The sequence below is a fragment of the Camellia sinensis genome, chromosome 12 (assembly GCF_055761805.1).
Source record: "Camellia sinensis isolate YWXY chromosome 12, ASM5576180v1, whole genome shotgun sequence".
Lineage (NCBI taxonomy): Eukaryota > Viridiplantae > Streptophyta > Magnoliopsida > Ericales > Theaceae > Camellia > Camellia sinensis.
In genome coordinates, this window is record NC_138972.1 from 113,555,384 (window position 1) to 113,699,562 (window position 144,179).

Here is a 144,179-nt window from a genome sequence, read left to right on the forward strand (position 1 = left end):
CGTTTTGGAAGACTACTCTGTTTGTTTAGTACCCTCTCTTGTATTTGTCCTTAGAACTGTTTTGCTAACTTACAATAATAACACAAAAATTTAAAAGTTAAATAACTATACAAAAAAAATTAAAAATTCTCTTTTCTTTATTTTTTTTTCTACGTTTTTTTCCGTAAAAAATCTAAAAATCATTCTAAAATTTTTTCACAAACAACGTAATTCTATTTGCACATTAAAAAAAGAATTAGTATACACTATTTGTGTTGTTTTAATATATAAATAAAAATAAATTTCTCATATATACATTATGTTCAAAAGTTTATATTTGAACAACTGCTTTTGTTTAGAAATTTATATCTGAACATTTGACTTTTGTTATGAAATTTATATTTGAGCCGTATAAATAATATATATTGAGATTTTTTGTAATAAATACTAATAGAAGTTTCTTATGTCTTTTTGATTTGTTCTACTTCGTCTACATTTACTTCATTCACAAGATAGATTGACTTTTATTTGTGTGGTTATTCTAACTAAAAAATCAAACTCATTTTTGAAAATCAATAATATAGCAGTCTATTAAAGACAACTCTTTCTTTTATGTATTATCTGATTATCAGTCAATTAATTTTTTTACATATCACAAAATTTGAAAAATTGGTCTAAAAAATAAAATTTTTGTAAAACACCCAATTAGCGTCGATCCTCTCATTGATGTTACAATAGATGACTCAGTCATTTGGAGGAACAGTATTATTGATGTGTAGTCATTTTTGGAGGAACAGCACGGAGTTAAATTCTAATTGAATTTGAAATTCGGTGGTGGTGCATGCATGAATGTTTACTAGTCCAACTTGAAGAGTCTTGGTGGTGGTCCGGTGTCTTTATTGCCAATTCTTAGCAAGACTTCTAACTCATGAATTGTCTGAATTTTGTATGTCAATGCTCCAAATTTCATTTATTCTAATTGCGTAATTATTCAGTAAATCTTATTTACATATTGCTCCAAACTAATGAGCTAGAAAAAAACCACTACATCCACACAAATTTTTTCCCTTAAATCTTCTCGAATGAGACTACCGATAAGAGTCAGGAAAAAAATGTGAGTGAATCATTAATCTAAAACATATTGATTCATATTTATCATGTAATTCAAAAATAAAAACGACACAATTAGTAGAGAATTTTATTACATACACCCCTATACTATATACACCCTTAGTTACGCTATTTTCTTCTTTAGTTATGATCAAATTTTTTTCTTTAGTTATGACATTATTTTGAGATTTTAGTTATGATTTTTTTTTTGTTTGATATAACTTTTATTTTTTATTTTTTTAATTATGACTTAGAAAGTTTAAAATTATACATTTTTCTTCTATAGTATAACGTATATATAATACATACTCTTGTACCATAATCTTTCCCTACAATTACTATGCATTGCAATTTCTTTAAATTTTATTTATTTATTTTTTTTTATCAAACAATAGGAAAATAATTACAAATATGAGAATATTTACATTATCAAATAAACTATTAGTCCACAATAATTAGAAAGTTAATAATGACTAACACAACCAATATACTAGCCCACCAAGCTCAAGCCCAACAACCAAATAAATTATCACCACAACCCCATAATGGGGAGATAATGAGAGAAACAAATAACCACCACAAAAGATATTAAATCCCTTTCTATAGGAGTTGAACTATAAACCTCATACTACAAAAAAATATTACAGAACTAATAGGCCTGTGGGGACATATTTTTTGGATAGTAACACGTGGCCGAGGTGGCACCGAAGTGCCAGTCGAGGTGCCACATGTCCTTAACTTGACGCCGAGGTAATCTTGGCTAGGCCGAGGTTATCTGCGGAGATACCGAAATCCGAGATAAACGGATAGGTTACATGAGTCCTAAAATGAGGGAGGACCTCAGCCTGGATAAAGATAAAGCTCTTAGGGAGTTTATCTCTATCTGTTTGAGAGTCTAGGATAGGCATTAAGCTAGAGTCCAAGAGAAGCTAGGCTTCTACAGGGACCAGGTTAGTGTTGACTGCAAAAGAGAGGCACCCTTGTGGGTCTAAGGTATGTTTTTTGTATTATGGCTTGTGAGTTAAGCAAAATTGGTTATCTTTGAGAGATATTGTTTACTGATTTGATTGTCGGAGTGCCTCCGGGTGGAAGAACCACCGTTGGAGTCTCATCTTTCTGTTACAGGTTGTTTGGGTGCAATCTATTCTGCCGGTGTTCTCCAGCTGAGTACCTGGTAGGCAGTGTGGTCAGAAAACAACATACACAATTTGACGCCATCTGTGGAAAAGAAAGGAGAATAGATGGCCAACGACGGACAAAAAGAAAAGGTTGGGAACGACATCCCTACTGGGAGTGGTAAGCACATTGACCCTAACGTAGAGGAGGATAACTACAACGAAGAAACTCAGAATCCCAGAGAGAAAGACGTCGGCGAGGAGGGCGAAGTATCAAAGAAGTCAAACAGGGGTGGATATTATAACGAGGACGACCTCCAGGTATGGAAGGATAGATGCCTACGGAGGGACGGCGAGATAAAGGGATTGGCGAATAAATTGGCAGACCTGCAGACGGTCGTCAATTTCATGATACAAAACAATGTCATACAGGCACCGTTCCCGTTACAAGACATGCCGATTCCAGCGGCCAAGAATAATGCCCAGAAAGGGGGGCAGAAAGCAGTCCCTACGGTCCCCCAGCACACCAGGACTGAGAAACACTCTCATCGGCGCTTAAGGGAGGTCAAGCGAGGAGAGTCAAGAATGAGAGATTCTTGGAGGACACATCGCACCAAGGAAGCCGACCCCAAAGAACATCGGCATGTTCAAGAGAAGGAACTGTGTTTCGACGTAACTAATGGAGAAAAGTCTAAGAGGACTCATAATGACACTGGGAATAGCGCACCTAAAAGGATGAAATCCGTTGATAGCCGAGCTCCTGGACGGACCAAGGAGGATTTAAGGGATTACCTACAGAGGAAGCATCAAGATGCTGAGGTAACCTCACTGGTCAAGCAGAGAACACCGTTCTCGGTAGAATTAGAGAAGTTCGAAGCCCCGAAGAGGTTTGATACGCCGAGATTCCAGATATACGACGGTAAGTCGGATGCCAACTTTCACGTCGGCTTGTACCTGAACTCAATGGCATTATACACCGGGAATGAGCCGTTGCTCTGTAAGGTGTTCCCCTCATCTTTCGGGGAAATCGCATCAGACTAATTTCATAAGTTGTTGAAAGGAACTGTGAAAAGCTGGGAAGGTCTAGCCGAGATGTTTGTGGCTAGATTTGTGACAAACAAACTACAGCCATTGAGGGTGGACACCCTGATGGCTCTGAGAATTGGCGAAGATGAAAGCCTTAGGGCTTATGCCAAAAGGTATTATGAGGTGTTCAACCGAATACCAGGATGCAACCAAGAGGTGGTGGTTGTGTCTTTTAAGAATGGCCTGAAAGATGATTGCCTGCTTCGGAAATCATTGGCGAAGACATTGCGAAAAAGTATGGAGGAACTTATGGCCAAGATAGAAAAGTATGCCATGGTCGAGGAGGACACGCCGGGGACAAATGCGTCAAAAGAAGAGAAGAAAAATGGCTCGTCGAAGCGAGGTCGACGTAATGGTGGATACAGTAAGCAAGAAACAAGACTAAGGGCTGCACTGGCAGTCACAACCGTATTTTGAATTCCGGTCTACAAAGTCTTGGAAAGAATTCAAAATCAGCCCTATTACAGAGCACCAGAAAAGCTTCTTGGTGAATTTATGGGAAGAAGTCTGGGGAAACATTGTGCCTACCACAATGAGGATGGGCATCTAACTCAAGGGTGCAGAGCCCTAAATGCACATATGGAAGACTTGGTAAGACAGGGTCATCTAAGAGACCTCATAGATGAGACCAGGACAAGGGACGAACAAGCGAGACTGCCTCAGGCACCAGCAACACCACCCCCACCAGCACCACAACCATAGGCAGGCGGACCTCGAGTGATCAATGTGATTCACTCAAAGGTCAATGAGAACGAGATACGTGGGAAAACTCAGAAGGTAAAACACCTGCAACATGTGTATCAGGTTCGGCAGAAGAGACCTAGGGCAGACGAGTGCCCGGGACCAGTGGTGTCCTTTATTGAAGATGACCTGGAGATGGTGCAGCATCCATACAATGATGCCTTAGTAATATCCCTCCAGATTGGAGAGTGCCAGGTAAAGAGAATTCTGATCGACCAGGGTAGCTCTTGTGACATCATGTATGTTAGGTGTTACAAGGAGCTTGGCCTTTACCAAGATGATTTGGAATAGTCCAATGGTCCAATGGTCGGGTTCAATGGAATGCCGACGTGGCCCCTGGGGGCAGTAAGTCTGGAGGTGCAGGCTGGTACCAAAAAGGTAAGAACTGAGTTCACTATAATTGACACTCCTTCCCCTTACAATGTTATCTTGGGAAGGCCATGGCTGCATACAATGAGAGCTGTTCCCTCAACATTACACCAGCTATTGCGATTCCCAACAGAGCATGGAATTGAGGAGGTTAGAGGGGATCAAGTGCAGGCAAAGAATTGCTCCATGGCAGCAATGAAATCTACCTGCAACATACGAGAAGCAGAAGCAGCAGAGATTGAAGATGAGGACATGGAGGTCTTTGAGGAGGTCGGCAAAGAACCAGTTGATAAAAGTGAGGAAGCTCTAAAGAAGATCTTGGTCCAATAAGGGGATGAAGAGTGCTTCTTCCTTCTTGGCTCAGGTTTGGCCGAGGTGGAAGAAAAGGAACTAGAGGCATTCTTGAGAGCAAACCTGGAGGTGTTTGCTTGGACACCGTAAGAGATGCTTGGCATTGACCTTGAGGTCACTTGCCATAGACTGAATGTGGACAGGTTGGCTAAACCTGTCATCCAGCGAGCAAGAAGGCTGACGTTAATGCATGTTGAGGTAGTAGAAGAGGAAGTGGATAAACTTCTGGAGGCCAGAGCCATTCGAGAGGTAAATTATCCAACATGGTTATCAAACACGGTGGTTGTGAAGAAAAGGAATGGGAAGTGGAGGGCCTGCGTGGACTTCACTAACCTGAACAAGGCTTGCCCCAAAGATAGTTTCCCACTACCCAAGATTGACCAATTGGTGGATGCCACTTCAGGGCATGGAAGGATGAGCTTCCTAGACATTTACATGGGGTACCATTAGATAGCCATATACCCTCCAGATGAGGAGAAGACTGTATTTATCACCCCAAAAGGGTTGTATTGCTACAGAGTGATGCCTTTTGGGTTGAAAAATGCAGGAGCAACTTACCAGAGACTGGTGACTAAGATGTTCAGACATCTAATAGGTAAAACAGTGGAGGTTTACATTGATGACATGGTCATGAAGACCAAGGAACCTGAGGATCATCTGGTCGACCTAAAGATAGTCCTTGACATCCTAAGGACATTTCGGCTCTGACTCAATGCATCGAAGTGTGCATTTGGAGTTGGGTCAGGGAAATTTCTAGGATACTTAGTCATCAGAAAAGTCATTGAGGCAAGATTGGATCAGATCAAGGCCATTCTGGAGTTAGAGAGCCCAACGTCAGCAAAACAAGTGCACATGTTGACCGGAAGGGCTGCAGCCCTAAACAGATTCATAAGCAGAAGCTCTGATAAATGCAAACCTTTCTTCAGTCTAGTAAAGAAAGCCACAGATTTCTTATGGACAGAGGAGTGCAAAGTCGCCTTGGCCGACTTGAAGAAGCACTTGACCACAGCTCCAGTTCTCTCAAACCCAGTACCTGGAGAGGAGTTGTTCTTATACTTGGCGGTCTCAGAACATGCAGTAAGTGTAGTAATAATCAGGAAAGATAAGGGAGAGTAGAGGGCAGTTTACTACGTGAGTAAAACCCTAGCAGATGTAGAGACCAGATATCTACCCTTAGAAAAGCTAACACTAGCTTTGGTAATGGCCTCCAAGAAGCTAAATCACTATTTTCAAGCCCACAAGATTGTGGTGTTAACTGAGCACCCTCTGAAGTCCCTGTTGTAGCAAGGAGATTTGACAGGCAGGATAGCCAGATAGGCAGTGGTGCTAGGCCAATATGACCTGGAATTCAGACCTAGAACAACAATCAAAGGCCAAGTGTTGGCCGACTTCGTGGCCGAGTTCACACTGGGCATAATCATACATTGGGCTCCGTTGAGCCGAGGTATACGATTCCCAGGTGAACAACAAGAAACCCAATTGGGGGTAGCCAAACAGAGGAAAAAAGAGAAACTCAGGCCCTGCACTATTTATGTTGGCGACTCCTTTCGACTGTTTGTTGATGGAAGTTCAAACTGACAAGGAGTGGGGGCAGGGGTAGTGCTAATATCACCGGATGGGCAGATGTTGGAACAATCTATTCATTTGGGGTTTAAGGCCTCAAACAACGAAGCAGAGTATGAAGCACTGATCGCAGGATTAAAGTTGGCAGTAGCAATGGAAGCCGATGAGGTAATGGTCTTTTGTGACTCCCAATTTATCGTCAATCAGGCAACAGGCGAATACGCAGCTCGAGATGAAATGATGGTGGCCTATGTAAAGGAGGTGGGCAGACTGATGGCATTATTCCAAAATTGTCGACTACAGCAAGTCGGCCGAGATAACAACAGCCATGCTGATGCCTTGGCCAACCTGGCTAGTGCAATGAAACTAGGAGAGGCAAGGACAATAATGGTTGACTACTTATCAGGTCCAAGTGCAGAACCACTGAACACAAAGCATAAAGTAATGTGTGTAGAAAGGGGGCCAAGCTGGATGGATGCAATAATAGTATTCCTTAAAGACGAAAAACTGTCAGATGATCATAAAGAGGCACACAAGATCAGACTAAAGTCGGCAAGATTCAGTCTGACAGTAGAGGGGCATCTCTACAGAAGATCTTTCACTGGTCCCCTTTTGATGTGTGTGTATCCTTCACAAGTTGAAGACTTCTTGTATGAGATACATGAAGGAGTATGTGGAAGCCACACTGAGCGCATGTCACTTGCTCATAGGGCCATTACTCAGGGGTACTGGTGGCCCTATATGCAGAAAGATGCTGAAGCCTATGTCAAAAAGTGTGAGAAGTGTTAGAGGTTTGCACCTTTGATACACTAACCAGTAGCAGACTTGAACCCAGTATCCAGCCCTTGGCCATTTGCCCAATGGGGCATGGATCTTGTGGGACAACTGCCTTAAGCAACTGGACAAAGGAAGTTCCTGCTAGTGGTAACAGATTACTTCACCAAGTGGGTTGAAGCTGAACCCCTTGCAAAGATTCGAGATATTGTTGTAAAGAACTTTATATGGAAGAATATCATCACCAGATTTGGGATCTCAAGAGCAATGATAGCAGACAATGGAACGCAGTTTGACAGTAAGCTAATCAAGAGCTTCTGTGCAAAGTACAAGATCAAGAATTACTATTCCACTCTGAGTTTTCCTCAAAGCAATGGACAAGCAGAAGCATCCAACAAAGTCATCTTGGATGAGATCAAGAAGAGGCTGGAAGCAGCAACGGAAAAGTGGGTGGATGAGTTGCCCAGTGTACTCTGGGCATATCGGACTACACCGAGAAGATCAACTGGGAAATCCCTATTTGCCATGGCTTATGGCACAAGGGCAGTAATCCCATTGGAGGTCGGCAACCTAGGGATCAGAACCCAGGGAGTAGAGAATGGGACTAATGATACATTTTTAGCTCGAGATCTGGACTTATTAGAAGAAAGAAGGGAGAAAGCAACAATCCAGCTAGGGATATACCAGCAACAGCAGCTTGCTAAGGCTTACAACAAAAAGGTCAACCCATGAGAGTTTCAAGTTGGGGACCTTGTCTTGAGAAAAGTCATCGGCAACAAGAAGAATCCCAGAGAGGGCAAACTTGACCCAAATTGGGAAGGACCTTATAGAATCATCTCGGTCCTGGGCAATGGGGCATATCGGCTTGAAGACAGTGAAGGCCAAGAATTGCCAAGACCTTGGAATACTTGCAACCTGAAGTTTTTCTATCATTAAGATTTCCTTTTGTTTTTAAGTTTTTTTGTTATTAGCCGAAGTAATTAATAAAATCTTAGTTCGATTTTTGATCTCAAACTTGTGTAAAACAATTGATCAGTCACTTAGCGATGTTTCTGATTGAAACATGACCTAGACTTATTATATGGCAGAGTTGAATTATATTTGCATATAATAGAGTTGAACTAAATCGGTGATGTTTCTGATTGAAACATGATGAATGACTTATACTTATTATATGGCAGAGTTGAATTATACTTGCATATAATAGAGTTGCACTAAGTTGAATTAACCTAGATTTGCTATGTTCACAGAATGAAAACTTTGGAGGACACTAAATACATATCAGCTAGATTAACAGAGACCGAGGTTGATAACCTCGGCCAGTCTCTGTTTGAATCTGATGTCGACGACAAGATCATAGGTTTATACTTAATATGAACACAAGTGAAACTTTAAGTTCACATTAAGGGGCAGAGAGTTGGAGAATAATGCTTGGAAGTTGGAATTTACATGCTAAAGGTTGTTTAACACTTGTTGAAATTTTAAAGAAAATTTACAAGTTGAAGTCAAGCTGAAGTTATGTTGAAAGAAGTATCTATGTGTTTGCCGAGTTTACCATGTTGTTAAATAATGGAAGACAAGAGTCTTGATAAACTGAAAGTGAAGTGGCATATTTTAGATAAACACTTGTGAAAACTTTCTTACAATGTTTTTCAAATGTCAAGACAAAGTCGAGATAAATGGTCAGTGGGTATATCCAGGGTATTTTACCCCGAAGTGATTACACAGTTAAGGTGTACTTTGAAAGTTAAAGTGTACTTTGAAGACATGCAAAATATTCTAGGTATGGAGTCATACAAGACAGTAAAGGAAGGATAAGCATTCAAACACTTAGTCAAAAAGGAAGACTTGCATTAAAAGGAAATAAGGAACTTCGGCTTATAAAAGATTACTTGTTCAGAATACAGAAAAGGGCACATCTGCCAATTACAAGAAAAACATTGTTCAAAAAGGTACAAGAAAAATAAAAAAATTCTAAGTACTTGACTCAGCTTGATCAGAAGGGAGCGTTGCAGTCCTCTCTGCTTCAAGCTTAGTATCAATCTCTTGCAAGGTTTCGTCAAGACTCTTTTTGGCACAATGAATTTCGGCTTCAGAAGTTGTTGGAGTAGGGAAGACGCCCTTGGATGCCAAGTTATCCCCCTCATCCTGAGTTAAGTCAATTTGCTCGTTGAGGGTAGGAGACTTGTTATTAGTGGCAGTTTCCCCATCCTCTTCGTCGACCTCGACGTCTTTATCATCATCTTCATCATCAACATCGGCCTCTTTATTCTCTGGGGGGAATGGCACTTGGAGCTTGTTGATGTCGCGAAGGTCGGAATCCATAGCAACATCCAACTTGTTAAGGGCCATTGTCCAGCTGAGATAGTAACCTCAGTTGCAACCCAGGTTGACTTACTCCCTATATTGCTCACGAATAGCTGCCTGCCCCTCTTCGAAGGCCTTTTCATTGGCCACCTTAACCTCGGCCTCTTTGTTTGCAATGGCCTCCTGCAGCTTGGCCTCCAGATCGGCTACTTTGGCCTTAGCAGCTTCGAGGTCAGCCTTTGCTACCTCGGCTTTATTGTTTGCAGCCTTGGCCCTTTCCTCAGCCAAACTTTGAGCAGTCTTGGCGTCCTTAGCATGGTCCATGAGGGCGCAGTTGTTGGCCTCGACTTTATTGAGGGAGGACAGGAGCTTGGCTGCTTCTGTTATTTTTTTTGCCAAGTACTTCCTGATCATCTCGGTCTTGGTGGCATAGGAGTGAGCGTGCTGAATGGCCTACAAAGAAGTAAAAATCAAATTAGCAAAATTTCACTAAGTGTTGAAAGACTGTCAAAATGGAAGGAAAAATACTTACCAAAACTAAATGTTGCATCATGAAGGCAAAGCCTTCATATTCATGAAGCTCGACCATTCTGTTCATATCCTCAGGCAGAAGAACTGCCGTGGACAGGGTGGCGCCGACCTCAAGATCAGCAGCACTATCACCCGCGGTAAGAGGTCTATCGTCGAGCATAATCTCGGGCGCCACCCTCGGGGATAGCTACTGCCCTCTTGAGGGTCTGACCTTGGCTTCTTAGCAGGTGGGACCTCGGATTTTGGGTCCTTGGTGGGGTGATTTTTGGCGGAGGGGGCAGTCTTTTCAGCCTCGACTAATTTGGAGATAGAAACAGTGTCCTCAGAATCAATCTGAGTCACTGTAGCCTTCGCATTGGCCTTCTTCATGCGTTTTGGCTTAGGGGTTGGTTGAGGGGAGGAAGAAGATTGGACATTGACAACGCCGGGTAGGTTGGCGAGCAAGTCTTCCACAACGGCAGGTTTTCAGCCCATCTCATCGGCAGTGGCGGTGATTGTGACCCTTGTACCAAAATGAATTACTGGAAGAGCTGTTGGTGGATTTGCTGGATCGAAAGATGACGCCTCAACACTTCTGCATGTTCGACTTCGAGTCCTGCCTGCTGGTGCTTGCAGTGGAGCTCGACGTCGGCGCTGGCGTTGAGAAGGTGGAATTAGCTGTGGAGCTGAGGTTGATGGCTGTTTTGCTGGATTAGAGGTGGAACCCTGATCTGGCTGAGGTGAAGAGGTTGTTGCAGGAGTTGTAGCAGAAGGAGGGGACTTGCTTTTTTTGGAGACGTCGGACAAAGTCGATCTGTAGGTTGGGATGAAATTCAGAAGCAGAGGAGCCTTGCGCTGATTAACAGGCAGGTCCAACAGCTTCTTGAAATCTTTATTGGGGTAGAAGTTTTTTTTGGAAGTTCTTAGCGGGTTGAGGAAGAGCTGCAAAACAAAAACAAACAGAGGTTAGAGCATACAAAGATATCAAAGTAAGAAAAAACTAGTAAGCAAGTAAAGGTAGCACTTGGCTCTTACCATCTCTCTCTCTGAAAACTGTTCGGCTTAGGGGATAGAGGTGAAGGTCGTCATTTGGTTGAAACTCCCAGTTGCCTGAGACGATGAAGTAATCATCCCCAGCACTCTTGTTGGAGTTAGGGAGGTCGGCAACGAGTTTGTATTCCGTAGACCTCGGCTTAAGGTAATAGACATAACCCTTTTCCGACTTCAGGCTGCACATTGTGTAATAATATTGGATGTCGGCAAGGGTAACCCTAACATTCTCTCTTTTGGCTAAGGCAGTTATACCATTGATAACTCGGTAAGAGTTAATGGCTAGCTGCATTGGGTTCAGTTTATAATAATGAAGGACCTCGCGAAAAAGGATGTCAAGGGGGAGCCTGAGACCACACTCAGCGAAGGCTATTACTGGTAAGGGCATAGAGTCGTCCTTGGGCATAATGGAGTCTTCCTCCCTAGCCAACTTGAGATGTATGTCGGCAGGGATGGAAAACTTCTGCCTGAAGTACTCTAGCTTAATTGGGGTGTCTACCCTCCACCTCCACATATCCATGATGTCGGCTTAGGGGGGAAGGTGTTGGATTTTAGAGGGAAGTGGTTTGTTAGGGTTTAAAGGACCTTGGCAAAACCTAAACGAGTGCAGGGGTAAAGGTTTTCAAGGATCCAAAGGGAATTTGTTTCAATTTTTTCTAAAGTTTGGAGTTCTAAAGCAAATCCCAATCCTAGAATTACTAAAATAGGAGGATTAAAGGCAATAATCTCGAAAAAACAGCAGGAAAAAGAGAAACAAAAACGTGATTCAGACTTAAGAAGATGGGCAAGAAATCAAAGAACACTGAATGAATTTGTGCAGGTGTGCAAAGCCAAGAACAGTGGCAAAGTGGAGTGAGTGTGTGTGCAATTTGCACAAAAAAGGCCAAGAATCAAGAACTAATTGGATAAACACAAAATTTCGAAGTTAGAACATACTCAAACATGCGAATGATGAAGTTTAAATCACAGATAGAGACTGAAGAACATGAATGTGCTCGTCATGGTAAGTAAACAGAGGCAACAGAGTATAAAAAACTAAAGAGGGAGAAATAGTAACTCACCAAAGAGAACGAAGTATGAGGTACGCCAGAGTTGAACGCACGTGGTACGAGTGGCAGAACGTCGAAAGCCTCGCCGGAGGGAAAGAATGAAGCAGTTATAGAAAGCTTCAAGAACGAAAATGGAGGATTTGTGAGAGAAAAGTTAGAAAGAGAAAGTTTTAGCAAAAACGAAGATGTAAAGTGAAAAGACGGAAAGAGAGAAAGGGTTTTTTGTCAAAACACGGAGAAGGTGGCAAAATGGTATTGAATGTGCCTTAGACGACGTGCCTGTCAGGCAGCGCACGCAAAAGTTAAACGACTTGATGGCACGTGGCATGTACGATTCGATGGGGAAGAGATGCGTGGCAAAAATGGTTGAAGTACCGTGTGTGACAGCTCATACGCATGTTGAAACTCTTGGAGTTCTTGATTTAATGAAGCGAGGACCTCGGCTGTAGGGATGGCCTCGGCTAAATAACTTGAGCAGACTTGGTTATTGGTTCTAAAGCATTGATGCAAACACATTGAAGTGTTCATCATATGGAAGCTGATGTGTGATAACCTCGGTAATGAATGATAGAGCATGTTTAGCCGACGTGCTATGGGTTCAAATGATATAGGTTCCATTACCTCAGGATGCCAAGGTAATAGAACCTAGGGGCAGTTGTGGGGACATATTTTTTGGATAGCAACACGTGGCCAAGGTGGCACCGAAGTGCCAGCCGAGGTGCCATGTGTCCTTAACTTGATGCCGAGGTAATCTCGGTTAGGCTAAGGTTATCTACGGAGATACCGGAATCCAAGATGAGCGGATATGTTACAAGAGTCCTAAAATGGGAGAGGACCTCAGCCTGGATAAAGATAAAGCTCTTGGGGAGTTTATCTCTATCTGTTTGAGAGTCCAGGATAGGCATTAAGCCAGAGTCCAAGAGAAGCTAGGCTTCTACAAGGACCAAGTCAGTGTTGACTACAAAAGAGAGGCACCCTCGTGGATCTAAGGTATGCTTTTTGTATTCTGGCTTGTGAGTTAAGCACAATTGGTTATCTTTGAGAGAGATTGTTTACTGATTTGATCGTCGGAGCGCCCCCGGGTGGAAGAACCACCACCGGAGTCTAATCTTTCTGTTACAGGTCATTTGGGCGCAATCTATTCTTTCGGTGTTCTCCAGCTGAGTACTTGATAGGCAGTGTGGTCAGAAAACAACACACACAAGGCCAAATACGTTGGTTTCTTTGTACTTTGTCATCTACTAAAAATATTACATAAATAAAATTACATGATTCTAATGGATTCATATTCTCTATGGAGAAATTCTGTCTCCAAATGTGTAGCACTTTCCACGAAAATGGCCACTTTCATTGGAAACGAATTGCATGAATGAGATCAAGCCACGATAGCCAAAGGACTTGAAATAACAGGTCGAGCGTTGTCTTTTCAGAAGTCAATCTATTTTTATCTTAACGACGTGGTTTTTGTTTCTTGTCTCTCCATTTCCCGTTCTTACTGCAAATAAGGAAAAGTAGTCTCCAATCGATTGTGAGCTCAGCTCACATTCAATAAATAAAATAAAAATGGGAACAATGATTTTTTAAAAAAATATGAAATTACGATTTAAGGAAAAAATGAAGAGCATTTTGTAAAATATAAGTTATAGTGTGTACCTTAAAAAAATTTTCACACCATAGATACCCTAATGTAACCATAACATTCTATAACAAACATCATAACAAACCGTAATTTATTTCAATAATATTATCAACGTATTTTTTCTATTTAAATTTATTTTTCTCACTTTTATGACTAAAAATTATTAGTTAAACTTTATAATATTAATATTAGCCGGTGACTTGTATAATACACAAAATAATATATATATATTTGAAATAATGCTTCATATATTTTAATTGAATTACTTGTGTGTATGTTCATAAATATATACTCTTAAGTAATTGGTACACGCGATGCGTGTAGGGTCATCAATGGAATGGGCTGGCCTTATCATCTCTCAATTGTTGTGTTCAAATCTCATATTTTAACAGATTTTTTGAGTTTTGACTAATCAATGGATTGATAAAGGTTGAACCTATTTAAAAAATTAAAATCACATCTCAGCCATAAGCCCAAGTCTTGCAAGCTAAATCACACTTATATTATTAAGTTCTACACATTTTTCATTCACATATTTTTATTATTTTCATTATTGTTTGCTTTCCAACATAATTCAAGTACTTTGATTTTTTTAAAGTCTTTTTACAGTAACATATAATACCTACAAATGGAAAGAAAAAAAAAAACATTTATCATGAGAACAAAAAAAAATCACACTAAACATTAGACTTACCCATGTGGGCTCTTATGAGCCGAGTTTATGGCAGGCTCAAGTTACAAATCATTGTCCAAATCTTTTATGGGTTGGGAAGGGATGGATATTCAAGCAAGCTAAGACAGACCATCGGTCGGGTGGGCCAGGTTGGATAATATCAGATTTTTTTGTCTGCAAACCATCTGGGGACGCCTGTATGATCGTTTTTTCTTTAAAAAAAATAAGATTGTGAAGTAAATGATTCAATTCAAAATTCAAAATCTAAAATCAAAATATTTTATAAATATGAAAAGACGAAAAATTAAGATATTTGAAAAAAAAAACACACTATTTGAATATACTGCTCATGTAACTACTATTGAGATATTTTCCAAAAATACAAAAAAATTAGACATTAATATCAACTCCAACCTTCACTTTATATACTAGTGTATATATATAGTTATTTAAAAATATATTGTAAAATATGTAATGTACAAAAATATTTATCATCTTATTTCAAAAAAATCCAGGAGAAATTATAATGTACAATTTTAAAAGAGTACATGGTACAAAAGTTAAAACAATTTTTTACAATAAAAGTTATGAATGGTTTTAGAGGTGCAAGTACGTAAATTTTAACCAATTACAAATTGTCACGTATTATAAAAACTTACAAAATGTTAAAAAAATATTTTAATAATACTTTTTTAAATCGTTATACCATTTTTTTTTTAAAATCATCGTTCTATTTTTTTTTAATTACATGTGAGCTGGGCCCCACGGTAGATTTGGAAAAGTGAGTTATACTGTCTTGTTTTGAGAAGTTGATTAAAAGTTAATTTTTAATTTAAAAAAAAAAATTTGTAAAAAGGTAAAGAGATAATGTGACTTAAAATAAGTTAAAAGTTAAAAATTGACATTTAATTATTCCCAAATTAAGCCATTATTAAGATTTAAGAGCAATAATAAGAAATAAATTTGCTTTATGAAAAAAGGGTATCGTTAGGATAAAATTAGACAGCTCTTGAAACCACAACGTTCAATTTATTGTTTCAAATCCTTTGATTGTCCTTTTCAATGACGTGGCGGGTTTTGGTGAAAAGTTTCACGCGATTTGGAGATAAATTTAAAAAGAGAATTACATACATAATTTTTTATTTTATTTTATATAAATATGAAGAGGTATAAATTACACTTCCATTTCTATAGTCTTTTAGTTGTACCTTATCGCACAATCACTTGCACCTTATATGTTTTTGTAATTTTTTTTATTTGCCCACTGTGTTGAAATTCTCCCAAATTTAAATCCAACAAGTTTTTTTGGTTCACCACATGATACGATATGATGGGTTTGCCAGAATACTACATATGCACTACAAGAAATAAAACTTTTAGCGACCAAAATTTTAGCGACCAACTTTTTGGTCGCAAAAAGCTCATATCTGATCGCTAATAGTTTTTAGCGACCAAAAAAAGTTGGTCGCAATTTAGTCGCCAAAAGCCTGTCAGAGAAGGTTTTTGGCGACCAGAAGTGAAGTTGGTTGCGGAAAGTTCTAATCTGCGACCACATATTTTGGTCGCGGAAAGGATTTTAATTTGTCAAAAGTTGATCATTTTGCAACCAAAAATTTGGTCGCTGAAAGTTAACATTTGCGACCACCTATTTTGGTCGCTGAAAGTTAACATTTGCGACCACCTATTTTGGTCACTGAAAGTTGTCATTTGTGATCACTATCTTGGTTGCTGAAAGTTAACATTTGCGACCACCTATTTTGGTCGCCGAAAGTTAACATTTGCAACCTCTTATTTTGGTCGCTGAAAGGGTTTAAATTTGTTGGAAGTCTAAATTCTTGACTATTTATTTAGTCGCTAAAAGTCTATGCTTTAGTGACCACGTCCATGGTCACCAATAGTTATTCCTAGAACCTTCTCAAACACCTGTCGCGACTAAAATTTTATTGATCACAAAAGAGCTTTCAATTTCAAAAATTAACTTTTTAAATCTAATGCTATTTTTTTTAATACCTATAATACATTTGAAATTAACGCATAATTCATGTCCATCCAATCAATTTCAATATACCAATCCATCAACAATCCGATCTAGAAACAAAAAACCATCAACTATAAAATCAAAATACTAGTTAATCTATCTAATTACGACCACTTGTCAATATGAACACATTACAAGTCCAAAATAACCATCCATTCGTTTAGTTTAAAACGAATTTACATCAAAAACATATTTACCAAAGCCATCAAAGATTTCAAAAACCATTAATATCCAAGTGCTTGTCATATTTGTCTGATACGAAATATATCAAAAATTTCACATATAAGCACAACTTAGAATCGATGCACCGGCAAACTTAGGTCCATAAACATGCATGGCTACACCTCTAGCTACCTGCAATAAATAAAAAATGTAGAAAGTGTTGTTAATAATAATATTTTTGCAAACATTTCTATTTAATTTTGTAAAAATCTGTGGATCTAATTCCACTCCCAAAACTAGCAATCCACAGCCTTACTGCCCAATTCAAAAAAATAAAATAAAATAAACAAAATAGGGAATTAATCTAACTAGAGAATACTTCATTGATGGTGGCAACTATCATCAAAGTTTTTCAGAAAAAATTATTAACTGAAAAATGCTTGAGAGCTCTAGGATAAGAGCTCTAAAACATGCACTAATGACATGGATGTGTGTGGGGTCCAGTTTGGTGTGATGTTTTAGCTTGAATTTTTTTTTTTTTTTGGGACATGCCAACTCAGTAGAGCTCTTGTGGCTCTTTTTAGAGCTTTACTTTTAGAGCTCTATAGCATTGTTGTTATTAATTTTCATGATAGGAAACATGTAGATATATTCAAATGAGCCAAAAGCAACTTAAAAAGTTAGAAGGCGTTTTCCCCAGTGCCAATTCTAACTAGAGTTCTTACACTTAGGATTGGATTCTTATAGTTATTTTCTAATAGAACTAGGATTTCCCTACCATTATGAATTTGGTTATGATCCTCTTGACTAAATAGAAATAAACTCAACCTACCAATTATATTCCCACTAAAATTAATCAACATTTGAAAAATATAGAACGAGTTAAGCTTGCAAAAATGCATTAAGTGTGGGTATATATGTATGTATTCAGATCTTTATTAGTCTTATGATAATTGGATCAAACTATCACGGAGAATAAACATGTTGATCTACAGTACTTGGATAGAACATCATGCTAGTCCAAGAAAAGATTATTGAAGTGGAAAAGGATACCAATCATTAGATGACCTATCACGGCAACAAAAATGAATAACTCACATACCCAACTAGTGCAAGTTGATATCTGGAGCAAGAAAAGAATTTTCTTTCATCTTATTTGTATGAATTTGAAGAATTTGAAAACGTCCATTCTCATCAGGAAGGTTTATCTCCACTTGAACTTCCAAACATCCAGGCCTAAGAAGCGCAGATTCAAAATTTAATACAGGAGGGCAGTGGGGGGGAGGAGGTATTCTTCAAATGGAGCACTTTAGAAATTGTTACTTAAAAACTTGTTGCCAAAAAAAAAGTATACAGACAAACTCTTACAAACTGAACATCAACTAAAAGTAACATGATACTATAACACGAAAAAATAAATAGACTAAGTTAATGTTAAATACTTGACATAAATCCAAAATGATACGGCAAAAATACAATTTTTTTTCCCATTTCACTGTCTTAGAAATTTTTCATTTTGATCTATTTTTTTTTTGATCGGCGAAAAGAAGACTTTATTGATGCATATATTTAAAAATTACATCAATAAAAAGGAGCTTGGAGCTGAAACAAGCTCCAACCTCCTAGTTGGTGAGAAACCAATGAGCACAACAAGCAGTGGAAACAAAAACCAAAAAACCAGAAAATAAGGCACAACAACACCAAAACCAGAGCAGACAGTGCAGCACTCCTTTGGCATCCAGGCAGTACAGCACTCCTTTGGCATCCAGACTTCATTGTCTACCAAGCACCAAAACAGAACAGCAGTACTTCAAGGCCTAATAATATACAACAGCCCAACAACAAACCATACACATTGCCTTGAACTACAGCCATCCTTCATCCAATCCAAGCACCAAGACTAATTAAGCCAACACAGAAGCAAAACTGATCAAACAGATCAGAGCACAACAGCACTCAGCCATGAGCCAAACAGATCAGGCACAGCAGAGCAACACAGCAGAACAGAACAACACCCAGAAACAGATCAGTGCATGATCAGTGCATCATTTTGATCTATTCAAAAGAACTATTAGATAATGGATATTGAGGATTTTTTGTTTTTATATTATGATTCTTCAAATCCTATGTTTCCGCCATATTTTTAATCAGCAGCATTATACCAGCTATTCGTAAAGAGAGAATATTATTTAGACAAGATAGAAGAGGTATGGTATAGAAAAGTCACCTCAAAAGTGCTTCATCAAATAAATCCTTCCTGTTGGTCATCCCAATCAGCAAAACATTGTTCAGAGACTCAACACCGTCTATCTAAATAGCAACGAATTTCCAATCAATTCCTGTCAATTATTATGGTGATATAGCTTCACCACAGTGTGGAATCTTCCTAACAATTCTACAGACAAGTTAACTGTCAAACCAACCTTTGTTAGGAGCTGGTTAACAATGCTATCATGAACTCCAGTACCATGATACCATCTCTAGTTGAACCTCTAGACTGCACAGGCAAACCAAAGAATAAATTGCCAAACTGAATAAATAAATGGTTGAAGACAGGAGCCATAACAGCAATAACAAACTTTCATAATCTATTGGGTAACACCAAAAAGTTTGCAGAATGCCTACCAAATACATGGCTCATTATACAGTGGAAACATAAATAAATTCACGAGTAAAAGAATATGTTATCCAAAATCCTAATCGGTTATTAACATCAAGATAGAAGTATCTTGAATAAGCTTGACTTCCAATGAAAACACCTTTAGACAATATAGAGTGTTGATGTAACCATGAAATATATTTACTCACATTAACAAAATAAAGAGTAAATATTGGGATTTAATTTTCTGATTGAGCATTGAAAAGTTAAAAAATAGTTGTCAGCAAAAATAAGTTCTCAGAAGTGTGAATGATAATAACAGATGTCAGATAAGCTCTCAAAAGTGTGAAGTTACCTGGCCTACATGGTTATGACTTGAAATATATAATTATTTTCGAGGATGTGGCTTGTTTGTAAAGTACTCAACTTAAACCCTCAAATCACTAATCAACAGTTACTTTTGTGATGAAACAACAGTTGAACGTGCACTCAAACAAATTACTTTGCTTCAATGGAAAGGCAAAATGCAAGATAACCTATAAATAGTATATTCATCATAGAACCACCAAAACTCATACTCAGCAACTCCATGAAAAATTATAGTAGCAAATGTTTTGCCATCCCACAATTTCAAGAAGCTGTGAGAAACTTCAGGCTGAAGTTTTGAGAGCACCTACCTTACAAATTGCATCAATTTCATCGAATATGATAACGTGTAAGTCACTTTGATCCCCTGTAAAGAAGAAACGGAAGCATTATACATCAGAGAGAATGACCATAAGTAACTTCTTCCCCAGTTTAACCCCCTTACCTTGAGTTCTCTGGTCCTGTTCAGCATCAGCAAATAAATCTCTCACATTCTTCTCAGTTTCACCAACAAATTTGCTTAACAGTTCAGGTCCATTGATAATCTAGAGTTCACAGAATCATTAATCATAGACAGCGAACATTAGTGCGGCTTTGGACCTACCCCGAAATTGTTAGCCACAAATATCTTGAAAACTTTGAAGAGTAGACATTCCTTAGTATTAAATTAATTTCAATGGGGCCAGGAGACAATCTCCTAATGGCTAATAATTAGGAATCAAACAGAAAGGGCCAGGACAAACTTTCAAATGATCCAGAAAATTCATACTTGCGCTCCAAAAGCTTAGGTATTTACCACCAGCTAAGTCATGCTGATTTTGGGTGATGTGCCAGGAGGCAGTTCATTCGGATCACTGTAAAAGGCTTCCAAATGAAATGTGTTACTTCTATGCAATGTAAATATCTTAACACTTGGAAATGGATATCCTTTTGCAAACAGCTCTCCATTTGACGGAGTAAAGATCGGACCTTCATCCATTGAAAATCCAATAGAGAAAGGAAAAGAATCCTAAACCTGCAAATGAGAAGATATGCAAACATAAATATGACAAAGCAACAAATATGAAGATTCAAGCCTACAATTGCATTCAAGAATGTATGTAAATAAAATATGGTGTTTACCAGCCTATGCCAAAGAAAAGAAAAAATAACTCAAAACATGTCCACCAAAATCCTGTTCAAATTTCAGTTGTTTATTGCTCAAATCAAATCCTATTCAATGGTTTATTGCTCAAATCAAATCCTCAATTCACTATGGTTTCCATGTAATCAAGTCTAGGAAAAGAAAAGAAAAGAAAAGAAAACAGAGTACAACAAAATGTAACCAAACATTCAAAAAAATTGTTTGGTTGTTTGATTGATTACGTGGCTGTTTTACAGGTTTGCCTCCCGAACGAGCCATTTAAGCCATTCAATGCATGAGCTTATTAATTAAAGGTTATGATATATACAGAAACATTTTAAGATGTACCAAGCCTTTGTGAAATATCGAGAAACTATAAATGAGATATGTATTATTTATTTTTTAAAAAATTGCAAGATTCTATAAGAGAAAAAAGAGCTAATACTATTTTCTAATAGATTTAAAACAGAAAAATTCCCTTGATACTCATTTTCTAGCAACCTGTAAAATTATTTCCGCAAATTTGAGTAGCACAAAAAAAAAAAAAAAAAAGAAAAAAGAAAAAAAAGAATACTGTTCTGCAACCCCAAAAACATAAATAATTGCTCATAGAATAAAACATAAATCAAGCACAAGAACATCTGATTCTTATTTTTTGAAGCAACAGAGTTTATTATATATTTTTCTAATGCATGCTAAGTGGTGATTGTCAACACAATGCACACAGAGAAAATTATATGTTTGAAGAAATTTCTTTGGTTTGAAGTTTCCAGAATTTCATAGAGAAATTTATCTCGTATCATGCAAAGAGGGTGCCTATATGATCATGTAATTTGTAATGCACTGTGTTGGTACAAAACAATGCACAAAGTAATTCATCAACATCAAATTCAAAAAACACAATGCAAATAGTAATTTTCTTTGCTATCGGCAAATTTCTTTGGATGAATTTGACTTCAAAAAACACAATGCACAAAGTAATTTTCTCTGCTAATGGCAAATTTCTTTAGATGAATTTGACTGGTATTATAAACATAATGCCCAAAGTATGTTTCAAAAAACACAATACACAGTAATTTTCTCTGCTATTGGCAAATTTTTTTGGATGAATTTGATTGGTATTATAAACACACTGCCCAAAGTATGTTTCAAACAACACACAACACACAAAGTAATTTTCTCTGCTATTGGAAAATTTCTCTGCATAAATTTGATTGGTATTATATACACACTGTCCAAAAGTTCATTTCAAAAAACACAATACATAAAGTAATTTTCTCTGCTATTGGCAAATTTCTTTGGATTAATTTGACTGGTATTATAAACACACTGTCCAAAGTATGTTTCAAAAACACAAGTGCATTGATCCAGAAATTACAAAATTTTTTTTAGAGAAAATACTAAACACAACACACAACAGACACATTATTTTTATAATAAGATCCATACACATACAGATTTCTCTCTGTTAACCAACATCGAAAAATGCAACATAAATTCCTCTAACATCCTCAAATGTATTATCCAATCAATAAAATATATTATCCTCAACTATTTAATAAAGGTTCCTTGCATGTCCTCTTATTATGGCGACCAATACTCCCACATTGGCTACACTTCATCACCCTTTTAAACTCTCCAATAGCAGCAATTTTGTTCTTTTTTGGCCTTCTAGCTGGTCACTTACTCAATGGAGGTAAAATCATAGCATCATCAATGCTACACAGGTTTTTCAACAGTTGGAACTGGGCCAATCGAAAACGAGTATGCTTGACGATATATATCAGCATGAAAAAATGGTTCAACAAATGAATTCAAATTTTTTTCACTCCTAAAAATTTCAGCAACAGCATGTTGACATGGATACCCATGTATTTTCCATTTTCGACATGAACAAGTTCTCAACCCAAGATCAACCATAGCCGAAGGAAAACAATGCACTTCAAACGCATTATCAGATAAAAAAGTCACATTACACGTCCTCTCATCCATGAAAGCTTTCTCTAACACACCATCCATACTAGGACAGAGAACTTTATTCTATTTACTAGAAAGTAGCCTCCTATCAGACCTCATATTAATGATTTGCAACCGTATCATGTCCACCAAATTTATTATTGGCAAGTGCCGAGTTTCTCATATCCATGAATTGAATGACTCAGTAACATTTGAATATATTTCGCCATAATGTTTCCTCTCGAAATATGCATCACTCCAATTTTCATATGGTAAACTTCTCAAGAAAACACTCACAATGTCTTCTCCCTTACTTTTTAATTCATTTAACTTGAAATGGAATGATGCCTTTGTTGGCGCATATGCACATTTTGAAAACTTGGACACGATCGTCTCCCTAACCAAATTTGTGTTTCCACATGATAACCTATCCCTCAAATTTCTTTTTAGATGGCCGTTATGATCCTAATCCTTAGAGGCGGGTTCGGGTAATGACAAAGTGGTATGAGAGCACGAGTAATAACTCACACACTTGTCCAAATGAGCAATAGAGTGTCTAGGAAGGATCTAAGTTGCATTTATATGATAAATATATGCTTGAATGCATTGAGAATTTGCTAAGTGATTTGAAGTATGCAACTATATGATATATAACTGTTGCCTAATTGTATGTACATGCTCTTTCTGTACATGAATATTGTGTATACTCCTATATGAATTATAATGGAAGTCTCATTAGATAATAGTGAGAACAAGAGCTGATGAGCTAGAAGAATCCTCTACTGCTCAGCTAGACTGCATGGAGAAAATGATGCAAGACGTGGCAGAAGCATTGAGACAACAACAACAGTGGCAAAAACAATGGCAACAACCACCACCCCACCTCCGGTACAACCTGTACAAGACTTGCCCAATGATGACCGAACAATAGCTCTCACTAAAGAATTCAAGAAAATGAAGCACCCGCTGTTCCGTGGGGGTGTAAATCCATTGAAGGCCGAAGCTTGGGTCCTCGACATTGAAAAGTTATTTCAAGTATTCCCATGCCTTGAAACACAGAAAGTACAAATGGCCACCTTTACACTGGAGGATGAAGCAAGAAGATGGTGGATGCTAATCCAAGATGATAACAAGGGTATAGACTGGAAACGTTTTCTTGCACTCTTTTATGATAAATATTTCCCACAGTGTGTTTGTGATAGAAAGGTGTCTGAATTTAAGGGGCTGAAGCAAGGCAATATGACTGTAGCTGAGTATGAGGCCAAGTTCACTGAGTTGGCTAGGTTTGCTCCGCACATGGTCAACAACGAATATAAAAAGGCAATAAAGTTTGAAAGTGGTCTTCGCAATGACATTTTGGAAAGGGTGAACGTGTTGAAACTACCCACTTATGTTGACGTGCTAGATCGAGCTTTGATGTCAGAAACTAACATGGCCAATCAGAGTAAACCATCAGCTGACTAGAAGGCTAAGAGGTAGGGCCTTTTCTCAAAGAAGAAATTGTCAAAGAAACAAAATACAGGGTCCTCAAGCACTTCGGGCTCCACTAGAGATATGACACCAACATGTACTTAATGTGGTAAGAAGCATCGCGGGGTTTGTTACCATATTTCCGGGGCGTGCTATAGATGTGGTAAAATGGGACATATGGCAAGGGATTGCTCCCAAACTGAACAACAAAAATGTGGGAAACCGGCTATTAGTTTGATCGGATCCATCCCAAAATCGGGCAATACTACGACGCCTACTGCTACTAGAGATACAATGAGACAAGGGAAATTCTTTGCATTTGTCCTAGGCGACACACGGAATACTAAAACTATTGTCTCAAGTACTATCTCTATATGCAATCAAGATGCGTTTGTGTTAATTGATTCTGGCTCAATGCATTCTTTTGTGTCCACTACATTTGCATCTAGATTGACTAGATCCCTAGAATCATTGCCATATTTGCTATGCATATCTACTCCGTCTGAGGAATCTGTATTATATACATCTATGCATCGTGTTTGTGATATGCGAATCGGCAATGCTATCTTATATGTGGATTTGTTACCCTTGGACATTTAGCACTTTGATGTAATTCTGGGTATGGATTGGTTGTCAAAATATTATGCCACTATCAACTATGTAACAAAACGGGTTGTGTTTAAACCGCTAGGGCATATTGAATTTGAATTTGTGGGTAATAGGGTAATGCCTCCACCTTATTTGATCTCAGCAATGAAAGTATGTAAACTGCTTAGGAAAGGGTGTTAGAGTTATTTATGTAGCATCTTGACTGAACAATCTGTTAATGTTGAAATGGATAGTGTCTTTGTTGTTAGAGAATTTCCAGATGTATTTCCTGATGAACTACCAGAGGGATTGGTTGACTGAGAAATAGAGTTTACCATTGATGTGTTCTAGGCACCTAACATTTCTCAAAAACCCCCTACAGAATGTCTACTACTGAAATGAAGGAACTGAAAGAACAATTGCAAGATTTACTTGACAAAGGGTTTATTCGACCAAGTACTTCACCATGGGGCGCACCGGTGTTATTTGTAAAGAAGAAAGACGGAACCTTACATTTGTACATTAACTACTGGGAACTAAACAAGGTAACGATCAAAAACAAATATCCATTACCCCGAATTAATGATTTATTTGATCAGTTACAGGGTTCACAAGTCTTTTCAAAAATCGATTTGAGATCCAGATACTTCCAGTTGAAGATGAAGGCAGAAGATGTTAAGAAAAACGTATTCAGAACAAGGTATGGTCACTACGAATTTCTTGTTATGCCATTTGGAGTGACTAATGCACCTATAGCATTTATGGACCTTATGAACCGAATTTTCAAGACTTATCTTGATGAATTAGTTGTGGTTTTTATTGACAATATCCTGATATATTCAAAGAGTAGACTTGAACATGAACAACATCTAAGAACCGTCTTGCAAACACTTAGAGAAAAGAAATTATTTGCTAAACTAAAGAAATATGAATTTTGGTTGGATGAGGTTGTTTTCTTAGGGCATGTCATCAACAAAGAGGGGATTTCAGTAGACCCACAAAAGATAGAGGCGATTGTGAACTGGCCTACTCCAACGAATGTAACGGAAGTTCGCAGTTTCATAGGTTTAGCCGGGTACCACAGAAGGTTTGTGAAAGATTTTTCAAAAATAGTTGTACTTCTTACCCAACTTACACGCAAATGACAACTATTTGAATGGAATGATGAAAGAGAATCTTCCTTTCAAGAATTGAAAACGAGATTGACTATTGCACCAGTGTTGACATTGCCCACAGGTACAGAAAACATTGTGATTTATAGTGACGCATCTTATAAGGGTCTGGGTTGTGTGTTAATGGAGGAAGAATGGGTAATTTCTTATGCCTCTTGACAATTGAGACCATATGAAAAGAACTACCCAACACATAACCTGGAATTGGCCGCAGTTGTGTTTGCTTTGAAAATTTGGCGGCATTACTTGTATGGAGTGAAATGTGAAGTTTACACGGATCACAAAAGTTTGAAGTACTTCTTTACTCAGAAAGAATTGAATATGTGGTAGAGAAGATGGTTTGAACTAATAAAAGATTCTGACCTTCAGAGTCAGTATCACCCCAGGAAAGCCAATACAGTTGCTGATGCCTTGAGTAGAAAGTTAACAAGGAGCTTAACTTGCCTACTTACTGAATAGAAGGAAATCTTGCAAGATTTTGAGAAGTCCGAGATTAAAGTGGTATTACATGAGCAAAGTGGATTGATAACCGCCATTGTGGCCCAACCGATAATCATTGATGAGATTAAGCAGAGGCAAAAAGAGGATGAATTCCTTAAGAAGATAATCAATGAATTTGAGGCTAATCTGTAACTGGGATATAGTGTTGTAAGTGAAGTGTTGAAATTCTAAGACAGGCTGTGTGTTCCGAATATCCCTGAGTTAAAGAGGAGAATTCTCGATGAAGCTCATAAATCAATGTTTACTATGCGTCCAAGTAACAACAAGATGTATCAGGACTTAAAACAGAGTTACTGGTGGCCAAATATGAAACATGAGATTGCAGAATGTGTCTAAATGTCTTCAGTGTCAGCAAGTTAAAGTTGAACACTAGAAATCGGCAGGTCTACTTCAACCTCTCCGTATTCCGGAATGGAAGTGGGAGCACATAACCATGGACTTTTGTTGTTGGCCTACCTTGGACACCTAAAGGTATGGATTCTATCTGGGTTATAGTTGATAGACTGACTAAACCTACACACTTTCTACCTGTGAAAACTACGTATGATGCATATAGATTAGCCGCTATTTATGTTGATGAAATTATTTGTTTACATGGAGTTCCGGTGTCTATCGTGTCGGATAGAGACCCCAAAATTTGTATCTAGATTCTGGAAAAGTCTTCAAGCAATAGTAAGAACAAAATTGAGATTTATTACAGCATTCCATCCATAAACTGATGGACAATCGGAACAGACTATACAGACTCTAGAAGATATGCTTAGAATGCGTGCTTTGGATTTTCAAGGGAGTTTGGAGACTTACCTACCATTGGCCAAATTTGAATATAACAATAGTTTCCACTCCAGTATTGGTATGGCACTACATGAAGCTTTGTACGGCCGAAAATGTAGAACTCTGATATGCTGGACTGAAGTTGGGGATAGGGTCTTGCTTGGACTTGAGCTTGTGCAAACAACTACCGATTAAATCAAAGTCATTTAACAAAGGCTTAAGACAGCATAGAGACGACAAAAGAGTTATGAGGATGTTAGAAGAAGGCCCCTTGAGTATGAGGCTGGTGATCGTGTGTTCATCCGTGTAAATCCAATGAAAGGCCAATTAAGATTCGGTAAAAAGGGTAAATCATCACCCTGTTACATTGGACCGTTTCAAATTCTAGAAAGGCTTAGCCCAGTTGCTTATAGAGTTGCTCTACCACCGGGAATGGAACAAATGCACAACGTATTCCACATATTAATGTTGAGGGGCTATCTGCGGGATCTGTTCCACGTAATTGATTATCACCGAATAGCCCTTGACGAAAATATAGAGTACAAGGAGTGGCTGGAACGGATCATTGATTGACAAGTAAAGCAGCTAAGAAACAAATCCATTCCCATGGTAAAAGTGGAATGGAAAGAACATTATGGAAGGGATACTACGTGGGAGAAAGAAGAAGAGATACGACAACACTATCCACATTTGTTTCCAACGGAAGGCAACATAAGTTTGGAGGACAAAACTTTCTGAAAGGGGGGAGATTGTGATAACCCTGTTCTATGTTATGCTATTAATCCTAATTATGTCTGTGAATGTGTGCTTATTTTAATTTTGGGTACTAATTGCATGTTTAAATATATCTTTGAATTTATATCTGTTCGCCGTAGAGAAATCTGTTTGCTTTTCTGCTATAATTTGAAATTGAAGACCGTAGAGGCTATAGAAACTGAAATTGACTGTATTATAGTGATTAGCATGATTTTTTGAGCCTACGGTGAATTTGATTAAAATTTGATTCATATCAAAATAATTAGATTAATTGATTTAATTAGGTCCATTTGATTAAGCCTAAGCTTTGATTAGTCAATAAGATTAAGGAAGCATATATATATATATACATGCTAATTAAGGGGCTAATTCATATATTTGAACTCAAAAACTTGTCAAGAGAGCTTTAGAGAGAGAAAACACTCGATTTAGAGAGAGAGAGAGAGGGAGAGAGGGAGAGAGGGAGAGAGAGAGAGAGAGAGGGACCAAATTCTTGTAGAATTGATCTAGAGATTGAAGATTTGAGAAGCTTGGCTTAAGAATTTGCTAGAATTGGAAGGATTGAAGGCTCCAAATGAGTATTTGATCTCTAATCATGAGTTTAAGTCCACAATTATGTGTATTCAAGAAGAATTGGTGAATTAATGTAGAATACAAACTTAATATGAAGAATTGGGGCCAAATCACACATGCATTCATAATTTTGTTGAGCCTCATGATTCAAAACATCATTTGTACCATTTGAAAATGGAGTTAGAGTCTATATTTTACATGCATGCATAATCTAAGGAGTTATGGGATTGGATTGCATGAGTTTTGAATTTATCAAGAAGAACATGAAATGATTTGGGAATTAGACCATGATTTTGGGCAATTGGTCTTAAATTACTTATGTTTTCATGTTATATAATGTTTTTCCATGTTTTTGGTATTAACTTGCAAACTTTGAGCCTTTGGAAATGTGTTTCAAGCTTCAAACACAGTTATGGAAATTCTAGAATTCGACCTGTCCGGTCGAGCGAGGAAAGCGTTGCTCAAGCATAAAAATCAAACTCCTAGAAGTTTGCAGAGAATTGCATGATAGCTCGAGCAGCAAACCTTGCCGCTGAAGCGCACCCTGTTTTGCACGGCTCATTCCTCGAGCGATAGAAGTTTCGCTCGAGCATAAAAATCATGCAACCAGTACTTTTACAAAGTTTTATAGACTGCTTGAGCGACCAAAGCTACACTCGAGCGGAGTGTCTTATTTCAAAAATTTTTGAAAAGTTGTTTTATGTTCCAATTTCCGTTCTCTTTCATTTCTGAGCATTCTTAGGCACACATTGAACATCCTAAATGAATTAAAGGATACAAAAGAAGCCTAAGAGAATTAAGCAAATGAAAGAATGGATTGAATTGTATTATGATCCAATGTGTTGTGAATTATGTAGGGTCAAGTACAAGCACGGATCAAGCACCGGAACACTGTGAGTAATATCTTAGTAAAGATATTTTTGTATATCCATTATTTTCTAAATGTTGTGGTAAGTTTTTAAACTTTTGAATTAGTACTATGAATGAGTATTCTATTCGCTTGATTCGAAATGGAATATGTGAAGTGATTGACATATGAATATGACGTGGGCCTAAGGCCGTTCGGTTTATTCGATGAGGATATAGACTGGGCCTAAGGCCATTTTGCATGACTATTAAATGGGCCTAAGGCCGTTTTGTAAGTCTGTTAAATGGGCCTGAGGCCGTTTTGTATGGCTATTAAATGGGTCGAAGGCCATTTTGAATAAGGATCGATTGGACCTAAGGTCGTTTTGAATACGAAGGTGAATGAAAACATGATCATGGATCTAAAAGTGTGCACAAATGTGTATATGAATTGAACCTAAGGTCGTTTTACATATGATGGACCCAAGGTTGTTTTGTATACTAATTGGACCCGAGGTCGTTTTGTGTTTGGATATGATATATTGGACATAAGGTCGTTTTGCTTTGATATTGATCAACAAGCGTAGTTTATTGATTATGATTTAATGAATCTCATTCATGATATAGCGATTCTAGGTTTTGACCCATTATTGTGGTATTCCGAACTCGGGTTGGGATGGTTTTGAATAGTTATTCATATCTCTTTTCCGAACTCGGGTTGGGATAGTTTTGAATAGTTATTCATATCTCTTTCCCTTGTCTTTCCCTTCTCTTTGATTATCGGGTTGTAGTTGTGCATTTGGGACAGGTTAGTTGTTTTTATTTTAAAAACCTGTATTGCTCAGATTTTGGCCTTTCAGCTCGAGCGGGCATTCTCATGCTTGAGCGGGCTTCACATTTTTGCTCCTCCGCTCGAGCGGCCTTTCTCGTGCTTGAGTGAGATTTGTCAGCTCTCAGTATTTCTTTGCAGATCTGAAATACTGGAAGTGTGCATCAGACGCTCGAGTGTCCAGTCCCACGCTCGAGCGGGGACCTTCATCTACAAAAATTATGAATGTGTGCATTCTACGCTCGAGCGGAACATTGTGTCTAACGGTCGAGTAGGGCTTTCCACGCTCGAGTGGACTGCGTGTATTTCAGTCCGAGAAGAAGCCATTTTAAATCACTTTTTAATATCTCCCTCTCTCTCTAAAACTTCTCAAAACTTGCTTTTGAGCCTCTCTCTTTAGAATTCTCCTTCTTTCTAGAATTTTATCTAGATCCATTGATCTTTCCACCGTAGTGCCTTTGAGAAAAAGGTAGTGCTTGTCAAGATCTACATTTTGATCTGAATAGAAATGGGTTTCGACACTTTTGAAGTTTCTCTCTTGTGTGGTTCATCTTCTTCCTTTGAGATAGGGATCTTTCTACACTTTTATATGATATTTAGCTTAGTTATTGTCTTTTGTGTAACAATGGTGCATTTGGGGATGATTTAAACAAACCTAGGGTTTGGAGCATAAAATACAAAGAGGGGTTTTGGATGTAGGTGAAATTAATGCTTGTGCGGTATGAAAATAATGTTGTGGTACGTTTAACTTGATGATTTTGGCACTTGGTTAAGATTTGGGTCGATATTTGAAAAGGGAGAATTGTGCTAAAAAATGATTATCATGATTATTTGACATAAATATCTGAAATTGGCATTGGAAATGTGGAGTTGAGGGGGTATTGGCATGTATGGCCGAATTGATTATGTATTAACTTACTATTTTGGAAGTTTTGAATAAACTATCTGTTGAGATTTAATATTTGTATAGAGATAATTGTATTGGATTGTCGGTGGAGGATAACTTTGACTATTGTAGAGATTGCATGTGGATTAGGTGGATTAAAACTAATCTTGTGATGGTTGTCATTGCATATAACCGTGTTTATATACATTGTATATGTATGTTTGTTTGGAAGTGAAAAAGGGATGTGCTTTACGTTTGATTATCTATTTAAATACATTGCATATGTATGGATAATTATTTGGGAGGAGAAAGGGGATGAACTCCATTATAATTAAGTTGGCGGAGTGTCCTCGGTGAAAGTCCCGAAAGTATACATGGGTGCCTAGCACGCGGACGAAATATCTGTAAAATGACAATTGTAGTGCTTGTATAGCCTTCGTTTACATGGGTCCCGTTTGCTGGCAGCCCGTGGACGAAATATCCATGAAATGGAAGTTTGATGTGTGTATGCATATATGTTGCGCAAATTGAAAATAATTGAGTTATAGTTTCGGTTCGGTTATTGTGAAATGATTATAATTGATTCATGAATTGAGAAAGACAAGTAATTGAAATGTGGGTTGGAAGAAAATGGTATTAAGGCTTGAAATTGATATCTTATGAATAGATATAAAGTTGTGGAAGGTTTTATCACACGCATTGTCCATGCACTTGTACTTAAACCTTTGCTAAGTTTCATATATTGTGTTAGATGATTTTTACTGGGCTATGGTTCGCCCTATTTGGGGAATAACTTTTCAGGTAATGATGGCATGCCTCTACCTAGGTAATAGCGTTGGAGAAATTTCGGAAGCAAGAGCTTAACCTTTTGATTGTATATTTTTGTAAAGCCAAGGACTTAAGATGTAACGAGCGAAGCTCACTTTTGTTGTAACCAAGTTAAAACTTGGAAAGGTGCAAGCCAATAGGGCATCTACTTCTGTTAAACTCTTGTATCTATTAGCTTCATGTAATGAAAGACCTTTATACTCTGATGTATGTTGTTATTTAAATATGCTCATGGGTTACATCTAAGGTGTTATTTTGGGGGTGTTACACATGAACTCCTTTACTCTGGTATTATTCACTGGGCGCTAGCTCACTCTTTATTTATATGTATGTCGGTGAGCAAAGGGATGTCTCGCCCCAGCCTTAGTGAACGTATGCAGAAGTACCCATTTTTTGGAAGTCAACTAAGGTCGCCTTACACAAGAGGCCTTACCTTTGTTTTGCTTTTCTTTTTGTACTTTTGTGGTCATGTGTGACCAAAATTGTGTATAACCTTAGTTTTTGTTAATACTGACTTTTAAATGATCCTAGACTTATGTAATACCTACTATGGATGTTTGTATAGTGTGAGTTATTACATATATAAGAAAAGTTTTTGGTAAAGTCATGTATGCACGACTCATTGGATAATCTTTGCAAGTTTTGCTTCTGCAATTTTGGCCCCCTATTATTAAATATGATTTGATTCCTGACTAAGGCCTTAAGTAATTTCATGATTACTGGCCGGTTATGATCCTAATCCTTAGGGGTGGATTCTGGTCATGATAATTATTTCACCAACTAGCTGACAATTATTTTGCCAACCAACTAACAATAACACCTTTTCTTGGTGAGAACAAAACTTAGAGAGTGAATTCCTTTCAATATCCATGAGCCTATCACATTCACTATGTACAACATCTACCTAATTAGACCGCACTTCATCATCTTGGTCAAAAGTACTACACCTGACAACTGAAACATCAACTATATCAACACCATATGTACAAACCATCCTCAACATATTCAGAAAATCAATATTATTTTGAACCATACAATTCGGATGGCCCACAATAGAATATGAAATAGAGATCATCTCAGGTTTCAAATTCTCCTATGTTTTACATAAAATGCCAACCAATTTCTCAAAATTCAATTTGCATGAAACATTAATGCCATTAGTGTCATTCCCATATTTGTACAGCAACAACACTACACTATCCATCTAAACTAGGGGGAAAAAACATGAATAATAACTTGTTCAATATAAAATCACATAAAAAACACAACATAAAAGTCCAGAGAAATTTGTAAAAATTATCATTTTCTCTGGATTATAATAACAAGCTTATAATTTTTCTTTGGACTCAAATAAAAATTCAGAGAAATTCACTTTCAAGATCACAAAACAAATACACATTAATATCAAGAGACAAAAATGCTAACTACTGAACACAAGCATTGACAAAAATCACAAAGAAGATCTCTTATGTTCACAAAACATTCAATTGAGATAATTGATTTTCACTGAACTACAAACTTATAATTTTCTTTGTGATTTTCGTTGAATTATAATAACAAACTTACAATTTTCTCTCAACTACAAATAATAGTGCAGCAAAAATGAAAAGTGCAAAAAAAAAAAATGGAAAGTGTAGAAAAACAGAGAACAAAACTTAGAAAATTACAGAAAAACACATAAAAAGCACAACAAAAAAGTCTAGAGAATTTCGTTTGATTTTCTCTATGATTTTTACCGGATTATAATAACAAACCTACAATTTTTTCTGGACTACTAAGAAAAGTGTAGAAAAAAAATTGAAAAATGCAAAAAACAACAGAGAACAAAACTTAGAAAAATGCAGAAAAACAGAGTTGATATCCAAAACTAGAGAACAAAACTTATCATTGGTAAACATGTTGACGAAAAACAGAGAACGAAAAATAAACTCCAAAAATCAAAATCAACTCCATTTAGCTGGTTTCTCTCTAAAATTGATCAGTAACAGAGAATGAACATCAACTCCAAAAATCAAAAACAACTTCACTGAGTTGGCCTCTCTCTCAAATTGATCAAAACTGAAGACAAAAACTTAATTCAAAATACAATCGAAAAACTAATATGAAATCGAAATCCTTACATAATCAAAATCCATTATTTTCATCAAAACATACCTAATTCAACTCCACGAAATCCCTAGAAAATAAACACCACCGCAACTCCAATACATTCAACACCTACAAAATCCCTAGAAAATCTCCACGAAAATCTCCATAGCCAAGTTCATCCCCACAAAATCTCCTACAAAATAGCAATATAATCTTCAGTTGCCAAACTCCAAAACAACGTATATTATAAAGAAGGGTAAAATAAGTATTTTACAGCCTAAAATAACATTGAGGGACCTTACGCATCAAAAAATATTATTGTGGACCTCTCATCATACCAAAAGTTGGGCAGGGATCTTAGACAAATTCCCCCCCCCCCCAAAAAAAAAATGACATTTGCTAAATTTGAGGGACAAAATAAAATTCTTTTAAGATTTATTAATTTTATATTATGAGCAACAGTTGCTAACATGCATCGAAAGTCTCCATTTGGTTTAGTTTTAGAATCATGATTTGAGTTTGGAGTTATAATTTGAGTTTCGAAAAGTGAAAATTTGTTTTGTTATGAGTTTTGAAAAGAGTTTTGAGTTATATTTTAAAATTTTTAGGATTTAATTTTTTTTTAAATATTTAAATTTTTTCTTAATTTTAATTTTTTAGGGTAAATATTGTTTATTGTAAATATTTATTTATTTTAATGTGCATTTATTTATTACATTTGTGCGCTGTATTTTTTTAAAAATATTTTAATATTTTTTTAGATATTTAAAAAAATTATTTTTATTTTAAATATTTTTTATTTTTTATTTTAAGTATTTTATTTTATTTTTTAATATTTTAAATATATTTTTATTTTTTTAAATATTTACTTTATTTTTTTTTAATTTTAAAAAATTTTGGATTGCCATATATATCTAAATCATAACAAATTATTTGGCCAATACTTAAAAAAAAAAACAAAATAATTTTATCGAAAAAATAAAAATAATAAAAAAAATTTCTTCAAAAATAAAAATAAACAAAATATTCTTTGAAAAAAATATATTTTTCAAAAAAAATATTAAATAAAAAATAATTTTAAAGAACAAAATAAAAAAAATTGAATTTTTTTTTTTAAAAATAGAATTTTGGATAAAGTTTGGTTATGAGTTTTGAAAATAATTTTTGAATTAAGTTTTGAATTGTGTGTTTGATTAAGAGTTTTCAAAAGTGTTTTAAATTTTTTGGATTGGAATCACAATTCCAAAAATAAACCAAACACTACTTTAGTTTTCTGTGCAAAATGTCGTTTATTAGAATATGAATGAAAATATAATATTTAAATTTCTGAAATTGAAGCTACGGAAATTAAACTGAAATTTTGTTAAAATTATAGAGATTAGTGATATAATTTACCATTCTCTCTAGTCCTTTCTTTAGTTTGAGCCGTAGGTCAACCACGGACCACACTTTAACGATTTGGTCTGTTAATTTTATTGGTGTGCAGACCATTCATAAAAAAATGAGATTGATAATCAAAAAATCTGTTTCAAAATTATACTTGTCACCTATTTTGGTGAATAGAGGTGTAATAAAATCATATTGCTGCAATTATCTTATCAATTTTTTTTATTATTTTTATTTTTAGAGATGGTCCACACAGTAAAATTTGAAAGATCAACGAATTGAATCATCAAAATAAGATCCGACCAAGCTGGCCCAATCCAAATAGTGTACTTAGATACAAATCCAACCACATAGTGTAAATCAAATCTTAGTTGCACTTCATCAATTTATAACTACTATCAACACTTAGTCATTTATTTAAGAAATTATCCATAAATCTTGAAGTATTTGAATAATATCGATTTACTAATGAAAAATACATATGAAAACGTAAATTAAATTGAAACAATCTAATGCAGGCACATAATTTTGTAAAACACAAAAGACAGTAATAATAAACCATCACCCAATTTGTTGTCATTGTGGTCAACAATACAAAAAAAATCACCTCCCATCATTCATTGGCAACATCATATGTTCCCTCACACTATCATATCCAGTTGCTATTGTGTTATTGCTACTAGTAGTACAACCTCCAAACTCATACCCACTTAATTTCCTATGAAACAAGTGCTCACTTTCTTCACCATTCAAATCAATTTTAACCCATGGATGTTTCTTCATCTTTTTTATGATCAACCCCTCCAGCTCCATTGCTACTTGCTTCATAGTAGGCCTATCCTCTCCTTTTACTATTAAGCACCTCTTTGCAATATTAGCTACTTCTGTGAGCTCCTTAACAATTCTTTCAATTTCTATTTGTTCATCAATAACTTGGAACAACTAATCATTTTGCATACACACAAGAAAATACCTAGCTAGACTCATCTCCTTCTCTGTCTTGTCAAATGACAACACCTTCTTTCCGGTGATTAACTCCACAAGGACTACTCCGAAGTTGTAAACATCATTTTTTTCTATCAATTGGTTTGTGAGCATGTACTCAGGGTCTAATTACCCAAGAGTTCCTTGCACCACCGTTGCTAATTGATCTTGGTCTAGTGGAACCAACCCCGATGCTCCAAAGTCTGACACTTTTGTAGTGTAGTTATCGTCTAAGAGTATATTCATAGACATAACATCTCTGTGAATGATTGGAATCGATGTTGTAGAATGCAAATACGCCAATACTCCAGTAATTTCAGCAGCTATTCGCAAGCAATTTTCCCATGAGAAATTAGATGCCTTGATTTGGTTATGTATATGCTCAAAGCGAGTGCCATTGGTGATGAATTCATAGATGAGTAGAGGGACTTGAGTTTCCAAACAACAACCTAAGAGTTTGACCACATTCCTGTGATTGATCTGTGAAAGCACGACTACTTCATTGATGAATTGCTCTATTTGAGTTTAATTCATAATTTGTGATTTTTTAATGGCCACTGTCGTGTTATCTGCTAGAATTCCCTTATAAACTGTTCCAAAACCTCCTATACCAACAATTCTATTGTCATCATAGTTGTTGGTAGCCTACTTGAGCTCTTCTAAAGTAAAGATTTTGACCACTTCCCGAGTCGATCTCTCTAGTCTAGAGAGTTGTTGTTTCAATCTTAATCCACCATTCTTATAGCGATCCCGGTTGTCCCTTTACTATTCTGTTGTATTCCGGACTCGGTTCCGTGAAGTTGGTAGCGGTATCTATCTTGTTGCCGTCCTTTAATTCCACTTGATTGAGTTTTAGGATGTTTTGGGTAGGTTTGTTACAGGTTGGTTAGGCCTTGGTTTCAATTCCTTGTTGTTCAGTTTTTAGGCGATCTGCTCGAGCGGGTCTTCTTGCGCTCGAGCGGGGATTGCACACCTCCAGTATTTCGTGTTCCTGCAAAACTTCTGCAGATGTGATTTTTACGCTCGAGCGGGTTTGTTTACACTCGAGCGGTAGCGCTCGAGCGGGTTTGGTGGCGCTCGAGCGGGTAGTACTTTCTGGGTATAAGTTCTGGGAGGTGGAGATCTACGCTCGAGCGGACTGGTTTTCGCGCTCGAGCGGAAGTGCTTTATTCTTGTGTCTTGGAGCTCGAGCGGGCCTTATTGCGCTCGAGTGTGTTCAGATTTTGTTCTTGGTGCTCGAGCGTTGTGTTCTCCGCTCGAGCGGGTCATACGTATATGAGTTATCCGCTGGGTGATTTTAAATCACTTTTTGCTTTTCTTTCTCTCTCCTACTTTTTCTAAAAACCTTTTTTGGGAGCCTCTCTCTCTAGAAACTCCCTTCTCTCTAGGGTTTGATCTAGTTAGAGTGTCCTCATTCTCTTCGGTCTTTGTAAAAGTTGTGTTGATCGTCGAGGGCGTCATTTTGATCCGAGAATCTTGATTTTTGGAGCACTTTGGTTTTGGTCTCTTCTCCATCCGAGCTCTAACTTCGAGGTAGGGATATCCTACTCCTCTTTATGAGCTTTGTCTTTAAATTTTAGTATTTTGAGATGTTGGGGTTGGTTTGGTGATTTTGTGAAAGTTTGGGGGCCTTGGTGTAATTTTTACAAAAGTTGGGGTTTTGGCTATATAAACCTAGATGCATGTTTGGCATAGAAAAGTGAAATTAATGTTAAGACATTAATGAAAATGGAACCTAAGGGTTGAAATGTTAATTATGGAAAATGTCCTAATTACATTGATTGATTAATTTGCATAATTAATTGTTGGAGACGAGGGATTGATTTGAGAATGTGGAAATTGAAAAGGAAAGGGGTTAAAGGGTGTAGTTGGATCATTTATCACTCACCTAGTTGAAATGTTGATTATATATCCATTGTTGCATTTATTTTCTGTATAGAAATAACTGCTTTGGGCTATCAGTGGAGGATAGTCTTGATTGTTGTAGACAATGCATGATGATTAGGCAAACTGGAACTAATCACTGGAATGTGTCATTGAGTATGATGGTTGAAAGAATACATTAAATTTATGTATTGTGTGATGATGTGTATGATTATTGTTTTTATGCATTGTGTTGTGTTGGAGGAGATAGGGGATGTACTCCACGGTTTAGGGGAAGATAGGGGATGGCCCTCTAAACCGGATGTTGTTGAGAGGAGATAGGGGATGGACTCCATAGATAGAGCTCATATGCTTATCTATTAATGTGTTGACAGAGCTCATATGCTTGTCATTGGAAGTGTGATAGTGCTCTTATGCATATCTATGGAAGTGATGGTATAGCTTGTATGCTTATTTGTTGATGTGTTGATATAGCTAGTACGCTTATCTAATATGAGTTGGGAAAGTGTTTAATATGAGATATTGCCTCATATGAGTTGTTTGGCCAGGTTCTGAGCCATGGTTATAAATTGAGCATTTAACAGAATTGGAAAACGGATTGTAACATGGACTTGTATGTCATGAAACTGTAAAGTGTGTTAAGGGAAAATATCAGTGTTGGCCATCTATCAACTGCTAATCTTTTAGTCATTGTTCATATTTGGTTTAGTGTATGTCTGCTGGGCTGTGGCTCACCCTTTATGGGAACATCATTTTCAAGTACAGGTAGCATGCCACCTCCAAGGACGTAGCTTGGGAGGCTAGAGGCAGGCGAACTTTTTGTTGTTTTATTTATTTGAAGTATTACATGTATATTCAAGCCAAGGGCTTAATGTGTAAACGAGTTAGCATTCTTATGTTGTAACCAAGTGTTAACTTGGAAAGCTGTAAACCTTTAGGGCATTTGCTTTTGTTGTTAACATGTAATACTTTTGGTAATGAAACTCTGATGAATAGAAGAAAGTGGAGCTTTTATATATCAATGCATGTCTCTATTGATGGGTTTAATGTTATTATTTTGAGGGCGTCACAATTCTGCCTAAAGAACTTTTCTTTAAGCTTCACGTGCCTTCTTTTCTTGAAAATCCAATAGAACCAGGAGCTACTCACCAAAATAGCCAAAGCACTAATGGTAACACCTGTATTTCAAATAAGTCATTTTTAACTGACAAAGGCTGTAAACATTTTGCCAATATATTGATTCAAAACTAAGTAGAGAGAAAATTATTTGACTCGCGATATTAATAATAAAAAAAATGACATATAAACTAACAAATTTTACAAATTTTTTTATTTATTACTAATAATGTAACATGCAATAATAAAACTTCAAAATCTGAAACATAATCCTCTGAAATATGGGTAAGGCTTGTCTCCAGTCCAGTTTTGAACTAGATTGTATTGTTGGGCCTCAATGAGCCTACCACGGAGCCCACATCGATAATCCAAATCATTCAATGTGTAGGGCTCATCGAGTATTTCATCCCTGCAAAAAATCACATTGATTGGATATCGATTGTTACTTGATCATATCACATTTCCGTTAACAATTTTTTGGAAAATCATACTGAACGTTGACATAAATGTGATCTGATCAAGTGGTTATCAATATCCAAATAACGTCTTTTTTTGCAGGGATGAAATACTCGACAAATCCTACAAATTGAACGGTTTTGAATTATCGATACAAACTCCGTGATGGGCCCATGGAGCCCAACAGTACGGTCCAATCCGATTATGGATTGGACACAAGCCACGCCCTTGAAATAATATGATATGTATCATATGAGTCAATTACATAAATTTGTAAAATTTATTAATTTATATAGCATTACTCTATTAACAATTATAAATATTCTTTTAAGTCACATGAGTATAAAAGGATGCGGATCCGATTGGGGAGGTAGGTCACAAGTAAATTTTTCCAAATTCATTAATTATGTGAATTAGGTGTTGTAATTTATTTATTTTACTTTTAATATATATGGCATTACCACTGACATATATGTATATCTATACTATTATATATGTGAGTATATGACTTGATGTCTAATAGTATAATAGTTTCTCCTGGCACATGACAAATTTTCATATCCTAAAATAAAAAAAATATTATTCAAAGGCATGAGAAAGATTTGAACCAAAGACTGTAAGTTTCATTAAAAACACTCTTATCATTTACACAACATACATATTATAATATTAATTTCTTTATTATTTATTTTTATTCTTACTTATCTGAATTGCACATGCATGGCGTGTGCCACCCACTAGTGTATATATACATACATACCAATCACAATATGAAGCACAAAATCTGGATCAACAGTGCAACATGTTCCATCTGTTTTTCCATCACCGTGGTATCTCTTAGGGCAAGAACAAGTATAATTCCTAGGTGGCGTGTTTAAACATTGGCTTCCATCTACACATTGGTTGGAATTTGCACACTCATCTATGTCTGCAAAACAATCAAAACAAAGGGAAGCTCAATCATAAAATTAAAGCATCACAAAAGCAATATATATACGTATATAGAATCAAAAGTAATTGAATTTGAACATGATGAATGAAGCTGGCTAAATGGATATTCCTAACCTTTACAACCATCTAAGAGATATGCGTTTCCTTCGCAACCCTCGGAACACTTGCAGATATACCCATTACCATCTTCTGCGTCATAACAAGTAGTATTTTGTCCACATGCATAACTTGTCTAATTTTTTTTAGCTTCTTCGCAAGTCTCATTATCCTCTATTCCCCAATCAAGCACCATCGGCACCATTGGTTTAAAATCTTGAAGGTAAGTTGTGGAGAAATTAAACGCACCATCTTCAACAACAAAGGCATAGTTGCAGGGATTGAAGTCCATTATATCCGCATGTTTGGAGAAGCTATTAACAAAAAATTCAATCTGGCCGACGCCTTTTGGGATTGAGGTCTGGTAGCAACCAATTCTAGAGTAAGATCCATCATTAGGAACACTGTTGATGCTATTACATTGTGACTGACACCCAATTGCAACTACCAGAGAACCAGTTTTATTAGTGTTGGAAATTGGACCGGGCATTGGACCCGGATTTGGACGCCCATGTGGTATGACCCATGACCAATATCAGATCATCTAAATAATTTGATTTTTGAATTTAAATTATTATCTATCCTTAGTTTTGGATAGCCCACTATCTTATATCGTACATCTATCATATCTTATCAACAGATATGGATAGATGGTTAGATAGCCTTTATATCAGATACGTTATATATGGGATATGGGATGATTAGAATAACGATTGATATTTTTTCCATACTCTTTCTCTCACTCTCTTCCATTTGTAAAACAATCAAGCCTTTGCACTGTGACTGGTGTGAGTGATACTCATACTGTGGTATCACTCCATTGCTGGGTGTTCGTAGTTTGTGATTTGTGAAGCACGTGATTTACCCACAAGGTTCATCGTTTCGGATTCCATCACCTAAGGTATGGTTTGAATCTTTTTACCTGCTGCGTTATCTGTATCTTACATTAGTATTAGAGCTATAAATGGGTATTTTTGTGCTTGTTTTTTGTGCATTAAAATATGTATATAATTATATATATATACACATGACATATGCATGAAAAATTAATTTTTTTTCTAAACTTTCTCTACTAAACTTGAAATCTACATATGTTGTAGTATATTACATATATAATATATCTACCAAGTTTCATAAAAATCTAACGGTCAAATTTTGAGAAAAATGGAGATTCATATTTAATTTTTCGTAACTTTGACTGCATGCTGGTTTTACATGCTTTGTTTTTATGTTATTAAAATTATATATTTGGAATCCTTGTTTCGATACCTTCGAAACGGTATATTTTAGGCCTGATTCCGACTTATGATTGATGAGAAAAAGCAAACCCTAATTTTGGTTCATTTTGTGTTTTTGGTGGCTTAAGGAAGAAGATGAAATGCAGAGTTTCTACACTTCCACTCTCATTAGAGAGAGAGTATGCTACACTCCATTTATTTGTGTTTGCTAAATGCCATTTTTGAGTCCACCAATATTTTTATTTTCAAAAATGGAGTCCGGCAGTACCAAAATTGGACCAGAAAACATCCCGGAAGGTGGTGCATGTGCCTCACGTGCCAGCTGACGCTGTTAGCGGTGGCCACGCGCTGCCATGCGTCATTACGCGTCAGGCGCGCTTCTTACACGCTTCCACACTCCATCACCCGCGCGTCAGCCGCACTGTCCACCCGCACTCTGTCCGTGCTGTCACACGTGCTGTGCGCCGAGCCGAGCCACGTCGTTTTCCGTACCGACTTGGCTGGTTTGGCAATTGGGCGTAAGGCGTTTTTTTTTTTTTAATAAAAAAATCTGGAATTGCTTTAAATGGTCATAAGTAATTCGTTATAGCTTTGTTTTAAGCGGGTTGGTATTGTTAGACTCATAATTAAATTTTTTTATCTACTGTAAAATTTTCAAAATTTTATGAAAATAAAAATTATTTTTTCTGAAATAATAATTCATTATTTCTGCTTTAAAATGCTTCTGATGTTGCATGATTAAGTTTCTAGGGTTGAAATTTTTACTATAGACTACTGTAATGGTTTACTATTTACTGGTATGATTGTTGTATTTTTCCAGATTCTGGAATATTTATTTTTGATTTTATGTGTATTTATTAATTATTTAAAATTCTAAAAAATTCCAAAAAAATTTCAGAAGTGATATACTTTCTGTTATGGCATAAGTTGAATACTAAACACAACATATTGTTGTTTTTTCCCTAGAGTTTCTAATATGTTGTGATTAGAATAGCATGATTAATTTTTTTTATTTAAATTCCATTATTAATTGTAACATAGCATGAGTTGATTGTGAATCTACATTATGATGCTGTTGTATGGAATTAGAATATTTTATCATGTTTTAGACCTGCCATAGTGTAGATACCCCATTTTGACCAGCCCTAAGACTTAGGCGCTTTCTTTTGAACACCTGATGATGAAAATTATAATGTGCTAGTTTATGAATTTCTCAGCCAAAAAATCAAATTTAAGCTTCAATCCCAATTTTACACTTGTTTTGGCCAAATTAGTTGAGACCTATTCAAAAATCTTTATTTTTATTTTTATTTATTATTATTATTATCATCATTATTTTTATTTTTATTTATTTATTTATTTTATTATTTATTTTTCTTTTCTTCTCTTTTGTCCAGGAAATTTAGCAGTTTGAAACAATAGGCCTTTCAAAAAACTAAATGGATTTTGACTATTCACAATTGGCTTTTCAAAAAAACTAAATGGATTTTGACTGTTCACAATTGGCCTTTCAAACAAATGGATGGGTTTTGACTATTCACAATTGGCCTTTCAAAACATAAATAGGTTTTGGCTCTTCAAAATTGGCTCTTCAGAACATGAAAGGGTCTTGGTTTTTGGCCTATATATAGAAGACCATTATAACTATGAGAGGTGGTGAAAATTTTTGATGAGAGAGAGGTCTAAACTTTGATCAAAGAAAGAGTTTATTTTATTCCAATTGTGGTGAAAATTTTTGATGAGAGAGAGGGGTAAACTTTGATCAAAGAAAGAGTTTATTTTATTCCAATTGAGTGAGAATATTTTAGAGAGAGGTCTAAACTTTGATCAAATAAAGAGTTTATTTTATTACCACCCAAAACTTCATCAAAGCTAAAACTTGAACTTTCTTGCTGAGATTTCAACAACATACTCCATAACTTGAGGGTGATCAAGAGGAAGTTTGGAAATCAAGAAGTTCAATCTTTCTTTGGAAGACAGGTTTTGCTAGGCCTAGTTGGCCGGCTGGCCTATTTGGCCGGTCGATTAGCTTCTTTTGGACAAGACGGCATTGTCTTCCGATGTTAACCAACTTCCGGTGGTTTCTAAGGAACATGAAACCTTTATTATTATTATTATTTTATTTTGAGTGTATTGTGAGATTTTTATTTTGTTGTAATATTCTCCTCCTCCCCTCTAATTTGGTTTGTAATAATTTATTCAAAGTGTTGTAATAATTTCCCACCTCACTTTTTTTTATCCCGTTCTTTTACTTGCTTTCCTTATTTGTAAATATGCATCATGTTTATTTTATTTATTTTTTTTGTCATTATATCCATGATTTGCATCTATGTTTCATACATCTTGATTCGACTAAGTTTGTATTTGTGGATTTAATCAATTCCTATGTGATTATGTGTGCTACCTCATGTTCTTGAGATGATTCACATGTCATATCTTAGAAGCCGAATCTTTAGTTGCATCTCATGCGTGAATTGCATTAGGATTTTGTATATAAGATCATGCATGTTTTACTAACTTTGTTTTGTAGCTGTTTGAGGGACGTCGGTAAATGTGTAAGTTTTTATGCTTTGGCATCCCGTTTGTGTGCGTTTTTCTTGTTATGTTTAAGCATCCTACCATGTGGCTACTTGCTTACTTGATATAACTGTATGAATGCCAGTGGATGGATGTTGTGTTGCTTAATTTGGAATAGTGTTGATTTTCATATTTATAAACTCAATTTATTTGGGTTGTACATCTCCAAAACTCTTTTAAAACTACATGAAATCAAATTATTCCAAAATAAATAACATAGTCTATACTTGTATGCTTCACATAGTAATTTTTAGGATTTATTAAATAATCAAAACATGAACATATAAAGAAAATAAAATTCATATCATGGTTTAGTAGAGGCCGATCTTCGATCGGGTGAGCGGGAGTGCTCATTATTGACCTTCCCCTCTCATACCTAAGGTTCCGAGCCAAGCATCCTTGGTTACAACGAACAGTGGCCTTGGCACGAGTCACGGGTTTCTTAATTTTTTCAAAATAAATATTAGGTGGCGACAATAAGATTTGATGACGCAGTCCATTTTTGGCAGAAGGTTTTTGCAATAAAATAGATTTTCTAAAATTTTTCAAATCTGGACTCTCATCTATGTTTCACATTATACTCGTGAGACTACATCAAAGAGATCGAGGGTCCAAACTGTTTAACGCGCGCGGGTACCCCTCGGGCATGTTACAATTTCTGTGACTCTGCTGGGGATTTTATGAAACCTTGACTCGAACTCTATGATATGACTTGTATTTTCAATTATATGTTTATTGCATTGCATGCATTGGTGCACTTAAAGTTCTTGTGCTTCTCAGATACTGGTGGGAGCACAGACAAGCTTTTTGTGACACTACACCTATCTTTACGATACTTTAGAGGCCTTGTGTTGTAATCTTTTCAGATCTGTCAAAAAGGTAGCTTTGCTATGTAGCTTTGCTATCGAGCTCTGCTATCTAAGGTTCTCAGACTCCGAAGAGAGACTATTTGACTCTTCTGATTTCCTTGGACCTTTATTGGTTATGACCCAAAGGACTCTTTGGTAACATCACCTTGACTTCAACCCCTAGAGTAGAGCTAACTTTGTGCATATAATGAGCTATAGTACCTTCCAAAATTACGATAGGATGCTCTCCCATTTCTAAGATGTATGATGCCGCTTGTTTGAATAATGAAACCCTAGATCATTTCAAAGTTAGGACAAGGTAACCCTAGCCCCTATAGGGGTGTTTGTTCTCTTTCCTGCTATGTGTTATGTGCAATGTATGGGAATTCTCAGATTCAGATGAGTGGTTCAGTCATTTCAATTTGTGGGTTTGAGTTCAATTTTTCAACATGAGTTAGCAGTAATCAGTTGAGCTGGGATGCTAATGAAATTTTGATTGGGGGTCCCATTTTGTTTCAGTAAGGTAGTCGAGCACTATAGCTTCCGAAAGGTCTGATATCCCCCAAGTTTTGTGGACTCGCGTTGGTAGACTTTGCAAAAGTGTAGATTTGGTTCAGGGTTAGCCAGTGTTAGTTTTTTTGCCACCGGTTACACGAAGAAAAGAAAAAGCTTCATCAACTGTCCAGAATACCCCTTCTTAACCTGCTAGATCATCACCACTCAACTCACTAGAATCAGTGATGGCTCAGATTCCAGAAAATATAGCAGACATACTATTGGCCCTTCAACAGAGCATGGATACCGTTGCCACTACGGTTGCTGCCCAAGGTACTGCTCTTGCCGCTCAAGGCAATACTCTTGCTGAACTACAACGCTCATCTGGGGTGTCCATTACTCAACCACCTCTGGTGACTCATCCAGCTCCACCTCCACCTCCACCTCCATCAGCTGACCAGTTTCCCGAACTTAACTCACCAGAAGATCTGAGGGTTCCTGCACAAACTTTAGAAGGATCATTTCCTCTTCCACAACCAGTCGGAGGACTCCATCCCTTTGAAGCACCTGAGTCTGACTCAACTATGTTGAAGCTGGCCAAGTTGGAAAAACTTTTCAAAAAGGCACAAGGAGTCAATTCAATCCCGTACATTGAAAACGGGTACACTAAGACAGTTGTAAAGTTGCCAGAACGGTTTAAAATGCCACACATTGATAGGTTTGATGGCTCCGGTGACCCAATGGTACACATTCACCTGTTCTCTGATGTCTTAAAGCCTATGGGTTTGACTCGTCCACAAATGCTCTCTTTATTCGAACGAACTTTGTCAGGAGTGGCTGTCATCTGGTATGCCAAATTAGAGGACTCGGTAAGACAAAGTTGGGAAGAGTTGGCCGGGGCCTTTATCACCCAGTATGCTTATAACACCCAGATTAAAGTGACTACTTAGGAATTAGAGGCCACCCGTCAAGAGCCCAATGAAAGTTTCATGGCCTTTATCACCAAATGGAGGGCAAAAGCAGCAATGATGACCAACAGACCACTTAAAAAAGACCAAATCCATATGATAGTCAAAAATCTGCATGGAAAGATGTTACAAAAAATGATAGTCCTCCCGCTCTTCACTTTTAATGACTTAAATGAGATGAGGGTCCAAATAGAGGATGCCATCAAACAGGGAATCATTGTGGAGGACAAGGAACCTGTTCGAAAGCCTTTTGGTCGCAGTTCCAATGCTATCACCAGTGGTAGCACAGCTGTGAAGCCCTCTGAAATCAACTTGGTTGCCACCACCACTAAAATAGCCGACCTTTTTGCTCATGCTGGCCAGCAAAACACAACCCGAGTCCCAAGCAGAACATTCACTCCTCTCTATATGTCACTCTCTAAAGCAATGAACATCTTGACAAAAAGACGCTATTTGAAGCCTTTGGACCCTCGATCTCTTCCCGAACCTCTCCCAGCCAAACATGACCCTACCAAACACTGTGCTTTCCACCAACAACCAGGACATGACACAGACCGTTGCTTTCGTCTCCGTCATGAGATCCAAGATCTCATAGACAATAAAGTCATAGCTCCCCCACAACCACCAAAACCCAACGTCACTACTAACTCGTTGCCACCCCATGGCAGAGTTCCACCACCTCCTTATTTTAACCTCATCCATACACTTTCATCCACTTTTAACCCCAGTATCTATATCACACCTACCCATTTACCAAAACCTGAGGTATATATTCCTGAAGGCACTGAGTTATGCATGATGGATGTGCCTCTAACCCAGCCAAAACCCAAAAACCCTATGGTGGTAGTACCTATGCTTGAGGTTGGCAAACTATCAGAGAAAAAGTATGATCCTGGATGGTATATTGTTCCTAGTGGTCAACTAAAGGTTGAGGTTGATCTGTTTGACTCATTTTCTATCAATGTTGTCAGAGAGGATGTACTTGAATAGGGGTTGGATGATTTGGCCGACCTAGAGGAGGACTTGGCTAATCTCCATTTCTTTGAAGAATTTGATCTTGGAAATGTGCAGATGGAATGGTGGTAACTGTAACGCCCTCAAAATAATAACATTAAACCCATCAATATAAACATGCATATATATATATATAAGATCCACATTCTTCAATTCATCAGAGTATTTCTTTACAAAAGTATTACATGTTAACAACAAAAGCAAATGCCCTACGGGCTTACAGCTTTCCAAGTTAACACTTGGTTACAAAAAAAGAGTACTAAATCAATTACACATTAAGCCCTTGGCTTTGATTTACATGTAATACATCAAAAGGAAATAAGACAACAAAAGTCTGTCCGCCTCTAGCCTCCCAAGCTATGTCCTTGGAGGTGGCATGCTACCTGTACCTGAAAATGATGTTCCCATATAAGGTGAGCCACAGCCCTGCAGAAATATACTAAACCAACTATGAACAATGACTAAAAGATTAGCAATTGATAGATGGCCAACACTGATACATCCACATATATCACATCACAATTTCATAACATACAAGTCTATGTCACTTTTCATTTCCCACCTTTATTCAATAGATAAGCATATTAGCTATATCAACACATCAACAGATAAGCATATTAGCCGTATCCACACTTCACTAGACAAGCATATGAGCTGTATCTACACTTCTCAAAGATAAGCCTATGAGCTGTATCTTCACTTCTCTAGACAAGCATATGAGCTGTATCTACGGAGTTCATCCCCCATCTCCTCCCAACACTATCCGGTTTAGAGGTTCATCCTCCATCTTCCCCTAAACTGCGGAGTACATCCCCCATCTCCTCCTCTACACACAATGCATATAAATACAAAGGTTCTATATACAATAAATCAACACATAAAATTTATGTATTCTATCCACCGTCATACTCTATGACGAATTCAATCGATTAGTTTTAGTTTGCCTAATCATCATGCATTGTCTACAACAATCAAGACTATCCTCCACCGATAGCCCAAAGCAGTTATTTCTAAACAGAAAATAAATGCACAAAATGGATATTTAATCAACATTTCAATTAGGTGAGCGATAAATGATCCAACTACACCCTCTAATCCCTTCCCTTTCCAATTTCCATATTCTCAATTCAATCCTTCATTTCCAACAATTAATTATACAAATTAATCAATCAAGGTAATTAGGGTATTTTCCATAATTAACATTCCAACCCCTACGGTTTCATTTTCATCAATGTTTCAACATTAATTTCATTCCTTCATGCCAAACATGCATTTAGGTTTTATATAATTAAAAACCCTAACTTTTGTAAAATTACACAAAGGCCCAAACTCTCTCAAAATTACCCAACAACCCCCAACGTATTGAAATGCCAAGATTTAAAGACAAAGCTCATAAAGAAGAGTAGGATATCCCTACCTCGAAGTTAAAGCTCGGATGGAGAAGAGACCAAAACCAAAGTGCTCCAAAGACCAAGATTTTCGGATCAAAACGACGCCCTCGACGATCAACACAACTTTTACAAAGGCCGAAGAGAAAAAGGACACTCTAACTAGATCAAACCCTAGAGAGAAGGGAGTTTCTAGAGAGAGGGGCTCTCAAAAATGGGTTTTAGAAAAAGTAGGAGAGAGAAAGAAAAGTAAAAAGTGATTTAAAATCACCCAGCGGATAACTCATATACGCATGACCCGCTCGAGCGTAGAATAGAGCGCTCGAGCGTAAAGCACAAACATCTGGTCCCGCTCGAGCGTATGGATGACCGCTTGAGTGCTAAGAAACAAAAGCAAAACACATTCGCTCGAGCGCAGATTTTCATCTCCCAGAACTTTTCAGGAAAAGAACTACCCGCTCGAGCGCCAACAATCCCGCTCGAGCGCGACACACTCGAGCGCAAGAAACCCGCTCGAGCGTAGAAAACACACCTGCAGAAGTTTTACAGGGCCACGAAATACTGGAAGTGTGTAAACCCCGCTCGAGTGCAAAAAGACCCGCTCGAGCGGACAACCAAAAACCAAACTCCGCTCGAGCGCAGAATGACCCGCTCGAGCGTAACACCAAAAACTTGGACAACTAGATTTGAGACTAAGGTTCAACCAACCTGCAATCCACCTGCTCAAAACATCCTAAAACTCACACTGGTGGAATCAAAGGATAACAACAAGGTACACAACCACCAACTTCACGGAACTGGGTCCGGAATACAACAGAACAGTAGAGGGACAACCGGGATCGCTATAGTAACCGAAGAATTATAGTCACGGTTGGTCAAGCGGTGACGAAGCTTCTGATGAGAAAACTAAAAAAAAAAAAAAAAGGAGATGAACTAAGACTTGATTTCGGAAAACCTGTTGAATGTGGTAAAGGAAAGAGTTCCAGAGGAAAAGAAGAAGAACCAAAAACCCATTCAGAGCATACTGTTGGAATGATTCAAACAACGCTAGATAATTGCCTTTCAGTCAACGAAGGCGAATGGAGGGATGATAATGACCTATAGCTTGCCCACCCTGATGATGAATGGGTAAACCATGTGCCAGATGAGACTTGGTATGCAGACAAAATTGATCATTTGACCAAGAGTGGGAGCTACTTAAAGCCTCCACATCTAGACCAAGGAGAGCCCTCTGGCAAAAATAAAGAGGTAGAGAAAGAGAAAGAGAAAGAAAAAGAGAAGGAGGTAGAAGAAAACCTAGTTCTAAAACATCTGAAAAAGATCCAAGTAAACATTTCCATTTGGGGTCTTCTCATGGCTTCCCGAGAACATCGACAGGCAGTGTTGTCAATGTTAAGCAAGGCTAAGCTGTCAATTGACATCACTCCCGAGCAATTAGTGTCATTAATCACCCCGAGAGAAACCATCCCAGCAATAAATTTTGCTGACAAAGAGCTGCCACAAGAAGGGTCTAGACATAATAAGCCTCTGTACGTATCACTAGAATGCAGAAAGAAATGGATCCCGATTATTCTGATTGACATCGAATCAGCCATCAATGTTTGCCCTACACACACTGCTTATGAAATCGGGCTAAAGCCGACAGATTTCACGCCCACTACTCAATTGATCCGGGCCTATGATAATACTAGTCGGGAAGTGATTGGAACAATCAAAGTACAAATAACAGTGGGTCCATCTGAGCACAAAGTTGAATTTCATGTCATGGATGTTCCCATAATATTCAACTTGCTATTGGGAAGGCCTTGGCTTCATCAGATAAAAGTTGTATCATCCGCATTACATCAATTGGTAAAGTATCCATATGGCGGAGGAATTGCCACTGTCTTCGAAAATTTATCCATTCATCCTCCTTCAAAAGTCACAACACCACTGCTAGAAATACAGTATGGGGAAGAGGATGTGTTCCTATTAGGTTTTACATTGGCAGAGGCCCAGCTAGTTCAAACGCTCATGGCAGAAGACGAAGGTCTACAAGTTAGTACCCAATCAATCTATTTCATGAATAAACTAGGTCACATTCCAGGGATGGGATTGGGACGAAGTGGCAGGAAAGGTATTACTACAGCCAGTGAAGTACCTCATAACCCACATGTATTTGGACTAGGGTATGTACCCATAGCTGATGACTGGAAAAGGAAAACTGAAGAGATTAGGGAGAGGATCAAGGCCAAGAGAACCGGGCAGCAGTTTGAGTTGGTTCATAAGCTAATTCATAGGACCTTGAACAGACGCTTTGTCCACCAAGGAGAAGACTTCCCTTTCTGTGGTTTTCCTGAGCCCTGGTTTGATCAAGTGGAGAAGAAGAGATACCCTGGGTTTGAGATCTTCTTCGATCATCAGCTCTCTGACAATGGCGAAGAGTGGGTAGATCCTAGCATCGACATCAGACAAGACAGAGAAATCAGCTCGAAAAGCAACACAAAGGAAGTCCTGGGTCTAACATTGGCTGATTTACTGACAGAATCGCATACTAGCACTAAACCAATGAATTTGGGGATATGACCATTGACGTGATCGGGAAGAGGTACCTACTGACTGTTCAAGCTTCATCATGGATGCAATGAATGGCTTACAAATAAATTGGCATTTTGAAAGGAGTTATATTGGGAATTCTGAATTGGTTGTTGAGTCTGAGTCCGGTGGGCCTGTGGGGTTGGAGGCAAATTTAAGTTTGTCTAAAATGTCTGAGTCTTCTTTTTCTTTCTCTTTTGAGTCTGTTGTAACCTGTGAGCCCGAGGCTTTGAATGAAGATGTGATTTTCGTTTACTTTTTGTGCCCATAGTTCATAACATTGACCAAAATTTTCAAGATCTTGATAAAAACGAAGAGGAAGAAATTCCTTGGGCTTTGAAAAATTTAATCGACTACGAGGAAGAAAGGCGTGCTAAGCCATTAGTGGATGAAATTATTTTTGTAAATGTGGGTACTAAAAAAGATCCTCGCTTGATCCAAATTGGTTCTACATTGTCTTTAGAGGAACGCGAACAATTAGTTACTTTATTAACAGAATTCAAAGATGTCTTTGCATGGTCTTACGAAGACATGTCAGGAATTGACCTTGAGATTGTAGAGCATAGGATCCCTTTCGACCCTGAGGCCCGACCTGCCAAACAGAAGCTTCGCAGAATTCATCCGGATTGGGCCTTGAAAATTAAAGAAGAGGTTACCAAGAAAATCAATGCTGGGTTTTTACTCGTATCAGAATATCCTACTTGGTTAGCTAATATTGTGCCAGTTCCGAAGAAAGATGGCAGAATTCGAGTTTGTATTGACTTTTGAGATTTGAATAAGGCTAGTCCAAAGGATGATTTTCCATTGCCACATATTGACGAATTGGTAGACTTCACTACAGGGCATGCCTTATTGTCATGCATGGACGGTTTTTCAGGGTATAACCAGATCCTTATGGCTCCAGAGGACAGAGAAATGACAGCATTTACCACACCATGGGGGACATATTGCCACAGGGTTATGCCATTCGGTTTGAAGAATACCGGGGCCACTTATCAGAGAGCTGCTACCACTCTTTTGCATGATATGATCCACAAGGAAGTTGAGGTGTATGTAGATGACATGATTGTCAGGTCCAAAGATCGGGAAAGCCATTACACTGCATTGAAGAAATTCTTTAAGAGAATTAGGGAATACAGGCTAAGGCTGAATCCACAGAAATGCACGTTTGGGGTAACTGTGGGCAAGATGTTGGGATTTCTAATCACATAGCGGGGAATCGAAGTTGATCCATCTAAAATTAAGGCCATCTTAGAAATGCCTCCACCAATGATTGAAAAGGAGGTGCGGGGCTTTCTAGGAAAGTTGCAATTCATAAGGAGGTTTATTTCAAAATTAACTTTAACTTGTAAACCACTATTTGGTCTGTTGAAGAAAGGGAAGAAGTTCGGTGTCAGTTTGCCTTCGAGCAAGTTAAGCAATATTTGCAGAATTCGCATGTGTTATCGTCACCCGAGCCAGGGAAACTGCTAATTTTGTATTTATCAGTGACTGAATCAACCATCGGATGTATGCTTGCACAAGAGTCGGATGAGAAAATGAAGAAGGCCATCTACTACTTAAGTAAAAGGATGCTTGAATATGAGACCCGTTATACTCCTTTGGAAAAAGCTTGCTTAGCTTTGGTATGGGCCACCAGGAAGTTGAGACACTACCTGTTAGCTCACTCGGTAATTCTAGTTTCAAGATTAGACCTAATCAAATATCTTTTTGAGAAACTAGCACTTATTGGTAGGCTAGCTCGTTGGTTGCTGTTGCTTTTCGAATTTGACCTTAAGTATGTCACTCGCAAATCTGTCAAAGGAAGGGCCGTAGCAAAATTTTTGGCTGATCACCCAATTGAAGGAGAAGAAGATATGGAATACTCATTTCTAGATGAAGAGGTCATGCAGATGGAAGAAGACACTTGGAAGTTGTACTTTGATGGAGCATCCAATCAATTTGGCTATGGGATAGGTGTGTTACTCATAGCGCCGGATGATTTCCATATCCCTTTAGCTTTCAAACTCCGATTCAGGGTATCTAATAACCAAGCAGAGTATGAGGCATGGATTGCCAGATTGGAAGCAGCCCTAGAACTAGGGGCAATAAGATTGGATGTGATCGGGGACTCGAACTTGATCGTCTCTTAAGCCAACGGAGATTGGAAAGTTAAAGAGGAAAAAATGAAAGTCTATCATCAGACCTTGGACACGTTGATCCCGAGGTTCGAAAAACTGACTTTTACATACTTGGTAAGAGAGAACAACCGATTTGATGATGCATTGGCAACCCTGGCATCAATTACAGGTATATCGGTCGGGGTCAAGATGTGCTCGATCCTTATAGAACAAAGGTACATCCCCGCGTATGAAATGATAGTTGCAACGGAAGAAGTTCAAGATGAAAACCCTTGGTACTTTGATATTTGGAATTTTCTGGAAAGTGGTACATACCCACAAGGGGCAAACATCATAGACAAAAGGGGGATACGGTGTCTGGCCACTTAGTTCGTCATTTGTGGAGATAAGTTATACAAGAGAGGGCATTTGGGAATGCATAAGCTGTGTGTATAGGAAGAAGAGGCAAAGCGTATCATGGAAGCCATCCATGGAAGAGAGTGTGGAGCCCATATGAACGGTATAATGCTAGCCAGAAAAATCCTTAGACAAGAATACTACTAGTTAACCATGGAGAGTGATTGTATCAACTTTGTTAGGTGATGCCACAAATGTCAAATTCATGCCAATCGCATGAACATCCCACCATCAAAACTCCACAATATGACTTCGCCTTGGCCTTTCTCAGTCTGGGGCATAGATATCATCAGGGCAGTCACACCGTAAGGTTTAAATGGGCATCCGTTCATCTTGGTTACCATTGACTATTTTACCAAGTGGGTTGAAGCATAGTCGTATTCAGTGTTGAAAGCATCACACGTGGCCAAATTTATCAGGAGTAACATTATCTGCAAATACGAGGTGCCAAACGAATTAATTTCAGACAATGGCTCACATTTCAAAGGAGAAGTGGCAGTTCTACTTGAGAAGTATAACGTGGCTTTTCACAAGTCATCAACTTATAGGCCACAAACAAATGGAGTCGTTAAACCTGCAAATAAGAACATCAAGACCATTCTGTGTAAGACGGTAGAAACTTATAGAGATTGGCCAGATAAGTTGCCCTTTGCACTTTGGGGATACAGGACATCAATTCGAACGTCTACAGGGGCAACCCCTTACTCTTTGGTATATGGAATGGAGGTTGTTTTGCCGATTGAGTTAGAAGTGCCTTCATTGAGGATTATGGCTGAATGTTAGATAATAGAAACTGATTGGCAACAAAACCGATTTGAGGAACTAATGCTATTTGATGAGCGAAGATTGAAGGCGTTATACCACATTCAGGGGTATTAACGCATGATTTCCAAAGCATTCAACAAAAAGGTTAGATCCAGGAATTTGAGGGAAGGGGACTTAGTGTTGAAAGACAACCGAGCTCCTATTCATGACCCTAGGGGCAAGTTTAGACCTAATTGGACGGGGTCCCTACATCATTAAATCAATCTGGTCAGGAGAAGCAGTCATTCTCATGGATTTGGATGGTTTGGAGTTCTCACAACCAATCAACATGGGCAAACTGAAGAAGTACTACCCTTGAGAGGCTCGTTGGGCCGAAAACCCAAAAGGGCGACCCAGGTAAAAGTTAGAGCAGAAAAACAAAAAATAAAAAAAAATGATAAAAAAATAAAAAAATGAAAAGCTTGCAAGGTTGAAAACCCAAATGACGGCTTTGGCAAAAGTTAGAGCACAAAAGGAGAGTGTCAATATCCGAGTGAACCTTAACCGGAACTACGTATGGCCTGATTCCTATCTTTGGGATACGTAGGCAGCTCCATGTTTGATTAGGGTATCTTTATTCGACTCAACTATCTATATTTGATTGACTCATCCCCATTTAATTCAGTTGTCCTATTTCTCCTTCATGACGGGTTCAATGGAAAGATGAATTCAGTTGTACATCTCAAGGGTTGATTTCATGTTGATTGAATAGTAGTCATTTGCGAAAATAGATTTTGAGGACTTTTAATGAAGTTCACTGATTTTGTCAAAAATTATTTCGTTTTTGCAAAATTCAAACCATTCTTTGGACCAAAAAGAGAAAATTTTCAGTGCTCATAATTTGACTCATATGATTTCAAGATAGAAAATGGAACAAGTGTGCTAATTTAACTCTCATGTTGATTAAAATCACTTTAGCAGAAAGGAAAAACAAAAAAGGGCAAAGTGATGAACTAGGGGCACAGTTGAGTCAAGTTTTCTGTCATTTACCCACACTGTCGAGTTCTCGTCACCTTAATCAAACAATTGCCAAAGAATGCATAGAAGTTGTCGCCGGCAATGCTTTTCCGTCGGGCGGTCGACCGGTGTTGTTCTGTTTTGCGTTCATTTTGCTCCGACAAGCGCAAAGGGGTTTGTTTTGGGATGGTTTTGCTTCATTTTCATTTCATTAAGTTGTGTTTTGTGTTTTGGTCAGTGATAGACTCAATATTCAGTTCCGAATTCACTAAAATACAGCCATTTTCAAGTTCAAAATTCAAAATAAAATGATTTTTATGGTCAGTGTTGTGTCATTCATACCATCTGAATTTGCAGAACAAACCCGTTTTTATTAATGATAGGGATCAACCCCGATCAAAGTTGTACAAAAGAGGGTTGAAAAAAAAAGAAAAAAAGGGACAAACTTCTTAGATTCCAGCAGTGGCCTAGCGGTGACGAATACACGCCGACTTTCCTTGCTGATACCTTCTTTGCTCGATTCTCCCACTGATCACTTATTCTTGCCTTCATTTTGGGAGGCTCTTGAAGACCCTGCCTCGATGTCTACAAAACCGCCGAAAGAGATGATCCCTCGCTGGCCATCAAAGGTAGTCCCATAACGAGCTACGATGGTCACCTGCCATTTTAACTCCTTGATTTGTTTATTCAATTCTCTAAATTCCCCTCTAGAATCTTTATACATGCATTGAAGTAAAGAAAGTTGTGCATTCAATCGATGCACCTCATTTGTCTTGCGCTCTAGGCGACAGGATAGATTGGACACCGCAGTCACGGTTTCTACGCATGCTTTCAGCGTGAAAGAATTGGCCTCAATGTCAAACTGAGCAACCATCAGTTGTTTGACTGGCATTGTAGGAAAGTTGAAAATAGGGGAAGGAGGAGGGGCACGTGGTTGAGGCGAGGAGTCAGAATCAGTGAACTCTATTGTAGACTCATTGAGGTCTGGAAAAAGAGAAAGAGAACGGTGATAGGCCATGTCAAACGAGAGGGATGCAAAAGAAGGGTTGCAGAGTAGGTTTTGCAGCTTTTCGTCTCTACTTAGCTCTCTGCTCTGCCTTCCCCATAGAACTCAGATTAAAGAAGAGGATGAAGCCAAAGAAGAAGACAAAGAGGGAGGAAGGCCGAGACGATCATTGACAATAGGGGCAAGATTGGATAGCCTGTCGGTTAGGCGCTGCGATTGTTGAAATCGCGCGCTAGACACGACGCTTGAAGAAGATGAAGGAAGAGAGAGAGACAAAAATAGGGAATGAGAGAGAGATGTGTATATGTATACATATAAATGTATGTATATGTATGTGTACATGCAACTTTATACATTTTGTCTGTATATGTATATGTGTGTATCCGTGTATGTATATAGTTTGCCTGTGTATATACGTATACATATAAAATACATATTTTGCATATCATCGCATCCCATGTTTTCTCCTTTCACATGAAATGTGTTAGGATTTGATGTTTACCTAGTTAAAACCTTTCCCATTTCCGTATGAGATACGGTTAGGTACGTCTGTTAGTTACACCACTGTAGACGTGCCTGAACGTCCCGGCTCCGCGCGCGATGGCGCGAAATCCGTTTTGTTCATTAGCTACTACAGTTCGGACTCAATGTCACGGTTCTGAATCTAATCTTGCAAAGTGCAGTGCAAGATTGATAAATCACTAAAGAGTCCAAATCCAGCAAATCGTTTTTGGAATACTGATTTTAATAAAGAAGTGCCAAACATGGACTGCTTTGCCAAATACAGAGTCGCCACCTAAATGTTTTATTTTGAAAAATTTAGGAAACCCTGACTCGTGCCTAAGGCCACGTGTCCGTCATCACCAAAGTTGCCTCGGCATGGGAACTTGGATACGAGAGGGGAAGGTCATGCAATGAGCACCCCCGCTTTCCCGATCAAAGATCGGCCTTTACTAACATGATATATTATTTTTGAAAACAAATGTGTTCTTATTTCGGTTAATTAGCTAATCTTATTAAGTGATGCGCACAGCATACAAGTATAGACTAGATCGCCTAAATTGGAACAAAACATCTCATGTTTGCTTGTTTGAAAAATGGTTTGAAGGTGCTACTCGCAAGTAGGCTAAGAGGCGGATTTCGCCACTCTCAAGTGGGCTTAGAAAATATGATTTTGCCACTCTCAAGTGGACTTAAAAAATGCGTATTTCAATGAATTGTTCCAATTCAAGTAATCCAACCTTCACCCACAGGCATTCAGGCAGTTAAACACTTACGCAGTTAGCCTCATGACAAGCATGTTATCATGGCAACACTCACACTCATGCAAGATGGTAAAGCATAAACACTTACAGTGTACTCTGAGCCAAAACAAAAGTTATGTTAGAAATCATGCATGATCCTAGTTTATGTTTAAGATGGCTAATGCAACACATGCAAAAATGCCACTAAACTAGGCTCGGCTATTCTAAGATGTCATGTGAGATGTAACTTGATAACATGCTGTTGAACACGTATTCAAGTAAATGTACTGAAATACAATGCCGTTTGTATGATGCGCCGAGCCCGGTGCATGCAATACGAATGAATGTATGCAAACATGCAAAGCATAAGGATGCTAATCAAAACATGACCTAGAACTAACCATTGTAAGCGGTTAAGTAAAAGGGAGAAAGACGTGGGGTTGGAAGACATTCACACACTCACGCACACTTATTACAAAATTCGCCCTCTCGACGGAGGGTTCGAATGAATATGCTAAGCTAACTACGCTATACTATGTAACTAATCTAATAATCTACTTAGACTAGTCATTACAACACCAAAACTAATTAACTAACAAGCTAATTAATTATTACAATCCAAATTGAAACAAATAGCTACACTAAGCTAAATGAATATTACAAAACCAATTAAATGATTAAATTACACGAGCTAATCATGAATACTGAAATGGCCTCGTGGGCGATGAAGAGATGCATGCTCGGTCGGTCTTCGCTCGGAAATCCATTGCTATGCCTCATGATGCCTCTGTTTGCACTGTTCTGTACCTCTAAAAATTGTACAAATCTCTGTGATGCTTCTAAACCACCTCATGGACATGCTGAGAGGCCATCGGCCAAATGGTATGGCCATCGGCCAAAGGATAAGGGTCATCAACCACTTATGAGGCTATCGGCCAAACATTGTTAGCCGATCGGCACACCAGATAGCCGATCGGCCATCTTTTCCTGCAGACTGCTCCTTTTGCTACAGCAGAGTACAAACAAGGGCATGTCAATATATTTGCAAGAAAATGTTGTGCAACTACACCCCTTGTCATGTTTGAAACTCAAAGGAGTGTAGTGCTTGTCTCTCGAGCCATCAATTACGCATATCGATGCATGGTGGCCAAAGAGGCCGAATTGCAAAAATCAATATGGGATGAATGCATAAAAACACATGAATGCCTCACACTCTATCATGTTGTATCAAGAGTGTCGACGACCGAGAATTGAGGCAAGTTTCATCACTTCAAGTATGAAACGTCCCTCATTCCTTGTGTTTGGTTTAACACCCAAACCAAACACAATGCAATGCATGCAACATGGAGATGTTATACAATGCAACATAAGTATGCCAAATGTAATGTAACAAGCATGCAAAATGCAATGCAACCTAGACATGCAAACATGCAATGTACCAAGCATGCAAAATGCAAACATGTAATGTAATAATCATGCAACAACAATGCCAACAACAAGCATGTGACAACATGCAATCTAACAAGTATGCAACAACATGCAAGATGGGTAAGCATGCAACAACATGCAAAGATGGACTAGCATGCAACAAGATGCAAATTAGCAAGCATGCAACAACATGTAATGTGACAAGCATGCAACAACATGCAAAGATGGACTTAAACCAAAATGGGCAGACCTCAACCATGCCCAAATCAGTGGCCAATAGTGCTAAAATGATTGTATAAAAAGCATGAAAAGGAAAGACAAGCATGCATGCCAATTGGCTCAAGGACTAAGGCATAAAGATGCAACTCTTAAGCACACTTAAAGAGTGAAAAGCATGCAAGTGTGACAACACTACATGCTCTGAAATGATGTCAAGAATAATGCCAAATCACACACATAATCACAAGTATAGCATGCATGAGGCTCAAAGCTCAAGGCCAACCAAGGAGCTTGTACCAAGGCCATACAAAGCAAGCCCCAAAGGGCCAAGGGCAACCAAAACAGTCCTAAAGCATGCCAAAGTGAGTCTAAAACATGACACATACAAGGCCAAAAAGGATGATTGCACTGCACCTATTAAAACCAAACATGACATGACTTAACCAATAAAAATCAGAGTTATGTCATGTCAAAATAAGCCCAAAAACCCACTGAGATGGCATCTTGAAAGCCTAAGTATGATGGCATGCACAATGGTCCATTCTTAAGGCACAAAACTCCAAACTTACAAAGCATTAAATGAGTGAAAGATGCAAGTGTATGACCACATTACATGGACTGAAATCACATATGAAATGATGCCAAATCATGAAAATGGTCCAAGTAATGCATGCTAGTGACTTGGACACTCAAAGCCAACAAGCTAGATTGAACCATAGCTATACAAAACAATGTATGCATGACCAAGACAATGCAAATTAGAGCTAGAGCATGGTAAAACAAGGCTAAAAGCTCCTTTGAGTTGAGCCAAAATATGCCAGAATGATGGTCCAAATCCATGATACATGTTAAGGCAAATGAGAGGATTGCACTACAAGTGCATGGTGCAAGCAAGAGGCTATTAAACCAACTTAAAACAGAGGTATAGTATGGAAAAATAACACCAAAAAGTTGCTGAAATGGGACCAAAACATGCTAAGCAAACATGCTACCGTTATGAGCCATTTATACTAGCATATGAGACACAAGGAGAGAGGGGTGTCCCTCTCCTATGCAAGACTCCAAAACCACCTCTAAGGATTTTCAGTGGTGAGAAGGTCAAAACAAGAGGGTTCCAAAGCTTAAAAGGGAAGGCACAAAACAAGGCCAAACAAGGCCAAAGAGGGGGTAGGCAACCCCCAACACAAAAGTGACCTTAAACAATCATCACAAGCGTACAAAATTAGAACTTTTTATAGTTTAGAGTTAAGTTTAAAACAATATGCAAGTAGGTCTAAAAGCTTAAGCCAAAATAGGGGATTAAAAGCTAGAATCTCACCCTTGAAGAATACCTTCAAGAACACAACTCCACCACTCTCCTCTGATCAAAACCAGTGCAATAACACTAAAACCGACTCCCAAGGACCTCAGCAACCAAATGATGGTGTTCTAATAGGTGTTTGTGTGCAATAGTGTGAAGAATTTACACTTTTGGGCACAAACAAGAGCAAAAGGAGAGAGAGTGGTAAAATATATATAGAGAGAGATATAGAACTTGTATCTTAGATTCTCAAAACCTCTGGAAAGGGAGAGGGACCTCCCTTCTTATAGAATTTCAATTCTCAAGCTTGTTGAACAAGCTTGAGTCTTGATTCAATCCCTCCATACACGTGTATGGAGGATGAGAATTGTGTCTACCAGCTGTCACAACTAGCATAAAATATCTGCAAAAAGCAGATGGAAAGGCCTCGGCCAGAAAATATGGCTGATTGACCAAAAAGAGTGCCGATCCACGAAAAAGAGTGCCGATCGGCAAACACTTATGGCCGATAGCAAGAAAACAAGGCCGATGGCACCATGCCTTGGCTGATGGGTTGTAGGGATGGCCAACAAGCCACCCCCTTCCCTCAGAAGAAAAAACACAAGTCCTTGGTCCACAACCAAGCACAAAACAGACAAATTGAGAGATCCTGAGGCAAGGCGCGTAGCCGAGACCTCCGGGAACTCAAAACGAACACGAGCATGGATGATCATCGCATGTTCAAACAATGACGTCTAAGTCTTGAGGACGGTCAAAAATGGTGTGTCTACAGTTGCCCCTCTTTGACAGAACTCAAAAATCATAAGATGACGAGAGTGAATGTCAAAGCCCAGAGACGACCCATTTTTGACAAGGCCGAAGACTTAGACAAACATACAATATAACAAAGATATGCGCCCGCAAGCAGGGGCAAGATGCAAAGGACATGCACAAAGCTGAACATAACTTATGATCATGCAAAGAAAGCTGCAATGAAACAATTATACATAATAAATGCAACAGTTTTAAGCAAGCGAATACAAATCAAACTACATTACATGCAGAAAGGATGTAAGAGAATTATACAATTCTCGCTACGTCTCACGCAGAGAACATACAATACCATCTGGTCACACCAGCTTCAAATGGACCGTACATACAGTATCATCTAGTCGCACCAGCCTCAAATGAATCATACATACAATATCGTGCCTGTAAAAGAAAGAAACTTAACAGGTACAATATAGTTAGCAACACATGTTCAACGCTATGTCGAACGTGGACATGTATGATGTCGATGGAAATAGTGCATAGCAATGCAAGTGAAAAGTGCGTGACAACGCAAGCAAAGTGTGGGTGCATGACAATGCTAGTGAAACGTGCATAACAATGCAAGTATTGTGCATAACAATGTAGGCGAAACGTGCGTGACAATGCGTGTGAAGAGTGCACAACAATGCAGGTGGAAGGGGTGCATGACAATGCAACCTAAGTGTGACGCATAACAATGTAACCTAAGTGTGACGCATAATAATGCGGTTTCGAATCAAGTATAACAATGCAAGGAGGGCATGCACGACAACGCAAGCCGAATGGGATGCATAACAATGCAATTGAAGCAATCATAACAATGCAAGGAGGGCATGCGCAAAAACACAAGTCGAGTGGGATACATAACAATGCAATTTAAAACAAGCATAACAATGCAAGGAGGGCATGCGCGACAACGCAAGCCGTGGGGTGCATAAACACATGTAAGTAAATCATGCGCGACAACGCATACAATGTGCATAACAATGCGAGAAAGGCATAAACACATGTAAGTAAAGCATACGCGACAACGCATACAATGTGTGAAGCAATACAAGCGAGGCATAAACACATGTAAGTAAAGCATACGCGACAACGCATACAATGTGTAAAGAAAAATGAGAGAGGCATAAACACATTTAAGTAAAGCATACGAGACAACGCATACAATGTGTGTAACAATGCGAGAGAAGCATAAACACATGTAAGTAAAGCATACGCGACAACGCATACAATATGTGAAGCAATACGAGAGAGGCATAAACACATGTAAGTAAAGCATACGCGACAACGCATACAATGTGTGCATAAAAATGCGACAACAAAGAGAGGCACATATTCAACATAAGCATGGTGAAGGCAAGTTATTCGTGATGTTGAGATGCAACTTCAAGGCAAGACGAGGTATGCTCAATACAAGAGCGAAAAGACGTATAACAAGCGCGCTTATGGCAAAACATTGTAATGCAACATATTTAAAGCAATTTTTGAATCTCACAATATACAAAAGGATACGAAAAAGGATACACCTCGTGCGTATCGAGTGCTGCACACAGAAGACACAGTTCGCGATCAACACGATGGCTGGTTAAGCTTCAAAAGTGTATTTTCTTGCACTGTCTTGAGAGATAAGGGTACCAATCAACATAAATGACCTAAACAAGGGCATTGGAGGTGTATCGACCACAAGGGGAAGCCATCGGCCATCCATCGGCCACAAAAGGAGATCATCAGCCAAATCTTTAGCCAATTGGCTAACAATTTGGCCAATCGGCCAAAAATGGCAATTTCAGGGTAGTTTTGACATTTTGCCTTGGGTCTTTAAATATAGGGTTCCAAACCCTATATTCTCACTTCCTCTTAGTCGAAAATCACTCCTCTCCCTCTAGGTGAGTTTCCTCCCTTTGATTCGCATTTTTCCTTTGTTTTCGAGCCTCCCGCAACGTTCGATTCGCGAAACCCTCTTCGTTTTACACACTTTGAACCGAATGAAACACGTTTTCGGTGCCACGTTCTTGATTTCCACCACTTGGGGTTTGTTTCCCCTGAGTTTACCTCGATCTTCGTGCCTTTTCCCACACTATGACCTTTTCTCCCATTTTTCACCCCTCGGGGTTGACTTTTAGTTGACTTTTGGCATTCTTGCCCATTTTCCACACCCTCGACCATTTTTTGCATTCTTCTTGAGATGGCAGAGGACATTCTACGGGGTGGGACTCCCCCAGAGATGGACATGGATCCTGAGGTCGAGCTCCTACCTCTTAGCATTCGACCATTCGACCGGGCGACATACCGGCCGGCGATACACATATTGCCTCCTGATAGCATCTATCAGTTCAGGAGCTATGCACGAGGTGCGCCATTAGAGCTCCTGTTATGCGAGCCGGAGTCGCACCTTTCCTACGGCACTGCTGAGGTACATTCTTCCTCTCTTTTATTTTCTGGAATGTAGATTGTACCCTTCGGATAGCCAGTACTATTCTGTAACCGATTAACCCAAACACACTAATACATGACATGCTTAGTTCACCGTGAGCACACTCACACCCGATATCTGTGTAAACTCGAACACATGCACACACACTGTATTTTCATCAATTTTGAACGCATTCAAACACTATATATCTAATACTGCTTCGCATTTGTTTGTTTTTGAACACAGGGAGATTCTCATGCCTTTCGGGGGATGGGAATACCGTTGCCTGATGATGGTACATGGATGTGCCCGATGCGGTTCGCTACATCGTTGATCAGGCCGGCTTCGGCATTTTCTGCATGGGACTATCGCGCCTTATTGCGAGTAGGCCACTTCTTAGTGCACTGGTGGAGAGGTGGTGGGACACCACTGATTCCTTCCACCTTTCTGCTACAGGGGAGATAATGATGACTCCCTTTGACTTTTCGATGCTCACCGGCATCGAAGTAGGGGGTGATCCGATTCCCTTTGACACTAATATGGATGAGTGGGACGCTGCCCAAATGTTCTTGCTCGGCGTTGGCCACTTCTCTCCTGGTTGGGGTTCGTGAGGTATTCCTGGTTCGAGGACCATTTCAGAGTGCAGGCGCCGACGACTCGCGAGGAGGCGGAGCAGTATGCCCATGGGTTCATCACGTTTTTGCTAGGCACCACCCTTTTTGCCGACCGGGTGAACACAGTTGCCCTATATCTGCTGAGTGCATTGGTGGATATGACGCGAATCCGGCGCTACGATTGGGGTGGCACAGGCTTGGCCACACTTTATGGACACATGAGCTCTTCGTCCCGCCGCAACGAAGATCTGCTCGGAGGTTACTGGCGAGCCTGGGAGGTACACCTTCCCTTTCTGTTTTTACAGTTCTGCTTTACACTATCTATACATCACATACACTGCATACATGCAATCTGCTTCACACTGGCTGTACACTGCACACATTCTCTGATTTCTGTTTTATCTGCATTCTGCTTTATCTGATAAGCATACTCATTGTCACCCTGTTACTTTCTGTAGTTGTGGGTGTATGCCTACTTTTCGAGGCTTGACCCAGTGCCGGATGTGGAGATACCCCTTGGCGTTCCATATTCTCATCGCTATGACGTGAGGTGCGAGCGGAGGCCATGGGAGTCTTTCCTGTTCTTCTGCAGATACTTTGACACCATTACCGCCGCAGAGGTATTTCAAACATTACAGTTTATTTAAGCTTTGCTTTGCATTGTACTTTCAACAGTAGATAACAAACTGTATATCCTGTCATTTACAGATCACCTAGCAGCCTTGGGCCGCTTTGCTGGATACGGTGAGGGACCAGTACGTAGGTGCTCGGGAGACTGCCCGGTTCAGGATTTTGCTGGAGGGCTCGGTTTGCCGGGCATGGTATTTTGGAGAGTGCTTTTTGCGACAGATCCTTGGCTTGCCAGAGTAGATAGTCCCGAGGCCACCTCCCACCCACACAAGGGCTACCAAGAGGTACACCTTGGAGGAGATGATGGATTTCACGATAGATTAGGATTCTGATCTCTTCAGAGATGAGGGCAACTACGCCGAGTTCATCCAGACCTATCTTATGCGGCCTTTGACCGGTGCTCGCTGAGCTGAGAGGGAGAGGCCTGCAGCGCTAGCCGGAGGAGCAGGAGTAACGAGGGCGCCTCGGGCCCGCGACAGGAGTGGGTCTCGGAGGGGACAGGGAGTAGTGTGGCCAGTGCTGCCCACTACCATGACATACTGAGGACAGGGTGGGGAGACTTATCAGATACCCATCGCTCCTCCTCTGGCTGATCATGAGCTTGTCGGAGTTCGTGGCTCAACCCCGGTATGTACCATACTTTTCATTCTGTACAGTCACTTCATTTCATTTGATATCCCGCAGAATACTAATGATTTCAACACTCTTGCAGGCTTCGATAGAGTATACGGGACAGTCTCTGGAGCTGACAGCTTCCGTGATGGGGATGCTGTAGAGGAGCATCGACTTGTTGACCATTTACGGTATCCCGGTAAGTTCTTTCAACCTCAGTCCCAGAACTTTGCACATCTGTTCCATACATGATTTGATGCATCGCATTATCAATAGGGCACTTGATACACTGTACTTACATACCAGTCACGGCATCGATACACTGCACTCACATACCATTCATACACTGCTCACGACATTTATACACTACTCACAGCATTCACATACTGTACTCATACACTGTATTCGGTATTCATATTTGACTTTGCATAGCATAATTGATGTGCTTGCCAATTGTTCTTTTCAGGCCCCTTTCTAGATACCGGCCACAGGGGGTGCTCCAGCAGGACCTTCAGCGTCTGCTAGAGCAGTAGGGGGAGCCAGGCGGGGGATGACGATCCACAGCCGAGGTAGACATAGGCGAGCTCGTGCTGAGAGCAGCTCACGGGAGCCTTCCCCCGATGATGACGAGTCCAATGCAGAGGCGGAGTCGTCTCAGGATGAGGCTGGAGATAGCTCAGAGAGTAGAGGTGACGGTGGAGATCTTGGACCTTCGTCCAGGAAGAGGACCAGGACGAACTCCCGTACTTGAGGCTACAGGCGCCGATCCAGACATTTTGTTGCTTTTCTTTTTTTGCTTTATTTTTCTTTTTACTGGTAGTTTTGCATATTGTACTGCGTCAGGCAGATTTTATTTTCTTCAAAACTATGTACTTTGCAAAAGAAAAATGATGATGGAATGAAATAGCTCTTTTTGTTGAAAAAGTGTTACATTTATACATTCTATGTATCGCATCGCATCGCATCACATTACACAACAATGTAAATGAGATTGAACTTTTGTTTTGAAAACTGAACACTCGAATTGCATTAATCAGGTAGTAAGCCAACTAACAACAAAACAACTTGATAAGCAAAACAAAGACTTAAAGAATACAAAATACAACTCGATAAACAAAAGTACAACAACTCGATAAGCAAATTGAAGTAACATAGGCGCGACTTTGCAAAATCATCACCGGAAGGCATTGGAAGTGGAACCAGTCACAAGTTCTCAACATATTCAACACTTATACAGCTTAGAGAACAAAGGGAGAGGCCATCGGCCACAAGAAATGGCCATCAGCCAACATTACTCGCCGATCGGCTAAAAAAGATGGTTGGTCGGCACTATTTTTGGCCGATCGGCCAAAAATGGCAAGCACCTCCAGAATGCTGACACCTATCTTCCATTCAACACCTTATCTTCCACAAAAGCCTCAGCTTCGTAGTTTTCTCCATTTCAGCTCAGTTTTTGCACCAAATGGAAGCATTTCTAGTCCAAAATCTCACAAATTGGATTGCCAACTTAGATGGCTCGGAAAAGCTGAATTTTCAGGATTTCGACATAAATGCACTATTCACGTTGAGTCGCACCCCGCTGCATTTTCCATTCCTCTATGCTGCGGCAAGGTTTTGGAATCTGGTGACACGTCTTTAGCTTTGGCGGACAAGAGATGTGTCCCACTTTCGAGGATTTCCAAGCTTTAATGGAATCCGAGCACGATGAAATTTTTTTGCCTCAGCTCTGGTTCGACAAGCCTTAGGACGGATGTGTGGGCTTACTTTGCATGACACTCGGTCATTGATTCACAACGGAGAGCTAGACATTCCGAGCTTGATTCGCCGGTTTTCTGCTGCCGGTGACCGCGACGATCATCATTGACAGGGTTATCGGCGACATGCGCTTTGCTTGTGCATGCTTCCTCATTTCTTGCTTGTCCCAGGCTCCGGTGGGTTTAGCACTCATTTGATTGAGGTCGCCGAGGGCTTGAGAGAGGGCAAGAGCTGCATCGCCATGACGCTAGCTAAGACATTGATGGGCTTGGATGCCTTTCATCGTCGGGAGATGACTAGATTTGCGGGGAGTCCACTACTATTGCAGGTAATGTTTCCCATCCTATCTCACATATATTTCTCACATCACTCGGCCCTCAGCCTCGATTTTTCTCTTAAAACCCTTTTATCACTTTTTCTCTCAACTTACACCTCTCTATTCTTTAATCTCTCATTTTTCATCCCTCTCCAGGTATGGTTGATGGATAAGTTGAAGGTTGTGGACTTGTGCCCAGCATATTCAGCACGTAGCTATTTCTTCTAGCGACATCTAGTCGATGCCCCGGATTAGGGATGGTGGTGCAACTAGATGTGCGTTTGTCCATAGACCGCATTGCTTGGCGTTACCCCTAGCTTAATTTATCAGTGATAAGCTATCGCATGACCCGCCAGCCAGGGATTCAGTTGATTGGCTTGACACACTGTGTCTTTTACTTCCCGTTCCAATTCCGGTGCCAGTTCGGACATGCTTAGACTTGCCCCGGCAGAGGGGATAGAGTACCCTGCTACATTTCCGGTCCGAGGGGCACAGCTAGTTCGGTATGCCACGACATGGAGGATGAGAGAGCTTCTGGCCCCCGCTCCCATTTTCAGTTGCACCCTCTCTGATGAGTGCATAGCTTGGCTTGATGAGAAGGCGCAGATCGGGCCCACTTTGGCATCAGAGGCTTCTACCAGCTCAGGGAGGGGATGCAGGAACACCTGACTATGCCCTGGATTTATTTGCTTTAATCAGTACCTTCAAGTTTTCTTTATGAATGTAATGAAAAGCAACTTCAATTTGTATTCAAGAGTAGGAGAACTCTGTATTGAAATCAAAGTAATTGAAGGTTGTGGGTACTGAAAATTTTTCGTTTGGTCCAAAAATGGTCTAAGTTGTAAAAAGATTAATTTGAGCAAAATCAACTTTTACTAAAACTTTTCAAAACCATTTTCGATATAGATCACAACTGGACACGCCCGAGATCTATCACTGAGATGTACAACCCTGGATCCCAGCAACTGGAAAGTTGCCCCTAGTCTGAATAGCACTGCACTGGAGATCACAACCGAGCCCTTGAATGCAGAATAGACAAAGATGACCAAACATGATCACACAGACAAAGTTGATCGAGGAAGTGTTTATGGCTGGACTTTAGGACGAAGTTGCCTACGTATCCTAAAGATGGGAATCAAGCCTTACGTAGTTCGGCTGAGGTTCACTCATGTATTAGCACTCTCTTTTTGCGCTCTAACTTTTGCCAAGGCCGCCATTTCTGGATTTTCAACCTTGCGAGCTCAGTTTTTATAATTTCAAATTTTTCATGCTCTAACATTTGCCTAGGTCGCCTTTTCGGGTTTTCGGCCTAGCGAGCCACTTAGGGAAAGTATTTCTTCAACTTGGCCATATTGATCGGTTGGGAGAACTCTAGGCCATCTAGCTCCATCAGAACGACAGCTCCACCCGACCAGATAGACTTGATGAGGTAAGGACCAGTCCACTTAGGTCTAAACTTGCCCCTAGGGTCGTAGATGGGAGCTCGGTTGTCTTTGAGCACCGAATCTCCTTCCTTCAAATTCCTGGACTTAACCTTCTTGTTGAAAGCCCTGGTAATTCTTCGTTGATAACCGTGAACGTGGTACAGTGCTTTCAACCTTCTCTCGTTAAAGAGCATGAGTTCTTCGAACCTACTTTGCTGCCAATCTGCCTCAGCTATCTGACACTTAGCCAATACTTGCAATGATGGTACCTCAACTTCGATAGGTAGAACAACCTCCATCCCATAAACCAAGGAATACGGAGTTGCCCCAGTAGAAGTTCGAATTGAAGTCAGGTAGCCCCACAAAGCAAATGGCAGCTTATCTAGCCAGTCTCGGTAGGTTTCCACTATCTTCTGCAGAATGTGCTTCATGTTCTTGTTGGCGGCCTCAACTGCTCCATTGGTCTGTGATCGATATGTAGATGACTTATGAAAAGCCACGTTGTATTTGTCCAACAAGTCGATCACTTCCTTCTTGAAGTGAGAACCATTATCTGAAATAATCTCGTTCGAGACCCCGTAGCGACAGATGATGTTGTTCCTGATGAACTTAGCAACATGCGATGCCTTCAACACCGCATAAGATTGGGCCTCAACCCACTTCGTAAAATAGTCTATCGTGACCAGAATGAACTCATGCCCATTGGACCTCTTCGGAGTGACAGCCCTGATCACATCAATCCCCCAGATTGAAAACGGCCATGGCGAAGTCATGTTGTACAGCTTCGACGATGGAATGTTCATGCGGTTTGCATGGATCTGACATTTGTGGCATCGCCGAAAAAAGCCAATACAATCCTCCTCCATGTTGAACCAGTAATAACCCTGTCTAAGGATCTTCCGGGCTAGTATTACCCCATTCATGTGCGCTCTGCACTCTCCTCTATGGATGGCCTCCATCAGGCGCTTCGATTTTTTGGCATCAACACACAGCTTAGGCATCCCGAAATGACCTCTCTTGTACAGTTTTCCCTCGCAGACGATGAACTGAGCAGCCATTCTTCGAATTACCCTCTTATTTTTGGCATTTGCCCCTGGAGGATACGCCTCATTTTCCAAGAAGTTCTAGACATCGTAATACCAGGGGTTCTCGTCTTGAACCTTATCTATGGCAGTAATCAGTTCGTAGGCTGGCGCAAATTTCTTTTCGATGATGACCGTACGCATCCAGACTCCGAAAGGGATGTCTATCATAGAGGATAGAGTTACTAATGAATCTACGAACCTGTTGTTCTCTCTTGACAGATGAGCGAAATTCAGTTTCTCAAACTGAGGAATCAGCATGTCCAAGGTCTGGTGGTAGATTTTCATCTTCTCTTCTTTGACTTTCGAATCTCCTTTAGCTTGAGATACAACAAGGTTTGAGTCCCCGATGACGTCCAACTATTTTGCCCCTAGTTCCAGAGCTGCTTCTAGTCCAGCAATACACGCCTCATACTCTACCTCATTGTTTGAGACTTTGAACCGGAGTTTGAATGCTAGAGGTATACGGGAATTGTCGGGTGCTATTAGCAACACCCCTATCCCATACCCGTATTGGTTTGACGCTCCGTCAAAGTACATCGTCCAAAACTCTTCTTCGACATGCAGAATGGCCTCGTCTGGGAATAGGTACTCAACTGCTTCATCCCCTTCAACTGTGTGATCGGCTAGGAACTCTACTACTGCTCTCTCCTTCACTGACTTGCGCGTCACATATTTCAAATCGAATTCAGAAAGCAGAAGCAACCAACGAGCTAACCTACCCGTAAGTGCCGGTTTCTCGAAGAGATATTTGATGGGATCTAATTTCGAAACCAGCATTACAGAGTGAGCTAACAGGTAGTGCCGCAGCTTCCTGGTAGCCCATACCAAGGCTAGACAAGCTTTTTCCAGCAGAGTGTAGCGGGTCTCGTAATCCAGCATTTTCTTGCTCAGGTATTAGATAGCTCTCTCCATTTTGTCTTCAGACTCCTATGCAAGCATGTAGCCCATTGTAGTTTCACTCATTGAAAGGTACAAAATCAACGGTTTCCCCGGCTTAGGCGGTGACAACACAGGTGGGTTCTGTAAATATTGCTTGATCTGTTCAAAAGTGGCTTGGCATCAGCCGTCCCATTGGAATTTTTTTCCTTTCTTTAGGAGACCAAAGAGTGGTTCGCAAGTCAAGGTTAATTTTGCGATAAACCATCTTATGAATTGCACTTCAACCAGAAAGCCTCGCACCTCCTTTTCAGTCCTCGGTGGTGGCATTTCTAAAATGGCCTTGATTTTGGAAGGGTCGACTTCGATACCTCTGTGTGTGATCAAGAACCCCATCATTTTCCTTGCTGTAACACCAAACGTACACTTCTGAGGATTTAGCTGCAACCGAAACTCTCTGATCTGTTGAAACAATTTCTGCAAGGCGGTGTAGTGGCCCTTTATTTCCTTGGACTTGACAATCATGTCGTCCACGTACACCTCAACCTCCTTATGGATCATATCATGCAAAATCGTGGTCGCAGCCTGTTGATATATAGCCCCAACATTCTTTAGCCCAAACGGCATCACCCTATAACAATAGGTCCCCCACGGGGTGGTAAAAACAGTCTTCTTTTAGTCTTCGGGTGCCATCAGAATCTGATTGTATCCAGAAAAGCCATCCATGAACGAGAGCAACGCATGCCTCGCAGTGAAGTCCACTAATTCGTCGATATGCGACAGAGGAAAGTCGTCCTTCGGACTGGCTTTGTTCAAATCTCTGAAGTCCATACATACCTGAATTCTGCCGTCTTTCTTCGGCACTGGAATTATATTGGCCAACCAAGTTGGGTATTCAGATACCAGCAGGAACCTTGCATCAATTCGCTTGGTGACCTCTTCTTTGATCTTGATAGCCCAGTCCGGGCGGATCTTTCTGAGCTTCTGCTTAACAGGTCGGGCCTCTGGGTCAAGAGGGATCCGGTACTGTACAATCTCAGGATTGATTCCAGGCATGTCTTCGTAGGACCACGCGAAAACATCTTTGAAATCTTTTAATAAAGTGAATAAGCGCTCGCGCTCCTCTGAAGACAATGTGGACCCGATCTGGACTAGCCGCGGGTCTTTCTCAGTACCAACATTAATTTGGGTGATTTCATCAACCAGCGGTTTTACAAACCTCTCCTGCTCTTGATCTAGTAAATATTTCAAAACCGAAGGAATTTCTTCCTCATCGTTTTCTTCGAAATTTTGAAAGTCTAAATTAATGCAATAAATCAAGGGCACAAAAGAATACTCAAAGGCCACAACCATTCTATTCTCATTAATCACTTCCAAGTCGCCTGATTCTTCTGTTACAACAGACTCAAAGGAAAAGGAAAAAGAAAAAGACGACCTAGACAGGATTGTGGCATCCGAGTTGTCACTCCTAGGATACCGGACTCAGACTTAGACGAGCTGGAACCTGATTCTGACTCCATAGACTCTGTGGAATCAGATTCTGGCTCACTACCTAACTCGGTGCTGCTCGATAAGAATCCCTCATCGTACTGCCAGACGAGAGAGGGTGCAATGGACGTATCTAGAGTGTTCAAAGATGGGCTTGCAGCTGTTTCATTCCTAATCATAGACACTGAGAGGTCATCCCCCAGGCACTAATGTACAATCGGAGGATCTGAAAGTAGACAAGCCAGTACTACCCCTATTTCAATCTCGGTGCTCTCGGAATCCACTTCCTTGCACTGCTCAACCTTAGCTGATGGGTCTGTCTGCTCCTCGGCAACATCATCCCCGGACAACTGCAAGTTGAAGAATATCTTAAATCCCGGCAGGCGCCTCTTCTCTGCGTTCAGGCATGGCTCTGGGAAACTGCAGAAGGGAAAGTCTTCCCCTTCCCGGACAAAGCGTCCATTCAGGGTGCCCTGGATAGGTCAGTGCATCAACTCAAAATGCTTCTCGGTCTACTTAGCTCTGGCTCCTTCGGCCATTTCTTTGCCTTTCCTCACCCAGTCCTCTTTGGTAGGCAGATAACCTAAACCAAAGGTATGCGGGTTGTGCGGCACTTCGGCCGATACAGTAATGCCCTTCCAGCTACTTTTTTCTAGTCCCATCCCAGGGATGTGCTGAAGCTTGTTTATGAGGTACACAGACTGTACGCTGACATATAACCCCTCATCAATAGCCAAGATGTTCTGTACGACCCGGACCTCAGCTAGGGTAAATCCTGATAGGAACACATCCTCCGTGCCATGCTCGATTTCCAAAACCGGTGTAGACACCTCTGGCGGCGGATGGATTGACGAATTCCCAAAAACTATAGCCACCCCATTCCCGTGGGGGTATTTCAACATTTGATGTAGAGTGGAAGAGAACGCCTTCACCTGATGCAGCCACGGCCGCCCTAGGAGTAGATTAAAGGTTGCGGGAACGTCCAAGACATGAAAGTCAATCTTGTGTTGTCCTGGACCAACCCGAGTCTGAATCTTTACAGTCCCCATCACCTCCCTGTTTGTATTGTCATATGCCCTTATCACCTGGGCAGTTGGCACAAAGTCTGCGGGCTTCAACCCGATTGCATATGCCGTCATTGATGGGCACACATTAATAGCGGATCCCGTGTCGACAAGAACTACCGGTACCCATTTGTCTCTACATTTCATAGAGATGTAGAGAGGTTTGTTATGGTTTGCGCCCTCAGGCGGCAGCTCCTTGTCAGTGAAGGTCAACGTCGGGGAAGCTCCTCCCGGAAAGACCAGTCCTACCAGCTGCTCAGGCGTGGTATCGATTGAAAGTTTGGCCTTGTCCATTGCCGAAAGGACAGCCTGTCTATGTACTCTTAAGGCCATAAGCAGTCCCCGGATGGAGATGTCTGCTTGTATCTTCTTCAGCTGTTTCAGTACAGCCTCCTCTTCGAGCAGCTTTTCTTTCTGCTTTTCCGCCTCCTTGTCCTTTCTGGACACCTCTGGTTGATCTAAGTGCGGGGGCTTGAAATAACGCTCGCTCCTAGTCATGTGGTCAACTTCGCCAATATACCAGGTATCATCTGGATGGCTTTGTCCCCAGTCTTCATCTATGTGGGCAAGACATAGGTCATCATCTTCCCACCACATGCCATCGGTAGCCAACAGACACCTGTCCGGTTCTGTTACAACTATTCCTGTGCCTGCAGCATCTTTCGTTCCTGTGCTTGCAGCACGCTCCGTTCTTGTGCACACAGCATGTTCTGTCCTTGTGCACACAACACGTTCTGTCCCCGCAGTGGCTTTGGCTTTTCTGGCCCTCTTCGAATCTTTGATCCTTTCCCGCTCAAATTGCTTCAGTGCAGCCTGTTATTCAGTTTCTTCTGTACCCAAATTGCCCGTATTCTGAGCAAAATTCTTAACACCGGTGCTCCTCAACGGTGCACTCTGTTCTTCGGCCCTTTCGGCCACTGTTGATGTCCCCGTCCTTGATGGACCCTGTTCTGACTGAGGTTACTCAACAACATCCGGCTCGTCGCTGAGCCATCCAGTAGCTTCTGTTGACCCTTCTAGACCAAACCAGTTGACAGTCACGTCTCCCGGATCCTGTTCGTTAAAAAACTGAAGGTTAGCAATGTCTTCTTCCAGATCGGCTAGGTTATCTAACCCCTGATTAAGTCCATCCTCTCTAACTACACAAATCTCTGCCCCCACTGGCAATTCCACACTCGGCCTAGCCTGGCCTGCTGATGTAATGTAACCGCTCGGGTTGTACATGAAGCTCGTAAACCCCTCAGGCTCTATATAATCATTCTCATCTACCCCCACAGTCGACCCACTTCTATCTTCAATAGCCACCACCACCGTTTCAGGTTGGGTTTGGGAGATGTCCAACATGCACAAGTTAGTGCTGTCAGGGATGAACACCTCCGGCTTAGGTAGGTGAGAAGGGGTGATATATATGCTAGGGTCGTATGACACAACCCTAGTTTGGATCATATTAATGCGTTTGGGAGGTGGAGCTTGGTTGTGTGGTGGGAGAGGGTTGGTTGTGACATTTGGTTTCTTTGGAGGCACGATCACCCTGTTGTCAACGAGATCCTGAATCTCGTGACGCAATCTATAGCACTGGTCGGTGTCATGACCATGCTATTGGTGAAATGCGTAGTATTTAGCTGGGTTGTGGGAGGGATGAAGTTTTTTTGGCAATGGTCGCAGCTCTAGGGGCTTCAAGTGCCCTTTCCTGATCAAAACCCCCAAAGCCTTGGACAAAGACATGTATAGTGGGGTGAAGATTCTCTAGCCTCGGGGTGAAAACTTGGTTGTTTGTCAGCTACTTCTGGACGTACCGGTGAATGGTGTAGCTGCAAGGGTTCTTGGGGTGGTGTGGGTGACCATTCCCACATCTGAAGATTTGGCAGCTGTAGCACTGTATGTGCCTGCATTCGTACTGCGGTTGAATGCTCTCTTGGGCTGCTCTCTCTCATGATCAATGAGGCCCTATTTTATAGCGTCCTCGATCTGCACCCCTATCTCATGTAGATCTGCAAAGGTGGGGAGGGGGAGAACGATCATCTTCTGCATGAGCCTGGGCTGGAGGTTACGCACAACCATCCAAATCTGATCTTTGTCAACAAGCCTGATGGTCATCATCGAGGCCTTAGCCCTCCACCAGGTCACAAAATCGGAGAAGCTCTCATTCGGCTCTTGCCTAGTTGTCTCAAGATCATGAGTTGTGATCTCGATCTGTGTATTGTAGGAGTATTAAGCTACAAAGGCCTTAGCCATCTCCTCCTAGTTCCTCTTGACAGAGTCCTTCAATTTTTCATACCAAATAGCCGTTACACCCGACAGGGTTCGGCCAAATAGAGAAAGCTTCTGCAATCTGGAGAGGCCCATCGGCCTTAGTATATCTGAAAACAGCCGCAAATGCACCATAGGATCTCCAGATCCGTCGAAACGGTCTATGTGCAGCATCTTAAACCGGTTTGGCAGAGTCACGACCGAGTCAGTATACCTGTCCTCTATATTCGGGATGGATTTCACGCCCTGAGACTTCTTGAACAGCTTTTCAAGCTTGCTCACTTTTAGCGCTGTAGGGTCCACCTTGAACTCAAACGGTGTATCCCCCAGGTTGGTCTGCGCTATAGATAGTTGGGGTAGGATTGGGAGCGGAGCTGGCCCTGTTGGAACGTCCGTATTGTCCTGAACGTGTGTTGCCTCCCCAAGTATTGGAATTCTTGGTGGGGGAGAAGGTTGGTGCGAAGCAGATGCTCCGGCTTACTGTGGTGGTTGTTGTTGCTGAAATCTAGCAATCAACTCTGCCTGTTGGGCCATAACCTCAGCCTGGCGTATGGCAAATTCTGCTTGACGGGCAGCGTCCTGCTGCAAGGTTTTCATACTCTCCTGGAGCTGACGCATCATCCCCTCTATGCTTGCCATGTTGTGCTGATCTATCTGAATAACCGGTATATCTGTCCCTGTAGTAGAAACTAAGACCTCAGCTTGACTGTTCACTAGTGGGGTAGACCACTGATCTGGTGACCGTTGTACCAATACATTGCGCCTTTTTGACCTCCGTCTGGTAACTGGGGTAAAGAAAGGAACACTGCTTGTTCGTCTATGAGATCCCTGGATCGATTAAGTCTACGACCTCTAACCTAGAGTGCTCGGGGAATATCTGTAATAACCCTCACCACTGCTTACCGATAAACATTGATTACCGTTAAACCGAACTGATTATGACTGATAACTGAACTGATTAAAGTACTGAACTGACTGACTGAAAAACTGGAATCGAATTGACTGAGTATGTGTGTTAATTTGTATTCTATCTGTTTGACTGTTTGACTATCTGTTCATGTTTTACGTTTAAACTGCTAATTGAAGGCCCTATCGGCGGCCGAACTGGGAATCGATTAATGTTTTATGATCCTCATAATTAATATGATTTTATGGTATAAGTATCTGAAAACTGATTAGGAATGATTAAATTAGATTAAAATGAGTTAGAGTGCATGAGTTGATTTATTCACCATATTGCCATTATTAGTGGGCCTCTTATTATAACATATTAGAGCCTTTGCAATACTTGAATCAAAACACTTCTTCAGCCACATTTTGAGCCTACAACCGACCTTAGAGAGAGAGAGACTTGAGGAGTTGATTTCATCTCAAATTTGCTTGTGAATTGCTTGGTAATTGAAGTGTAGATTGCTACTTTGAGCTCCCAAACCTTGAATACAAGACCAAGGTAGGACATCCATCTTCTTGTTGTTGTCATAGAATTGATTCTTGCATGATTCATGCTTCAATTGTAGAGCTAAGCCATGTTTTGGTTCATACATGTTGTCATAGAGCATAATTCATGCATGCATGCTTGAATTGTTGGATTTTGAGTTGAGTTCATGGCAAATTGTTGCATGCATGTCCATGTTTTGAGGGTAGGCCATGATTTCATCATGTTTTGGAAATAATTGGCTCTTTAGAGCATCAAATTGAAGCTTTAAATTGGTTTGAATTCATGCATGTTTGCATGTACATAGTGTTCTTGAAATTGATTTGAAATTGATTTGAATTAAACACCCTTGGGCCTTGATTCCTCAAATTGAGCTTTGAACCATGTTATTCTATGTGTTTATAAAGGTTTTCCAGAAAAATGGGCCCAAGAGGATTGGTTTTGATGCATTTGAACTTGGTTTTGAGCTTGGAGGTGCAATCTGGAATTCCCAGATTTTGCACTTTCGCTCGAGCGGGGAAAGTGGCGCTCGAGCGTGGAATCCGAGCATCCAATATTTCTCTGCACTGTTTTACAGTCCGCTCGAGCGGAGTCATATGTCTCAAGCTCGAGCGGACATCGAGCGTCCGTCGAGCGGAGATTTCACCTATCCAGTACTTTTACAGTACGCTCGAGCAGGAAAGTTTACGCTCGAGCGTGTACCTTTGTTTCATGACCGCTCGAGCGGGGAAACCTGCGCTCGAGCGGGAATCTGTTTTCTGAAAATTCTGAAAATGCTTTTAAAAGTGCATCTTTGCATCCTCATCCCATTCTAGGCATTCCTAGGCCTAGTTTAAGACATCTTATTGAGGATATAGATGTAGAACACACCGAGGCATTAGGGATTAAGTTATTATCTTTTCCAACTGTGTAGCTTAGAGTGTGTTCAATCTGTTAACTGTGTAGGGTTGGCGACTGGGGAGACACGCTCTAGCATACTGTAGCCCAAACTCTGTGAGTAACGATTGTGTAAAGATATGTTCAAAAATGATTATCTTCTGAACGACTGAATTGTACTGTTTCTGAATTGAATACTGTTAATTGAATGAATGTATGTCCTGTATTCTGAACTGTATTGTGGCATCCTTAGCACCTACTGTTTACTGTTACTGTGAAAGAATTCTCTGTCGGTTCCCTCGTTGGAACCACTACTGTTACTGACTGATGGCCATCATTTACTGCTCAGTCTTTTAAGACCTACTGTTTACTGTACTGTTATGCTAATGGGTGTACCACATATGACTGTACTGACTGAACAATTGAAATACTGTTTAAATGAACTGTTTTCATACGGTAAGGACATTCATTCTTAACCTCTTTACGCATTATGTTATTCACTGGGCTTTAGCTCACTGCTCATATATATATGTAGGTGTTCAAGCACCGGACCGTGGCTAGGAGCGTCAGGGTTACTCCAGTTTTGTCAAGCCAGCCTTTTGTGCCTCACTGCGAGGTTCCAAGCCTATTTTGCCAAGGCTTAGGGGTGTTTTAGATTCCCCCTTCTGCACCGTCTTACTGTTCTGTATAGACTGAATGTTTACCGTACTATTATGCAGGGATTAAGTCCCTAGTCTGAATGATTGTAAATATTGTGCATACTGTTCTGTACCGTTTATGTATGAATGTATGAAAAGTCTTTTTGCATACAGACTGTCACAGCTCATTGGGCATTGTTTAATTACTGTATTGGCTTCCGCCAGGCCCTGTACTCTGTTTTACTATACTATTATTAAGCAGGCCTTCGGTAATCTCAGATTACTGGCCGGTTACGGTGCTAAACCCATAGGGCCGGGTTTGGGCTGTGACAATATCTGTCTGATCGGATGCGATGGTGCTAAACTACCTTGCAAAAAGATAAATAAAGCATAATAAGGAAAAAATGAACAGAAAAATGGACAACATAACAGCTTAAATAAAGACAACACACAGTTGGCAAACACAAGTTGAAAGAACTGTTCTCAACCACTGATCACTGTTCCCAAATCACTGCCCCAAATCTGAATCTGATACCCACAGGTAAAACTAATTCCCTAAATACTGATATTGATGCCCGCAAGCCTGATACCCAGACTTGCAAACTGATACATGCATTCCTGTAGAGGCCAACTCTAAAAGCACATAACAAGCAAGTGAGAGCCAAAACACCCCTATGGAGGGGGAGGATTTCCCTGTCCTATTGTCAGGAGCTAGGGTTTCACTACACATGTGGCGATTTCAAACAACCTATAATCGGGTAAGCAACTTGTCCTAGCTTGGAATGGTCACTACAGTTTTCGATATGCACTAGGTCGAATGGTCAAAGAGGGTGCCCCAGTAAAAACTGAGGTTTGTGTTCCCGTCGTGGCAGAGCCCGCGACCGATTAGCCTTATGGCACGCTTCTCAAAGTGGGCCTCTGGCAAACCGTTCAAGCATAGCATACGGCAAACACGATGTCCTAGGCGCACCAATGCACATGCAATGCTAAGAGACACATCAGTGTAATCAAAACAAGATATCATGAGTTCGAGTCAAGTTCTCTAAATCCCCAGTAGAGTCGCCAGAAACTATAGGCGTGCCCGAACGTCCTGGCTCCGCGCACGAAGGCGCGAAATCCGTTTTGTTCATTAGCTACTACAGTTTGGACTCAATGTCACGGTTCTGAATCTAATCTTGCAAAGTGCAGTGCAAGATTGATAAATCACCAAAGAGTCCAAATCCGGCAAATCATTTTTGGAAAACTAATTTTAATAAAGAAGTGCCAAACATGGATTGCTTTGCCAGATACAGAGTCGCCACCTAAATGTTTTATTTTGGAAAATTTAGGAAACCCTGACTCGTGCCTAAGGCCACGTGTCCGTCATCACCAAAGTTACCTCGGCTCGGGAACTTGGGTACAAGAGGGGAAGGTCATGAAATGAGCACCCCCGCTCCCCCGATCAAAGATCGGCATTTACTAACATGATATATTGTTTTTGAAAACACATGTGTTCTTATTCCTGTTAATTAGCTGATCTTACTACGTGATGCGCACAGCATACAAGTATAGACTAGGTTGCCTAAATTGGAACAAAACAACTCATGTTTGCTTGTTTGAAAAATGGCTTGAAGGTGCTACTCGCAAGTAGGCTAAGACGCGGATTTCGTCACTCTCAAGTGGGCTTAGAAAACATGATTTTGCCACTCTCAAGTGGACTTAAAAAATACGCATTTCAATGAATTGTTTCAATTCAAGTAATCCAACCTTCACCCACAGGCATTCAGGCAGTTACACACTTAAGCAGTTAGCCTCATGGCAAGCATGCTATCATGGCAACACTCACACTCATGCAAGATGCTAAAGCATAAACATTTACAGTGTACTCCAAGCCAAAACAAAAGCTATGTTAGAAATCATGCATGATTCTAGTTTATGTTTAAGATGGCTAATGCAACACATGCAAAAATGCCACTAAAATAGGCTCGGCTATTCTAAGATGTCATGTGAGATGTAACTTGATAACATGCCGTTGAACACATATTCAAGTAAATGTACTGAAATACAATGCGGTTTGCATGATACGCCAAGCCTGGTGCATGCAATACGAATGAATGTAAGCAAACATGCAAAGCATAAGGATGCTAATCAAAACATGACCTAGAACTAACCATCGTAAGCGGTTAAGTAAAAAAGAGAAAGACGTGGGGTTGGAAGACATTCACACACTCACGCACACTTATTACAAAATTCGCCCTCTCGACGGAGGGTTTGAATGAATATGCTAAGCTAACTACGCTATACTATGTAACTAATCTAATAATCTACTTAGACTAGTTATTGCAACACCAAAACTAATTAACTAACAAGCTAATTAATTATTACAATCCAAATTGAAACAAATAGCTACACTAAGCTAAATGAATATTACAAAACCAATTAAATGATTAAATTACACGAACTAATCATGAATACTGAAATGGCCTCGCGGGCGATGAAGAGACGCATGCTCGGTTGGTCTTCGCTCAGAAATCCGTTGCCATGCCTCATGATGCCTCTGTTTGCACTGTTCTGCACCTCTGAAAACTGTACAAATCTCTGTGATGCTTCTGAACCACCTCATGGACATGCTGAGAGGCCATTGGCCAAATGGTATGGCCATCGGCCAAAGGATAAGGGTCATTGGCTATTGGCCAAACATTGTTAGCCGATCGGCACACCAGATAGCCGATCGGCAATCTTTTCCTGCGGACTGCCCCTTTTGCTGCAGCAGAGTACAAACAAGGGCATGCCAATACATTTGCAAGAAAATGTTGTGCAACTACACCCCTTGTCATGTTTGAAACTCAAAGGAGTGTAGTGCTCGACTCTCGAGCCATCAATCACTCATATCGATGCATGATGGCCAAAGAGGCTGAATTGCACAAATCAATATGGGATGAATGCATAAAAACACATGAATGCCTCACACTCTATCATGTTGTATCAAGAGTGTCGGCGACCGAGAATTGAGGCACGTTTCATCACTTCAAGTATGAAACGTCCCTCATTCCTCGTGTGTGGTTTAACACCCAAACCAAACACAATGCAATGCATGCAACATGGGGATGTTATGCAATGCAACATAAGTATGCCAAATGTAATGTAACAAGTATGCAAAATGCAATGCAACCTAGACATGCAAACATGCAATGTACCAAGCATGCAAAATGCAAACATGTAATGTAATAATCATGCAACAACAATGCCAACAACAAGCATGTGACAACATGCAATCTAACAAGTATGCAACAACATGCAAGATGGATAAGCATGCAACAACATGCAAAGCTGGACTAGCATGCAACAAGATGCAAACTAACAAGCATGCAACAACATGTAATGTGACAAGCATGCAACAACATGCAAAGATGGACTTAAACAAAAATGGGCAGACGTCAGCCATGCCTAAATCAGTGGCCAATAGTGCTAAAATGATGGCATGAAAAGCATGAAAAGGCAAGATAAGCATGCATGCCAATTGGCTCAAGGACTAAGGCATAAAGATGCAACTCTTAAGCACACTTAAAGAGTGAAAAGCATGCAAGTGTGACAACACTACATGCTCTGAAATGATGTCAAGAATGATGCCAAATCACACATATAATCACAAGTATAGCATGCATGAGGCTCAAAGCTCAAGGCCAACCAAGGAGCTTGTACCAAGGCCATACAAAGCAAGTCCCAAAGGGCCAAGGGCAACCAAAACAGTCCTAAAGGATGCCAAATTGAGTTTAAAACATGCGAGGCATGAGGCCAAAACATGCTAGAAAGGTGAGCACAAAACATGATGCATACAAGGCTAAAAAGGATGATTGCACTACACCTATTAAAACTAAACATGGCATGACTTAACCAATAAAAATCAGAGTTATGGCATGTCAAAATAAGCCCAAAAACCCACTGAGATGGCATTCCAAAAGCCTAAGTATGATGGCATGCACAATGGTCCATTCTTAAGGCACAAAACTCCAAACTTACAAAGCATCAAATGAGTGAAAGATGCAAGTGTATGACCACATTACATGGACTGAAATCACATATGAAATGATGCCAAATCATGAATGGTCCAAGTAATGCATGCTAGTGACTTGGACACTCAAAGCCAACAAGCTAGATTGAACCATGGCTATACAAAACAATGCATGCATGACCAAGACAATGCAAATCAGAGCTAGAGCATGGTAAAACAAGGCTAAAAGATCCTTTGAGTTGAGCCAAAATATGCAAGAATGATGGTCCAAATCCATGATGCATGTTAAGGCAAATGAGAGGATTGCACTACAAGTGCATGGTGCATGCAAGAGGCTATTAAACCAACTTAAAACAGAGGTATAGTATGGCAAAATAACACCAAAAAGTTGCTGAAATGGGACCAAAACATGCTAAGCAAACATGCTACCATTATGAGCCATTTATACTAGCATATGAGACACAAGGACAGAGGGGTGTCCCTCTCCTATGCAAGACTCCAAAACCACCTCTGAGGATTTTTAGTGGTGAGAAGGTCAAAACAAGAGGGTTCCAAAGCTTAAAAGGGAAGGCACAAAACAAGGCCAAACAAGGCCTAAGAGGGGGTAGGCAACCCCCAACACAAAAGTGACCTTAAACAATCATCACAAGCGTACAAAATTAGAACTTTTTACAGTTTAGAGTTAAGTTTAAAACAATATGCAAGTAGGTTTAAAAGCTTAAGCCAAAATAGGGGATTAAAAGCTAGAATCTCACCCTTGAAGAACACCTTCAAGAACACAACTCCACCACTCTCCTCTGATCAAAACCAGTCCAAGAACACTAAAACCAACTCCCAAGGACCTCAACAACCAAATGATGGTGTTCTAATAGGTGTTTGTGTGCAATAGTGTGAAGAATTTACACTTTTGGGCACAAACAAGAGCAAAAGGAGAGAGAGAGAGGTAAAATATATATATAGAGAGAGAGATATAGAACTTGTATATCAGATTCTCAGAACCTTTGGAAAGGGAGAGGGTCCTCCTTTCTTATAGAATTTCAATTCTCAAGCTTGTTGAACAAGCTTGAGTCTTGATTCAATGTGTATGGAGGATGAGAATTGTGTCTACCAACTGTCACAGCTGGCATAAAATATTTGCAAAAAGCAGATGGAAAGGCCTCGGCCAGAAAATATGGCTGATCGACGAAAAAGAGTGCCGATCGGCCAACACTTATGGCCGATAGCAAGAAAACAAGGCCGATGGCACCATGCCTTGGCTGATGGGTTGTAGGGATAGCCAACAAGCCACCCCCTTCCCTCAGAAGCAAAAACACAAGTCCTTGGTCCATAACTAAGCACAAAATAGACAAATTGAGAGATCCTGAGGCAAGGTGTGCAGCAGAGACCTCCGGGAACTCAAAACAAACACGAGCATGGATGATCATCGAGTGCTCAAACGATGACATCCAAGTCTTGAGGACGGTCAAAAATGGGATGTGTACAATTACCTTGTACCTTTCACGTGAAACATGTTAGTATTTGATGTTTACTTGATTAAAACCTTTCCCTTTTCCGTATGAGATACTGTTAGGTACGTTTGTTGGTTACACCACCTTTGCACCTTTCACGTGAAACGTGTTAGGATTTAATGTTTACCTAGTTAAAACTTTCCCCATTTTCGTATGAGATACAGTTAGGTACATCTGTTGGTTACACCACCTTTGCACCTTTCACATGAAATGTGTTAGGATTTAATATTTACCTGGTTAAAACCTTCCCCCTTTCCGTATGAGATACTTAGGTACGTCTGTTGGTTACACCACCTTTGTACCTTTCATGTGAAACGTGTTAGGATTTGATGTTTACCTGGTTAAAACCTTCCCCCTTTCCATATGAGATACGGTTAGGTACGTCTGTTGGTTACACCACCTTTGCACCTTTCACGTGAAACGTGTTAAGATTTGATGTTTACCTGGTTAAAACCTTCCATTTTTCCATATGAGATACGGTTAGGTACGTTTGTTGGTTACACCACCTTTTCACCTTTGATGTGAAACGTGTTAGGATTTGATGTTTACCTGGTTAAAACCTTCCCGATTTCTGCATGAGATACAATTAGGTACATCTGTTGGTTACACCACCTTTGCACCTTTCAGGTGAAACGTGTTAGGATTTGATGTTTACCTGGTTAAAACCTTCCCCCTTTTCGTATGAGATACAGTTAGGTACGTCTGTTGGTTACACCACCTTTGCACCTTTCACGTGAGAGGTATTTCTATTGATTACACCACCTTTGCACCTTTCACGTGAAACGTATTAGGATTTGATGTTTACCTGGTTAAAACCTTCCCCCTTTCCGCATGAGATACGGTTAGGTACGTCTATTGGTAACACTAAATTTGCACCTTTCACGTGAAACGTGTTAGGATTTGATGTTTACCCGATTAAAACTTTCTCCTTTTCCGTATGAGATACGGTTAGGTATGTCTGTTGGTTATACCACATTTGTTCCTTTCATGTGAAACGTATTAGGATTTGATGTTTACCCGATTAAAACTTTCTCCCTTTCTGTATGAGATACGGTTAGGTACGCTGTTGGTTTCACCACCTTTGTTCCTTTCACATGGAATGTGCTAGGTTTTGTTGTTTACCTTCCTCGTCTTCGTATGAAATACAGCTAGGAACATCTATTGGTTACACCACTATACCTCCTTCTGCGTGAAACACATTTGGATTTCGAGTTCATTATTTTCTCTTCTCGCGTAAGACACATTTGGATTTTGAGTTCACCTATCATTTGTTTTGTGTCACATTTGTATGTAATCTTGTGGCACATTTAATATGATGCACCCCCTGTTATGTTTTATATCATTTGCACGAAGCTTGCCTCTCATGTTGTCATCTTCATATCTTTATCATCATTCCATGACATTGCATTGCATTGCATAATCATGAATTTTCAAACAACTGGCTTCGCGAAGCATGTAAGTCCAACTTTCAAACCGCATTTTGAGCATGTCATTTTGCATGTTGCCCTTGAACTACGCAGGTTTGATTCCTTGCAAAGGGATACGTAAGCAACCTTCTAGTTTAACCACTTGTATTGCATCTTGTTTGTTTGCCCAAGTCTTACGGCCTTGTCAAAAGGGTCGCTTCGAGCTTTGACATTCACTCATGTCATGAAATGACTTCGAACTTTGTCAAAGAGGGACAACTGTAGACACCCCATTTTGACCAGCCCTAAGACTTGTACGCTTTCTTTTGAACACCCAATTATGAAAATTATAATGTGCTATTTTATGAATTTCTCAGCAAAAAAAATCAGATTTAAGCTTCAATCCCAATTTTACACCTGTTTTGGCCAAATTAGTTGAGACCTATTCAAAAATCTTTATCTTTATTTTTATTTATTATTATTATTATTATTATTATTATTATTATTATTATTATTAGTATTAGTATTTTTTATTTATTTATTTATTATTTATTTGTCCTTTCTTCTCTCTTGTCTAGGAAATTTAGCAGTTTGAAACAATAGGCCTTTCAAAAAAACTAAATGGATTTTGATTATTCATAATTGGCCTTTCAAAAAAACTAAATGGCTTTTTACTATTCACAATTGGCCTTTCAAAAAACTAAATGGATTTTGACTATTCATAATTGGCCTTTCAAAAAAACTAAATGGATTTTGACTATTCACAATTGGCCTTTCAAACAAATGGATGGGTTTTGACTATTCACAATTGGCCTTTCAAAACATAGATAGGTTTTGGCTCTTCAAAATTGGCCTTTCAAAATTGGCTCTTTAGAACATGAAAGGGTCTTGGTTTTTGGCCTATATATAGAAGACCATTAGAACTATGAGAGGTGGTGAAAATATTTGATGAGAGAGGGGTCTAAACTTTGATCAAAGAAAGAGTTTATTTTATTCCAATTGTGGTGAAAATTTTTGATGAGAGAGAGGTCTAAACTTTGATCAAAGAAAGAGTTTATTTTATTCTAATTGAGTGAAAATATTTTAGAGAGAGGTCTAAACTTTGATCAAATAAAGAGTTTATTTTGTTACCACCCAAAACTTCACCAAAACTAAAACTTGAACTTTTATGCTGAGATTTCAACAACATACTCCACAACTTGAGGGTGATCATGTAACGCCCTCAAAATAATAACAATAAACCCATTAAATAAGACAAGCGTTGATATATAAACTAACCACATTCTTATATCCATCAGAGTCTATTACATATGCATTACATGTTAACATCAAAACAAAATGCCCTACGGGCTTACAGCTTTCCAAGTTAATACTTGGTTACAACAAAGAATTCTAACTCGTTTACACATTAAGCCCTTGGCTTGAAATTACATGTAATACATCAACAGTAAAACGACAAAGCTATGTCCGCCACTAGCCTCCCAGCTATGTCCTTGGGGGTGGCATGCTTCCTGTACCTGAAAATGATATTCCCGTATAGGGTGAGCCACAGCCCAGTAGAAATACACTAAACCAACCATGGACAATGACTAAAACATTAGCAATTGATAGTTGGTCAACACTGATTCAATCACATAAATTACATATTTATGTTAACGACTTACAAGTCCCAATTACTTTTCATTTTCCCTTTTTCAACAGATAAGCATGCTAGCTCTATCATCATTTCCACAGATATGTATAAAAACTATATCTCACATTCAGATAAGCATAAAAGCTATATCCACATTCTCAACAGATATGTATATCAACAATATCCACAGATAAGCATACAAGCTGTATCCACACTTCACAACAGATATGTATATCAACAATATCCACAGATAAGCATACAAGCTGTATCCACACTTCACTTCACAAAGATAAGCATATGAGCTCTATCTTCACTTCTCTAGACAAGCATATGAGCTCTGTCTACGGAGTACATCCCCTATCTCCTCCAAATACCTAACCGGTTTAGAGGTCCATCCCCTATCTTCCCCTAAACCGCGGAGTACATCCCCTATCTCCTCCTCTACACATAACGCATATAAACACATTGGTTCTATATACAATCACACAATACAAACAATCAATGTATTCTAGCAACTGTCAAGTTCCATAACACATTCCATTGATTAGTCTCAGTTTGCCTAATCAACATACATTGTCTACAACAATCACGACTATCCTCCACCGATAGCCCAAAGCAGTTATTTCTAAAACAGAAAATAAATGCACAAATGGATATTCAATCAACATTTCATTTCCTCATTTCTCATCAATTAATTATCCCAATTAATTAAACAAGGTAATTAGGCCATTTTCCATAATTACCATTTCAACCCTTAGGTCCCATTTTCATCAATGATTCAACAATCATTCCATTTTCTTCATGCCAAACATGCATCTAGGTTTATTATGAATGAAACCCCAACCTTTGTAAAATTACACAAAAGCCCCAAACTTTCACAAAATTACCCAACCAAGCCCAACATCTCAAAATACCAAAATTTAAAGACAAAACCCATAGAGAGGAGTAGGTTATCCCTACCTCAAATTCGGAGTCCCAAAGGAGAAGACGACAAAACCCAACGTGCTCCAAAACCCGAGATTTTCATATTAAAATGAAGCCCTCGACGATCAACAACTTTTTTGTAAAGGCCAAAGGTGAGTAAATCACTCCTACTAGATCAAAACCTAGAGAGAAGGTAGTATCTAGAGTGAGAGGCTCAACAATGGTGTTTTTGGAAAAGTAAGAGAGAGAAGAGAAAGCAAAAAGTGATTTGGAAAGTCACAACTTCGGGTCTTAAACCCAGTCTTCCGCTCGAGCGTAAAACACCCCGCTCGAGCGTCCACTCACAGACTTCCGCTCGAGCGGCCAACCTCCCGCTCGAGCGCAGAATGCACTCGCCCAGCACTTTAGCAGAACCAGGCCTCCGCTCGAGCTCCCAACCCTACGCTCGAGCTCACAACACTGCACAACAAGATACTGGATGGACGTAATCTACGCTCGAGCGCCAACACCTCCGCTCGAGCGTACAGGCCAAAAATCTGGGCAACTAGTTTTGGTTTCTAAACTCAACCAACCTGTAACAAACCCGCTCAACACATCCTATAACTCACATACAAAGTAAGAAAGGATGTAAACAAGATAATAAACAACTACCAACATCTACGGACACATGTCCGGATCACTATACAACAAGGGTAAACCTGGGATCGCTATAACCTCCCCCCCTTAAAGAATTTCGCCCCCGAAATTAAACACAAGTTTTTCAAAAACAAGTTTTCTTCCATTTTAAACAATGTTATATTTTAACATTCAACAATTCGACCCATTACCGGTCATCCCATCCCTTTAACAAGAGACATATCACAATATGTAAACAACATATGTATTTTCAACATGCATCAACATTATGCACTATCTTTCCAATTTCAACATTATATTCAACACATATAGTGTCACATTCAACTTCCATATGAGGCAAGTTCCAAACATACTTCCAACAACTAAAACATTTTCAATGTTTCACAACTTAAGACATATATAAAAGTTCTTAAGTTTAACAAAATGTAAAATTTAAATACAAGATTACATATCAACAAACAAGTCCGGATATTTCTCTCGGACTTCCAACTCACGTTCCCAAGTGGCTTCCTCCACTCCGTGATGTTTCCACAAGACTTTCACCAAAGGAATGGTCTTGCCACGCAGGACCTGATCCCGCCTATCCAAGACCCGAACCGGTCTCTCCTCATACGAGGCATCCTCATCTACCTCTAAATCAGTCCAATCCAACACATGTGATGGATCTGGCTCATATTTCCGAAGCATACTCACATGAAACACGTCATGTACCCCGGACAACTGCGGTGGTAAGGCCAATCGATAAGCAACCTCACCAATCCTCTCAAGGATCTCAAAAGGACCAATAAACCGAGGGGATAACTTCCCACTCTTCCCAAACCTCATCAGGCCTCGCCTAGGTGATATCTTCAGAAAGACATGATCACCTACCTCAAACGCCAAAGGCCTCCTCCTACGGTCGGCATAACTCTTTTGTCGACTCTGGGCTGTAACAAGCCTCCTACGGATAAGCTCAACTTTCTCCGTCGTCTCCCTAACCAACTCCGGACCCAACAAAGGTGCATCACCCACCTCGGCCCAACAAACTGGAGACCTACACGGTCGGCCATACAAGGCCTCAAACGGTGCCATACCGATGCTAGACTGAAAACTGTTGTTGTAGGCAAACTCTACCAATGGCAAGTGCCTCTCCCACGTCCCACCGAAGTCCAGGACACAACCCCGAAGCATATCCTCGAGGATCTGAATAGTACGCTCGGACTGCCCGTCAGTCTGAGGATGATAAGCCGTACTAAAGGTCAACTTAGTGCCCAAGGCACTCTGCAAACTCTGCCACAACCTAGCAGTAAAACGAGGATCTCTATCTGAGACGATCGTCACTGGGACCCCGTGCAATCTCACTACGTCCCGAATATACAAATCGGCAAGATGATCTACCGAATCTCTCACGCGCATAGGAATAAAGTGCGCCGACTTAGTCAACCGGTCTACAACCACCCAAATAGCATCACTACCCCGCTGAGTCCTCGGAAGACCTACAATGAAGTCCATAGTGACATGCTCCCACTTCCACTCGGCAATAGGCAAGGGTTGCAACAAACCCGCTGGCCTCTGATGCTCGGCCTTCACTTGCTGGCAAGTAAGGCACTTCGATACGAAAACAGCTACATCTCTTTTCATACCCCGCCACCAAAACTGGCGACCCAAATCCTGATACATCTTAGTACCTCCCGGATGCACCGCAAGGCGCGAATGGTGAAACTCTCGGAGTACTTCCTCACGGCAAGCCTCCGGTACAAACAAACGGTCTCGGTATCTCACACTCAGGTCGGGATATACCGTCAAACCCTTCTCAACTTTCCCACTGGAGATCTTTTCTCGGATGGATTCTACCTCAAGGTCACCTCTCTGTGCCTCTAACACTCTAATCACAAGTGTAGGCTGCGCAACAACAGAAAACAAGGCCGCAGCCTCAACAGATTCGCCCAGTAGCAAATCAAACTCGCCAAGTGCCCCCAACATCTTCCATTCCCGGATGGCTATACAAGCTACATCACTAATGGTTTTCCTACTAAGGGCATCGGCCACAACATTGGCCTTTCCCGGATGATAATGCAACTCAAAATCATAATCCTCGATGAACTCCATCCATCTCCTCTGCCTCAGATTCAAGTCTCTCTGTGTAAACAGATACTTCAAACTCTTATGATCCGAGAATACCTCGAATCTCTCACCATAAAGGTAGTGCCTCCAGATTTTCAAGGCAAAGATCACAGCTGCTAACTCTAGGTCATGTGTGGGGTAATTCTTCTCGTGTATTTTTAACTGACGTGAGCCATAAGCTACCACTTTCCCCTCTTGCATCAACACACAACCCAAACCCTCTCGTGAAGCATCACAATAAACCGCATAACCCAACCCTCTCTCCGGAATAATCAATACCGGAGCGGTGGTCAATCTAACTTTCAACTCTTGGAACGACTTTTCACAAGTCTCACTCCACACAAACTTGACTCCCTTCCGAGTCAGTCTAGTCAACGGTGACGCTAACCTGGAGAAATCTTTCACAAACCGACGGTAATACCCAGCTAATCCCAGAAAACTGCGGATCTCAAACACACTCTTAGGCTGTGCCCAATCTTGCACTGCCTCAACCTTGGATGTATCAACAGACACCCCTTCCCCGGATACCACATGGCCTAAGAACTTGACTTCCCCCAGCCAGAACTCACACTTCCCAAACTTGGCATACAGCCTATGGGCTCTAAGTAACTCAAGCACCACTCTCAAGTGTTCCTCGTGCTCCTCCTTAGAAGACGAATAGATAAGGATATCGTCCACGAAAACAACCACAAAGCGGTCTAAGAACTCCCGGAAAATCCGGTTCATCAAGTCCATAAAGACTGCCGGTGCATTGGTAAGCCCAAATGGCATCACCAGAAACTCATAATGGCCATACCGCGTACGGAATGCCGTCTTAGGAACATCTTCCTCCCTGACCCTCAACTGATGGTAACCCGATCTCAAGTCTATCTTAGAGAAACAACGGGAACCCTTCAACTGGTCAAACAAATCATCTATACGGGGCATAGGGTACTTATTCTTAACCGTAGCCCGATTCAACTTCCGGTAGTCTATACACAATCTCAAGGCACCATCTTTCTTTTTAACAAAGAGTGCCGGTGCTCCCCACGGTGAAACACTAGGGCGAACAAAGCCCTTCTCGAGCAATTCCTGGAGCTGAACTTTCAACTCAACCAACTCTGCTGGTGCAAAACGGTAAGGTGCCATAGAAATCGGCGCCGTACCAGGCACTAAATCAATAGAGAACTCTATCTCTCGGTGAGGTGGCAAACTAACAAGATCTTCGGGAAAAACATCCGAATACTCACAAACCACCCTCGGCAATACATGCTGGGTCTCACCACTCTCACCACTCTCACAGCTAGCAAGTAGACTACTAAGCTCACTTCGCCCTCGCGAATCATACCCCGGTGGCAAAACACTACCAACCCGGTCTCCCAAGAAATGGAACCACTCCCCGCTCAAGGTACATAACGTGACCCTCTGGCGGTAGCAATCAATAACAGCCCGGTATGACGATAACCAGTCCATACCCAAAATAACATCAAAACCCTTCATGGGCATGACAACAAACGGAAAAGGAAGCCTATAATCGGCGACCTCTATATCACATCCTCTAACACCCTGTTTCAGGATCAACTCACCGCCCAAAGGCGATACCACACAAATAGGAGATGCTAACTGTGCTAACTCCAATTCCAAAACAGATGCAAATGCAGCAGATACAAAAGAATGAGATGCACCCGTGTCTATCAACACATTAGCAACTGAGTTGCAAAACAGAAAAGTACCTCTCACTACTGATGGAGCCGGTACTAAATCCTGCGCGGTAACAGCATACACGCGCCCCGTAGGCCCCTGGTCTACCTGCTCACCTCTCGGAGCAAAAGACTGCTGCACAGACTGGGATGACGAAGCTCCCGGATTGGCCCTCGAGGCCTGCACAGACTGAGCTGGCTGAAAACCCTGCGTCTGCCTAGAACCAGACGCTCCCGAAGTGGCACTCAACTGTGGGCAAAACCTCTTCATGTGCCCAGGTTGTCCACACTGATAACAAATCAAGAGCTGCCCCCTGCCCAAACTCTGACTCGGCGGTCTAGCTGAAGAAAAAGCAGCTTTCTGACCCCCACCCTTCTGCGGGCAAACAGATACCTTGTGACCCAGCTGGCCACACTTGTAACAGGTGAATTCTCCCTGACTGCCTCTCCCCGAGCCTACACTAGGCACTGGAAAGGTCGATCTAGAGACTGCACCCTGAGACTGCTGAGGGTTAGAACCCCTCTGCCTCCCGCCATCATTCTGACTATCCTGGCTCCTCTTGGAGCCTCTCTGACCCTCATCCTCCTCCTGCATCATAAGCTCCATATGAGCTGCAGCATCTACCAGGTGTCTATACTCTCGAATATAAGACCCACCAACTCTCAACTTGAGGCCCCGCCTCAACTTCCGCTCAAACTCATAGCAACGGCGTTCCTCAGACGCCACCAGTTCAGGTGCAAACCTAGACAGACTGGTAAAAGTAGCCTCAAACTCGGCCACTGACAAGCCCTGCTGATTAAGCCGGCTAAACTGATCCCTCAGCTTCTCCCTAGCTGCTGCTGATAAGAACCTCTCCTGAAAAGCATTCACAAATGCCTCCCAAGTACCACCAACACGAGCTTTCTCGTACTTCCACCATTGACCCGCATCTCCCTTCAGTTGAAAGGATGCCAAGGTCACTTTCAGTGCTCCGTCCTCGATGCCAAGCATCTCAAACGTCTTCGTTGTCTGTTCGAGCCATTCATCTGCCTTAAGCGGCTCTTTAGGATCCCCGATAAACTCATCCGGATTACACCGGAAGAACTCCCTCTTCAAGAAGGAAGGCCCTGTCTCAGCTGCCTGATTCCCAGCTCTAAGAATACCTAAAGCTCCTGCTATCTCTCTGGCCAAGGCACCCATAGCCTGCTGACCTACTGGCTCGGCCACATTGGCCTGCCCAACTCCCTCCTGTACTGCCGGAATCTCACCCGGTAACGGTACTTCCTGCCTCGCAGGTCTACCACGCCTAGCACCTCTTCCTCGTCCTGACATCCTAATAAAGGCAACACAGAACATTAGCACATTCATAGGTGTGCCGAAACTAATCACTCACGTCCTAATACATGGACAACTGTAATTCACTCCACATAAGCACATAAACACATAAGCACTTACGAACTTCATTTCCGGATAATGATAGTCCCGAGACGTTACTAGAGTTCCGGTTAGAAACAGCATTGATCAAGTGCTTTTCCAACAAGACTCCCAGAAACTCAAGGATCCAATCAACATCCTAGAAATTAAATCCCATACCCACATAGTCACATAAGCATGTTATCAAATAAACACATAGCATATGGTACTACTTCTACGTCTCTATCAAGCGAGACAAACCCATTGTGATCCTAATCACTTCCCACGTACCCAAAGTATTCGAACCCGGTACGCTCTGATACCAAGTTGTAACGCCCTCAAAATAATAACAATAAACCCATTAAATAAGACAAGCGTTGATATATAAACTAACCACATTCTTATATCCATCAGAGTCTATTACATATGCATTACATGTTAACATCAAAACAAAATGCCCTACGGGCTTACAGCTTTCCAAGTTAATACTTGGTTACAACAAAGAATTCTAACTCGTTTACACATTAAGCCCTTGGCTTGAAATTACATGTAATACATCAACAGTAAAACGACAAAGCTATGTCCGCCACTAGCCTCCCAGCTATGTCCTTGGGGGTGGCATGCTTCCTGTACCTGAAAATGATATTCCCGTATAGGGTGAGCCACAGCCCAGTAGAAATACACTAAACCAACCATGGACAATGACTAAAACATTAGCAATTGATAGTTGGTCAACACTGATTCAATCACATAAATTACATATTTATGTTAACGACTTACAAGTCCCAATTACTTTTCATTTTCCCTTTTTCAACAGATAAGCATGCTAGCTCTATCATCATTTCCACAGATATGTATAAAAACTATATCTCACATTCAGATAAGCATAAAAGCTATATCCACATTCTCAACAGATATGTATATCAACAATATCCACAGATAAGCATACAAGCTGTATCCACACTTCACAACAGATATGTATATCAACAATATCCACAGATAAGCATACAAGCTGTATCCACACTTCACTTCACAAAGATAAGCATATGAGCTCTATCTTCACTTCTCTAGACAAGCATATGAGCTCTGTCTACGGAGTACATCCCCTATCTCCTCCAAATACCTAACCGGTTTAGAGGTCCATCCCCTATCTTCCCCTAAACCGCGGAGTACATCCCCTATCTCCTCCTCTACACATAACGCATATAAACACATTGGTTCTATATACAATCACACAATACAAACAATCAATGTATTCTAGCAACTGTCAAGTTCCATAACACATTCCATTGATTAGTCTCAGTTTGCCTAATCAACATACATTGTCTACAACAATCACGACTATCCTCCACCGATAGCCCAAAGCAGTTATTTCTAAAACAGAAAATAAATGCACAAATGGATATTCAATCAACATTTCATTTCCTCATTTCTCATCAATTAATTATCCCAATTAATTAAACAAGGTAATTAGGCCATTTTCCATAATTACCATTTCAACCCTTAGGTCCCATTTTCATCAATGATTCAACAATCATTCCATTTTCTTCATGCCAAACATGCATCTAGGTTTATTATGAATGAAACCCCAACCTTTGTAAAATTACACAAAAGCCCCAAACTTTCACAAAATTACCCAACCAAGCCCAACATCTCAAAATACCAAAATTTAAAGACAAAACCCATAGAGAGGAGTAGGTTATCCCTACCTCAAATTCGGAGTCCCAAAGGAGAAGACGACAAAACCCAACGTGCTCCAAAACCCGAGATTTTCATATTAAAATGAAGCCCTCGACGATCAACAACTTTTTTGTAAAGGCCAAAGGTGAGTAAATCACTCCTACTAGATCAAAACCTAGAGAGAAGGTAGTATCTAGAGTGAGAGGCTCAACAATGGTGTTTTTGGAAAAGTAAGAGAGAGAAGAGAAAGCAAAAAGTGATTTGGAAAGTCACAACTTCGGGTCTTAAACCCAGTCTTCCGCTCGAGCGTAAAACACCCCGCTCGAGCGTCCACTCACAGACTTCCGCTCGAGCGGCCAACCTCCCGCTCGAGCGCAGAATGCACTCGCCCAGCACTTTAGCAGAACCAGGCCTCCGCTCGAGCTCCCAACCCTACGCTCGAGCTCACAACACTGCACAACAAGATACTGGATGGACGTAATCTACGCTCGAGCGCCAACACCTCCGCTCGAGCGTACAGGCCAAAAATCTGGGCAACTAGTTTTGGTTTCTAAACTCAACCAACCTGTAACAAACCCGCTCAACACATCCTATAACTCACATACAAAGTAAGAAAGGATGTAAACAAGATAATAAACAACTACCAACATCTACGGACACATGTCCGGATCACTATACAACAAGGGTAAACCTGGGATCGCTATAGATCAAGAGGAAGTTTGGAAATCAAGAAGTTCAATCTTTCTTTGGAAGACAGGTTTTGCTAGGCCTAGTTGGCCAGCTGGCCTATTTGGCCGGCCGATTAGCTTCTTTTGGACAAGACGGCATTGTTTTCCAATGTTAACCAACTTCCGGTGGTTTCCATGGAACATGAAACCTTTATTTCATTTTATTTTATTTTATTTTGAGTGTATTGTGAGATTTTTATTTTGTTGTAATATTATCATCCTCCCCTCTAATTTGGTTTGTAATAATTTATTCAAAGTGTTGTATTAATTTCCCGCCTCACTTCTTTCTATCCCGTTCTTTTACTTGCTTTCCTTATTTGTAAATATGCATCATGTTTATTTTATTTTATTTTTTGTCATTATATCCATGCTTTGCATCTATGTTTCATGCATCTTGATTTGGCTAAGTTTGCATTTGTGGATTTAATCAATTCCTATGTGATTATGTGTGCTACCTCATGTTCTTGAGATGATTCACAAGTCATATCTTAGAATCCGAATCTTTAGTTGCATCTCATGAGTGAATTGCATTAGGATTTTGCATATAAGATCATGCATGTTTTACTAACTTTGTTTTGTAGCTGTTTGAGGGACGTCGGTAAATATGTAAGTTTTTATGCTTTGACATCCCGTTTGTGTGTATTTTTCTTATTATGTTTAAGCATCCTACCATGTGGCTATTTGCTTACTTGATATAACTGTATGAATGCCAATGGATAGAGGTTGTGTCGCTTAATTTGGAATAGTGTTGATTTTCATATTTGTAAACTCAATTTATTTAGGTTGTACATCTCCAAAACTCTTTCAAAACTACATGAAATCAAATTATTCCAAAATAAATGACATAGTCTACACTTGTATGCTTCACATAGTAATTTTTAGGATTTATTAAATAATCAAAACATGAACATATAAAGAAAATAAAATTCATATCATGATTTAGTAGAGGTCGATCTTTGATCAGTTGTGTAGGGGTGCTCATTATTGACCTTCCCCTCTCATACCTAAGGTTCTGAGCCAAGTATCCTTAGTTACAACGAATAATGGCCTTGGCACAAGTCATGGGTTTCCTAATTTTCCCAAAATAAATATTAGGTGGCGACTCTAAGATCTGATGACGCCGTCCATTTCTGGAAAAAGGTTTTTGCAATAAAATGGATTTTCTAAAATTTGCCAAATCTGGACTCTCATCTATGTTTCACATTGCACTCGTGAGACTAGATCAAAGAGATCGAGGGTCTGAACAGTTTAACGTGCGCAGGTACCCCCCGAGCATGTTACACATAGTCAGTGGGAGGTTGTTCGGTTGAGAGAAATCTTTGTAGATTTACTCCCAAAAACTAATATTTTGTGCATGAATTAAATTAAATTTTGGATAATTGTCACTTGTGGCGCAAGAGATGATTACAAGCATAACGGATTTTTGATCTTGCAATTAGATTTTTGCAACAAAATTATATTATGCTAATCAAATTAATCCCAATGCGAATTTCTCTCTAAATTGACTTAGCTTATGAAAGTTAATTTGGTTGACCTAAACTTAGTAGAAATGTTCAAATATGAACAATGCAATCATATTCTTTAGATAAACAAAAAGTCTTGGAGACTTTAGATCAGACTTTAATTGAGCCATAGTAAGGAAACATGACTCAAAGTTGCCGTGGTTTTGTTGCCATGTTTGGCACAATAAAAACTGATGTGTGCACTATGGTTAGCGACATGCTACATAGTTTTGATTAGCGAGTTTTTGGAGTTGTGAAATTAGTGAGCCCTCAATAGATTTGTATATGATCTTGACTATTGAGCTTGCGCGGATTGACTTTGTAATTTGACTTGTAATAATGTTCCATCATTGGATAAAGTAACATTCAAGAGTCACGTCATCCAAGAAATGCGAGCTTAAATGAATTTGTCATTAAGTGTAAGATGAGTAGCCAGTATGAGCAGTGTTTTGCTCTCTACCCAACTGTTGGGAGTGGATGGAGCAAAATTTCATGCACTATAATAGTGCACATTAAAGTATCACTTGAAGTTAAAAGATTAGCGCTTAGTAGCAGCAAAAATCTATTAACACTAAGTGAAAAGATTAGCGCCAAGTGGCTGCAAAATCTGTTAACATTGCCAACTTGTCTAAGTCTGGACACTTATTGTTTCCACACTTGAGTGTGAGACATGAGGAGGTGCTTCTTTGTATGATTCCTTAGCTAGGCTAACATTTTTGAATAACGTTTACCACTAAGCGGAAACGTTGCAGTATAGGAATGAAAAGGTCAAGGGCGACAAGGTTGTTATGGCTCTAAGAATTTGACGCATCGCTTGTGAGAGCATTGTGTTGAATTAGACTCTTTAACCTAATTCATGCTTAAGTTACTTTAGGAGCTATCATAGTATGATAGCTTATTCTCTCCTTCTTGTGGATAGTAGAATTAATTGCAAGTAACTATGAAGCGAGAAATAGAGATGGCAAGATGAGTATCGTCATCTTTCAACTAGATACAGTAAAGTGTATATAGAATAAAATTGACTTGAAGGTGCAGGGGATTAGCACTTACTAGTTAAATTTGCGACTTAGGCGTGCTTGATATCTCCATGACATCCTTTTATGATCTAATGAACGTGAATTAGTCGTGATTCATTACCTAGTTGGGCCTAAACCTTTAAAACTTGTCTTCGAGGACTCACATATTAGGATGATTGGAATTAGTTTATGACTTTGGTCATGAACCGGTGGATTATTATACTTAATCACATTAATGAGAAGATGACATGGATGGTTTGAGTAGGCCCTCTCGAGCCCACTCGCTTGTGACATCCTGCTCTCATGTGAATATGTAACTTTGTTTGTAGTGGTTGCGCACAAGTAAGTAGGAAAGCCGCAAAAGGGCATTTGTATTGGCGCATTTAGTCCACTATGATTTTTGTGAATAGATATGTGTAAGGGTATGATAGCTAGCCTCAATCTTGACACATTTATAGATTATGATACGCATCTTAGTCAAGGCTATTTGATCTCCCATAAGTCAAAAGTTTTGGGATGATTTTTGACAGTGCACACATGAGGTCGAGATCAATCAGATAACAACTTTCGTGCTTTTAGTTTTGACTAAGGTGGTGAGTATCTATTTGAGTTATTTTTAGAAAGCTTTGTGAAGAGAAATTGATGCTTAGAAAATTGATTATTCCTAGTACTCAGCAACACAATGGTGTAGTAGAGATAAGGAATTAAGTATTGTTTATGTTAGGTGGATGATGGTGCAAAATGTTTCCCAATTGGGAATTGCACTAGTTTGTTGCCTATATCCCTAACTAAGTGTCCTCCATATCAGATTTTACACTCCATTTGAGTAATGGGTTAGCGAAGAGCCATCTATGGGCGACCTGTAACCGTCAAGCAGCTTATCTTTATTTTACTTTTCATAAGGTTGTGAAGCTAAGACCTAGGGTTCTATGGCGCATTATTGTATGTTGTCATGTAAACCCTCAGGGTCATGTGCATATAAGTAAGCAGCTTTGTGGGAGTGTAACTAAGTGACATAAAGTTTTCTTAGTAAAGGTGACATGAATAGAGTTTTGGAACTCTATAAGATAGAGAATTCTAAGCATAGCGCTTTATGTAGCCTAGTTGAGAATGGAAAGAAATTTCCAATATCCTAGGGACAGTGGGAGCGATGTGCCTACTAATGGATTACTCCATTAGAGAAGAATACTCTACATTCTTAGTTGCGTGGCAGCGAATATGAAAATTTTCCACATCATCACTGGGTGATTGAGAGGGAAACATTCATGATTGCTCCGCTAGATGATAAAGAGCCTAGGATAATGCCAAAGGCTCTAGTCCCCTGTTTTTTAGAAAGTGGATCAATGTCGCGCAGTTTAAGACAAAGTCTTTGAGGATTAACCATTTCTATAATTTGGTTGACTTTCCATTATGACGTGAAATTGTTCTAAAGTTATGCGCAATTTGGATAGTCATTGTTAAGGCATAAGGCTGGCGAGATACCAAAAAGTCACACCATTGAGGAAAGTGTAGACCATGAAAAGACTTCCTCCTAGGGAGTGAGGTTATTTTGACTTAGGCTATGATTGACATAAGTTCGGAACATTGATTTGTGGACGTTGTGACCCAACTTCTTATTGGAGAATTGGATAAGTAGATCTGTAGGAATTTACCTTATGCTTTTATGGTGAAAAGTTAAGAGCGCAAAACGGTTGCTAGCTCCAATAAATCTTTTTTAGCCTAAAATAGTTATCCAAATAGTGGTTCTTAGATTTCGTCGAGCCATGATAGGCCAACGATGATCGATGAAGACCACTGAGGCATGATTAATGGTCCAAAAGATGTTTTTCCTTACTTAGTCATTATGAGCCAGGAATTTATAAGGTTATCGCCACCTAGGGTGGGATGTCCTCTGTTTTAGATATGATGGACATAGGTGATGTAATTTATATGCTCGGATGTACGATCCTTAGTGATTGTTTTGTGAGAATTCCTGGTTTGTCTTTGATGACTTACATAAGGAATATCCTAGAATGATTATAGTTATAAAATTAAAAACCCATTGGCATACCTATCGGTAAAAACCAGAGTCTTAGCCATTGTGTGAATCCTCGAATTGTCTTTGGGAGAAACAGATGACCTATATTCCTTGATTTTTTTTTTTGTTGTAGGATCCTAAAGTACGTTATGTGGGCGTATTCGGCATGATGAGTGTTATCTTTGGTAAATGGTCAACTGAGTAGTTTAGACATTGACCTTGCTCATTAGATTGTGGATAGAATGCTTTACTAGTAGTATATAAATTTGCCCCTTGTAAGATTCAATGCGCTAGTTGGGCGCATCTTGAATGAAAGAAATTGGTCACCAAAATATCTTTAGAGAGGTAATTGCGCAAGAGACAGTGATTTTGAACCACTTCATGTGAGGCACGCATGGTGGATTCAGTTGTATATGCTTATCGCAAAAGGTGCTGATAAGGCTTATGTTTGGAATTTAAAATTACGCAAACTGTGGTTGTGTTTTTTAAAATCAATCACTTATTTGTTATGAGATGATGAGATGATGACACTATTATGGTTTGTGTTATAATGATTAGCAGATGATGATGTTAGCAGGCAAAATTGGCTCACCCACACGAGCAATCACCCTTGGCGCTTGGGAGCGAGCAAGGATGAGCCTAGTGGTTTATTTTTATTTGGAGCCAAGAGAGGCTTAATTATCCACTATGTATGTCGCCTTGGTTACAACCAAGATGAGGTAGTGTTAAAGACCAAACATGGATATTAGTACCCACTTTCCATGTTGTGCCTGTTATGATTAGCTAGATACGAGATCTCATTTGGCACCTAGAAAGCAAGCAAATAGAGAATTCGGGTTAGACGCTAGAAAGCGACATGACTAAGATCTGTATGGTGTATCGAGTATGACGTCACTCTTTGGAAGAGTTACACCACCGTAGCATGTATTCACACTAGATGTGCTTGGCGACCGAGTAATGAGGTGAGAGAATGGATCCCTGTTTCCTCGCCGTGTGAGTCTTACCTGTCATTATTGATATGACTTTCATTTATGTACCCTTTTGTGACCTTTGATTATGTCATAAGGTAAGGGGTTGATGTTCTGCTACTTTGGTATGTTGCCTACGGTCATGTATGATTCGGCCTTAAGGGACATCACTGGGAAAGCGTTCAATCCTAAACTAAATGGCATGAGGGCAAAGGGAAGATCATCTAGTATTACACCACTGTTGTATATTCACTGCCGGCAACTCACATCGCTCTGTATGAGAGGCGGATTGAGTGTGAATATATTGCAAGAATTGAGATGGTCAAACATGCTCTTTTTTTGAGGGATTAGAGATGTTTTTTGGACTAGTGTAATTAGATGGGTTTGGGGTATATGAGACACTATTTCTATTCTTTTTGGGTTGATGTCTCTATGCTGGCTCATTTTGAGTTTCTAGTATAGAGCTCCCATATGCAGGTGTTTCTCAGCGGTCGCACGATTCATTAGCTAGTATGTGATTGTTAAATATTTGGGGAGATTGAGATAAAGATGTGGCAGTATCATGCCAACTCATGTGCGACTGAGAGATGTTAAAAATTGGGCTAGGTATTAGACCCAGATTTGGGCGCCCATATGGCATGACCCATGACCAATATCAGATCATCTAAATAATTTGATTTTTGAATTTAAATTATTATCTATCCTTAGTTTTGGATAGCCCACTATCTTATATCGTACATCTATCATATCTTATCAACAAATATGGATAGATAGTTAGATAACCTTTATATCAGATACGTTATATATGGGATGTGAGATGATTAGAATAACGATTGATATTTTTCCCATACTCTTTCTCTCACTCTCTCCTATTTGTAAAACAATCAAGCCTTTGCACTGTGACTGGTGTAAGTGATACTCATATTGTGGTATCACTCCATTGCTGGATGTTCGTAGTTTGTGATTTGTGAAGCATGTGATTTACCCACATGGTTCGTCGTTTCGGATTCCATCACCTAAGGTATGGCTTGAATCTTTTTACCTGTTGCGTTATCTGTATCTTACAATTAGTGATTTGGACAAATCCGATGTGTCACAACCGATAGAAGTGAACTTGTTTTTGCTATTTGATATGGAGAATGTGGAAAGGTCGAGCGATGCACTGTCGTGTGATAATAGGCTACTAGTAGAGTCATAACATTCATTGGCTATGAACGGCATGTTGATGCGTAACTCACCCTCCTCAAGCGATATATTTGTAACAAGGACATTGCCACAATATGGCTGGGAATCATTACAATTAATCAAGAAATTTTCATTGTGATAACAATCCTTTTTCCTGCCAAATGGGTTTGAGATGCTTAAATTCCCGCAACTATTCATGTAGCCAAGATTCTTCAAATCTGCTTCTGTTGGTGGTATTGCAATTGTTGTTGGTGGTGTTGCAATTGTTGCTGCTGATAATGAGAATATCACCACCACTGCTACTTGTACTTGTACTAGTACTAGCATCATGATGATGGGTTGTAGTTGCAATTGCATTCCTTGCGAGGAAGCCAGGGCTAGCTTGCCTCCTGGAAAAAAGCTTTTTTGTATTCAAAATTCATATATAATTGTCAATTGTGAAACATTTCTAAGCAATCATGAAGAAAAAGTATTCCAAGTCAATTAAAGTAAATTAGTGCAAAATGGACAACATAACTTATTGGAGTGATCTGCAATACAACTGTATGGATTGTATTCACCATAATAAAAAATTAAAAAATCAAATTAACTATGTCGGTTGTATCAATGTAGTCTTGTAGTTCTTATTGTATTAATTTTTCCCTATAATATTTTATATTGTGTTGATTTAGTTTAGTTGATAAACATTCGCTAATAAAATAGAAAAAAAAAATATCCATATAAATTAGATATCAATTTCTCAATGACTTTTAATGAGTCTACATATGTCGATTAATTTCAATCAAATTTCTAAAGAGATCTTATTAATTTGATTAAATTGACACAATATAAAATATTTAAAGGTAAAATTGATACTTGGAGATTGACTCTGTGTGGTTGAGTTTTTATAATCTGTTTGTAAATTTTTTTCAAAAAATTACATACTAGTTTTGACAAAAATAAACACAAAACAATTATTTTTGAAAATTTTAAAACTATTTTCATCCCACAAAAGAAAAAAATTATATAAAAATAATGAGTTTTTAATTTTTTTTTTCTTTCTTTTACCAAACTATTTTCTTTTTGAAAAAAAAAAATTCTCAAAACTTGACTGGAAAGAGCTTGTTCATGATACCAAACGCTAACCAAAGCATACAACTTCAAAAGGAAAATCATGCTCTTATGATAGAACAAAATGTTTTCAGAAACCAAAAAATGATAGTACTAGAGAGAGATCATGCAATATGACAACCAAAACCAAATCAAACCCACGAAGATGTCATGCAAATGAGATGCAAACACTAGAATTGGATCAATTGAACAGTACAAATGCCTACCTTAGAAAAAAAAAAAAAAAAAAAAAAAACCCTTTAAAACAGTTTTCTTGGCTTGGAGCAGTCTCCTCCCCACTTTTGCTTTTGTTGGTTGTAGAGTGCTTGCTTTTGAAACAGTTATATATATAGGGATTTGTTGCTTCGTTTTGCAAGACTACTCTGGGTGTTTGTTTGGACTTTTTTGAGCTAACTTATAGCTTCTAGCTTTCGAAAAGCTATTTTAGACTGTTTAGTTAAACTTATTTCAAACAGTTTCTGATTCTAATAACTTATTTTAACTCAAAAAAACTGATTTTGAGAAGCTGCTCACCCCTTACTTCTGATTATCAGCTTTTGCTGTGGACATGTTAATTTACGGTTATATTCTTAGATTTTTTTTATTTTTTATTTTTTTAAAAATAGAAAAAGACCCAAATGGACTATAGATTATTATTATTATTATTATTATTATTATTATTATTATTATTATTATTATTATTATTATTATTATTATTATTATTATTATTTATGAGAAATGTAGACAAGTAGTAAATAACAAAAAATAAAAGTTAATTGAAAAAATTACTTCACATCTTATTTAACAAACATTACTCAACAACTTAAATCTATAATCCAATAGCTACACCAAATAGATTAACAGTTTCTGATTAAAATCATAATCTATAATCTGTTAGGTTATAATCTATAATGTATTTTAACAGTTACACCAAATGGGGCCTTTGCTTGTTTAGTACCCTCTTTTGTATTTGTCCTTAATACCGTAGTGCCTACTTGTTTTTATAGGGTTCTGTGACCATAAAATTTAGGGGAATTTACAAATGAGTGTAGTATCCTAAAATAATTATATATTGGTGAAAATATTTATAATATTAATTATTAAAGTGTATAAAATTAGAGTATTTGGCCAAATGTTTGCATAGCACCCTTTATAGTGTAAGATTTCGGGTTCAACTCCTATGAAAAGGAGTTTGATACCCTTTTTGTTGGTTGGTCCGTTTCTCCGCATTATGGGGTTGTAAGTGATTATTAGTAGTTATTGGCCTTGGCTTAGTAGGTTTGTTAGACTTTGTTAACTTTCTATCAACCATTAAAGGGATTGTATGTAATTATTAGTGGTTGTTGGGTTTGACTTAGTGGGCATGGTAGATTGGTTATTAGACTTTATTAACTTTATAATTATTGTGTGTTAGTGGTATGTTTGATAATGCAAATATTTTAGATAATGTAATTATTCTCTTATCTATTGATACACAAATTTTTTTATATTAAAATGTATAAAATTTATCATGAATCTGTAATTATTTTTCAAAATTAACATTGACCTATTTTTTCTAGGGGAAATTACATTTCAGTCCAACTATTCAAAAATAATTATAAAATTATAGAAAAAGTTTATGATTTTAATTATTAATATTTATAAAATCAATAAGTCTATGCATACAAATACCAAACACTGAATGTGACACATATGTCTCACATGGGGTAAATCTTACATGTAGGTCCCATACTACGTATTGGATTATCAAGAAAATAAAGCACATGAAGCTTAAAAGAAAAGTTCTTCAGGCAAAATTGTGGATTAATGTTGAAACAACAACTCTCTAGACTAAAGAGATCAACCCAAGAAGTGAACAAAATTTTTGCTTTATTAGAAGAGCTCAAGCAGGCTACCAACAACTACGATGACAATAAAATTATTGGCAGAAAAGATTTTGGAACAATTCATAAGGGAATTCTAGCAAATAACATGACAATGGCCATCAAAAAATCGTCAAATTATGAATCAAAGTAAAATAAAGCAATTCCTCAACGAGGTAGTCGTTCTTTAGCAGATCAGTCACAGGAATGTGGTCAAACTCTTAGGTTGTTGTTTGGAAACTCAATTCCCTTTATTCGTCTATGAATTTGTCACCAATGGCACTCTGTTTGATCATATACAAAACCAAATCAAGGCACCTAATATATCATGAGAAAATTGTTTATGAATGGTTGCTGAAATTGTTGGAGTATTGTCATATTTGCACTCCGCAATGTGAAGTCTACGAATATACTCTCAGATGATAACTACACTGAAAGAGTGTTGGACGTTGGATCATCAAGGTGTTGGAATAATCTTCTGTGTACAATAAATAAATTGAAACAAAATCAAATAAATAAAATAAATAACTTACAGAATTTATTTTAACGAATCGAATGAAAATTTAAAGACCAAGTCGAGTGTGTGACACGCTGTCCTTAAAACAGATTCGCCCCGCTACGGTGCTTATGGTTAAGTGGCGTCTATCTCCCAAGATACAATGATCTTCACAAATTTGTAGTAGCACTCCAAACAAATTTGTTCGGCGAACTAGAACCTTGTGTTCTAATACTCTCTTTAATTTTCTCTAACACTAGAATGAAGAATAAAATGCAAAGGAGAAATATGGACTGCAAAAATGAATTTTTTCTGACTGTTTTTTGGATATCAAGACTGCTGGAACAGATCTGAATTTATAGGCAAAAATTCTGTCCCGAACAGATACATACAAGAAGTGAACAGGTGTGAAACAGATTTGAATAGATGCAATTTGAATTCAAACAAATCTGTAACCAATATTCTGAATCTGTTTGGTAGTTACAGATTTGTAACTGCTAGGCAATTATAAACACTATTCAAATAGTTTAAAATGCAGAATTCGGACAGAAAAGGCATCAAACATGGACGGAAAAATTTAAATTCAATTTTGGTTACAAATTTGAATTTAATTTCATTTAGATTTTTTTGAAAAAAATTCAAATAAATTTTGTCAAAAAAATTAATATTAGAACTGACTTGACCCACAATCCACACCCGCGCGATGCACGGCTCGGCCAGATGGACGGACGGCGGCGCACGAGCGCGTGTGTGGTGGTTTGAGCCAAGGTTTCATTTGTCCATAACTCCTCCCTTCTACAAACTTGGGGTGCCCCTTGGGGCCCAACCCAAGTGTTGCAATCTAGAGCTTATATACTCAACAAAACTCTCTTAAAGTAGGACAACCTATTTCAAGGAAACCAACATTTAATTCTTTAAATGTCCATTCCACGAACCCGAAAACAACGTCAAGTTCTCATTCACTCATAAATGGTTTTGACGAACCGTCTTTACTGTGTGACTTGCCACGTGGCAAGGAACACGTCACTTCTTCAGACCCACCCCAAAAGACGTTTGGGGCCCACTCCATTTTGGGCTCAAAGTTGGCCTAAAATAAGCCTCATAAACCAAATTTTCCAACAATCCCCCACATGAATGGAATTTGACGGAGACAAAATGCAACAACATGATCTAAATACAGAGAGTACAAAAAGTGGAAATATTCTGCAAAGGATAGGTAGCTTTTGGCTTTGAACCTTCCCTTGTGAGACTCTATCGGATTTACCAGCTAACCAGTGAACATGGTGTCTTGAATTGTTCAGCCGTTTGTGTAAACCAAGACAATAGAACTCACACAGTATATCCCCAGACACAGTTTAGTTCTCATTATTGTATTCATTTTGGTCCTGAATAACCTGGTCTTTCATGAGTGCTTAAGAGAATTGTAGCCCTTCACAAATCTCATAGAACCGGCCCAGTTCACACTCACATAGGTGATTCTTATGAAGAGTATCCTGCCATACTCCACTAGGTTTATCTAGATATAAGAATCATTAAAATTTTACTTAACCTAAAATGCTGCAGACATCACTATTTCATCATAAAAATGGTTAGGAATTGGACTCCCCAGTGATCCTTATGAGTCATTCACAACTCGGTTGTCCCTTTGAACCTAGATCTTGGGATGTCCAGTCAACTAGGTTGGGTTGTCGTTGTGGTAACTCTTATTTAATAGGCTTAAGTCCCATTCCCCTCGATGAATTCTCAACTAACTCTCTTGTTAACCCTTTGGTTAGTGGATCCGCTATGTTGTCTTTAGACTTCATACATTCAATGGAAATAATTCCATTAGAGAGTAGTTGTCTCACAGTGTTATGTCGACGACGAATGTGTCGTGACTTACTGTTATACATATGACTCTGTGCTCTACCTATTGCTGATTGACTATCGTAATGTATGCATATAGCAGGTGTAGCTCGACTTTTTTCGCGCCCCTTTCGGAGAGCTCGAATTGGTCCTACAGTTCGGACTCCTGTCACGGTTTTGAATCTAGTATCACAAGTGCAATATGAAACTGATAAACACCAAAGAGTCCAATCCAGGAAATCATTTTGGAAAATCGGTTTTGAATCAAATAATGCCAAAACTGGACTGCTTTGCCAGATTACAGAGCCGCCACCTAAATATTTTATTTTGGGGGAAATTTAGAAAACCCTAACTCGTGCCAAAGGCAATGTGTCCGTCATCACCAAAGTTGCCTCAGCTCGAGAACTTGGGAATGAGAGGGGAAAGTCCTGAAATGAGCACCCCTACTCGCCCGATCAAAAGATCGGCTTCTACTAATCATGATATGTTCTTTTATAAACATTATGTGTTCTTATTCCGGTTATTAACTAACTTTACTATGTGACGCACACAAGCAAGTATAGACTAAATCGCGAGAATTCGAACATTTCAACTCATGTTTGCTTTTGAAAATTGTTTGAAGTTGCCACCCTTAAGTGGGCTAAAACTCGGATTTTCCATCAAACATGATGGGCTTAAAACATGATTTGCCACAACAAAGTGGGCTTAAAACATACATTCGTCGAATTGTTCCAATTCAAACAACAAAACCTTCATCCACAGGCACTCATGTAGTTTAGCATTTAAGCAAATAGCCTCATGGCAAGCATGCTATCATGGAAACATGGCAATCTCACTCATGCAAGCATGCTAAAGCATAAAACTCACCGAGTACTCCAAGCCAAAACAAAAACTAGTTAGAAACAATGCATGATCCCAACTATACAAGATGCCTAATGCAACACATGCAATAATGCAGTTAATAGGCTCAGCTACTAATATGGCATACGAAGCAACTTGAACAACATGCTTTCAAACACGTATTCAAAGAAGTATTGAAATAACGATGCAGTTTGAATGATGAGCCGAGCCTTGGTGCATGCAAGACAAATGAATGAATGCAATCATGCAAGTATAAGGTATGCTAATTGAAAATTATCCCTAATCTAACCATCAAAAGCAATTAAATAAAAGGGAGAAAGACGTGGGGTTGGAAGACATGCACACACACATGCACACTTATTCCAACATTATGCCCTCGCAAAGGAGGATCCAAATGAATAGGCTAAGCTAATCTAAGCTAAGCTAATTATTATAACACAAAACTAATTAACTAACTATTCTAGTTAACTAATTGTTACAAACCAAAGTAAATAACTAGCTATGCTAAGCTAATTAAAGCAATTAAACTAATTAACTATCTAAGCTAATTAAATAATTATAATTACAACATGATATTTAATTGACTATTCTAAGCTAATTAAATATTACAAAACGAATTAATTAGCTAAACACTTTAACTAACTAATTACAAAGCAAGTAAATTAGCTACCACTAATTAACTAAATAAAGCAGTTAAATGGCCTCGAGGGCGAGGGACGTATGCATGCTCTGTTGCTTCACCCGAAAATGCCATTGCCTTGCCATCGGATACCTCTGTTTGCACTCGTTTTGATCACTGAAAATTGTACCAACTCCCAGAATGCCTCTGCTCCAACTCAGGAGCACATTTGTGCAAAAATTGACTGGTGGCCGGTTGGCTACAAAAAGTGGGTGTCGACAACCTCAATTGGCCGGTCGGCCACTAAAACTGGCCAGTTGGCCACCACATCCTTGGACTTCTCCTTTTGCTGCAACAAAGAGCAAACAGAGGCAAAACAATGTATTTTCACGGAATGTGTGTACTGTTGCCCTTCCTTATCATTGTGCAAACTCAAAGGAAGGTAACTCTTGACCTTCGAGCCATCAACCAAGCATTTTCAATGCATGATGGATAGAAAACCAAGCTTGTACAAGCTTAATGAATGCACAAATAAGACTCGAAGGACCACCACCCTATCATGCATGATCAAGGATGACAGTGACTAAGAAAAGTGACACGTTTCATCACTTTGAGTATGAAACGTCCCATTTTTCTTGTGTTCGGATTAACGTCCAATCTGAACACATGCAATGCAACACAAAGATGCTTAATCTTGCCTTTTTTACTTTGTTCATTTTGTTTACTCATTTTACATTACCGATTAGTCCTTTAATCGATTAAGTCCAAGGTGAGAGTCTTCTAAAGAGAAAGAAGTGTCAACCAAGGGATGATTTAAGGCAAGAGAAAGGGCATGCCTTTGGTTTGTAGAAACCCTCAAAGGAGGATTAAAACCATTAAGCGTAAACTCTATCTCAAGCTTAAAGGATTCCAAACTTGAAACAACTCTCAAAACCGATTGAAAATGAGACAAATAAGAGTGTGACAGAGATTATGATGCTGAGATTACATGCAAAATGATACTACAACATGCAAGCAACCCAAGCATTTCATGCTTAAAGCTTTGAAACAATGAACTAGTGAAAACCATTACACTATGGGCATGCAATACAAAGCTCAAAAGGTACAAACACTTCAAAACTGTCCTAAAACAGCCTAAAAGGAGTCCTAAAACATGCTTGAAGTAAGCTAAAGATAGCTAGAATAAGAGGCCAAAACATAGCACAAACTAGACTATCAAGCACAATTGCATTACAAGCATACAAAGCAAGACTCAAAGGGCCAAACCAGCCCAAAACAGATTTAAAACTAGTCAAAACAATGGCTAAAACATGCTAAGATTTAGGTATAAAAATGCTAGAAAAACATGCTCGCATGTTAGCTTGCAAACAAGACTCAAGAGCAACTCTAAAAAGCAACAAAAGAGTGAAACAAATGAGCATTTGACAGAGCTATATATACTGAAATTACATGTAAAAAGACGCTACAACATGCAACCAACTCAAGCAAAGCATCTTTAAAGGCCTAAAATGCCAAGCTAGTGAAGCCATTTGCACTACAACTATGTAAAACAAGGTTCACATGACCAAAACAGCCCAAAACAGAGCTAAATCATGCCAAATCAAAGGCAAACACATGCTGAAAATAAGCTAAGTTAGGTTACAAAAACATGCTACCATGTAATGCTAACTAGGCATGTAAGTAAGACACAAGGAGGGGAGGCTAACCCCTCCAATTTTAAACTTCAAAACATGTTTTCCACCACTGAAATAACTCTGAATTTCAGTAGTTTAAAGGCCTAAAAAGTTTGATTTGAAAGCCTTGAAAGATGGCACAAAAAGCTATATAAGCTAAGGAACAAAAGGGAGAGACAACCCCCTAATACAAAATAGGCTCAAACCACCATTATTATGACTGAAAAATAGAGGTTTTTATAGTTGAAAACCAGCTCAAAAACAGTGTCAAAAGATGGCAAAACAAGTATGGAAATTAAGCTAGCAAAGAGAAGTTTTACCTCTTGAAGGGAAAACACAACTTAAGCAACAATTTGAGCTTAAACCACCTTCTAGAGCTCAAAGGAAGCTCCAAGAGAGCTTCAAGAAACCTCAGCCCAAAGATGAACCACTTTGATCAAGGATGTCTAGGCAAAAGAGAGGTGTATCTCTACTTGTATGCACAAAAAGGCAAAAGAGAGAAATCTAGAGAGAGAGAATTGTAGAGAGAGAGGCTCCCAAAATTTTCTAACCTTGTAATATGAGAGATATGGCCTCTATATATAGAAAAAAGAGAGCCTCATGTCGAAAATATCTGAAAATGGGACAGCTGGAGCAGTGCAGAATAGCTTGAGGAGAAATATCTGCAAAATATCTGAGTTTTGGACACCAGTGGCCAACCGGCCATCATTGGTGGCTGACCGGACACATCTGTGACCGACTGTACACACCCGTGGCTGACCAGCCACTACTAGTGGCCGACAGCAAAAATCTACTCTCCAGATCCAACTTCAAATGGACATAACTCCTTCATCTGGACTCCTTTTCAGGTCATTATTGTGCCTAAATTGAAGCCCCGAAAGTCTTATTTCCAATGGTGGCATCCTCACATCAAAATTTCAAGTGTGAAAAAAGTTATGCTCATTTTAGTGAAGACTGCTCAGTTTCGGTCTTACTCGGATTCATGCCCAACTTCTTCCAGCCATATCTCCATCATCCGGACTCGGCTTTAGGAGATTCTTAAGTGTAAAATGAAGCCCCAGAAGTATTATTTCTAATGGTGGTGGCCTCATAAATTAAGTCCAAGTGTACAAACGGATAAGGTTGCCCTGTGCTCTCTTAACGATTTATGCCCAACTTCTCTCCCAACTAATTTTCTTCTCTCTCCTCCAATTTTATTCAACTCCAAACCTTTAAACAAGATGTTTTGAAAGATTTTTCAAAGATTTCACCTCTCTTCCATTCATTTTCACTTTGTCCTTGCTCGGTTTACCGAAAAGTGCAACATTTAACGAAATGCAAGCCTCGGAACATCATAGAATCATTTTCAAAAATATTTTGAAAGAGGGGGTTTTAAGGTCTCAAAATAATTTTGGTCAAAATAGTTTTGGTCCAAAAATGGGGTGTAAGGTTCGGATTTGATCCTCTCCTTGCCAAAGAAATCGAACATTTGCACTGCACACCCTTCATTACCAAGTAAGCAATCAGTGGCGCCCAAGTCTTAAGGGTGGTAAAAAATGGGGTGTATACAACAGGCACTGGTTTTGGCCATATTGGCATATCTTCATGGAAGTGGCGAAGCCATTTTGCTTATTTCCTAGCTTTATCTAAAGCTATGAATTCTGATTCCATAGTAGACCTAGCTATGCAAGTTTGTTTGGAAGATTTCCAAGATACAGTTGCCCCACCAAGAGTAAAAACATACCCACTGGTGGACTTTGAGTCTCTAGTATCTGATCCAGTTTGCATCATAGTAACCTTCAAGTACTGTTGGATATCTAGTATAATTCAGCCTAATGTTACGAGTAAATCAGAGATATCTTAAAACCCTTATAATTGCTTTCCAGTGTTCTACTTCTGGATTACTCATATATCTACTTAATTTACTTATTGCATAAGCTATATCCGGGCGAGTGCAGTTCATCAAGTACATTAAACTTCCAATAATTTGGGCATACTTTAATTGAGAAATACTTTCCTATATATTCTTAGAAAGAAACAAATTAACATCCATAAGTGTTCTAGCAAGATGATCATTATCTTTGCTAAATTTGTCAAGTATTTTCTCAATGTAGTGAGGTTGTGACAAAGCATATCCTTCTGATGTTTTGATAATTTTCATACCAAGAATTACATTAGCAATGCCCATGTCCTTCATATCAAAATGTTTATTCAACATTTTTTTGGTAGTTTTAATCATGTCATTATTACTACCTATGATGAGCATATCATCCACATAAAGACATACAATGACAAAACATTTGTCTGTGTTTTTAATATAAACACATTTGTCACACTCATTAATTTTAAATCCATTTGACATTATTCCTTGTCAAATTTCTCATGCCATTGCTTTGGCACCTGTTTTAAACCATATAATGATTTAACCAATTTACACACTTTCTTTTCTTTTCCTGGAACAGAAAAATCTTCTGGTTGTTCCATGTAAATTTCTTCATCTAACTCACCATTTGAGAAAGTAGTTTTCACATCCATTTGATGAATTTCTAGATTGTACAAAGACGCAATAGCAATTAGCATTCTAATAGATGTTATTCTAGTAACCGGTGTGTATGTGTCAAAATAATCTAGACATTCTTTTTGTCTAAATCCTTTGACCACAAGTCTTGCCTTGTATTTGTCAATTGATCCATCCGCTTTCATTTTTCTTTTGAAAATCTACTTGTACCCAAGAGGTTACAACCTGGTGGTAAGTCCACTAATTCCCAATTGTAATTTTGCAAGATGGATTCAACTTCACTAATGATAGCTTCTTTCCATAAAGGAGCTTCAAGACTGGACATAGCCTCTTTAAAAGTTAAAGGCTCATTTTCTAACAAATATGTTAAAAAATCTGGACCAAAAGATTTTGAGGTTCTAGCACGTTTACTACGCCTAAGTTCCTCTTCTTCATTTTGATCTATCTCTTGCTCTTGATCTTGTTCTTGATCATTACTAGTAATAGCATCAAAAGATCTTTTATTGTTACTAGTCTTTTGTCCAATCTTATTTGGAAATACATGTTCAAAGAAAGATGCATTTCGAAATTCAATAATAGTATTTACATGCATTTCAGAATGTTCTGATTTATGAATCAAAAACCGATATGCACTACTATTCTTGGCATAACCAATGAAAATGCAATCAACGGTTTTAGGACCTATCTTAGTCTTTTTAGGACTAGGAATAGCCACTTTAGCCAAACACCCCCACACTTTTAAGTATTTGTAGGATGGTACTCTTCCATGCCACAATTCATAAGGTGTTTGATTCATTTTCTTCCGGAGTACTTTATTTAAAATATAATTAGCAAAAAGTATTGTTTCCCCCCACAAGTTCTAAGTTAATCCAGAACTTATTAACATGGCATTCATCATTTCTTTTAAATTCCTATTTTTCCTTTCAGCAATTCCATTTTGCTGAGGTGAGTAAGGAGCGGTGGTTTGATGAATTATTCTATGTTCTTTACAAAATTCACCAAAAGGTGATTCATATTCACCACCTCTATCACTTCCTAGTTTTTTTTATTTTATTACCAAGTTGATTTTTAACTTCATTCTTATATTGAATGAAAGTTTGCAAAGCTTTATCTTTGGTTCGAATTAAATAAACATAACTATATCTAGTATAGTCATCTATAAAAGTGATATTTTTTTCCACCTCTAGTTTTAATTGATTTAAAATCACAAATGTTACTATGAATTAATTCAAGTGGTTTCGTACTTCTTTTAATTGAATGAAAAGGAGTTTTGGATAATTTTGCTTCAATGCAAATTTCACATTTATGATTTGAATTAATGTCAAATTTAGGTAAACATTCCATATTAATTAATCTACGTAAAGATCCATAATTAACATGTCCTAGTCTACCATACCATAAACTTGAAGATTCAAGCAATTAAGAAGAAGATGTATTTTTATTAATAACTGAGGGTACAACAGTCATTACATTCATCTTGAAAAGGCCATCAGACATGTAACATTTTTCCACATACATCTCATTCTTAGTAAGTACAAATTTGTCACTCTCAAATACTAGCCCAAACCCATTCTTACTCAACAAAGATCTGGAAACAAGATTCTTGTGAATGTTTGGTACATACAGCACATTGTTGAGACTGAGTTCCTTTCCAGATGTCATCTTGAGAACAATCTTCCCTTATCCTTCAACTTTGGAAGTTGAGGAGTTGCCTATAAAAAGTTGTTCACCGTTTTCCACTGTAGAATAAGATGTGAACATCTTTTTGTCGGCACAAATGTGGCGAGTAGCACCAGTGTCCACCCACCATTCTTTAGGATTTCCGACAGGATTTGCCTCGAAAACAACTGCAGAAAGATTGATGTCATTTACACCATTGGAAATATTGTTCACTTCGGTCATATGGGCTTTAGCAGGCTTCTTGCTTGTTCTTTTTTTGCTTTTGCCTTTGCTACGACAATCTTTGGCCCGATGTCCCTCTTTGTCACAGATGTAACACTTGCCATTAAACTTGTACTTTTTAATTTCCCCTCCTTTAGAGCCTTGTGATGAACTTCCTCTAGAAAACTTTCATTTCTTTGCTTTTGGAGCATGTTCCACCACATTTGCCTTAAGACTCCATTGGATGCTTACCAGCCCGCTTCTCTGAATAGCGATTGTCTTCCTCAATCCTCAAATGCACAATCAATTCTTCTAAAGACATTTCTTTACGCTTGTGTTTGAGGTAGTTCTTGAATTCCTTCCAGCCTTGTGGTAATTTCTCAATTAAGGCTGCAACTTGGAAGGATTCACTAAGAGACATGCCTTCTGCGTGAATGTCATGCAGAATGAGTTGGAGATCTTGAACTTGGCTGATCACAGTCTTAGAATCAACCATTACAAAGTTCAGGAATTTGCCAACCACAAATTTCTTTGAGCCGGCATCTTCCGTTCTGTACTTTTTCTCCAAAAACTCCCAAAGTTCCTTTGCTGTCTTGATAGGACTGTATACGTTGTATAATGTGTTGTCAAGTTCGTTCAAGATATAGTTCCAGCAAAGGAAATCAGCATGTTTCCAAGCATCAACTGCATCAACCACTTGCTGGTCGGTTTCATCCTCTTTCAAAATAAGAGCATCCTCACGGAGAAAACGAGCCAGGTTCAGAGTTGTAAGATAGAACAACATTCTCTGTTCCCATCTTTTAAAATCAGTTCCTGAGAACTTCTCTAGCTTCTCACCGTGATTTACCAGTACTGTCACAACATGAGAGGGGGTTGGCGCAATTGCAGCTACCGCACTAGTACTTGTTTGGGCATTTGTTTCAGTAGCCATAAATTCTAAATTCTAAATTATAAATAAAATTATAATTAGAATTTATATTACACAGAAAATTAATCCAAATTCACAGAATTAAACTCTATAAAAATAAAAGAAACAAGAATGTAACTTTTATTTTTCAATTAATTTGGAAATAAAATAAAATTTTATTTAACCAAATTAATTCCACACAGAAAATTAAATTTCTGTAACAATTCAATAATTAAAAAAAAAAACTAAAACAAATTCTTTTAATTAATGAACTCTCATAAAATAATTTCTGAAAACCAGAATTAATTTCTGACACAATTCCACAAATAAATATTCTAAATTGTTAATGACACCAGTATATTACTACTAGTTGTCAAAGAAAATAGACAGTATATTACTACTATTTGTTTTCCAACCAGAATATTATTCTGTAAAATCACAGAAAATAATTTCTGTAAGAAGAAAGAAGAAAGGAAATAAATGAAAAATTCTGTAAACAGAATAATTTGAATCTGTCTTAAGATTGTTGGAACAATCTTCTATGTACAATAAATAAATTGAAACAAAATAAAATAAATAAAATAAATAACTTACATAATTTATTTTATCGAACCAAATGAAAATTTAAAGATCAAGTCGAGTGTGTGACACGCTGTCCTTAACACAGATTCACCCCACTACGGTGCTTACGGTTAAGTGGCGTCTATCTACTAGGATACAATGATCTTCACAAATTTGTAGTAGCACTCCAAACAAATTTGTTCGGCGAACTAGAACCTTGTGTTTTAATACTCTCTTTAATTTTCTCTAACACTAGAATGAAGAATAAAATGCAAAGGAGAAATATGAACTGCAAAAATGAATTTTTTCTAACTATTTTTTGAATATCAAAACTGCTGGAACAGATCTGAATATATAGGCAAAAATTCTGTCTCGAACAGGTACATACAAGAAGTGAACAGGTGTGAAACAGATCTGAACAGATGCAATTTGAATTCAAACAGATCTACAACCAATATTCTGCTGGGCAGAAAATTCAAACATGTGTTAATAACTGCACTGTTCAAACAGTTTAAAATGCAGAATTCAAACAGAAGAGGCATCAAATATGGATAGAAAATTTTAAATTCAATTTTGGTTCCAAATTTGAATTTAATTTCATTTAGATTTTTCTGGAAAAAATTCAAATAAATTTTGTCCAAAAAGTTAATATTAGAACCGACCCGACCCACACCCGGTCACAGCACGGCTCTGCCGGACGGACAGCGGCGCGCACGTGTGTGGTGATATGAGCCAAGGTTCCATTTGTCCATAACTCCTCCCTTGTACAAATTTGGGGTGTTCCTTGGGGCCCATCCCACGTGTTGTAATATAGAGTTTATATACTCAACAAAGCTCTCTTAAAGTTTCAATGTGGGACAACCCATTCCAAGGAAACCCACTTTTAATTCTTTAAATGTTCATTCTATGAACCCGAAAACGACGTCAAGTTCTCATTTACTCATAAATGGTTTTGACGAACCGTCTTCACCGTGTGACTTGCCACGCAGCAAGGAACACGTCACATCTTCAGACCCATCCCAAAAGACGTTTGGGGCCCACTCCATTTTGGACTCAAAGTTGGCCTAAAATAAGCCTTATAAACCAAATTTTCCAACACAAGGTTGGTTCCACTAGACCAAGATCAATTAGCAACGGTGGTGCAAGGAACTCTTGGACACTTAGACCTTGACAACATGCTCACAAACCAATTGATAGAAAAAAGTGATATTTACAGTTTTGGAGTAGTCCTTGTGGAGTTAATCACAGGAAAGAAGATGTTGGCAAGCCAGAAGGAGAAGAGTCTAGCTAGATATTTTCTTTCGTGTATGAAAAATGATTGGTTGTTCCAAGTTATTGATGAACAAATAGAAATTGATGGAATTGTTGAGGAGTTCACATCAGTAGCTAATATCGCAAAGAGGTGCTTAATAGTAAAAACAGAGGAGAGGCCTACCATGAAGAAAAAAGCAATGGAATTGGAGGGGTTGATCAACAAAAAAAAGAAACATCCGTGGGTTAAAATTGATTTGAATGGCGAAGAGAGTGAACACTTGCTCGGTGGGAAGTTAAATGCGTTTGAGTTAGAAGGTTGTACTACTAGTAGTAGTAACACAACAGCTGGGTATGATAGTGTGATCTGGTGTTGCCAATGGATGGTGAGAGGTGATTTTTTTGTACTATTCAGTCCACAATGATAACAAATTGGGTGATGATTTGTTATTATTGTTTTTTGTGTTTTGTAAAATTATGTGCCTACATTAGATTGTTTCGATTTAATTAAGAGTTGATTTAGTGTTTGGGGTTGTCTCTAGTACACTATTGGGTCTGTTTGTTCCAGATCTTATTTTGATGATTCAATATGTTGATCTTTTAAATCTTATTGTGTGGGTCATTTTATAAAAAAATTAAATTAATTGGATAATTGTAACAATATGATATTATCGCATCTGTCTTTACCGAAATAAATAACAAGTATAATTTTGAAATAGATTGTTTGATTATCAATCTAATTTTTTTATGAATAATCTACGGACCAATAAAATTAATAAATCAAATCATTAAAGTGAGAGCCAGTGATTGACCAAAGAACTTGAGAAACTGATAAATTACATCATTGATCTCTATAATTTAAAAAAAAAAAAAATCACTTTAATTTTCGTAGTTTTGATTTCAACAATCTAAATGCCATATTTTCATTTCTATTCTAATATGAACCCACTATTGTTTTTCATTGTTGTTTTGCATAGAAAACTAACACTTCCGACTAATATGTGCATGTTAGCAATTCTCGCTCATAAAATAAAGGGTAAATTACACTGATACCCTCTGAAGTTTATCTTTATTATAATTCTCCCCTCATCTTTTGGAAATTACATCTCCTTCCCTGAGGTTTAAAGTTTCATTACAGATTCTCCCCCTCCGCAATTTAATTTTTTTAAATACCAATTTTGCTCTCACTGGGTAAATTACATTGACACTTCTCACATTTTAGAAATTACAATTCCCTCCCTACGGTTTAAAGTAGCATTACGAATTGCCTCCTTGGTTAGTATTAGTTGGAAAAAAAATTCATTGGAAAAAAAATTATTTGAAAAAAAAAATTAATTGAAAAAAAAATTTGTTAGTAAAATTTTTAAATTTCTATTTAAAAACAAACGAAAACTCATTTTTTGAATTTACATTTTTTCCTCAAATTTACAAACTGAAACAGCCATTTATAAACTAAAAAAATTATCAAACAAGTTTTTATTGACAATTTTTTAAATTTTTGTAAATATGAATTGAAAACTGAAAGCGAAACGGTTACCAAACAGGTTTCAGATGGTAAAAATATCATAAAATTAACAAATAATTAAATAAGTACCAACGTAAGAAATAACTTATCAAAAGATTTTAAAATTATGTATGGTTTGATTTTTAGAATTTTTTTTTAAATTAAAAATTAATTTGGTTAAGAAATAAAAAAAATAAAAAATAATTATCATTTTTATATAATTTTTATCTTTCGAGTGGTTAGAAATAATTTTTTCAAATTAAATTGAAACAACCATACGTATGTATATAACCTGCCCAAAAGTTAAAATGATAATTATTTTTTACCCTTAAATGATAATTGTTATTTTTTTATTTCTTAGCCAAATTAATTTTAAATTTTTTTAAAAAAAATTCTAAAAATCAAACCATACATTGCTTAAGAATCTTTTGATAAGTCATTTCTTACGTTGGTAACTTATTTAATTGTTTGTTAATTTTAAAACATTTTTACCATCTGAGACCTGTTTGGTAATCATTTCGTTTTTAGTGTTCAATTTATATTTACAAAAATTTTAAAAACTGTTATAAAAATTTATTTGATCATTTTTTTGGTTTATAAATTGTTGTCTCAAATTGACGATTTTACCCTTGAAAACTCTAATGATATCTTCAATTGTCTTTATTTAGGACAAGATTTAAAATTTAAAGTCAAATATGCTACAATTGAAAAGTCAAGCATTAAAATGACACAAATTTCAAATTATAAAGACGATTAGTGTAATTCACCCAACTATAATTTATTAGAGATTCAAAAAAACGAATGTTCAAGTTTTTGAACCTAACTACCACGGCCGCCTGCGTTGTCAACCAAGTGGCAAAAGAGTGTGAATTTATTTAAACAATTTAAAGTAATGGTAGAAATAAAAAATATATATATATATCATAAAAATAATTATGAAAAACTCTTTATCATTATATCACACATACAATAAAACATCCCATATTAATCAAAGAACGAATTTTTTTTATAAAATATTTTATAATATTTTTTTTATGATTCCTAATGGTAGAAATTAAAAAAAAATCATAAAAATAATTATGAAAAACTCTTTATTATTATATCACATATACAATAAAACATCCCACATTAATCAAAGAACGATTTTTTTTTATAAAATATTTTATAATATTTTTTTTATGATTCCTAATATATTTTTTTATTAGTTGAATTAAAAGAGTGTTCCTATATATAACGGGATATTGAGGGGTCTTTTGGAAAGATGGTAAAATAGTTTTTAATTTTTTACCTATTTTTAGTCACATCACGTCTCACATTTTATATCTAAAACAGATAAAATTAATTAAAAAAATCAAAAAATTAATTATTCACTAACTTTTCAAAAGACACCTGAATTAAGAGAGTTGTCCAACAAACAATGTGAAATTAACTAATGAGAGAGTGTATTTTGTTGACACGGCAGAATGAGAGTGTATTTTTTTTTTTTTTTTATTTCCTTATGTGCGAACGAATTGAATACACAATTGTATGGATTTGACGAAGACTTGAATGTATGAACTTGACGAAGACTTGAAGAAAAACTTTGCAATGTTATTTGGATGTGATTGATGATATAAATTGAAAGAATATTTTTGTTTCGATACAATTTTTTTTTTTTTGTACATCGATTTTATATAAAAAAAAATATTATTTTTATTAATTGACATTTAAAACAAAAATATTTTATTATTTAATTTAAGGACAATTAAAAATACCATTGTTTAATTTCAAGCGCAAAATCATCAATTTAATATAATATAAATTAATTTGACAAAAATAAATGTCCAAAAAAATATTTTTAATTTTTTGAAAATTATTTTTATCCACTAATGATAAAATTATATGAAATTGATAAAAATTAATAAAAATTATATGATTAATCAAACACATAATAAAAATTAATTTGGTAACAAAAATAAATGAATGTCTAAAAAAATTATCAATTTTACACAATTTTATTTTTAGTGGGTAGAAATAATTTTTAAAAATTCAAAAATATTTGTTTGACATTTATTTTTGTCAAATTAGTTTATAGGGCAAATTATACTAACAGTCCTTATAGTTTAAGCCTTGTGTCACTTTGGTGCCTAACTTTTCAATTGTGACACATTTGATCCTGAATTTTGAATCTTGTTCCAAATAAGGACAATTAAAGATACTGTTGCTTAATTTTAAGGGCAAAATCGTTAATTTGATGAAATATAATCTAATTTGACAAAAATAAATGTCAATAAAATATTTTTGAATTTTTAAAATTTATATCTACCCATTAAAGATAAATTATATAAAATTGATAAATTTTTTAGATATTTATTTATTTATTTTACCAAATTAATTTTTACCTAATTTGCCCTTGAAATTGAGCAATGATATCTTCAATTGTCCTTATTTGAACAAAATTCAAAATTCAGGATCTTATGTGTTACAATTGAAAGGTTAAGGACTAAAGTGACATAAACTCAAGACTATAGGGATTGTTAGTGTAATTCGCCCCAGTTTATATTTTATCAAATTGATAATTTTACCTTTGAAAAATCTAATGATATCTTCAATTGTCCTTATTTAGAATAAGATTCAAAATTTAAGGTCAAATATGTTACAATTGAAAAGTAAATGACCAAAGTGATACAAGTTCTAAATTATAAGGGCTGTTAATATAATTCACCTAACTATAATTTATTAGAGATTCAAAAAAACGGATGTTCAAGTTTTTGAACCTAACTACCACGGCGGCCTGCGTTGTCAACCACGTAGTGTGAATTTATTTAAACAATTTAAAGTAATGGTAGAAATAAAAAATATATATATATCATAAAAATAATTATGAAAAACTCTTTATCATTATATCACACATACAATAAAACATCCAACATTAATCAAAGAACGAAATTTTTTTATAAAATATTTTATAATATTTTTTTTATGATTCCTAATATACTTTTTTATTAGTTGAATTAAAAGAGTGTTCCTATAAATAACGGGATATCGAGTGATCTTTTGAGAGGAGGGTAAAAAGTCAGATTTTTGTTTTTTATCAATTTTAGGTCATATCACCTCTTACATTTTGTACCCACAAAAAGATAAAATAAGCTAAAAAAGTCAAAATTTAATTTTTTTACCAACTTTTCAAAACCCTCCTAAATTAAGAGAGTAGTCCAATAAACAAGGTGAAATTAATTAAGAAAAATGTTTGGGAGTATTAAAAAGGAATCACTAGAGGGAGCACTAATAATGTGGTAGTGAGCCCCGTCTACTTTCTATGCCTTGTTTTTAATTAATTTATTTATTTTTGTCATTCCTAACGTATTAATGCTATTAATAATGTATTTTTTAGTGATCCAAATGTTGATTAACTCATGAGAGAGTGTATTTTGTTGATACGGCAGAAATAAATTTTCACTCCATGAAAAAGATCTGAGAAGATTCCATGATGATCTCTTCAAACACGCGTAAAAGAGAAATAAATTCACACTCCATGACAAAGATCTGACAGTGTAATTTTTTTTTTTTTTTTTAAATTTCTTTATGTGCGAACGAATTGAACAAACAGTTGTATGAATCTATACTATATATATAATCAAATGTAGTTATTTTGTTAAAAACCTCCAAATATTTATTTTTAAATTTTCATAATTTTGAAACTCTCTCTTTCCTGCGTGGCAACCTTCTTTGACTGCCTTTCATGTTTTCTATTTTTCTTCATTTTCTATTTGTTTGATTAATTATAATTAAAATTAATTTCATTGCTTATGGATAAAAATTTGAATTTCAAAATTTCTCCATATAGATAAACACATAAAATTTAAAATTTCTTCCTATAAATAAACACTTATAGATAATTTAAAATTTAAAATTTAAAATTAAACACTTATAGATAAACACTTATAGATAAACACTTATAGTGAAATTAAACACTTATAGATAATTTAAAATTTCTTCCTATAAATAAACAAATAAAAGTTGATAAATAACTTATAAAAATTAATTTGATGGCCTACAAATAAAGATAAAGATTAAATAATTATTATTTTTTTAAAAAAAAATTACTCATTTTTTCTTCCCTTCATTTCGTACTTTAATTAATTTCATTATAGATAAACATATAAAAATTCATAAATAATTTATGAAAATTTATTTCATGACCTATAGATAAAGATAAAAATTAAAAAATTATTTAAAAAAATAATTTCATGACTTATAGATAAATAAACATATGAAAATTGATAAATAATTTATAAAAATTAATTTCGTAGCCTACAAATAAAGATAAAGATTAAATAATTGATTTACAAAAAAAGTAAAACAATAAAATTTAGATAAATATATGATTTGTTAATCTTTATATCTATCAAAAACATATATATCTAAATCTTTATTTTCATTTTCTCATATTTTTTTTCTCCAATCACATATTATCTTTTTTTTATTTTAAATTTTTTATCTGATGAAATGTCCTTATATATAACTTCTTATCTCCTATTGAATTCTTAACCTTCTTTTGATAATTTTTATTATTCGTTATTATCTACCAAGTGATAAAGACCAAATGTAGTTGTTTTGTTAAAACCCTCCAAATATTTATTTCTAAATTCTCATAATTTTGAAACTCTCTCTTTCCTACGTGGCAACCTTCTTTGACTGCCTTTCATGTTTTCTATTTTTCTTCATTTTCTATTTGTTTGATTAATTATAATTGAAATTAATTTCATTACTTATGGATAAAGATTTGAATTTCAAAATTTCTCCATATAGATAAACATATAAAAACTAAAAATTAATTTTATAGTCTACAGATAAAGATAAAAATTAAACAATTAATTTTAAAAAATTAATTTCATAACTTATAGATAATTTAAAAGTTCTTCCTATAAATAAACAAATAAAAGTTGATAAATAACTTATAAAAATTAATTTCATGGCCTACAAATAAAGATAAAGATTAAATAATTATATTTTTTATAAAAAAAAAACAAAATTATTCATTTTTTCTTCCCTTCATTTCGTACTTTAATTAATTTCATTATAGATAAACATATAAAAATTCATAAATAATTTATGAAAAATTATTTCATGACCTATAGAAAAAGATAAAAATTAAAAATTATTTAAAAAAATAATTTCATGACTTATAAATAAATAAACATATGAAAATTGATAAATAATTTATAAAAATTAATTTCGTGGCCTACAAATAAAGATAAAGATTAAATAATTGATTTACAAAAAAAGTAAAATAATAAAATTTAGATAAAGATATGATTTGTTAATCTATATATCTATCAAAAACATATATATCTAAATCTTTATTTTCATTTGCTCATATTTTTTTTTTCCTATCACATATTATCTTTTTTTATTTTAAATTTTTTATCTTATGAAATGTCTTTATCTATAACTTCTTATCTCCTATTAAATTCTTAACCTTCTTTTGATAATTTTTATTATTCGTTATTTTCTACCAAGTGATAAAGATTAAAAAAAAATTATTGACTCTGAATGAGAAAAATATTAATAATGAAATTGGTTCACTCTAAATGAGAAGAGTATTAATAATGAAATAATAAATGCTACATGGGAGAAGGCAGCACAAAAATCTCACAAAATTAATTTTCTTCACTATATTTATAAAAGATAATAATTTGATATTCTTTCTATTAGTTATTAAAAATAAATTGTAGTAGATCTTTTTTTTTTTTTTTTTTTTAAGGCTATCATTCGTTATAGTATTTCTCCAATCCCATCTCTAAATTCTCTCTTTGAAATTTTTGTTTTTTCAATAATTAAGTTTAGAATCAATTTCTTATCAAATTTGTTTTCTTGGTCCTTATCGAGACGAATAAAACTTTCATTTAATATATGAAATTAATGAATATAATACAAAGATGATAAGGAAGTACTACATGTTTGTTAATATCTCTATGTTATTTTAGTTGATTTGTTATATTATACTATGAATTTAGAGCCCATATGATTTAATTCAATGTCCATGACTTTATTTGTATTCGACCATTTTTTTCCACAGATAAAATTTTTTTTTTTTTTTGGTATATAATGATTAAAGCTATCATTTGTTATATTTCTTCAAGTACAATTCAAATAATTTTTCATCATTTTTTTTATAAATAAAATAGATTAAAACTATTCTCTTATATAATTTTTATAATACTATGAAATTCTTATCTTGATTAATTTTTTTAAAATGACGTTGGATCTATGCAAGTATTCTTCAAACTATGGAGAAGGATTTATACTTTGATATGATATGCGTGTGTCATTAATAGAGAAAATTAAAGATAGAGAGTTGCTAATATAATCAATTAATGATTTGTTTGAGAAGTTCTTTTTATAAACAAGGCAACAAACTTAAATTAAAATTTTTAAAAAACTACTTATAAATTATAATTAAAAGTTGATATTCATAATTTGATCCCACAATAATAATATATTCCACTGATTTAAAAGTCCAAGTAAATTTATGATAACTTTTATGAGCTTATAGAATTTCTCTCTTTTAATGTTTTGTTTAGTTTGATGCAAGTTATTTATGTTATTAAGTGATTATGATACTATTATTCTCAATAGTTTTTATAATTAATAATTTCTTATGCATATCAAATTTTATTGTGAAATTTTGTGGATTAATTATTGTTAACATCTACCCAGATGGCTTAATATCATGGTTTGTCGCTATTAAGATATAATTTAAGATTAAGATGATTTATTTATCACACAAAATATAAATAATTTATTTTTTCGTGCATCGCACGAGTTACCGCTAGTTTGACGAAGACTTGAATGTATGGACTTGACGAAGACTTAAAGAAAACACTCCGTAATATTATTTAGATGTGATTGATGGTATAAATGGAAAGAATATTTTTTTTTCGATATAAAATATTTTTTTATATATTGATTTTATATAGAAAAATATTATTTTTATTTTTTGGCATTTGATTGACATTTAAAATAAAAATATTTTGTTGTTTAATTTAGAAATTTTAATTTAATAAAGTGTAATTTATGACTTTTTAGCGAGTTAATATATTTATTTGAAAATGATAAAATGTGTTGAAAAAATAGTGAGTACAAATCAACTTCATAAAAATTAACCTCCAAAATTTTAGAAGGCAAGTCATTTTTTGAAAAATGATACAAAAATATTTTGCTTAAAAAATATTTCACTTGCTTTTTGTTTAATCAAATAACAAAAAATGATTAAAATAATTTTGACAAAAATATTTTACGTTAAAATAAATGGAACTTAAATTACCAACTGCTTCCATATCTATATGTAAGCCCCCATCTTATGTATAGGTCTAATTTAATTTATAATATATTACAATTCATAAAACTATAATGGGTAAATTACACTAACAGTCCCTATAATTTGAGACACATGTCACTTTGGTCCCTGATTTTTCAATTGTGATACATTTGACCCTGAATTTTGAATCTTGTTCCAAACAAGGACAATTGAAGATATCATTGTTTAATTTCAAGTACAAAATCATCAATTTAATAAAATATAAATTAATTTGACAAAAATAAATGTCAAAAAAATATTTTTAATTTTTTAAAAATTATTTTTATCCACCAATGATAAAATTTTGTAAAATTGATAAAAATTAATAAAAATTACATGATTAATCAAACACATAATAAAAATTAATTTGGTAAAATAAATAAATAAATGTCTAAAAAATTTATCAATTTTACACAATTTTATTTTTAGTGGGTAGAAATAATTTTTAAAAATTTAAAAATATTTGTTTGACATTTATTTTTGTCAAATTAGTTTATAGGGCAAATTATACTAACAATCCCTATAGTTTAAGCCTTGTGTTACTTTGGTCCATAACTTTTCAATTGTGATACATTTGATCCTGAATTTTGAATCTTGTTCCAAATAAGGACAATTAAAGATACCATTGATTAATTTTGAGGGCAAAATTGTCAATTTGATAAAATATAATCTAATTTGACAAAAAATAAATGTCAATAAAATATTTTTGAATTTTTAAAATTTATTTCTACCCATTAAAGATAAAATTATGTAAAATTGATAAATTTTTTAGATATTTATTTATTTATTTTACCAAATTAATTTTTATTATGTGTTTGGATGATGATCATATAATGGATGGCGGTTTTTATTTTCATTAAATTAGTTTCTATTTTTTCAAAAGTCAAATATGGCGACAACTTTGATATCATTATTAAGCCAATCTATTAAATCAAAAAATTCAAAAACTAAAAATATTTCATATATTAAATATATCGATTACACATTAAAAGCTTAACAACTACTTATTATATGATTATCATCCAAACACATAATAAAAATTAATTTGGTAAAATAAATAAATAAATAAATGTCTAAAAGGTTTATTAATTTTATATAATTTTATCTTTGGTGGACAGAAATTATTTTTAAAAATTGAAAAATATTTTTTGATATTTATTTAGGTCAAATTAGTTTACATTTTATCAAATTGACTACTTTGCCCTTGAAATTGAGCAATGATATTTTCAATTTTCCTTATTTGAACAAGATTCAAAATTTAGGGTCTTATGTGTCACAATTAAAAAATCTGAGATTAAAGTGATACGAATCCTAAACTATAGGGACTGTTAGTGTAATTTGCCCTAATTTATATTTTATCAAATTTATGATTTTACCCTTGAAAAATCTAATGATATCTTCAATTATCTTTATTTAGAACAAGATTCAAAATTCTGAGTCAAATATATCATAGTTGAAAAATCAAGGATTAAAGTAACACAAGTCCCAAATTATAGAGACTATTAGTGTAATTCAGCCAACTATAATTTATTAGAGATTCAGAAAAATGAATGTTCAAGTTTTGAACCTAACTGCCACGGCCTGCGTTGTCAACCACGTGGCAAAGGAGCGTGAATTTATTTAAACAATTTAAAGTAATGGTAGGGACCATAAAAAAAATATCATTAAAATGATTATGAAAGACTCTTTATCGTTATATCACACATACAATAAAACATTTCACATTAATCAAAGAACGAAATTTTTTTTATAAAATATTTTATAATATTTTTTTTATGATTCCTAATATACTTTTTCATTAGTTGAATTAAAAGAGTATTCCTATAAATAACGGGATATTGAGGGGTCTTTTGGGAAGATAGTAAAAAGTTAATTTTTAGCTTTTTATCCATTTTGAGTCACATCACCTCTCACATTTTGTACCCATAAAAAAATAAAATAAACTAAAAAAGCCAGAAAATTAATTTTTTACCAACTTTCTAAAGCACTTTTGAATTATGAGAGTAGTCCAATAAACAATGTGAAATTAACTAATGAGGGAGTGTATTTTGTTGACACGGCAGAAATAAATTCACATTCCATGACAAAGATCTGAGAAGATTCCATGATGATCTCTTCGAACATGCGTAAAAGAGAAATATTATTACAATTGTGATAGAGATCCTCACATATATATAACCTCACAATTCTTACTCTCATCTTAACTGTTTATAATATGGGGTTTATACATATATGAGTAGACCCTATACACATATCAAAGACCAAAATCAAATTAGAAGTCATGAAATCTCAAAAAAAAAATAAAAAATAAAATAATAATACTAATAATCCCAAGCATTTCTCATATTATTAATAAAAAAGATTTACAAAATAGAATTTTGATTTTAAATCACATCATTGACGTAGTCCATATGTGATCAATTCTTGACTTACGTAATATAAAAGTTCAAATATAACAAATCAATGGTCACGAGCCTTGATAAAAGACCCATTGGCGGAATAAGATTATTTCGTAACATTTGTGGCATGTTGTCGGTGAGGTTTTTATTTTGACTCATACTTTTTCAATAAAAAGGAAAGAGAAATCCCACTTACTCATAAATGACATTTGTGGTGTTTTACAATTTATAATTTATATTAATTTTGATTTTTATAGTTAACACAAATTACAGTTTGATATGTTTTTGAGCCCCAAAAAATTAAAGAAAAATTTATAAGGTTAAAAATAACATGTCTATAGCCCATTTAATCATCTATAACAGTACCAACTTAAAAAAATTATTAAAAAAATGAAAAAGAAGTTAGCATCCAAAAACTAGGAAAAAATGACAATGATATGTACGTTATATTTTTACAGGGCCGACTTTGAGGGTAGGCCAGCAAGGTGGCCCTCTCAGGCCTTCGAATTTTGTTTAAAAAATAGGGCCTTCGATGAGTTAGTTCTAATGTTAAATTTAATTTATTGAAATAAATTATAATAAATAATTATTCCATCATAATGTTTATTTTGCCGTTTGTTTACTAATAATAATAATAATAAATATATTACAAATTAAATCATTATTTATCATTATCGAATAATGGTAATTTTATATAAAGGCTAAGTAACGTTCATTACATTCTATTCAAATTCATTTCGGTTTTCCAGTTTTGCTGTATGGCTGGCCATATAATGGGTTCGACCAACAATTATTTCATCTAGCCAGACTATTTATTTGGTCGGCCAGATAACTTTTCCAGGCAAAACAGAGCAGAACAGCTCCTGGGCGTGCACAACTCCTGTTTCAACTTCTCTTTTTATTTCATATGAATATTAGATTCAGCTTCTATTGGCTGAATCGATTCATTGTTGTAAATAACTTCCAACCCCACTTCTTTCTATTTAATTCATTATTGTAATAATTTTCAACCCCACGTCTTCTATTCTTTTCATTGTAAAGGATTATTGTAATAATTTCCAACCTCCATTTCTTTCTATCCTTTTTATTTCCATGCTTTCCATATCTACAGATATCATCATGCTTTCTTTTTCATCATATCCATGCTTTGCATTCATATTTCATGCATTTAGATTCCGCTCATTTGCATCTGTGGGCTTATCATTTAGTGTGTGATTTCGTGCGCTACCTTATGCTTCAAGATAATTCACATATCATGTATTTAGTAGCCGAATCTATAGTTGCATTCTTATGTATGTATTACATTAGTATTTTGCATATAGAATCATACAAGAGATCAAAACGTTCCAAAATGAATGACACATTCTATACTTGATTGCATCATATAGTAATTTGTAGCATCAATAATAATCAAAACATGAGCATATATTATCCATAAAACTCATATCATGGTTTAGTAAAGGCTGATCCTTTGATCGGGTGAGTAGGGGTGCTCAATTCAAGACCTTCCCCCTCATACCTAAGGTTCCGAACCGAGACATATTTGGTTATGACGAACAGTTGTAACATTCCCGGGGAGTACCCGCGCACATTAAACAATTCGGACTCTCTGTCTCTTTGATCTAGTTTCACAAGTACAATGTCAAACGTAGACAAGAGTCCATTTTTGGCAATTTGTAGAAAATTCATTTTATTGCAAAACCTTTTTATAGAAAATCCATTTTATTACAAAATTATTTGTTAAAAATGGACTGCGTCATTAGATCTCAGAGTCGCCACCTAATATTTTGGGAAATTAGGAAACCCATGACTCGTGCCAAGGCCACTTTTCGTCATAACCAAAGTTGTTTCTATTTGAAACATTAGGTATGAGAGGGGAAGGTCATTAATTGAGCACCCCCTCTCACCCGATCAAAAGATCGGCCTTTACTAAACCATGATATGAATTTTATTTACTTTATATGTTTATATTCTGATTATTTAATAAATCCTAAAAATTACTATGTAAAGCATACAAGTATAGACTATGTCATTTATTTTGGAATAATTTGATTTCATGTAGTTTTGAAAGAGTTTTGGAGAAATACAACCCAAATAAATTGGGTTTATAAATATGAAAATCAACACTATTCCAAATTAAGCGACTCAACCTCCATCCACTGGCATTCATACAGTTATATCAAGTAAGCAAATAGCCACATGGTAGGATGCTTAAACATAATAAGAAAAACACACACAAACGGAATGTTAAAGTATAAAAACTTACATATTTATCGACGTTCCTCAAACAACTACAAAACAAAGCTAGTAAAACATGCATGGTCTTATATACAAAATCCTAATGAAATTCACTCATGAGATGCAACTAAAGATTCGACTCCTAAGATATGACATGTGAATCATCTCAAGAACATGAGGTAGCGCACCACAAATGCAAACTTAGCCAAATCAAGATGCATGAAACATAGATGCAAAGCATGGATATAACAAAAAAATAAAATAAAAGAAACATGATGCATATCCATAAATAAGGAAAATAAGTAAAAGAAAGGGATAGAAAGAAGTAGGGCGGGAAATTATTACAACACTTTGAATAAATTATTACAAACCAAATTAGAGAGGGGGTGAGGAGAATATTACAACAAAATAAAAACCTCACAATACACTCAAAATAAAATAAACAAAAGAAAAAAAAAATTCGTGTGCCTTGGAAACCACCAGAAGTTGGTTAACACCAGAAGACAACGTCATCTTGTCTAAAAGAAGCTAACCGGCCGGCCAACTAGGCCTAGCAAAACCTGTTTTATTGCAAAACTAAGAAAAAGAACAAACAAGAAATATATAGGTGACTCAACTAACCACTACCAATTAGATTAAAAACAAGAAAACAAATATAAAATAAAACAAGTGCAAACTTAACCTAAAACAAGAAAATAAATATAAGATAGAACATGTAAGATTACAACAAAACTAATATGAGACTAATTCAAGAAAAATATAACCTAGGAGATTCAAGATTACAACATAATTACTATGAAAGTAAAATAAGAAAACAAATATAAGATAGAACATGCGAGATTACAACAAAAACTAACATGAACCTAAAACAAGAAAGCAAATATGAGGTTAAGCATGCAACATTACAACAAAACTAATATGAAATTAAAGCAAGCGAATAAAAATAAATAAATAAATAAATAAATAATTATGAGCTAAACAAACCACTTGGATTACAACAACACACTATAAGGTAGAACATACAAGATTATAACAAAACTAACATGAACCTAAAACAAGAAAACAAATATGAGGTAGAATATGCAAGATTACAACAAAACTAACATGAACCTAAAACAAAAAAGTAAATATGAGGTAGAACATGCAAGATTACAACAAAACTAATATAAAATTGAAGCAAGCGAATAAAAATAAATGAATAATTATGATCTAAACAAAATACTTGGATTACAACAACATACTATGAAATATAAAGTAAAAAAATAAATATGAGATAAACAAACCACTTGGATTATAACAAAACACTATGAAATAAGAAACAAGAAAATAAATATGAGATAGAAAATATTAAAAATAAAAATAAAAATAAAAATGAAAGACTAGAAATTCACCTTTCCAAAGAAAGATTGAACTTCTTTATCTCCAAACTTCTTCTTGATCACCCTCAAGTTTAGGAAGCATGTTCTCAATCCTCAATTTGAAAGCTTGGAATCCTTGCTAAAATGATGGCTTGGAGGTGTATATGGGGAAAAATTATTATCTCTCTTGTTTTTGCTCACTTTTATCAACACTCAATCTTCCTCTTGATCAAAGCTACTGAAATTCAAGTATTTCAGAATTTTTGGAGAAGTTTTAGGTGTAGGAAAGATGGAATTTCAGTTTGTATGGAAGGTATGGGGTGTATATGGAAGATAAGAGTATTTTTAGCTCAAAAACTCAATTTTTCTCTCTTTTTTCACTCTTTTCTCTTCAATTTCATGGTCTTCTCTCTCTCTCTCTCTCTCTCTCTCTCTCTCTCTCTCTTACAATATGATCACTCTATATAGGCAATAAGGGAGAGTGAAGGTCAAAAAAAGGTGGGAGACAGGATGGGAGACAAGAATGTGATAGGAGGGCAAATTTTCAGGGTGGTTGCATGGGATACTTTTTTATGGATGCAAACAAAACCTCTTTTTGATAGTGGGGAGTGATTAGGTATGTATTTGTTGATATATGGGTCGGCCAATGGGGTAGGGGAGTGTCCCACACACAAGAAAAAAATATAAAAAATACACCTTCTTTGCCTGCTAGTTTGAAATGGTCAAATATTATTTGAGAGGAAATATAACACAAGGTAAAGTTTTAGCTGATGGTGAAGGTGTTGGGTGAGAAGTCTTAGGTTGGGGGTTCAAACCCCTTCATCAGCATTCCTTAAATTCATTTTTTTGGGTAAAGACAAGTCAGCGCCACATCATCACACTACAAGAAATCGCACCTTTGGCGACCGTTTTTGGCAACTAAACAAATTTTAGTCGCCGGAAATACATTTTTTGGCAACTAAAATTTAAATTTGTTGGCGTTGGTTCAAGATATCGCTACTAAAATATTTTAGTCAATAAATATTTGGCGACTAAATTTGAATTTAGTCGGTAAAAAGTCCATTTTCAGCGACTAAAATTTTAATTGGTTGCTGTTAGTCCAAATCTTAGGCCCAAAAAAATAAATTAATCAGCAATATTGGTTTTTCCCGACTAAGATTAAAATTGGTCGCCAAATAGTACTTTTGACGACTAATGTTTTCGTCGCTGTTTCATAGCCTTTTGGCTACAAAAAAATTTAGTCGGCAGATCTGTTTCTTTGCCAACAAAAACAGATATTAGTCACTAAATGTTTAATTTTCAACCTGCCAATCCTTTATTTCCGCACGCGCCTCTCTCTGTTATACAACATCACACTTTGTGACACACACACACACACCGTCCTTCACCAAACCTCACAAAAACCATCCCCCTCACCATAGCTTTGACACTATGACGGCCACCTTCCCCCACACAAATCACCACCGTCACAACTCACCACTGTCATAGCCGCACATCATAGGTTCTCTCTCTCTCTCTCTCTCTCTCTCTCTCTCTCTCTCTCTCTCTCTCTCTCTCTCTCGCACTCTCGCTTTTGCTCACGATCTGTCCATGCGTCTCTCACACAGTCTCTCTATTTCTCTTTCCCTCTGTCTCTCTTTTTTCTTTACTCTGTTTCCTCCTCTTCTGACATTGTTGGTTTAGGGTTTATTCAAATTTGAATGTATGTGCCTCTAATTTATCAAAAATTTGAAAGATGATGTATATATGTATGTGTGTGTGTATGTATATATAAAATGCTTTGTACACGTATTATAGACCTCTTTCTCTCTCTCTCTCTCTCTCTCTCCCCCCTGCTTTATTTCCCCATTTTCTCACTTTGTTGCTTTAGGGTTTATTCAAAATTTAGTGTTTGGGCCTGTAATTTATGATAAATTTCAAACATGAATGTATGTGTATGTATATGCAGGTGAATGTGTGTGTATATATAACGCAAATTGTGGAATGTGTGTATATATATAATGTTGTGTGGATATATATATGCAGATGTTTATGGATGAATTTTATGGGTGAATTTTATTTTTTTTCCTATAGATGTTCATGGGTGAATTTTATGGGTGGATATATGTAGATGTTTATAGTAATTTCCTACAGATATGGGTGAATTTTATTTTTATCCTTATATTTTGTAGAACTAGCGAAACAAAATGATTATGAAGAATTTGTCCTTTCTTTTGCTCAATTTTCTCAGCAACCAAACTGATTATATATAATGCTCTGTCTACGTATGCAGGTGATTCAATCACTACACTTATTGTCACTCAATAGCAGCTGGATCATTCAACCTACACTACATAAGGTACCGAGTTTGTGTCCTGTAATTTTTTATGACGTGGGTATTATTTTGTTGTAATAATATTTATTAAAACATGAAGGGAAAAAAAAAAAAAAAAACCCTTCAGTCATTTCACAGAATACAAGTGAAGTAGAGGAATGCATAAGGTTGATTAGGAGACTTAATTAACCTCAAATTTACGTATGTTATACATAGAGAAACTTGATTTTATTCGCAATGTACCATTGGTTTTTTAATAGAATCCACTAGGTGTTTGAGTCCCCTCTCTTGCATTTGAATGCTCTAACTTTGCTTACTAGTTGCCATCCAGCTTAAGCCCAAAGTGGATAGGAGGAAAATGTGCCCACTGTTGAACAACATACACATTCACAAAAAATAAAAATAAAAATATACTTGTTCTTTATTTATTTATTTTTTTTCCATCTAAAAAAGAAGAATATATATATATATATATAATAACATGTTTTTGTTTTGTGAACAAATTTTTTTTCTTCTTTTGTTTACCCTAAACATGAAAAGTGTTGCACTAGATGATGATGAATGCAGCAAAAATAATATGTTGACAGCATTGAAAATAATAAGATGTTTGATTCCAAGATATTATTTAGGGTTAAATATGTTGTCAATTCCTAAAGTATGCATTTTGTTTCATTTTCGATATTTCAAAATGTCAATTTGATTTTCAAATTTTGATTTTTATTTATTTTTAGCTGTGAGACATTTTTCGATGAATTTCTAAATCAACACCTTGAAACTAATTTTGGTTGAACATTGTGCGAAATCAAACCCTTTTTGTGCTTCACTAGGGAAGCTAGTTTGATGAGATATGCTTAGAAACCTACTCTGGTCTTGGTCCTACTTCATAGAGATGTCTATTTTTACCTTTTCAATGTAGAATCTCGTTACTAAACACCAGTGATAAAAGAAACAATAAAAGTGTAAATTATAAAATCGAAAACAACAAAAGGGGCACCATCCATTTAAGCGTACATGTACATTCCCAAAACTAATTAAGTTTGCCAAATGACAACCTAAGTAGCAAGTTTAGAAATAGGAAGTTGATTGGTGATATACAGGAAGTAAAAATTAAATATAATTATAAAAAATAAAATATTAAAAAAGAAAAGAGTTCCCATAAGGAAGTGATGGATGATAAAATTGATATGTCGTCTTAAAACAAATCTGAGATGCATGAAATAATATGGAAACTAGCTAAAATATTTGATGTAAACCACGTAAAGGTAAACTGAGCAAATTGCCACAAGCTTAGCTTCCTCAAGAATAACCAACAATCATTGCAATCACCAAATATACTTCTCAAGTTATGTGCCATTCTAAGCTCCCGTGTTCACTAGATTACCGTAGCTCATCTCTTATCAGTTTGTGTACCTAATTTTCACATTTATGCCACAAAGAAAAATTGTGATGGCCCAACATGGAATGTATTCTAAAAATATTTTCCATCCCTCTTATCATTTCTTCATTGTTTGTATTGGGCCAAGTATAAATATACATAGTTTATCCTCTGTTAGTTTCTAGTTTGGGAAATTATTGCCTTTATTTGTGGTTTGGTTATAAATCTCTGTCTATCAAGTTTCATTATGAATTAGAGATTACAATGAGTTGGTTATTTCTCTCACCAACTATCTCACTAAATCTTACAATATTATAATAATCTTAGAATCTTAAAATAATCTTCTATATATACAAGGATTTAAAAGTAATAAACCAAGTCAACAATGACCTTTTTAGTAATGAGTATATGTTTGGTTATTTACATTGAAGACATCATAAATAAATGGAGATATTTGGTCTCCACATTGCTCATGTCTTGTATCATTCTTTTCATAAATTTTGCCAAATATAGTGTAAAAGTCTCATCTAACACTTGAAAGCCAATACAAGGAGATTAATGCCCCATTATTAAAACAAAAATGATATTAAAGGCAAAATTGATGAAATAATGTTATTTTTTATAATTATAAACTAAATTGATAGACATTTTAATTTTTATTAAACAATATAAATAAGATGCATCATTATGTGTGTTTTTTTTTATAAATTTTGTTTGTATTTTCTTTGTATTCCTACTTCACCTAAATTTTCATATTTTATGACCATCCTCAAAAGTCCTACTCGGTCTTTCATTAGCTTGAGTTATGACATAAATTTTTTGATTATCACAATGTCGATTCTTTGGTGGTCCTTTTTCTTATCCTTGTTAGGTGTGCCTTGAGAATAATTTAGAACATGCTTTTGGCATGGCAAATCTTGCATAAAAGTGAATTTGCTATTACTTAAAACTCCCATTTCACAAGATTTGAGGTTTTCAAAGACAATAGATATAGAAGATGTAGAGGACCTTGTGCATACCAGTTTTCCTCTTTTTCTTCTTCACCACTTTCTACATTGTTGGCTTTTGTGTTTGAGTCTTCTTCACGCTCCACTATTGCATGTATAAGAGGGATGATGAAATGTCTTTTGCTTATGAGACCAAACCCTTGCAAACATCGCACTTTTGTAAGTTTGCTTCTATAACAAAAGTAAGTTTGGTTCTAGTAAACCATATTTGCTCCTAAGGAACATTGTAGAACTTCACCCACAGTGGAAGAAGCATTTAAGCTTTGGTTGTTTACTATAATTCGTAACCTTTGATGAATTTTCTCATTTTTTTACCTCTCCTTGTTTACGTTGTACTTGTATAGTCAAAATAGTTAGTTATTTCACCTTAGCTTTTGAATACAATCCCTAAACCATGTGTTTCCAAATTTTAAGCTACGTTGCAAATAAGTGAAAACTTAAACTTAGGTCCGAAAAGATGTACAAGAGTTGGATGATGATAAAAGATACGCAATTCCGTTGTTGAGTATTTTTGTTTATTTGTTGTCTATTCCTACGTTAATGTTTTCTTGACTTTTAGGGTTCAAAAGATGGACAAGAGTTAGATGATAATAAAAGATAGGTTGAAAAGTAAAGAGTACCAACAAGGTGTTATGTCATTTATTGATTTTGCTACGAAGGATTTAGGCCCACATGATGACATTCGTTGTCCGTGTGTCGATTGCTTGAATGGCACAAAACATAGTCAATAAGTTATATGGATGCACTTGATTCAAAGAGGAATCGCGTGTTCTTATAGAACTTGGGTGCACCACGGGGAATATGTTCCATTGTGTCATGATCAGCCTAGTGTGTCAAACATTGATGGTGAAAGATATAGAGCTGCAATTTTTGACATTGACGATAATTTGGGCAAGTTGCCTACTATGTTGGAAGAGATTTACATGAGTGGCCTCATGGATGATCATATTGACAAAGAACCTAATAGCTCGGAGAGAGAAAATTTGGTGAAGTTCATTAGGTTGTTTGATGATGCTCGACGCAAAGTGTACCCGGAGTGTGAAAAGTTTTCTATGTTGTCGTTCGTTATTAAGATGCTTCATATTAAGGTGTACAATAAATAGAGCAACAAATCTTTCGATATGGTATGCAAGTTTTCAAAGACATTCTCTCAAAGTGTGATGAAACTATTCCATAGACCCTTTATGAAGCGAAAAAGTTTTTACGTGAATTGGGTTTGGGATACGAGGCCATTCATGCATGCAAGAATGATTGTATTTTGTTTTGGAAGGACAATGCAAAACTGGAGAATTGCCCTACATGTAAGCAGTCTAGATACAAGTTCAATAATCAGGGTGGTAAAAAGATTCCTCACAAAATATTGAGGTACTTTCCTTTGACATCGAGGTTGAAGAGATTGTACATGTCGAAAAAAACCGCTGCAAATATGAGATGGCACAAAGAGAAGCGTGTATATGATGGAGTGTTAAGGCATCCAACCGATGGTCAGGCATAGAAGGACTTAGATATGCAGAAGGACTTTGATATGCAACATCCTACGTTTTCTGTGGAACCCCGGCATGTAAGGTTAGGGCTTGCCACAGATGGTTTCAATCCGTTTGGAAATGTGAGCACATCGTACAGCATGTAGCCCGTACTGTTAATGCCTTACAATCTTTCCCCATGGAAGTGTATGAAAGAGCCATTTCTGATGATGTCAATGCTTATTCCCGGTCCATTTACCCCTGGAAGCGACATCGATGTTTACTTGCAACCATTAGTGAATGAGTTAATGAATTTGTGGGAGCATGGTGTGCAAACATATGATGCCTCAAACGGTCACATATTTAAAATGCATGCAGCAGTCATGTGGACCATCAATGACTTCTCCGCATATGGTACCATGTCTAGTTGGACTACAAAAGGTTACTTGGCATGCCCTAATTACAACATGGATGCATCATCTCAGCGTCTACGAAGTAAGATAGGGTATATGGGTGCCCGCCGCCACTTGCCCGAGAACCATATTTGGCAAACAAGTAAGCTCTTCAATGGTCAGAATGAGCATCAATCCAAACTTGTGGAGTTATCAGGAGAACAAATACTGCAACAAATTGATTCGGGGACATACAGGCCGTATAACAAGCATCCAAACAACCGAAAAAGACAACTGAATGAAAATCCACCTTCCAATTGGACAAAAAGAAGCATTATGTTCGACCTACCCTATTGGAAAACGCTGAAGTTTCGACACAACCTTGATGTCATGCACATAGAGAAGAATATATGTGACAATCTGGTTGGGACACTACTGAGCATTGATGGCAAGAACAAGGACACGGATAAAGCCCGCTTGGATCTAGAAGACATGCGGATACGAAAGGAGTTACACTTGAAGAGGCGTTCCAATGGCTCAATTGAGAAGCCTCTGGCATCGTACACATTGTCCCCAGTAGAGCGACAAGGCTTTTTGATTTCTTGAAATCGATTAAGTACCCTGATGGCTATGCAGCAAATATATCCAACTATGTCACTGCTCATGGTGGAAAATTAGTTGGCCTCAAAACTCATGACTTTCATGTCCTTCTACAACGACTACTTCCAATTGGGATAAGTGGATACATATCCAAGGAGATTGGAACCACACTTTTTGAGTTGGGAAATTTTTTCAAATAGTTGTGGTCAAAGACGTTGAGAGTGACTGATTTGAAGAAAATGGAGGAACAAATTGTACTTATACTTTGTAAGCTTGAAAGGATTTTTCCTCCTGCGTTTTTTGATGTCATGGTCCACTTGGAAATTCATTTGCCTCACGAGGCTATGCTTGGAGGGCATATGCAATATCGATGGATGTATCCCATTGAGAGGTAATACCATAAGTTCCCGAACATCCCTATTTACATATAGTATATAATGTAAACATTAACATTCAAATCATATTTGCATGTAGGATGCTTGGACTTCTGAAAGGATTTGTTCGCAATAAAGCTCGACCAGAAGGTTCTATTGCGGAGGCTTACATTTCAAAAGAGTCTATGACATTTTGTTCAATGTACTTAGACAACGTTGAAACGGTGTTTAATCGGGAAGAAATGAACTATGACGGGGGTGACAATCGCTCGAGGTTGGCGGTTTTCACTCAAAATGTTCGTCCGTTTGGTCTACTAACAAGGGAAACTGATGTGTCTATAGCCGATCGTGAAAGGGCTCATTGGTTTGTCCTACACAACAACTTAGAAGTGGAAGAATATCTAGAGTACGAGTCGAACATGTGACGTACTATATGTGACCTATATGCTTTTTTTTAGTAATCATTCTTCAAATTACTTATGAATTACATTGTCCTACGTAGGGAACACAAGATGTTGTTACAACAACAACATGGAAGGGCATGCGACATTGCGAAGATACAATGCAAAGAATTTCCTAAATGGTTCGAAGATCGCGTATGCTAAAATTCCCTGTAGTGTAGTTTACACATCAAGTTAAGTTATGTCAAAAATAATATGACAGTTTTTTTTAATGTAGATGAACCAATTACGGCACAAAAAGTCACCCGAAGCAACCGATGAGATGTGGTCACTGGCAAATGGTCCTAACAGCTTAGTGAACACATATTCGAGATGCATTTGTAATGGCGTCTGATTCCATGCTCGCGACTGTGACAACCGTCGTAAAACTCAAAATAGTGGATTGGTAGTGGAAAGGGACCATGAAGTCCAATTCATAAAGTTCGACGGCTACATTTGCAAAGTTTGGGAAATGACATATTTGTTTAGGCACTGTGTTGTTTTATTCCAATGTGAATGGTATAACACCGGTAGTAACAGAACTTTGCGTGTCGAACCACATTTCACCACTATTGATGTAAGAAGTCGATGGTATAAAGATGACCCAATTGAGTTACCAAGTCAAGTGCTTGGACAAAGAAAGAATTACTTGCGTGGATTTGGGATTGGCCCACGACCCTATTCGCCATCTCATAGTGCAGCACGATCTCGTGACAAACAAATGGAGGTAATGCGATCTGAGATGGAGGTTCTTCATGAAGATTTGATGAAGGAAAAAGAAGAGCACTAGAGAGATCGTAAAGAGATGATGAGGGACAGAGAGGAGTTGTTGAAAGAAGTAGAAGAAGGAAAAAAAGCAAGGGAGGCGTAACAAGAACAACTTAATCATTTAAACTCTGTGGTTTTACGACTCTCAACACTATTGGAGGGGTCAGACAGTCATTGTCGTATTTGGTAAGAACAATTTTATTCATATCATACTAAAACTCATACAAACTTAGATTTACATATTCACTAAACAATACTATCTCTTTATTGTTAAGCATGAGGACAAGCTACAATCATGCAATTGAAGAATTAAAATATGTGTACTCTTTGTCTTCAAATAGGACTTGTGGCAATTGACGAAACGTAATTTGGACCCGTAGGTAGAGAGTTAGAACCGAATACGCCTTAAACTTACTCGAAAAAGAGCTTTTCGAGGGGTGAAAATTTAAAATAGCCCCCAAACGACCGTGTGACTCTCACAGACTGCTTCCCCATGACAAATAGGGCTTGTGACAACTGACCAAACGTAATTTGGACCTTTAGGCAGAGTGTTAGAGCCGAATACGTCCTAAACTTAGTCGAAAAAGAGCGTTTCAGGGGGGCGAAAATTCTAAACAGCCCCCAAACGATTGATATCCCACTTAGGAGTTCATTCTATACATCGGCTCCCATTGATATCCACCTCCCAAGACTTGGAAGCGTTGATTGTAGAGTCTTCATTGATCCACACGCTCTCTAAAATTTCTTCGAATACTTCACGTTGCTGCTTTTCCACAGCCATTATGTTGCATGCCCACAAAAAAACCACCAAATCTCCTAAACGAACATGGACTAGAGAATTAATTAAGGAAATTGTTGATTGTAATATATTTATAATGCCAAATGCTTCTCTTAATTGTTAATTATAATAATATAATAATTGATTTTCTTTATCCTACTTAATGAATGGGATTACAGTAAGAAACTTGTGCTCTAAACTTGTTAGCTAAATTTGAGGAGGATATTAGGATTTGTACTTGATATTATAATGGTCTATTGTTGAATTTTGTGGTGGTACTAATCATATATAAGGTTTATTCTATGTAGAAGCTATGTTCTTTGTATAT

General features: G+C 37.5%; 1 protein-coding gene and 1 pseudogene across 1 annotated transcript; one reads left to right on the forward strand and one right to left on the reverse strand.

The window, feature by feature from the left end:
* The first annotated feature begins 23,421 nt into the window (after positions 1 to 23,421).
* LOC145803822 (uncharacterized) lies at positions 23,422 to 24,024 on the forward strand. Its single transcript, XM_082897185.1, has one exon. The coding sequence runs from the start codon at positions 23,422 to 23,424 to the stop codon at positions 24,022 to 24,024; it is 603 nt and encodes a 200-aa protein (XP_082753311.1).
* An 11,836-nt stretch (positions 24,025 to 35,860) lies between these two features.
* On the reverse strand, positions 35,861 to 117,102 carry LOC114277958 (wall-associated receptor kinase 2-like; annotated as a pseudogene).
* Between the last annotated feature and the right edge of the window lie 27,077 nt (positions 117,103 to 144,179).

Excerpts from the sequence above, each read along its gene's own strand:
- LOC145803822 (XM_082897185.1), top strand. The coding sequence starts at position 23,422 with ATGGCAACAACCACCACCCCACCTCCGGTACAACCTGTACAAGACTTG.